Here is a 144,179-nt window from a genome sequence, read left to right as displayed (position 1 = left end):
TTATCTGGTAAAGGTAAAAACTGCATGAAGTTAGGGCCTGGAGCTGAAGAAGCCCAATGTGTGGTGGCTCACAGTTTGGAGAGACTGGACATCAATGACTTCCCTTTTAATTATGATCTGTGAACTTAATAGAATAGTGTTCTTTCAATAAAGAGATATGGACTCCAGTTTATATCATAAAAAAGAGATAATTATTTCTGGCTATCTATCAGCATGATACCACTAGTTCATCACATTTATCTGTGCAATTTTCTGTACGAGGGTTGTCAATACCAGACCAATTCTCCTTTATGATATTTAAGAATGAACTTAAACTCTTCCTCTTCAGATGCAACCTGCAGTTGCCACAAAACCAGTTCAATTAATTGACTGGACTCAACAATCTCTTCAAGTTTTCAAACCCTTACTACTGCTACTCAAATCCTTAATACCACTCACTGATGTCCAGGCCTACACATACACTACTGTCTTCCTCACTCTTACTTCCCTGTAATATTGCAACATTTTAATCTGAATACATAATTTCTTCTTTAGTGACTATTTTTCAGTTTCTCTACTAATTCTCAATATTTATTTCCTCAACTGATTTAACTTTTGTGTATAATTACTGCATAACTAAATTGTATTATATGTGTATTATTTTATGTAATTTTACTCTTTGTTTTATGCTTCTGAGATGAACCTGTAATTGGTTGTCAAAGATGATAAAATAAAATGAAATCAAATAAATCCAAACTTAACAGATTCATGATTTCCCTTTATAATGAGACAGCTTAGCAGCAAGGTGGATGGATGTAGTTGATGTTTTTTTTAAATATAGGAATTTTCCTTTTGCATTATCTGCTATCATTCTGGCATAGTACAGACAGCCATTGAGGTTATTTGCTTGTCCCTAACCACCTTTCTTAACTGCAGTCTGACATCACCAGCTACTGCAATGCCACCCCTGTGAGTCTTACATATTCTCAAGCATGAGTCAAATGTAATTACAGCATGTGAATGCATTACTTGGTGTGAGGGCATGGCTTAGCCCTTAAAATGTATGATACAAATATGTGAGGTGTCAGGCAGATAGCAGGCTGGGCCTTCTCTCTTTCTGCAGGATAGGTAAGTTGGCACTGACCACTCATTCCAGTCCTCCCATACTGGCTGTTTCATCACCTTGACTACCAAACAATCCCAAGCCATCTGAGTCATAGTCAAGTTTTGCACCCCTGGACTACGAAGTTATCCCTGAATGCTTGCTATTCTATTCTTGTTGTTTCTTTTCTTTTTTTTCACCTGTTCTGTTTACCTTGTCCTCTTTTAGTACTCCATGATGTTATTGAAAAAAATTCCAGTTGCCGGGGTTTGCTGTGCATTGAGGAAGAACAGAGTGAGGATAACCTTACAACAAACATTGGGTGTTGACCATGTTATCTTACTGTGGTGGCTGGGTAACTAGTCAGGTTCCACTTGTTGAACACATACTCTCCTTGAACAGATAAGATAGATAGATAGATAGATAGATAGATAGATAGATAGATAGATAGATAGATAGATAGATAGATCAATAGAGATAGAGATATATGTAGTAGCAGTTCTTTTCACTGAATCTTATTTCATTAAATTATAAATGACAAACTGAGCGAACTGAATGAAATCACATTTCACTGAATCATGAACATTGTAGAAGTCTATAGACAATAATTGCTGGTGCATTTTGTGTCTGTGCCCAACTAGTGATTCACTTTGTATATTTTTCCTGTTATCCCCACTGTTATGTGACCATGCAACTTGTGTATTAAAATAAGAGAGTGTGAGGTGCATATCCTCCCACAGGGGCTTGCCTCTCTGTAAAATACATGTTTCTAAAGTATGTTTGTTCTGATGAACTTTTCTGTGAAATATGCTTTGTATTAACAGTTGACTCATTGTGTGGGTGTTTTTTTTTTCTCTTTTCTCTACTGCTGTATGACTGTGAAGTTAGTATATTTCACCCCCTGTTCAGTAAGTGGATCTATTTTTTTTTTAAGACTTGCATGAATTAGAGACTGGGAAAGTGATCTGGACAGCAGATGGTGAAATAGTTGTAGCTATATATAGAGCAGGATGTGTGCAATCATTTATTTAGAAGTATTAACAGGGTGACTTCAAGCATGTGACTCTAAAGACTTCACTTTCCTCCTGGAAACCGATAAATAAGGAATATTTGGTGTATCAAGTATGATGCCTTCTTTTTTGCAACAGGAGGCAAACCATTCTGATACATGAATGGGTATTTTTCTGGTCTGCAAAGAGAAGTGGCAGAGGCAATGGATGATGCTTGCTAGATGACATGACTCTACACACACAATCCCAACAGGAACTGGGGATCCCATTGATGACATATTGCTGTTCACTACTGACATTTCGGAATTTTGGAGAGTGGAAAATGGTATTCTCCTGAACAGACTCCTCAAACACCAATCTCATGCAAAAAGGTCCTTAAAGACTTAGTACATAGGCCTAAAAGCAGGGATAGTTGGCTGGAGCAGTGCATTGTTCAGCAGCCTGCTTTACTTACCTGTCTCTTTTCGCTGAAATCTGTTCTGCAGTTGCCAAGATTTTTGGTTTTAGAGACACTTCCTTTCATGCTCAGGAAAATCAGCCATTCTTTTTTTAAACACCTTTGTTGAATTATCACTTGTGGCATAGGCAGACTTGCAAACCGTATTAACAAGTTCACTTTTGCAAATATTATACATCACATACATTGTACTATACCATATAATCAAAGCAACATTCCATAAATTGTTCAGTTCCTGCCCTCTCTTAAAACTCATTCCTCTTACAAAATATTGTTCTGCATGTATTGTTCCCATCATTTTCATTGTGTGTGTAATTTATTCCTACACTTTTCTAAAGATCACACTTCCTGCTCTTTTCCTTCTGCTACAGTATTCACTACTTCAGCTATAGTTGGTTCAGACTTTAATTTCTATTTTCTAGTCATTTTTTTTGCTACCAGAATTAAACTTTAAAAGGCCTTACTATGTCTAGGCAACTCAGATAATGTATCCCAGCTCAAAAAAGTAATTTCCTTAGTTAGACTCACTTGCTCGGCCAGTATTCCTGACAGAGTACTCTGTAGAGAATGTTCAAACTCTGACAACATATGCTTCCAGGTATCACTTTTTTTCCCATTATATTTCCAGCATTTGCCATCTACCCGAGAAAACCATCTTTGGAGTTTCCTTGGGGTATAAAAGTATATATGCAAACATTTCCAGGCAATAATATCAAATGTTCTAGATTATGTTGCAAGTTTGGGATACATGCTTAGGTTTTCCCATTGTTTCTTTGTGAATTGGATACCTAATGTCTCTTCCCAATATTTTGTGATGCCCACTGATTGATTCCTGTGGTTATCATGTACATTATTCCTGCCACTTCTTTTTGACACCTCCAGCATCCAATATTATCCTTTATGCCTTCCCTTATTAATCTCACAGGGGTTAGACACCATCTATACAAAATTCTCAAGCTTTGATCTCCCACTCTGTGTACTTTCTGCATGTATCTCACTTGCTGAATTGTTTTCTGGCAGCATCCTGCATCTCCCTTTTATCCTTCATCTATTCTCACATTCTCTCTCATTCTCAACATTGTCCCTTCTTTCCCTTATCTCTTCATGGAGATGTTTGGTCCTTTACCACCCTAACCACTTTTGTTTCCTCCAAGATACCATCCTCGTTCCCTTTGAATGTCATTCCTGCCTGTTCCTTTCTCCTGTTGCCCTCTCTGAACTATTTTTACTGGTCTCCCTGAGTACCACGTAGTCCCACTTCTGGGTTTTCTGTACTTACATATGAATTTCTCCATTGTTTTAAATTTTTCCACAACTTCATTTAGTACATATTCCAAATCTGTCTCTTGAGCCATTTCACTTCTCCTCCAGATTTCTTCATTTTTCTTCCCTATTTTGCCCCCACAATTCTGTTCCCAATATTTTTTGAGGCTGCCATCACCGCAGTTCATGCAACCCATTTCTTTTAGTGTTGTTTAGTAAGCTTCTCCACATCTTCCTCTCTATGGCTTAACCTCCATCTTTCTTGTTTTTATTCTGTGAATGATGTTACATGTCAAAGCATAAGTTGGGATATGTGGGAACCCCAGCCCCTCTTTTTCTATTCATTCACATTTTTGCTTTGCTCACTTTTTTCCTCTTGCCTTTACTGATCTAGTCCTCTGTGCCTTTTTGCATTTGTTGTTGTCTCTAGGGTCTATGTGTATGTTAAAAAGTAGGTGGAGGATTATTGGTAGTTTCATCATCCCTGCTGCATTAATATTGTCAAGCAAAGTATTAGTCCCCCCTCCCACCAACAGTATCCATTACCATTTGTTCCAGTTTTATCTAGGTTTTTCACTATTGTCTATCTTACCATGTTCCAATCAGAGAGGCCTAATTACTTGGAGAACTCTGCCACTATTATCTAACCTAATCCTCCTTTTCCCTCTGCTTTTCCAAATCATACTACCTCTGTCTTTTTGTTTTACTTGAGTCCCACCACTTCATTAAATGTTTCACATCTCTTGTAATTCCCATTTCTGCAGCCACATCCTCTGAGATTAATGTGCAGTCATCTGCATATAGCACAAATAGAGGTTTTATCTGCTCCTTTTCTTTATGCATTTTTAAATTGTGTCTGACTTCTACTGCCAACTAGTTGATCACAAGCTCAAACAAGCCTGAGAATAACTGGCATCCTTGTCTGGTCCCCCTCTCTACCCTTGTCTCCTTTCTATTTATGAGCATTTCAGTTCCTGCACCTTGGGGTATGGCCTATAGCCAACATATGAACTTCTCACCTACCTGACTTTGCTGCATTTTCTTCCTTAGGAATTTCCACCTCACCATAGCAAAGGCCTTGAACAAATCAAAGAATACAGTCCCATCTTTCCCTACTGTTTCTGTCTGTGTATACCTTCTAATGAGTCCCACCACTTTGTTTCTCCCTTCCTTCCTGTCATGAAGCCATTTTTCCCTGCTTGTATTACTTTTTTGTAAGATTTCATCCAGTCTTCCCATCAATACCCTTGCTGAAATTTTAATATCAGCCTTACTCAAAGAGATAGGCCTATAATTTCCCACTTCCTACATTTCTCTTTTCCCTTCATGGTTATCATGGTCTTCATCATACTCTTAGATATTTTGCCCATGTGCTGCATTCTCTTGTATTCCTCCTTTAGGACCTTTCACATTTCCTCTCTTCCCCATTTGTAGAACCATAGGTGAATCCTACTGGCTTTCCAAGTTTTTTCTCCTTCATCTTGCATATTGCTTGCCTTATCTAATTCCTTGTTACCTCTACATTGAGCTTGTGTCTTTGTTCTTCCTCCAATATATATCCATTTACACAATTCCCCTAGCTCCATTCTGAAACTTCCTGCTGTTTGTAAATCTCCCTGTAGTATTCCTTGAATATTTCCCTAATTAGCTTGTCTTTTTCTCAATATTCTCCTTTTCTCTCCTTATCCTCTCTAACTCTCTCTCTCTGCCTGCCTCTTCTAGTATTTCTCGGCTAGCTTCTTTCTGTGTTCCTCTCCCATGAACCCAAGTAGTCCTCTAGTACACCCACTTAATTTCTTGCTGTGTTATAACTCCATTTCCATTCTTATTTCTTTTCCTCTGATATTTAATGTTTCTTTTCTACTTTAATTTCTTTCATTTTCCTTCAATACCACCTTTATCTCCTTGTCCAGCTCCTCAATAACTCTTTTACCTCTTCATTCTCTTCTTCTTTCTTTCTGCATTCATCAGTTTTTCCCCTGACAGTGACGTTGATCCCATCCCACCATCTCTCTTCTAGTTTGTCCTTTCTCAGATTGTCCTGTACTGACTCCTTTATTAGTCCTTCCATTGTTTCCTTATCCTCTGTCACCTTCTATATATGGCTATTCAACTTCAGCCCCCTTCTGATTGTTTTCTGTTCTTGCACATTTACCTTAAATCTCATTATCTGATATATGTTTTCCTGTATTTGAATTCCTTCCATTATTTCCAGTAAGTTTTCTTTCCATAAGAACCTGTCTAACCTACTTTCCTATTCCAAAATATTTCTTTAGTAGGTCTGTACCATTTCATTTAGATACTTTTCCCTCCATATGCCCAGTCACTCTCCATCTTTCATTCCTTGGGCAAGATCTTGTCTGATCCTTTGTTATATTCCCTCCATCCGTACAACCTGTCTTTTTTCCAGTTCTTTGGTGACATTATAGTCCCTCCATCATCAATTCCATCCCTTCTTTTGTATGTCCAGGTAGAAAAAAAATGTTATAGAATCCTTCATCATCACTGTTTGGTTATCATCTGTTCCAGCGTGCACCTTCCACCCTTCCCTGCAGAATGATCCATATACCTATCCTACTTTTTATAAATTTGTCTGTGGTTGACTGAAGCCCCTTATGGTATACAAGTACTACTACCCTCTTTCCTCCCCCTGTCTTGCAATCCATTTTGTCCTTTAGGTAGTCATAACACAGTGTCTTCTCCCCATCTCAGATTTTCAGTTTTGCTTGTTGTAATAAAATGTCTCCCCATCCGCTTTAACGTTTCCTGCATTTGTCTTCTTTTTCTTCTTCTTCTGATAGAATCTGATGAACCCACATGTTTCATGTAATTGACTGTATTATCACTGTTGTTTTTGCTTACCTCTCTCTACTTTCCCACTTGCTACCATCTGGCATACCCCTCTCTCCAGGAAGCTCGTGTGATCTGAGGTCCTTTGGTTTAGAAGATTAACTGAATCCTAGGGAGTACCTTTGGCAAATGTTATCGAATGATTTGCTGCCTTTGGGCACCAACAACCATTTGCATTTTAAGACAGTACTGAAAAAGTGGAATTTAAGGCATAAGTATTTTTTTATTGATTTCTAGAAATGTCTCCATATTTTAATGTATAATGTGGTTAACATTTTACTAAACCAGTCTGATGAAGTCTACTGTGAGATATGAAAGTGCTCTGTTGTGTCATTATTAGAAAATAAAGTAAATAAGAAAAGCACCAATGTTGCGAGTCCACAGTAATATTTAATGAAAAATAAAAAATTATGTTAAGCACTTTCATCAACAAGTATGACTTCTTCAGAACAAAGAAACAGTTAAATAGACAAGTTTAAATACACATTGCCAGTTAGCCATTGGTTCTAATCCAACCAATACAAACAATAAAATTTCACTGGTCATGAATATATAAATAATAAAACTAAAATATTAGTTACAAAATTAAACTTTTGACTCAAAACCACATTGACCACAAAAATAATGTATATACTATTAATGCAACTGTCTGCTGCATTACAAACACAATGTTATTTTGTAAATTATCTTAGAGAATTCCTACAATGGATGAAAATATTATTAAACTAAGTCTGCCTTTTCCTTGAGAATAGGCATTATAGTTATATGTTCATTTAGTCCTGTTGGAAAATCTGCCTCTAACAATAGTTTCATATTAGGCCCTACTTTAGTAGAAAATATGGGTTTTTCACCCAATATTCGGAATATCTCACTATTAGTTTTAAAGATGTTCCAATTTTTTATCAATATTCCCTTCATCTCGGAATACAGGGGACTGTATTGTATTACACAAGCCTGTTGGAAATCAGGCTGAGACTGAACTTCTGAGTCATTTACTATATTGTTAGTATTCTCCCTACCAGTACCTAAAAGGGGAATGTATATTTCACCCCATTTATTGAGAACATCTGTAAGTATTGGGTCTATAAAGTGTCCAGGATAACCTCTCTCCAAAAACATGTTCCTTAAATATTCAAACTCTGTTATCACATCACTTCTCAGGGTTGTCATCCTCACTATTCTTATAGCTTGACCCTTAATAATACTTTTTTTCTGGTGAATTGGATGATGACTATTATAATGCAAATAACTGTTGCAGAAAGTATTTTTACGGTAGATTTTGGAGATATATCCATCCTGAGCTTTAATTATTTTAGTGCCCAAAAAGTTAATTTCAAAAATTCAGTAGTTTTGTTCAAATACTGAATAAACTCGGGTATTAACTCTGAACCTCCATTCCACAAAATAAAAATATCATCCAAAAATCTACCGTAATATATAACATTAGATAAAAATAATTCACTTTGGAAGACATGTTTAATTTCTCAACCCAGGAGAACCAAATTAGCATACAAAGGGGCGCAAGCAGTACCCATAGCAACCCCTCTGAGCTGTTGAAAATATTCTCCTTTAAAATATATATAGTTGTTTTCTAATATAAGGTTCATAAGTTCACATATTAATAAGACTTCATCTGTAGTTGAAGATGATTGGGTGAAGAGTATCTCTTCAAAAAGGCAAAGACTTTCTGTTTTAGGAATACATGAAAATAGATCCTGGACATCAATAGTTAGAAAGAAGCAATCAGGAGCCCATAAATTCTTCTTTATTTGGTGGTTCTAAAACACATAATTTAGCAGTGTATATTGATAAAAAATTAAAATTAAAATTAAAATATATTATGCATAAATTTCCCCATTTATTGAAGGATGTCTGGGACTTTTTGGGGCAAATAAAGAAGGATTTATGTGCTTCTTTCTAACTATTGATGTCCAGGATCTATTTTCATGTATTCCTAAAACAGAAGGTCTTTGCCTTTTTAAAGAGATACTCTTCACCCAATCATCTTCAACTACAGAGAAGTCTTATTAATATATGAACTTATGAACCTTATATTAGAAAACAACTATATATATTTTGAAGGAGAATATTTTCAACAGCTCAAAGGAGTTGCTATGGGTGCTGCTTGTGCCCCTTTGTATGCTAATTTGGTTCTACTGGGTTGGGAAATTAAACATGTCTTCCAAAGTGAATTATTTTTATCTGATGTTATATATTACGGTAGATTTTTGGATGATATTTTTATTTTGTGGAATGGAGGTTCAGAGTTAATACCTGAGCTTATTCAATATTTGAACAAAACTACTGAATTTTTGAAATTTACTTTGCAGTTTGATAAACAAGAGATTAACTTTTTGGACACTAAAATAATTAAAGCTCAGGATGGATATATCTCCAAAATCTACTGTAAAAATACTTTCTGCAACAGTTATTTGCATTATAATAGTCATCATCTAATTCGCCAGAAAAAAGTATTATCAAGGGTCAAGCTATAAGAATAGCAAGGATGGCAACCCTGAGAAGTGATGCGACAACAGAGTTTGAATATTTAAGGTACATATTTTTGGAGAGAGGTTATCCTGGACACTTTATAGACCCAGTACTTACAGATGTTCTCAATAAATGGGGTGAAATATACATTCCCCTTTTAGGTACTGGTAGGGAGAATACTAACAATATAGTAAATGACTCAGAAGTTCAGTCTCAGCCTGATTTCCAACAGGCCTGTGTAATACAATACAGTCCCCTGTATTCCAAGATGAAGGGAATATTGATAAAAAATTGAAACATCTTTAAAACTAATAGTGAGATATTCCGAATATTGGGTGAAAAACCCATATTTTCTACTAAAGTAGGGTCTAATATCAAACTATTGTTTGAGATAGGTAACAGTTCTATGAATATGCAAGACAGAAAAGGTGGAAGTAAACCTTGTGGCAGGTGTTCCTGTTGCTCTTATATACTACAAGACAGTCCTATTGCCACTGACAATCAGAATAAAAGTCATGTTTTTTTGAAAAGAGGCAATTGCTGTTCTAATAGGTTGGTATATATAGCTAGGTGTAACACCTGTCCTTCTTTTTATGTGGGGAAGACACAGAGAATGCTCAAGACTAGGATATATGAGCATCTTTATGATATCAAAAACAAGAAAGATACCAACGCCCTATATAAGCATAGTATTTCATGCAATAATTTTACATGTTTCAAGTTTGTTATTTTTGAATTTGTGACTGTTGAAGTGAGAGGTAGTGATTGGCAAAATGTACTACACAAAAAGGAGCTACTGTGGCAGTTGAGACTAGCCGCAGATTTTCCACCAGGACTAAATGGACATATAACTATAATGCCTATTGTCAAGGAGAAGGCAGACTTAGTTTAATAATATGTTCATCCATTGTATGAATTTTCTAAGATAATTTACAAAATAACATCATGTTTATAATGCAGCAGACTGTTGCATTAATAGTATATACATTATTTTTGTGGTCAATGTGGTTTTGAGTCAAAAGTTTAATTTTGTAACTAATATTTTAATTTTATTATGTATATATTCATGAGCAGTTAATTTTTACTGTTTGTATTGGTTGGATTAGAACCAATGGCTATCTGGCAATGTGTATTTAAACTTGTCTATTTAACTGTTTCTTTGTTCTGAAGAAGTCATACTTGTTGATGAAAGCGCTTAACATCATTTTTTATTTTTCATTAAATATTACTGTGGACTTGCAACATTGGTGCTTTTCTTATTTACTTTGTTTTATTTAGAGCACCTTTTGCACCACCTATTTGTACATCATTAATAGAAAATGTCAGAGTAGACTTCAGTCTTTCATTTTTATTTTATTTATTTATTTATTTATTTATAATTTGCTGACTGTTTCAGTCCCACTAGTCCTACTAGTCTATAGCTTATTTTTGGGGGAGGCATGAAGAGGCTTTCCACTTTTTTTTTTTTTTTTTTTTTTGCTGTTTTATTGTTTGTTTCACTGAGCTCTGTGATGAGCCCTCTTTGCCCCAGTGCAGTAACTAAGGAGTCTCAATCCCCACCACTGTCTCTGGTAAGGGAGTATCACTAGAAGCAGGAATAGAAATATACAATTTCCCCTAAGACTACACTAGGAACAGGTTCCAAAATCTGGGACTGGACTATATGCTTCACTCCAAGTCCCCAAAGGGGTCTCCACACTAACCACTGCAGAACACTGTGTCCCAGTTCAAGGTATCTGACACACTCACTCTTAAATGTCTGATATTCACACATACACACACTCTTGGAAAAGACTGACACAGATTTACCTCCTGTGATTCTTTGCCCAAATTGCAAGGTAATGGCTGCCACTAGTCAAATGCCACAATACCCTTCAAAAGGGGTTGCAGAACAGTGTGTGTGTGTGTGTGTGTTGTACCTTTAAGAAACATTTCAAAGGCGGCACATGCGTATAAACAGCAAGCACTTGCTAGCTTCAGTGCCATTTTGAGAGTGCAGCCAGAGAGTGAACATGTATGAGTGTAATAGCTATTTTTTTTACAAGTTTATCTAAGTTAAAGTTATTAAGCCTCAATCCTGATGTGCTTCTACATAATAAAGCTGCTTGAACAGAACCCACAAAGACTCAACTATTTTATCCTGACTGGACGAGCAACAAAGGTGTTCAATTATATTGGGTAAAATAGATACTGAAACAAATGGTAGAATGTATCCCAAGCAGTAAGGCTTTTCAGAGTGGCCCTGGTGTTATGACAGTAAGCATAAACACTCTCAGGTTATTAAAAATATTCACTAAATAGCCATCTACAAAGAGAGGTAGTAAAACATTTAATAATAAATAAAAGGATTTAAACATATAGATAATTAATAACTTATTCCAATAAACAACACAGTTTCACACCCAGGAAATATGAAAATAATACTGTAGCATAGATCTCACATTGATTTTAGAAAACCTGTAACTAACTTGCTGTAGTTCCTTGACTTTATGAAGATTAACTGTCCCTATCTAATCTAAATAACTCAGCAAGGTTATACTCTTACTTCTGCAAGGCAAGATGAGGAATTATATCCACACTCCAGACTGTTGTCTGTCCTCAGCGAATGGAACAACTACTCTGGAGAAAACTGGACTACTACTGCTGAGCAGCTCTGGAAACAAACTGAATAAATCTTGAAACAACTGAACTACTAAACTAAACTTTAACTGATACAGAACCTGCTTTTATAGCAAATTTGTAAAAGTAACAGGAGGCTGCTATGAGAATTCTATTCTCTCATACCAGACTTTGAAAAGTAAATTCATTGGGAAGATGGCATAATTGTTAAGGTGTTTACCTTGCAAACACAAGGTGCAGGGTTTGATTCTCACATGGGGTAATTGGCTAGGCTTGAAATGGCCCACAAGGGTAGTTAGCCTATGAACAAACAGCTGTTGTGGAGATTCTATTCTCTCAGCTCTGGCACACAATGACATCGCATGTAGCTCAGCTGACTCTGGCATAATATTTATTTATTTTATTTTACATTTGTTGACCGGGCTAGTCTAACTGGATATATGTCCATTTTCAGTAGAGGCTCGGGGAGAAAAGCTCCAAGCATAGGCAGTCAAAAATAATACATTATATACAATAGTAACAAGAGTTATAATACATTATATTCTCTTTATAAAGAACATGTACATTTGGTCAGCCAGAAGAACACTGACATTCAAACATCTTGCAGAAATGTATTTATTTATTTTTATTTTATTTATTTATTTAACATTTGTTGACCGGGAAAGTCCAACTAGGTTCCACAGATCCTGTTTTCAGCGGAGGCCCGGGGAGAAATGCTCCAGAAGTGATAGAAATATTGATTGTTGATGATTGATTGTATAATGATAGAACAGTGATAGTGATAGCTCCATAAATCAGAGTGATAATCAAAAGACATAACCTTATTTACAAAAATTAAAGCTAGTCATGCTGGCATAGCTAACACAAGGTAATTTGCAATTATTTAAAAAACTTCCAGCCAGTCATGTTAGCACAGATAACAATATCTAATGTTCTCACAAAATCACATCCTGGACTACTGTGATTACCTTATTAAATAAAAATGCAGAACTGCATCTCCTTATTTGCAGCTTTAAAACAGCTATTTGTTCCTCCTTATGTTCTTCACTCATCTTGCCTTCTACATTATTTTTCTTCTTGAAAGCATTATTTTTATCCAAATTTTTGTAGGCCATGTCTAAAGTCTTGGATTTAGGCAACCATTTTAGGAAGCTTTCTAGCACTTTCTTCATAACTTAATATTTTCCTAGAGTCAGGTGAGGCGACACCTTTCTGCTGCTGCACAGTAAGTAAGGCAGATTTTTCAACCATTTTTTTAATGCAAATAGAAATTTCCTCACCTCCTCGGCTTCCCTTTTCAATAAGCAATTTAAGCAGCAATGAGCCATCAAACAAGAGTTTAAAATCAATGACATGGAGGTTCTAAAATGAAAGGAAAAGCCTCAAAAGGTCAAGGACAGTCCTCTCAGTTAGCATGCTCAGCAAGCTCCTGCCTGGTGCCCTGCAGAGTTCTACAGCAGCAGAGAGACAAAAGAGAGCCTTTGGAGTGATTAAGTATCATTTTTCTGCATTTTCTTGCTGCCTTTAGCTAATTCCGCCTAAAAACGATTTTCTAGAGTTTCTGTGATTTAAAAAGTTTGTTTCAGCTCCATATTGTACTTATTTTACTGCCTGCACTTTAACAAAGTTGTTTTTGTGTTTAAATTACCTATTTAACTGTTGTAGGCTACACACTCAAGTGTGATAGCCATTTATTTGCATTTAAAGTGCTTTTTTGATTGTATCTGCTTTATTTTCTGAAAAGAAAAAAACTTGTTTTCCCACCTTTCTAAGCTAGTTTAGTCCAGTTTTCAGGTTAGTGCTGAATTCAGGGCTGTGTTACAAGTTTCTGTGTTTGTCCATACCTTACTTGGATAGAAGGAAGTTTCTCTGTCCACTGTGAGAGAGGGAGCTTTGAGCAACCTATATGCCCCTGGAGGAGTGGTTTCAGACCAAAAATTAGTAGTTTATTGGCCATTTTGGGCTAATTTCTATCTCTTTCATTTTCCTGCTATAAAACCCCCATTTACAAGGTTTTTGTGCTAGTATACAGCTCAGTAAGCTCCTGCCTGGTGCCCTGTAGAGTTCTACAGCAGCAGAGAGACAAAAGAGAGACTTTGGAGTGATTAAGTATCATTTTTCTGCATTTTCTTGCTGCTTTTAGCTAATTCTGCCTAAAAAACGACAATTTTCTAGAGTTTCTGCGATTTAAAAAGCTTGTTTCAGCTAAATATTGCACTTATTTTACTGCCTGCAATTTAACAAAGTCATTTTTGTGTTTAAATTACCTGTTTAACTGTTGTAGGCTACATACTCAAGTGTGATAGCCATTTCTATGCATTTAAAGTGTTTTTTTGATTGTATCTGCTTTATTTTCTGGGAAAAAAAAATATATAATTGTTTTCCCACCTTTCTAACCTAGTTTAGTCCAGTTTTCAGGTTAGTGCTGAATTCAGGGCTGTGTTACAAGTTTCTGTGTTTGCCCATACCTTACTTGGATAGAAGGAAGTTTCCCTGTTCACTATGAGAGAGGGAGCTTTGAGCAGCCTATCTGTCCCTGGAGGAGTGGTTTCAGCTCAGTAATTAGTAGTTTATTGGCCTTTTTGGACTAATTTTCATCTCTTTAATTTCCCTGCTATAAAACCCGCATTTCTGTAGTTTTGCATGCCGGGCAGTGCCGGTTAGCTAGGGTATAACTATTCCCGGCTCCACAAAGTGTACTCTTCAATTTTTCCCTTGGAGCTAGACAAACTTTCAACTTAAGCACTCAAATTATTCACTTCTCATCCCTGCACTTGCCCAAAACTCATTCCAAGCACTAATAAACCTTAGCACTAGACCCCCTATACTGTAGAGAAGGACAAGGTTCTCTATTCGACCTTACCAGCCAATCAGTAAAACAGTTCACTGTACCTATCCAGGCATGTCCAAAGTGCAGTTTCAGGTGCACTCTCCAGTCCAACTGGTGAATCTGGGCAATTGTTACAATTGCCTCATGTACACAGACAACCCTCTCCTCCTTCCACCAAACACTAATACATGCGAGAGATGCAAGTATACAGCCAAACTGGAGGCTAAGCTCTCTCAACCCAAGACTGGACTAGGCAGTCATGAGGAGAAGGGAATTACTTGCATCACACCACCAGTCTCACATAGACCTATGAAACCAGCACTGGCAAAAAACACACATAAATACACAAAAACATACTCAGAGGCTCTAAATAAAAATCTGCAAAAGCAATAGAGACCTCCTAAGTAGACATCCAAGCAACCTCCACCCCCAACACAAACCATGAAACACATAGTTCACAAAATCAGTGTACCACACAATCACAGCTCTTAAGGCAAAATAACATACCCAACGCACTAGTAATAGGTGACTCTATAGTCAGGCACACTGACGTCCCACTCACTAGGCTGAACAAGAAGAAGGTTACTGTTAGTTGCCTGTCGGGTGCCAGGATCTGCCACATAACACAAGCACTCAGGTCACTCCAGAACAAGTGCAAATATGACTCTGTCATTGTCCATGTTGGTGTGAATGACCTGAGCTGTACCTCCCTGGACTACATGAAAAGACACATGGAGGAGCTCTCTGATCATATAGACCAGGCTGGTATGACCCTGACCCTGAGTAGCATCCTGCCCTCACCAAGAATTATACCACAGTATAGAGAAGAAAATTATCAATTTCAACAATTGGCTAAGCTTCTGGTGTCATTCAAAGGGGATCCAGTGTCTATCAGCCTGGGATGGCATGCTCGACAAGCCACACTGCTTTGCTAGAGATGGCTTGTACCTGTCACCCTTAGCCTCTCGAATACTGGTCAAAGCTCTTGCCACCCACATAGTGCCTTTTTTAGGTAAGGCTCAAAAGACAAACCCACAGCCATAAATAGCACAAGTAACAAAAAACTGAGGGTAATGCTGCTCAATGCCAGAAGTCTAAACCTCAAAATGCACACACTCGAGGCACTCCTCAGTATGGAGAAAATCGATATATGTACAATAACAGAAACCTGGTTTAAGGGTCCAAAGAGCACCCCAGCACTACCAGGCTACAACTCATACCATACATTTCAGCCAAAAAAACCCAGACCAAAATACAAAAGGTGGGGGAGTATCTATATTCATCAAGGATACCCACACCTCAGGTTAGTGGCACAGCACGATGCTTCTGAGATCATCCACGTGCAACTAACAAAAGACAAAACTGCTATTCAAATTATAGCTTGCTACAGATCACCCAACATGTCCCAGGACCCTCACTCCGCATTCCTGGAAACACTGGGAAACATAAAGGTCCTACCAAACACCCTGATATTGGGTGATTTCAATTATCCAAACATTAAATCAGAGAACTACTCAATTACAAACTCCTTGGCCCAACATTTCCTAGAATTTATAAACAAAAACACCCTGGATCAACTGGTTAACACCCCCACCAGAGGTGACAACATATTGGACCTGGTCATCACCAACGTGGGTGACCGGTGTTCCACACCGGAGGTCAACCCCTCGCTGGTTAGATCTGACCATAAACTAATCACTCTGGATATCCACATTCTGCCACCACCCCTGGTCAAAGAAATTACAGTGAAAAACTTTTAAAAGCAAACTTCACTTTACTTAATACCGAGGTGGGAAGTTTCAAAGCCCCCATGCTAAAGGATAATGCTGTCCAAGCTGCAAAATCCTTTAATAATGCACTCTGTGGGCACCTACAAGAATGCACGGAATGTGCTATCCCAAACAAAAACCAAGACTCACTCCTCCAAGAAAAGGAAACCAGTCTGGTGGACCCCTGCCATAAACAAGCTATACAATAGAAGGAGGAAACTAGTACAGAAAAGAGTAAAATCCCAAAAAGGGAAGACATCCCTGATCAGTATCAGCAAGAAACTACATTCCCTGTCTCTTCCCTCATAAAATCATCCAAGGCTAGCTTCGAAAGAAAAATTGCCATGGACTCCAAAGATAACCACAAGGCATTCTTTAGCTATGTCAAGAATCTAAGTGGCATTTCTCAGATCTGCTCGGAGTTAGTGAAGAATGGCACAAAATACACTGAACCGACCGATATAGCCAACATCCTGGCAGACAGGTTCAGTGCAAACTTCATCCCCCTTCTCACCCCCAAAAGGGTCCATAACTATATCAGAAGAATGTAGTGCCCCTGAAATCACAGACACTCAGGTTAAAACAGCCCTTTCCAAAGCCAAAAACACAGCATCAATGGGACCGGACGGTGTCCCAGGCTGCGTCCTACACGAGCTCAAAAATGAACTAATCTCTCACCTAAACACCCTGCTTAAACTCAGTGTCTCCACAGGCTACATGCCCACAGAGTGGCTCACAGCAATGGTTATTCCGCTCCATAAAGGAAGAGCCACAACAGACCCTGGGAACTATTGCCCTATAAGCCTGACTAGCTTGGTCTGCAAAGCTATGGAGCGCATCATCATGGATCTCATTAACAGAGACATTGGAAACCTCCAAACACTGGACCCAACCCAGTTCAGCTTTGCTAAGGGCAGATCATGCCTCCTAAACCTGGTGGACTTCTTTGTGACAGTTACCAAGGCTATAGACAAGGGAAAGGTGGTCCACACAGCCTACCTAGACCTCACAAAGGCCTTCAACACTATTCCCCACTCAGGTATTATAGACAAGCTCACCAGCCTGAACATAAACCCCTATGTCACAAGATGGGTTGACAACTGGCTCACGGACAGAACCCACATGGTAAGAGTTGCAGGAGCTAGGACTGACTCTAAACCTGCTACAAGTGGCGTTCCCCAGGGCTCAGTCTTAGGACCCCTCCTGTTCGGCATATACATCTCAGAGGTACAGGCAAGCACTGGAGGACTATGGCTCACCAAGTTCACAGACAATTGTAAACTAGGGGCTATAACTGACTCTCCAGCTGACACAGACATCCTCCAAAAGGGTCTCACTGAGACAGATACCTGGTGCCAAAACCATGGTCTCAAGCTAAATGCCAAAAAGTGCATAGTCATCCCCTTTGGAAAAACAAAAAACTCACAGACTACCACATAGGTGGTAGCCCCCTAAATATGGAAGATGTAATAAGGGATCTGGGGACCCAAGTAGATAGTAACCTCTCCTTTGATAATCACATTGCCAAAGTGGTTAGAAAATCCTTCTATGTAGCCCACTTAATCACAAAAGGGTTTGCATCCAGATTGAAAGAGGTCATTGGGACCCTCTATACATCACTCATCAGACCCATCATAGAGTACAATGCCCCATTTGGGATGTACCTTACAAGACACCTGCAACAACTGGAAAGACCACAGAAGTTCCTCACCAAGATGATCACTGGTCTCAAGTCGATGCCCTATGCAGCTCGACTGAAGAAACTCCAGCTGTATTTGGTTGCATACCGCCTACTCAGAGGTTATCTCTGCCTGACATTCAAGGCCATGTCCAACCCAGAATTGATGGACATGCTCCACCTAAAGAAAACCATATCCCCTCGAGCCACACACTCCAGGGATCTAAACCTCACCACAACAATAAATAGGACGTGCTGGAGGGATAGATTCCTGTCCCAGAGACTTCCCATGCTCTGGAACAAGATTCCAATCTACATTAGGCAGAGCTCCTCGCTAACCCTCTTCAAGAGAAACCTTGACGAGTGGATGGAAAACAGAAACTTTACCCCAGGGATCACTTCAATGGCTCTGCTGGACAGAGGCACAGGGAACTAATCTAAGGGGGTGGCAAAAGCCAACACATTCCGGCTAGGCTTATAAATGCCTTTGGGCAGATAGCCTAGTACCTACCTATGAACCTATGAACCTATGAACCTATGAACCTAGGCTCTTCCCCCTTCCCACTCTGGCAACCTCTCATTCTCTTTGAGGTTTCATGTCCCCTTGTGGCACCAGATAGCTTCAAACTGATGGGTTTTAAGTGAAATGCAAAAAGTGTACATTTGGCAATGATAATCCTGGAGACCTGTAGAGGATATTTCCTTTCTAAATCTTTTTGTCAAAATTCCAAAGTTCAAAATGTTATCCCAGCTCAGTTCCCTGTACAACTGATTACTTTTTTAAAATGCTATCTCGTCAGTCCCTTGTACCTCTGATTTCTTCTCTTGATTTCATGATAAAGTTAGATTTAAATTATGTTTATTACCACCTTCCCTTTGGTGAACAGCACAAGTATTTCTTAAGATTTTCTGTGTCTGTCCTACATCATCAGTTATTTTTCTTAGCCTTTGGACTTTCCATTGCACAAATGTTATTCAGAATGTGTCTAGCCCCAGCCATCGCTTATTACACACCTCAAGACATTCACATATTTCCATAGTTGGATGATTGCTTAATTTTTGTAGATCCTTTTACCAGCTGTCAAGAGTCTTCAGCTACTGTTTAGAATTTTCTACTCAGTCTAGGTTTTCAAATCCACTATCATTATGTCTTTTCTCATACCCTCTCACAAGATTGTATTCCAGAGATGTCTGTTGGAGACCTCCCTGGTTAAAGCCTTTCTTCCTCCAAACAAAGTGGCCATGTTTCAGCAGTTCTTTCTGAATTTCTCCCATCAATATATGACATATCCACATGGGAATTTCTCAGGATTTTGGGGCATGTGGCATCAATGATTTTCCTGCATCCTCTGACCAGACCTGACATGAGAAAAATGCAATGGCATCTCAGATCAGTCTGGATTCAGCATCTCCACCCTTTGTCCTTTCAGACCACGGTGCCAAGATTAGTAAAAGGGGAGATTCTATACTGGGTAGACAAGATGCCTTTCAATCCATCTCTCATTCTCCCTTCTGACCATCCTACAGTCTATCAATACAGATTTATTACACCTGGTGTGGGGAGTGATTTCAAAGGGTATAAGTTTGCAAGCTCTGTGAAATTCTAAAAACAGAAAGACATAAATGTCACAGAGATGTTAGCAGTGATCATTGCTTTGAATGCCTTAAATCATCTCTGGTCCTCATAACCTGTAAAAGTGTATGCAGGCAATACAACTGTAATATATTACATGATCTAACATGAGGTACAGACCATACTCTCTTTGTAGACTTGCTACAATAGCCTGGGAGATAGCAACTCAGCTCAGTCTGACTCTTCAGGCTTCATACACTCCAACAGATCAAACCCAGATTGCATACATGCTCAGCAGGACTAGGATAGACCTTCACAAATGGAAATGTCATCCTGTAGTCTTCTAAAAATCTATCCAACTGCAAAGAATGCCTCAAGTAGATCTCGTTGCCTATCTTCAGAACAGAAACCATAAAAAAAATCTCCTCCAGGACTCCTTGTAAACAAGTCTGGAAGTCAGATACTTTCTCATTCCCTTGGATGGAAATGTTCCTCTATGCCATTCTACCCTTTACATTATTATCCAGGGTTCTTACAAATATCCAGAAGGATTTTTCAAAAAATGTGGTGCTAATTCCATTTTAGCCCAGCAACGATTGCTTTCCTTTGTTTTAAATCTGGCTGGTTACCACAGGTTTCCACACAGACTGGATTTACTCACAAAAGACAGGGGTTTCGATACATCTCAGCCTGAAAACTCTTCAGCTAACTGCAAGGATAAAGGCATTTTGATCTTCTTTAAGCAACATTTTTCTGAGGATATGCAAACAGTACTAAAGGAGGTGAAAAAAAATGATACTTGAAAATCATATATGTGGAACTGGAAAATATTTTACAGTTGGTGCCTGTGACACCTCTCAACATCCTAGGGCAAGAAATCTGCACTAAGCCATAAATAATGTGGGGAAAAAGACCCCAAAATAGGGACAATTTTTAAATCTTACTCTTATAATCTTAGAAAGTAGATAGGATAACAGGTTTTAAATTAAAATGGATTTTGTGAAGGGTATGAAGTTTGAAACTCAAATGTCTATCATTATTTTTTGACTTCAATCTTGAATGATTTGTCAATGATTTGCCAGAAAAAACAACATTTTATGAGGAACAGGCAAAAAATATGAAACAATAATCTAGACAGTTGAGAGATATGTTGACAGTACAGGAACCAAGGCTCTCTTCAGGCAAGGCTTTCTCTGGTTCTTAATTATTTGTCTGAGTTACTGTCTTCTTGCCTGTTATATTCCCTTATGAAGGTGTATTTTTCATCCATTTCTACTTATCTGTCCTTTTTAACCATACTCAATTTAAACCATTTTTGAAAGTTTACTTTATGCCAAACTATTCCTCTTCCTGTGTTCTTTCCTGAACCCAATAGTAAGGGAGAAAATTCCACAGGCATCTCAGATACTACATAGACAAGACTGGATTCTTCAGGAAAGCTGATAAGCTGCTTTGTCTCCCTCAAGGGTTAAAGGAAAGGAGAACCACCATCAAAGCATTCTGTTTCTATGTGATTGTCTCATGCTATTGCTTTTTTTTTTATAATCACTATAACAAGCCACTTCTGGACAGTTTTATGGTCTATTCCACAATGACTTTGGTGTCTTTGGTGGCTTTTTGGAAAAGGGTATATTCTAGAAGTATTTTGTCAAGCACAACAAACTGGATTCCTTTTCAAAGTTCAGAAAAGGCTTTGTTAGGACCATTGTCTCAGACTTCTGTTATTTGCCTTCTCCTGTTTTTAGTTTTCTAACCTATGGTACTCTACCCATACAGCTTTGGCAACTGAAACAGTAATTTGCATGTTCAGTTGTGTAAGTTAACTTAGCATAACAGTAGATGTTCTAATAGAACATTGTTATAGCAGCCTCCCCTCCCTCCAGCCCCTTATTTTGGCTGTTTTCTTTGTGGTTACCAGGATGTGGATACAGACACCCCTTTGTATGCAATTTAATGTTGAATCATTTCTTTCATGGCTCATGTCTCTCTTCCCAGACATAGAAATGCTTTGAGGTAATTTGTATTCCAGTTGTCTTTATATGGAGCTCCTTTCAAAATCCTGATAGCTGGATCATCTGGAAGTTGCTATTAAGCTTTGAAGGGATGGCCAGACATGAGGGATTAGGACCCACATAACTTTGGTTTCTGCAACAATGCGCTATAAGAACATCTACAGTTATGTTAAGTCCACTTACACAACTGTACCTTTTTTGTGCCAATTTGCTGCTGAAAGAAAAAGGTAACTGCTTAATTCTTAAAAAATACATGTATTTCCCCTTTTTCTGAGGAGTGGGTTCCACATGGGTGACTGTATTAAGTAGTTGTAGACTATAAGTAGAAGGTTCTTGACCTTCTTTTGAGCAAATGATTATTTATGATCTTCTAATTACCATTTGGGCATTCTTCATAAAAAGTTTACAGTTGGACACAAGATACACCTGTAAACTCAGTAACAGTACTGAAAAGTGTAGAAGGACACATAAAAATTAATGGTAAGTTTTTATGTACTTGCACTTAAATGCATTCTAGCAGTTGCATAATGCATGTCTGAATACAGTTTCTTAAAAATTGAGAATGCCAAAAATTTAAAAATATTGGCAGAGACAGGAACCAAAGTCAGGACATAAGAAGCTATGATTGACTTTACCAGAAGCATGTACCATTAGTTTTTACTCACTGGGATAAACTTATTTATTTATTTATCTGAACTTTGGCAAGTGAGTAAGTGGACTGCTCATTTGATAACAAAAGTGATTGCATGATAGTAAAAATGTATATAAAAGTACATTTATACAGAAAAGGGAAGCAAGAAACAATATTTATAATATTTCAAGCAATGTGGAAATATGTACAATATTTACAGTATTTAAAGGGTGAGGTTCCCTTAGCAGAGTGATACCTATATGTAGTACTTGCAAATCTTCCATTTACACTGTGTCTACAAGCTTACAGCAACTTATCATGAAAACAATACTTCTAGTAGATGTTCCTTCAGTTTAACTTATAGCCATCTAAAATTATTTGATAAGGTCTTTATTTGGGTAGTTGACTCCATTTTGCTGGCCAAAGCTTAGTGAAGGCATTTCTCTTATAGTGGTGTCAAAACACGCATTTATCAAAGTAATGCCCTCTCCCCGGACTTCTTCTGAATAAGCATGTTTTTTATGTGTAAGGCTGATGTTAGTGGGAAGCATTGGCTAATACTGGATGCTGAGTACCATTGTATGTCAGCAGCCAGTAGCCAATAACATCTCTTAAATATATTATAGTGGTAGCTAGGTATACTTCGTCACTAGGAATACAAAAAAATAAATTCTATAAATATATTGAGCTGTTAGAACATATAGGTTAACCCAAAAATGTTTGTCCCATAATATTACAAAAAAATAAAATGTTTAAAAATTATATTAACAAGGAGCATCCACAGAATATGGCAGTGACATTTCTTGAAAATGTCAATATAAAACCTATGTTTTCAGGTAAATAGACTTTTATATGCAAGAAATAAACATAACTCAGCATGAAAAGAAGTGGAGAAAAAAAACTGAAAAAATGGTTATCAGTTCAAGACTTAAAACTGTATCTTATTTGATGTCTTTACTTATTTTGCATACAGTCTATAGGCTGTGCCTCAAAACTGTTTAACAAATGTTGTACAAAATGAAATGAACTGATATTAATGTTCACCAGTCTTTGTATGATTAACTTTAGATCAAAGTGACATGCTTTGATCTAAATTTGAGAAGCTGAGAATATCATTATTACTTGCCTTAATATTGTTTATAATTCAGTTTATGAGTCAGCTTGTATCTAGGAATTATTTTATTGTATCTGTTATTAGATCCTGAATGTCATTAGCCATATCATACCCTTTTAAACAGATTTCTGTAGGCCAGCAGTGTCTGTTAGGCAAGTATATAAAGTAGAATTTTATCATTTCTTTCTGCTTTACCATGAAAATGATATCTGGGGTCCCTATCAGTTCAGCGAAAAATCAGTTCATTGAACAACATTTTCAGTGCACTTACATCGAACATGCCATTCATTGAATTGTTCATACTGAAATTGCGGTACAGTGAGGATGAGGAAAGTAGCCTTTTCCCCAGTGTAGTGTGATCTTAGAGTTGGTATATATAATTAGCAGGTGGTGATGGGGCTCAGCCCCCCACATCAGCAAAATTCAATGAACATCAGTTCCGATGAAATGCCATTCATTGAAGTGTCACTTCCATGAAGTGATATAGACCTGATATCTATAGTATAAAAAAAATCTATTAATGTATACATTAATAGGATCATTCTTTGCAAGGGTACATGCAGTAAAAATGGTTCAAGTTTGAAGAATATTCATTGCAAATTCTATATACTATGGTCTCATCCTGAAACAGTCTTTACTATATCCCATTTATTAAGTTTTAATCAAATTGGTAAAGAATTATGCCCCCAAACCTGATGGCCTTTCATGACATCAGTAACATTCATAATCCTTATGCCAGATCCTTCTTTGTCCTGCTTTTTCAGTCTTAAGCATGTTATCCATTTTGATCTCAGTGTCTAAGGATTAAGTAAATGTCAGACTGTGTCATCTCATAAAGAAAAATATTTTTCTTGGCAGTTTTCAGATGTAGCATACCTTACGCCTTTTAAAGTGTTACCCTTTGGCAACAAATTTTCTTTCTAAGACAAATGATACAACTTTGGGAGGTCTTCTTGCAGATTATCTGTAAGATTTTTATACACTGTCAAACATAAATGGTGATACTATTATTTACTTTCTCTTTTAGTTTTAAAAATAACAAATGTGTCACTAATGCAATCAAGAAATAGTTAGGCTACTGTAAAACATTTATTTCTTTTCATAACAAAAACAAGAAATGTAAAATTTGCTGCTAACTGGGAATTAAGAATTCAACCATTTTTATATTTACTAACAGTGAAGCAGAAAAATAAATAGCATTCTGAAGTTTTCAAAGCTTTAAGATCTCCCTGAGTAGGTTTGCAAGAAAAGATCAGTGAACAAAGTTGAAAAGCATCTTGTCTGGAATCCATAGACAAGTGCTACACAACACATTGCCAATATTCAAGACATCTGCTATGTTAGGAGTCACACAGGTAAGCTGGAATGTATTGTAATTGTTTGAGAATCTCCTATACCTTGGTTGCACACAGTAACTAGTGCTGCACTTTAGCAATAATCCAAAACTGGGTGTGGGCATATCAGGATTTACCCACGTTTGGGGTGGCTTGTTCATGAAGGCTACCATGGGTAACTCCTGATATACCCACACCCAGCAGTGGATTATTGTTATTATACAATGATGTTATTAAAGACAGAAATTGCTTGCCTTTCTTAAATAATGCCTTTATATACAGAGCTGTAGAGTTCCTCCACATTCTTCCTTATTTTCTGATGTACTGCACATGTGTACAGGATTTCAGTTCCCACAATAGGACAGTACATCAGTGCAGTGCAGGAAAAGCAACTGAAAAGACAGAATATCTGTTGTTGTTTTGGCTGAGATTTTATGAGGGACAGGGCCTAACTACAAGGACAATCGTGCATTTCTGATTATTTAGTTTCACAGAATATACCTGATATTTCTCATATTTTGATGTTCTCTAAGCATATGCCAATATAATGGTTAGGTTCTCAATGATACTTTAGTGGCCAGACTTTTGTCTATTGCTATACATTCAATTTACTATAGGCATGCAGGTTGGGATTTCTAATCAAAGACCTCATTTTGAATAACAATGACCAATTATTGTATAATATGTGATATTTCACACTGATAGCTATCCCCTTGGATTATTGCAGTTCACTTGGATGAGGGAGTTACACCTGAACATATAGACAATCGTTTACATCATAGACATTATAATGTACCCATAACAGGAAAAGTCAGTTATCTGTCCAAAGAATTTCAAGAAATAATTAAGGAACAAGTTAACAAAAAGTGGTCATAACTTCATTCATACATATTAATATGTTATGGAATGAAATCTGGACAAAACAAAAACTGATGGAAAGTCAACGGCCCAAAATTAAGTCTCTCTAATGCATGCTTAATGTAAATTAAGTAAAACAATTGCTATAAAGTAGAAAAGGTGAAATTAAAAAAATCTAATGCTAAGTGTTAGGCCCCAGAACTTAGTATAAACCTGTACAAAATGTTTTCATTACATTAAATAAAGAAAATTCAGGGAGAAGCATGGACATTCATTCTTTGTCTAATGTTACTATTTCTAGTGTTATATTAATAAGCTTTTTGTCCAAACCACGAAGCAGACTCCATCAGAATGAAAGTACAACAGCCTAAAGAGTATTTATATATCTAATCATACAATAGGTTAATTGGTTCTCAATTAACTTATTGATTAATGACAAAACATTACAAATCTAATCTTAAAAGCTAATTATGAATTTATGATCTTAAATAAATTTATGTCTGTGGTGTTTCTTAACCAGCATTGTATGGCTTCCTTTCAGGAGTTGGCGTCTGTATCTAACAGGTGGAACTTTGTGTTCGTAGTTTATATAAGTCAGGAACTAAACAATTTATATAATGTTGGAGTGAATGACCATTGCTAAAAAGAAAGAAAACATATCTGCAATATATAATGCATGTAAAAAAACAATGTTAATATGGTTCATTTCCTTTTCTATTAGTGCATGTGTACCTATGTCTTAAAAAAAATGTAATAAAAATGTTAAAACGAAGATTAAAGATTAAATACGTAGAGTGTGCTGGATCATCAGTTGCACAAAGAAGTGGTCAGTTTCCCTTTCCATATGCACATATACACATATATGCATACATACATATACAGACAGGTAGACTGGCTTTCTTTCCAAATGGGGGATACACCAGGGCTTGTTCCCTTGGAAAAATGCTCATAAGATATTTGTAGGTAGGTTTTATGAGAAGTTTATTTTTGATCTGTTGATCCTGAGTTACAATTTTCTATCAGTCATGTGTCAATCTTTCTTCAGAGAAGCTTTTATCATCCAGGATGAAGCAAGTGGAGATTATTAAATTGCCTTTGGGGAAAGCATCAATAAGAAGAATGATCATGCTTGAAGAAGCAGAAGGTCACAGTAGAATAAGTACAGTTAAGTGTGAGATGGACCAAATAGCACTGGACCAAGGCAGGGTCAATAGTGGCATGCTAGTCACTGTATGTGGTACGATGGGAGCATTTTGTGCTATGAGATTTCCACAGATAAGCCAGACTGCAAGAGACCACTATGTCCACTGAAGATCTTTTTTATTCTAGACAAAAGTATACCATAGAGTCCCCTAATGAGTACATCAGGAGTGTGCCAGGATTCAGCATCCAGTGTTCTGCTCTTATTCGTGGATGCAGTGATTCAAAATATCAAGGAAGGGTGCATTACAGAGGCATACCAATGACTTAAAAAACACTGCAAGCTTTGAACCTGTAGCAATGCAAACCACAATAAAGTATTGCCCCCTTCCCAATCAATCAATAAATAAATATATAAGCAGAAATATCTCTTGGCTTGTTTTATGTTATGTGACTGTCATGAATGCTTATGTTCAAAATATGTGAAGTTAATAAAAGTATTTAAAAAGAAATTAGCAAATGAATGCCGTAGTATTCTTCTAGGCTGATTTATTCATAAGATATCACTAGGCAAATGAACACTAGCGCCTGTACAAGCTTTATCATACATCTCAAATCATTTAGGCCCAGAGTATCATAGGCATCTTTTTGGGAGTGCATGTTGGTAGGGAGGTAGCTAAGGATTAGTAGGGGGGAGATTATTTTTATTTTTATTTTATTTTATTTTACATTTGTTGACCGTGCTGGTCCAATTGGATTCATGTCCATTTTCAGCAGAGGCCCAGGGAGAAAAGCTCCAAGTGAGGTACAATAAACATTGAGCATTAATCATTAAAAGCATTTAACAGTAAAAAAAAGTTACACATATAGTTCAGAGAAGAAAAAAATGATTTTTTACAGTGTCTGCAATAAGCAAAATAAGAACATCAAAGGGAAAAAAGCAAATTCAAATTTAGTAGTAAGTTTTTGATAAGATTAGAAGCAAGATAAGTGAGAGTTCTAGGAGCAGAATGGTATCTAGTCAGGGTTAGAGCAGGGGCAGAGCCAGTGAGTTAGGAGGTGAGTTTTGAGTTAGGATTTGAAGCTGGGAAGAGTGGAGAGAGCAGTGAGGTTGGAAAGAAGGGAGTTCCAGGCTTTTCCAATTGTGTTGGAGAACAAGGACTCGCCTGCTAAGTTGTTGGATTTACAGGTAGATATTAGAAATTTGTTAGAGAAACACAGATTTTTGAGATTACAATAAGGGCTAATGAGAGTTGTGAGTATAGGGGTGCTGGTAAGTTTGTAGAGGATTTTATGGGCTAAAGAGAGCTGGTGAAATAAGATGAGATTTTGCAGTTCTAGCCATCCCAGTTTTTTGAAGTTTTGGCAGTGGTGAGTTCTAAAGGTAGAGCCAGTGGCAAATCTAGCAATACTGTTGTAGGCAACAGTTAGTTTGGAGAGGTTAGTTTTGGACAGATTTGTATAGCTGGAGGAGGCATACAGTAGGGTAGAAATCAAATGGGTATGTGCTATGGAAGTTCTGGCAAGTGGTGTGAGAAATGGTTTAATTTTAAACAAGGAGCCACATTTTCTGTTGACTAGTTTTATTGTGTTGTTAATGTGTGAGTCAAAGCATAGGTTGTTGTCTATCTCTACTCTGAGGAACTTGGTGGAGGGGTCAGGAGATATGTAGGTGTCATTACTAGAGCAGACAGAGAAATTGAGTGGAGAAGATTTTCGGGTGGGGGAGAAAAGTAATAATTTGGTTTTCTTGGGGTTTAAGATTAGGCATCTGTTTAAGAACCATTTTTCAACATTTTGGAAAGTCTGTCGGGTAATGGAGTGTAATTCAGAGGGGGATGTGGTAGAACAAATCAAAGTAGAATCATCAGCATATCGTATACAGGTAGTAGAGGACAGACTGGTATGTAGGTCATTGATGAAGACTGAGAACAGAAGGGGGCCCAGTATTGATTCTTGGGGGACTCCAAGAGTAATAGGTAGTAGGTTGGATAAGCTGTTTTCCCAGTGCACTGCCTGTTGTCTGTTAAGAAGATATGATTTGAACAATTTTATTGCACCAGAGTTAAGAGCAAACATTTTAAGTAAGTTTAATAGTAGCTGGTGGTTGACCATATCAAAAGATTTGGATAGGTCAATAAAGAGAGCAGAGGTTAGTATGTTATTATTCAGGTTTTTATTGATACAGTCAGTAAAAGAAAGAAGGGCTGAGGTGGTGCTGTGGTAAGGCCTGAAGCCATGTTGACAGTCAGCTAGTAGGTTGTGGTTTAATAGGTATTTAAGAAGTTGTTTTTGGATGCATTTCTCCATGATTTTAGCTAAGGGGGAGAGTAAGGCTATGGGACGGAAGTTTGAGAGTTCTGTAGAGATCCCTCCTTTATGCAGGGGAATGATATGTGAAATTTTCCAAATTGAAGGAATGCTAATGGACTGGCTGCAATTTTTAGATACTGAGCTGGTAAAAGTCAGCAGAAAGTGAGGAGATTTTAAGTTTGTGGAGGAGAGAATGAATAAGTGAAGTGGGTACAGGTTGCAGTTGAAAGGTGGGAATGGAAGTGTTAGTAGAGGGGGACTGAGAGAAGATATTGGGGGCTAGTTGGTTAGCTAGAGACTGGACAGTTTCAGTGAAGAAGGTATTGAAGGCATCAGCAGTTTGTTTTGGGTTGTTTTTGGAAGTGCCTAGGGGGTGTGGGGTGTCATTGTGGCCAGGCTTTAGGAGAGAGTTTATGCCTGCTCAGAACTTTTGCAGATTATGTTGGTTGGCTTGTTGTAAATGGCAGTAATAGTTTCTTTTATCCAGTAGTACAGCTTTTTTAGTGGAGTTTCTTATTTGTCTAAAGTTAAGTTGGTCAGAGGGATCTTTTTTGCTACGAAATTTGGTCCAGATTTTATTTTTCAGGAGAATTTTATCCCTTGTATCTTTTGAGAGCCAAGGGGCAGGTTTTGATTTAATTCTAATAGATCTTAAGGGAGTGTGAGAGTCTAGGATAGAAAGGAACCTGGAATTGAAGTATGATGCAGCTTCATCCAGTGCAAGTTGTTTAAGAGGAGTCCAGTTGCATGCATTTAGTCCTGTAAGGAAGCTTTCAGGGTTAAAGTTTTTATTTGATCTGACTATTTTGTATTTGGTTAGGTTAGTGGAGATAGTTTTATGTATGATTAGATAAGTGAGGGCGTGGTCACTTAAATCATCGGGTAGTGTCCCTACTGTGTAAGTTTGGGAGTGACTATTTATTAGAATCCAGTCCAATATGCTTTCTTTGTTGTTAGTTTTGTTAGTTCTGGTTGGGGTTTGAATGGTTTGTGAGAAACTGTGAAGATTTAGGAGGGTGGGAAGGTGGGAGGGTCTGAAGAGTTACAGGTTTTCCAGTCTATATTGACATCACCTAGCATTATGGTTTCTTGGGGCAATTGGGTTGAAAGCCAGCTAAGGATCTCTTCTAGGGAACTAATATTATTTCTAGGGGGAAGATAGGTGCAGATTATATTTATGGCTTTGTGTGTATTAAGTTACAGCTTTGAGATAAGGGTTTTGGCATTACTTATATAGGGCGGATGTTCATGATTGATAGTAATTTGCATGCCTGTTTTGTAGAGAATAGCTATCCCTCCACCATTTTTAGCTATACGGTCTAGTCTGAGGATATTGTAGCGAGGGGGAGTAATTTCATTGTCTAGGGTAGTAGGTTTGAGCCAGGTTTCTGATAGGCATAGGATGTCGAAAGCATGTATGTCTAGTTGTGCATGGAGGTGAGCGATTTTATTATTAATGATGCAGATGTCAAGGTGAGCTATGGAGAGAGAGTTAGGGAGTTTAGAGGGTAGGTCAAGGCTAGAGGGAGGTGAGCTTGAAGGTTTTTGAGTAGCATAGTTGTTAGGACCAGGGTTTGGATGAATATCACCTGCTAGAAGGGAGAGGAGAAGTGTTTTTATTAGGTCTGAGGGTTTGGTGAAGAACTGTCAGGATTTTTGTTAACCTGATTGTAGTAGGAGATGTGGAACATTCTGTGAAACTTTGCATGAAGGTAGGAAGGAGCAGAGATTATGTTAGAGAAAGGTTTGAAACTGTTTTGGGTAGGTGAGCTCATGTGTAGATTGAGGGAGTGTGGATACTTCAGGCTAAGATGTTCATATGAGGTTAGGAGGTAAGGGCAACAAAAGGAGAGGGAAAACAGAGCAAAGGAGTGTATGTTTAAGATAAGAAGAGCTAAGTAGAGGAGGCATAGTGCTAAGGAGGATTAAGCAGGAGAAGAAGGGAAGTAGAATTGGAAATACAAACAGGAAGGAGGGAGAGGTTGTGTGAGTTGAATTAGCACAGGTGGATAGGTTTTGGTTTTCAAAAAAAGGGAAGGGGAAAAGTGTGATTAGATAGGAAGTGAGGACACGAAAGGGGGGAGGGGTAAAGTGTGATTGGAGAGGAAAGGTGGTGGGAGTGGTTAGGGAAGTATAAGTCTAGAAGTAGTGGGGGTGGGTGGAAATTGGGGGCAGGTTAGGGGAGCGGAGTCAGCCCGAAGGGCGAACGGAGCGGGTAGAGACAAGTAAGTGACAAGATATCAGCAAAACCAACCTGTGAGTAGCTGACTACAGTGTAATTTTCAGTTGATACAGGTAAGAATGTGGGTTAGAGACAGCTGGTAGTGATAGTACTGGACACCAGAAGGCACATGTGCAGTAAAGTAATTGGGTGGGAAAAAGAGGGCTGGAAAGGGGCTCTAAGACTGGGCAGTACCAGTTTCCTTAGGCTTCTTTGTAAGTTTCGGAACTAGATCACTATTTCAGTTTCAGTTCAATTCTAGGGAGAGCAGATGGGAGAAGTAGGAGCTGGCCTAGTGTAGAATGCCACCTAGTGGGCAAAACTATATTTATAGCCAAGGACTGGAGAACAGGGACATGGGTAAAATGGAAGGAAAGGCTTTATAGTCAGTTATAGGAGATAGTGCCAGGATCGGAAGAATATAACTATAAAGGGGTAGAGTGGGGGGTATGGCTGCTGGGGTATTCTGGCCAGGTAGCGCGCTTGATAGAATGCACAGGTTACAAGGCAAATACAGTCTTTATCATTGGGTTTGGTTAGCGCTTACTTTCTTGCCTCCTTGGTAGCAGGGTTCTTAATTAGAACGACAAGATAAATTCTGTAAAGTTTAGATGGTTTTTAAAAGTTTGCAGGGGTCTTTTCACCAGGTAGTTAGACTCTCAAATTCTAGTGTAGGAAAGTTGAGTTAGACCTTTAGCTAAGGGGGAGAGTAAGGCTATGGGATGGTAGTTTGAGAGTTCTGCAGAGATCCCTCCTTTATGCAGGGGAATGATATGTGAAAGTTTCCAAAGTGAAGGAATGCAGCCTTCAACAATGGTTCTGTTAATCAGGATGGAAATGGGATAGGCTAATGGACTGGCTGAAATTTTTAGATACTGAGCTGGTAAAAAGTCAGCAGAAGGTGAGGAGATTTTAAGTTTGTGGAGGAGAGAATGAATAAGTGAAGTGGGTGCAGGTTGCAGTTGAAAGGTGGGAATGGAAGTGTTAGTAGAGGGGGACTGAGAGGAGATATTGGGGGCTAGTTGGTTAGCTAGAGACTGGACAGTTTCAGTGAAGAAGGTATTGAAGGCATCAGCAGTTTGTTTTGGGTTGCTTTTGGAAGTGCCTAGGGGGTGTGGGGTGTCACTGTGGCCAGGCTTTAGGAGAGAGTTTATACCTGCCCAGAACTTTTGTGGATTATGTTGGTTGACTTGTTGGAAATGGCAGTGATAGTTTCTTTTATCCAGTAGTACAGCTTTTTTAGTGGAGTTTCTTATTTGTCTAAAGTTAAGTTGGTCAGAGGGATCTTTTGTGCTACGAAATTTGGTCCAGAGTTTATTTTTCAGGAGAATTTTATCCCTTGCATCTTTTGAGAGCCAAGGGGCAAGTTTTGATTTAATTATAATAGATCTTAAGGGAGGGTGAGAGTCTAGGATAGAAAGGAACCTGGAATTAAAGTATGATACAGCTTCATCCAGTGGCAGTTGTTTAAGACAAGACCAGTTGCATGCATTTAGTTCTGAAAGGAAGCTTTCAGGGTTAAAGTTTTTATTTGATCTGACCATTTTGTATTTGGTTAGGTTAGTGGAGGTAGTTTTATGTCTGATTAGATAAGTGAGGGCGTGGTCAATTAAATCATCGGGTAGTGTCCCTACTGTGTAAGTTTGGGAGTGGCTATTTATTAGAATCCAGTCCAATATGCTTTCTTTGTTGTTAGTTTTGTTAGTTCTGGTTGGGGTTTGAATGGTTTGTGAGAAGCCGTGAAGATTTAGGAGGGTGGGAGGGTCTGCAGACTTACAGGTTTTCCAGTCTATATTGACATCACCTAGCATTATGGTTTCCTGTGGCAATTGGGTCGAAAGCCAGCTAAGGATCTCTTCTAGGGAACTAATATTATTTAGAGGGGGAAGATAGGTGCAGATTATATTTATGGCTTTGTGTGTATTAAGTTGCAGCTTTGAGATAAGGGTTTTGGCATTACTTATAGAGGGCAGATGTTCATGATTGATAGTAATCTGCATGCCTGTTTTGTAGAGAATAGCTATCCCTCCACCATTTTTAGCTATATGGTCTAGTCTGAGGATATTGTAGCCAGGGGGAGTAATTTCATTGTCTAGGGTAGTAGGTTTGAGCCAGGTTTCTGATAGGCATAGGATGTCGAAAGCATGTATGTCTAGTTGTGCATGGAGGTGAGTGATTTTATTATTAATGCTGTGGCTGTTAAGGTGAGCTATTGAGAGAGAGTTAAGGAATTTAGAGGGTAGGTCAAGGCTAGAGGGAGGGGAGTGTGAGTGTTTTTGAGTAGCATAGTTGTTAGGATGAGGGTTTGGATGAATATCACCTGCTAGAAGGGAGAGAAGAAGTGTTTTTATTAGGTCTGAGGGTTTGGTGAAGAACTGTAAGGATTTTTGTTAACCTGATTGTAGTAGGAGATGTGGAACATTCTGTGAAACTTTGCATGAAGGTAGGAAGGAGCAGAGATTATTTTAGAGAAAGGTTTGAAAGTGTTTTGGGTAGGTGAGCTCATGTGTAGATTGAGGGAGTGTGGATATTTCAGGCTAAGATGTTCATATGAGGTTAGGAGGTAAGGGCAACAAAAGGAGAGGGAAAACAGAGAAAAGGAGTGTATGTTTAAGATAAGAAGAGCTAAGTAGAGGAGGCATTAGTGCTAAGGAGGATTAAGCAGGAGAAGAAGGGAAGTAGAACTGGAAATACAAACAGGAAGGAGGGAGAGGTTGTGTGAGTTGAATTAGCACAGGTGGATAGGTTTTGGTTTTCAAAAAAAGGGGAGGGGAAAAGTGTGATTGGATAGGAAGTGAGGACACAAAAGGGGAGGGGTAAAGTGTGATTGGAGAGGAAAGGTGGTGGGAGTGGTTAGGGAAGTATAAGTCTAGAAGTAGTGGGGGCGGGTGGAAATTGGGGCCAGGGTAGGGGAACGGAGTCAGCCCGAAGGGCGAACGGAGCAGGTAAAGACAAGTAAGTGAAGAGATATCAGCAAAACCAATCTGTGAGTAGGTGACTACAGTGTAATTTTCAGTTGATACAGGTAAGAATGTGTGTTAGAGACAGCTGGTAGTGATAGTACTGGACACCAGAAGGCACGTGTGCAGTAAAGTAATTGAGTGGGAAAAAGAGGGCTGGAAGGGGCTCTAAGACTGGGCAGTACCAGTTTCCTTAGGCTTCTTTGTAAGTTTAGGAACTAGATCACTATTTCAGTTTCAGTTCGATTCTAGGGAAAGCAGATGGGTGAAGTAGGAGCTGGCCTAGTGTAGAGAGCCACCTAGTGGGCAAAACTATATTTACAGCCAAGGACTGGAGAACAGGGACATGGGTAATATAGAAGGAAAGTCTTTATAGTCAGTTATAGGAGATAGTGCCAGGATAGGAAGAATATAACTATAAAGGGGTAGAGTGGGGGGTATGGCTGCTGGGGTATTCTGGCAAGGTAGCGCGCTTGATAGAATGCACAGGTTACAAGGCAAATACAGTCTTTATCATTGGGTTTGGTTAGCGCTTATTTTCTTGCCTCCTTGGTAGCAGGGTTCTTAATCAGAACGACAGGATAAATTCTGTAAAGTTTAGATGGTTTTTAAAAGTTTGCAGGGGTCTTTTCACCAGGTAGTTAGACTCTCAAATTCTAGTGTAGGAAAGTTGAGTTAGACCTTTAGCTAAGGGGGAGAGTAAGGCTATGGGACGGTAGTTTGTGAGTTCTGTAGAGATCCCTCCTTTATGCAGGGAATGATATGTGAAATTTTCCAAAGTGAAGGAATGCAGCCTTCAACAATGGTTCTGTTAATCAGGATGGAAACGGGATAGGCTAATGGACTGGCTGCAATTTGTAGATACTGAGCTGGTAAAAAGTCAGCAGAAGGTGAGGAGATTTTAAGTTTGTGGAGGAGAGAATGAATACGTGAAGTGGGTGCAGGTTGCAGTTGAAAGGTGGGAATGGAAGTGTTAGTAGAGGGGGACTAAGAGGAGATATTGGGGGCTAGTTGGTTAGCTAGAGACTGGACAGTTTCAGTGAAGAAGGTATTGAAAGCATCATCATTTTTTTGGGGGTTGTTTTTGGAAGTGCCTACAGGGTGTTGGGTGTCACTGTGGCCAGGCTTTATGAGACAGTTTATGCCTGCCCAGAACTTTTGCAGATTATGTTGGTTGGCTTGTTGTAAATGGCAGTAATAGTTTCTTTTATCCAGTAGTACAGCTTTTTTAGTGGAGTTTCTTATTTGTCTAAAGTTAAATTGGTCAGAGGGATCTTTTGTGCTACAAAATTTGGTCCAGAGTTTATTTTTCAGGAGAATTTTATCCTTGTATCTTTTGAGAGCCAAGGGGCAGGTTTTGATTTAATTCTAATAGATCTTAAGGGAGTGTGAGAGTGTAGGATAGAAAGGAACCTGGAATTGAAGTATGATGCAGCTTCATCCAGTGGCAGTTGTTTAAGAGGAGTCCAGTTGCATGCATTTAGTCCTGTAAGGAAGCTTTCAGGGTTAAATTTTTTATTTGATCTGACCATTTTGTATTTGGTTAGGTTAGTGGAGGTAGTTTTATGTCTGATTAGATAAGTGAGGGTGTGGTCACTTAAATCATCGGGTAGTGTCCCTACTGTGTAAGTTTGGGAGTGACTATTTATTAGAATCCAGTCCAATATGCTTTCTTTGTTGTTAGTTTTGTTAGTTCTGGTTGGGGTTTGAAAGGTTTGTGAGAAACCGTGAAGATTTAGGAGGGTGGGAGGATCTGCAGAGTTACAGATTTTCCAGTCTATATTGACATCACCTAGCATTATGGTTTCTTGTGGCAATTGGGTCGAAGGCCAGCTAAGGATCTCTTCTAGGGAACTAATATTATTCTAGGGGGAATACAGGTGCAGATTATATTTATGGCTTTGTGTGTATTAAGTTGCAGCTTTGAGATATGGATTTTGGCATTACTTATAGAGGGTGGATGTTCATGATTGATAGTAATTTGCATGCCTGTTTTGTAGAGAATAGCTATCCCTCCACCATTTTTAGCTATGCGGTCTAGTCTGAGGATATTGTAGCCAGTTGGAGTAATTTCATTGTCTAGGTTAGTAGGTTTAAGCCAGGTTTCTGATAGGCATAGGATGTCGAAAGCATGTATGTCTAGTTGTGCATGGTGGTGAGCGATTTTATTATTAATGCTGTGGATGTTAAGGTGAGCTATGAAGAGAGAGTTAGGGAGTTTAGAGGGCAGGTCACGCCTAGAGGGAGGGGAGCTTGAGGGTTTTTGCGTAGCATAGTTGTTAGGACCAGGGTTTGGATGAATATCACCTGCTAGAAAAGAGAGGAGAAGTGTTTTTATTAGGTCTGAGGGTTTGGTGAAGAACTGTAAGGATTTTTGTTAACCTGATTGTAGTAGGAGATGTGGAACATTCTGTGAAACTTTGCATGAAGGTAGAAAGGAGCAGAGATTATGTTAGAGAAAGGTTTGAAAGTGTTTTGGGTAGGTGAGCTCATGTGTAGATTGAGGGAGTGTGGATATTTCAGGCTAAGATGTTCATATGAGGTTAGGAGGTAAGGGCAACAAAAGGAGAGGGAAAACAGAGAAAAGGAGTGTATGTTTAAGATAAGAAGAGCTAAGTAGAGGAGGCATAGTGCTAAGGAGGATTAAGCAGGAGAAGAAGGGAAGCAGAATTGGAAATACAAACAGGAAGGAGGGAGAGGTTGTGTGAGTTGAATTAGCACAGGTGGATAGGTTTTGGTTTTCAAAAAAAGGGGAGGGGAAAAGTATGATTGGATAAAAAGTGAGGACACAAAAGGGGGAAGGGGTAAAGTGTGATTGGAGAGGAAAGGTGGAAGGAGTGGTTAGGGAAGTATAAGTCTAGAAGTAGTGGGGGGTGGGTGGGATTTGGGGCAGGGTAGGGGAGCGGAGTCAGCCCGAAGTGGCAAACAGAGTGGGTAGAGACAAGTAAATGAAGAGATATCAGCAAAACCAATCTGTGAGTAGCTGACTACAGTGTAATTTTCAGTTGATACATGTAAGAATGTGGGTTAGAGACAGCTGGTAGTGATAGTACTGGACACCAGAAGGCACGTGTGCAGTAAAGTGAGTGGCAAAAAGAGGGCTGGAAGGGGCTCTAATACTGGGCAGTACCAGTTTCCTTAGGCTTCTTTGTAAGTTTAGGAATTAGATCACTATTTCAGTTTCAGTTCGATTCTAGGGAGAGCAGATGGGCAAAGTAGGATCTGGCCTAGTGTAGAGTGCCACCTAGTGGGCAAAACTATATTTACAGCCAAGGACTGGAGAACAGGGACATGGGTAAAATGGTATGAAAGGCTTTATAGTCAGTTATAGGAGATAGTGCCAGGATCGGAAGAATATAACTATAAAGGGGTAGAGTGGGGGGTATGGCTGCTGGGGTATTCTGGCCAGGTAGCGCGCTTGATAGAATGCACAGATTACAAGGCAAATACAGTCTTTATCATTGGGTTTGGTTAGCGCTTACTTTCTTGCCTCCTTGGTAGCAGGGTTCTTAATCAGAACGGCAAGATAAATTCTGTAAAGTTTAGATGTTTTTTAAAAGTTTGCAGGGGTCTTTTCACCAGGTAGTTAGACTCTCAAATTCTAGTGTAGGAAAGTTGAGTTAGACCTAGGGATGGTGGGGAGAAGAGACAAAAAGAAGGGGTAAAAAAACAGCCGTTTACACAGAAATTAGGGTAGTGAACACAGTATCATACTTCAAAAAATACACATTTACAACTTAAAGTTAAACGATTAAGTTAAAATAATATTTTTCTTATTGATCTCCTATGACCATACAGAACATGGGGACCAGTCTGGGGATACATTTAAGACTTTCTATCTGATAGTCAAGGTTTCATTTGAATAAGGTCAGGGATGAACTCTGTTTTCCATGGATAGAAAGCCTATTTCCCAGTGCAAGAATCCTTTGCACACATATCTGTCTCTCCTTCATGTTCTTTAAATGTCGCAAGCAAAGTTCAGATCCCTGGATCTAGTGCTTCTGGTGATGTTTGGTTTGTACATGTGCAATAGATCCACCAGAGATGGGTCCTGAGGATACACTGAAAGACATGCAAATATTCCCTCTCACCTGTAGAAGAATGAATACAGAAATAGAGTCTTTTGACGATCAGTTTAGGGAAGGTGATTCTTGCCCTGAATTCTCTTGCTGAGAAATAGTGATAGATGTTCCAACTGTTGCAAGTGTCAGCTATATACATGCCCAAGGTGGAACTGTCTAATAAAGGCTGAGTAGAGTGGTACTATAACTTTCCTGGACCTGGATTCCATACCCTTACTTATAAGTTAGATGACATAGTTTGATTTTCTTACTATTTTAGCTATGTGTTGGTCAAAGGCCAGATTGCTGTCTACATATTTTTATAGGTTTATAGATTAGTGCTAGGCTAACTGCCCACGTGGACCATTTTAAGCATAACCAATTTACCTTAGTGAGACTCAAATCCAGTACCTCTTATTTATAAGGTAAACACTTTAACCATTATGCCAACACCCAACACAAAGAAAGGCTTGTCCTGGATTTGTCAAGAATATGGACATATGCTCACAGATCTATTTCTACTGTATCAACTCTTAGGGGTGTTTTATTGATATAGTAATTAACTTATGTTAACAGTTTCCCAAAGGGCATTATAATGCATGTTTTGGCACTGAGGTTTAGGCCATGGCCATGGCTTTGGCATCAGTCATTTGTCTGTGTTAAACCCTCTTGGAAAATGTTGATATCTTGGAGAGAAACTTTAACAGCTCCCAATTTACAGTAATCTGTGAACTTGGTGAACTACAGGCCTTGAATGTTAGCTTTGACTGTTAGCTTAGACGGCAAACAGGAGCAAGCCCAGCATGGAGCTCTGGGGTACTCCACTAGTGACCTATCCCTAGGTGGAGGTGGTGTCACTGATCCTGATTGCTAGGCTCCTCTGTCTGTTAGCCAGCAAAGTTATGTAGGAATTTATGCCTAGCACAGCAAGTTTATCAACAATGACTCAGTAGACTATTATTGGTAGTTTAAGATACACAGTATCCATTGTTTTACCCATGTCAATTACCTTGATGATTCTCTCAAAGAAGTCTACCAGGTTAAGTTGGCATGACCTTCCCTTAACAAAGCTAAATTGGGATGTGTCAAGTGTCTGTCAGTTGCCAATGTCCTTGTTTATCGTTTACATTATAATTCATTCCATGGCTTTGCATGTTAGTCTTGTTAGATTAATGTGTCTGTAATTCCATGAGTCAGTTGATGGTCCACCTTGGGGAGAGGCATACCTCTCAACTGTCCCTGATTTTCAGGGACATCCCTGATTTTGACTTAGATTTTAACTCTGTCCCTCTTAATCTCTCCTAAAACTAGTGACTTTTGTAGGAAAGGTGGTGAATTACACAATGAATAATGACAATAATTAAGAGTTATAAACTTCTTTTACTTCAGAAAATGTGTATTAATTCATATGCTCTGATTCTGTCAATCTTGGGAAAGCATACACAAACTCACAAAGTTCTCCAATTCAGGATGGTGCTGGTAAGTTGACACACACTGGTGAAGAATGGTAAATCCCGCTATGCAGCTCTGGAATAAATAAGTCCTTTCTTGTTCAAAGGTTATCCAAACAGTTGCCACGTTCAAGCATCCAAATATAAAAAGTAGACAAAAGGTAGAACTAAAACCAAACTGGACCAAGCAGGGCCAAAAGTTTATTAAAACATTAAGCAACACGGTACAAAAATACTGCTTTTCGTCCTTTCACCATACAAAGACTTCTTCAGACAAATGGTTCTACACAAGAAACCAGCCTGTGTTATAAAGGCAGTTTCAAATTCAAATTGTGCCCCTCCCCTACTACAATCCGAATGACCTCATTTCCTGATCACAAAGCATTTGTCATTTCCTCTTCCTAGTTAAAAACCCATTCAGTAATATACACAATTCACTTGCAAGAACAAGAATAAGTTAAAACATTAAAGTGAAATGCATAAAAGTACAATGGGCAAAATGCAAAAAAGTAGTAAATCCCCATTTCAAGTATAATATCACTAAACAAATATGAGTATTATGAACTGTACAAATAACAAGTCCAAACATACACATTTAAGCGTTTAACCATTATGTCATTATATGATGAAAGTAAAGGAACAGGGGGGGGGGGCATGTTGCAACATAGTAATGACATAATGATGAACAACTCTGCTTTCTGTTTACTTCTAACAGAGTTTAATACTATAATGTGTGAAAACCAGTCGATCATGAAACAACGAAAAATAAAACTTAAAATAAGCATTTTGTGACAAAATATATTAAAAATAAAATGATGAAAAAATAATATAAATGTCACAAATATATATTATATATATATATATATATATATATGTGTGTTGAACATTGAAAATAGAGTGCGTATTAAAACATTATATGCGCTACCATTTCTGCATGTGACACGTTAAATGTCAGAGGTAAAATTTTATATTATATTCATAATATATTTTATATTATTTATATTATTTTTTCAGTATTTTTTCATCATTTTATTTTTTCATATTTTTTCATCATTTTATTTTTAATATATTTTGTCACAAAATGCTTATTTTAAGTTTTATTTTTCATTGTTTCATGATCGACTGGTTTTCACACATTATAGTATTAAACTCTGTTAGAAGTCAACAGAAAGCAGAGTTGTTCATCATTATGTCATTACTATGTTGCAACATGCCCCCCCCCCTGTTCCTTTACTTTCATCATATAATGACATAATGGTTAAAAGCTTAAATGTGCATGTTTGGACTTGTTATTTGTACAGTTCATAATACTCATATTTGTTTAGTGATATTATACTTGAAATGGGGATTTACTACTTTTTTGTATTTTGCCCATTGTACTTTTATGCATTTCACTTTAATGTTTTAACTTATTCTTGTTCTTGCAAGTGAATTGTGTATATTACTGAATGGGTTTTTAACTAGGAAGAGGAAATGACAAATGCTTTGTGATCAGGAAATGAGGTCATTCGGATTGTAGTAGGGGAGGGGCACAATTTGAATTTGAAACTGCCTTTATAACACAGGCTGGTTTCCTATGTAGAACCATTTGTCTGAAGAAGTCTTTGTATGGTGAAAGGACGAAAAGCAGTATTTTTGTACCGTGTTGCTTAATGTTTTAATAAACTTCTGGCCCTGCTTGGTCCAGTTTGGTTTTAGTTCTACCTTTTGTCTACTTTTTATATTTGGATGCTTGAATGTGGCAACTGTTTGGATAACCTTTGAACAAGAAAGGACTTATTTATTCCAGAGCTGCATAGCGGGATTTACCATTCTTCACCAGTGTGTGTCAACTTACCAGCACCATCCTGAATTGGAGAACTTTCTGATTCTGTCAATGTTTCAAGTTAATAGCACTAATATTTTAAAAGTGTCCCTGATTGTCCCTGATTTTTTCTTGACTTGTCCCTGATTCTGTTGAAATTTGTCCCAAATTGGTTGAGAGGTCTGGGCATGACTGTTGCAGTCCTGTTTTAACTTGAAACTTTAACTGTTTTTATGGCTGTAGTTGAAAAATGTCTCAAGTGTTCCTGATATCTTATGTTTTAGACTGTTCAGAAGGCAAATGGGGATGTTGATGGGATCCATGGAGATGGTGTTCTTCGGTTTAGCAAGTGCTGCCAGCATCTGGTCCCTGTTAATAGTTGTGGGTATTATATTTAAGGGAATTTCACCTGGTGGAGCTGGGGGTGAGGGAGGGTGAGGGGGTGGGGGGTGAAGTGTGAGCTGAATTTGTCAAACAGTAGATTTGCTATGTCACTTTGATCAGTGAAGGTGGTACCATTCACCAACAGTTCAGCACAATGCTGTGTGTTACCTTCAAGGTTCCGGACATAGCTGAAGAAAGTCTTGAGATTGTCCTTAGCCTGCAAGGTGGTCCTGATCTCATAGTTAGCCTTGTTGGACTTAATTAGAACTCTTAGTATATAGTTTAGTTGTATAAGAGAGGACTTGTCTTAAGGGAATTGCTCTTCCTTATTCTGGCCATGAGTTTTCTTCTTTTATTATATACCCTGTTTAGGTGAGGTTTCCACCCACAGGGTTTATTTTTACTTTTTGTTTTATGTTTACTTCTTTTAGGTATGGCAGCCTCTCTGCAGACATTTGTTTGCATAGAGACACTGTGGATAATTCTGTATAGGAAGCTGTGGTCTTGGGGTTAGAAGAGCCTTGAATTTTGACAAAGTGTCATTTAATAGGCAGTAGTTTGCGTTATACTAGTTCCTAACTGTTACTGGTTTAGCTGGGTTTTCTAAGTTGGTTTGTACTTCAAAGGAGACAACTTTGTGATCCAGCCTCACTAGTAAGGATGTGACATGGTGGAGGGGACAATGCTCACCCATTCAATATGCTTGATCCTCAGGTTGGAGCATGCACTATCTGTTCTAGGTTGTTTGTGTTAATAAAGACCAGGAAACATTGTGCCTGTGAGTTTGAGGCAGTAAAACTTTCCCAGTCTATAGAGATGTAGTCAAAGTCACCCATGAAAGGGTGTTATTTGGATGGTGAGTGCCTCCAATAGGTTTATATAAGAGTTGTTACACTCTAGAGGCATAGATGATGACCTGTAGCTAGCTATATGGCGAAGGACCTTATTCTATGGTGCCTTGCACGTGAATGAGCTCCATGATATTATTCTGTTTAACCAACCTGGATTTATGTTTGTTGCTAGTGTAGATCAAGACACCACCACCTTTCTCCCCAGTCTGTGCTGTCATTGATCTCTGGAAGGCAATGTCACCTTGCAATGCTGGAATATTTTCTATGGCTTTAAAGCAAGTCTCAGTCATGGTACTGATATCTACATTCTCAGTGTCAGGGGGGCAGAAAGGGTGTGGAAGTTATTTGTTTATTTGTTTTGTTTAGGCTCCTAGCATTACAGCATGGAACTACTGTGTTGGTAGTTTTGTCGTTTTGGCATTATCTTAAAAAGGCTCTAAGGGGTGGATAAAGTTTTCACTAATATCCAGAATCCTGGGGGGGACAGGTGCAGCCCATCCTTGACAAAGCAGTGTAGTCTGTTGACCTTTCATACTGACAGATATTGGATCACCCTGGAGTGATGCCAGAAACTGAACCAATTATTAAAATCACAAACCAAAGAAGACTAGGTGCCTGAAAAGCCCAGGAACCAGTTGCAAAATCACAAAACAGGCACCAACACCAGGAGGTTTAAATAAAACAATATCCACTGCAAGCTCTAAATAAAATGATTAAAGAGCTTGCAGTGGATATTGTTTTATTTAAACCTCCTGGTGTTGGTGCCTGTTTTGTGCTTTAGCAATTATTAAAATCAATTACTTTATGATCATACTGTGGCATCATCCTTGGTGAAGGTAGAATGCTACTCAATGCACGATTTCCATCTATATGTAACTCATATTCAGAGAGACCCATTTTGTCTCTTTTCATATAGTTTGATGCGGTACATCTCAGGTCATTTACACCCACATGCGCTATAATAGAATCAAATTAATACTTGGGGTGTGGTGACTTGAGTGCATGTGTGGTATTGTGGATCTGTGCTCGAGACTGGTAATCATCTGTTACCTTCTCCTTGTCTGTCCTCGTGAGTGTGACATCTGTGTGTAGCACAATGGAGTCCCCAATGATAAGAGTATTAGGTAAAAATATATGATTGCCTTTGGGCTTTGCTTTTGGGGGACCATTGGGGAAGTCTTATGTGAGATGTTTTGTCTTGCAATTGGTGTATATTTTTGTGATTGCTGAAGAGTAGTGCTGCCGTTATGGGGTTAGGGAGGTCTTTGATATTTGGGAAGACTTGTTTTCAACTCTTCAGCATAAGACATTCTGTGTGTGTGGTGAGCAGTGTATGTTAGGGATACAGTGTAGGTATTCCTGACAACATAGTTTATATGCAAGATTTTTGCCTCCAAGTAAGTTGTGTATTTACATTTCTCACAAGCTGTGTTATTTTCTTTAATGATCATCTAGTCGTCTGAGAACATAAAGCAATTGCTGCATGCCTTAGGATTCCCAAATCTGCCAAACTGGCCACAGAGACATTTGGAAATTGCATATCCATGTTGGCTGGTCCTGTAATAGGGTGGGCTGTTTAGGATTAAGTGTTGGGTTTTAACACGGGTCTCCTAGGGTAGTTTCTGGGGTTAAGGCCAAAATGTACTGAACTGAATTGTTTAAAATATAGGTTTGTGCATCATGGATATAATCCCAAAGAAGTGAACATAGTATTGGATGGGATACATAAAATTAGAGAACATGAAGGCAAACCTTATTTTTCAGCGGGTCCATGGGGTAAGCAAATACCACATAAAAACAAATCCATTGTGAAGATACCAATGGTCTATTCGAGTCATATAGCCACGGTCAAGGATGTTATAACTAAGCACTGGAGTATTTTATTAACTAATCCTGAAATTAAATCAATAGTGGGCGATTAACCAACATTGTTTTTTAAGAATAAAAAAAATCACTAAAGAGAAGATTATGCGATCCTCGGGCTTTAAATCCATCAATGGAATGTTTGTGGGACATACCCATGTAAGAAATGTAATTATTGTAAGTTTATAGATACTTCAAATAAGTTTTATCATCCAGACACAGGGAGGGAATTGATTTTTACAGTAGCAGGTACTTGAAACACCAGTCATATAGTTTATCTAGCCCATTGTACAGTCTGTTCGGCCTTCTATGCAGGTAAGACTGATAGAAGGTTTCGGGACAGAATTAGGGAACATGTCTATAGCATCAACAACAAGATTAGTATGAATGCACTTGCAAAACATGTCATACAAGAAGGCATTTGTCATACCTTTCAGTTCTTGGCTATCAATACGATCATACCTAATAAGAGACGGGTGATGTAAGGAATGTGACTGAAACAAGTGAAATTAAATGGATTATTAGAATGAGGGTGAACAGGGGTAGTGGACTAAATGACAAAGTATCTAATAAACCTGTATTAAAACCAAGATTTAGAAGAAGAAAATAATGATCATTTCTTTGTATAATTGTAGACATATATTTAATATATATGTATATTTTATATTTTATAATTTTACAGACAGGCTTCTATAGGATTATCCTATGAATGCTTTTATATTAGTGTTGTCATGTGGTAATGTCATGTGTTGAAACAAAAGCTCTGGATTGAATGCTCTATGTTTTTAAAAAAGGGGAAGAGCTGAATGCATTTATTGTCCGATGAAGCAGTAGTGGTTAATGTGAAAGCAGTCACAATAAACTTGCTTTATTTTGACTGCTATGAACTGTTTGGTCTTGAGATAGATATGCATGTTTACAGCTGTTCCCGTGGTTTGGTGCATAGTCACATTTTTTGTTACAATTTTCTATATATTTGGATTTACTGCACCATTCATCCAATTTGTTGCTGTCTTCTGCTGCATTTGTGTTTTATACTTGAAGCAGATTGGAGCCATGCCAGAAGGAGGGCCGGACAACCTTGAGTTTGGCTATGTTCTTGTTATTAACAAGAATGGTTCTGCAACAGGAAAGAAAAGATTAACTATCTAAAAAGTAATGAAAACCCTTTACTCAACTTTAACCACCAACATATGTTTGAAATGAGCATGGTGAGTAAAGACAATTTGCAGAACATGTTTAAGGAACTTTACAAACTTGAAAATGATATATTTAAATTGAAAAGACTGCAAAAGCAGCATTGCCATCTTGAGGCTCATATGAAACTGCATATAACACCTCATGGGTTAAGAGTTTTAAAAATGCCCACATATGGAGAGAGGTATGAAATGCTATTAACAAAATGGCAACAGCTTAATCTTGAGTTAAGTTTCAATTACATGCATCTACTCATTGACTTCTTTAAACTGGAAGAAGAGAGATTGCTCAAAACAATTAGTGTGAAACAAAATGAACTGTATGACACTTTTCTAGCTGAGATGGTTGATGAGACACTGGAAAAGATGTTAGATACACTGACTATATTTGAAAGGGATTTGATGCAACTAAAATTACATAAAATAGAGAGAGATAAGACTGATTTTGCAGCAGGTCATGTCTTCACTTGGCTGCGAGCCAAAGATACTCAGGCACCAGTTCCTACTGAGAAAACAGCAAGGTTTGAAGTACCTTCCATCAGCAATGACATCAGCAATGAACAGGATGTACCAGCCACTGGAGAAATGGTGTCTGCACCACAGAGAATGACTCTGGAGAAGAATGTGGAGTTAGGAGTGAGAAAGAAGACATCAAGTCATTTGAACAGTGTTTCCAGCACTTTGCCTCACACCTTAAACTCCAACACTCCAGCACAGCATGCACAAAACAAGGAATACCATTTTCCAATGCCGATAAACCAAAGACACACAGGCTTTCGATCTGGGAGCAGAGGAAGGACAGATAGGAAGTTACCCATGGAACTTTACAATGGCAGAACACTGAAGAAAATGTGGAATCATAGAGCTAGTCCCTGATTTGGAACATTTCATCAAGAATGTTAACAGAAGGTGAGTCTTCACTTTTAAACAAGGGCTTAGGCTTTATACTGACCTGCAGGATTGATTTAACTGATGTTGTAGTTTATTTGAAACAGTTCACTCACAATACCATGTTAAAAATGACTTTTAACAATGACTCTGATACTTAATATATTTCAAGAAAAAGAAAGTCATACCACTGAAGGTAGTCCAAATCCAAAATAACTTAAAAACAAACAGTTGAACGTACCACCATGAACAGAACACAAATTTCACATAAAAACTTTAATGCAACCGCGCCAATAAAATAGGCAAGCAGAACAAGGGCTTTCAGCCTTAGCCTTCTTCAGATCATGTTTACTCAACCTAAGACTAAATGTTTAAAAACATGTATAGACCAATCACTATCTTTTGAAAATCATTGCATCACTTCCTCATGCAGTAGTTGTCACTCAAAAGAACCACTCCTTCAGTTTACATTTTTTTTAAGTCCTTTTATATTGTGCATCTTATAAGTAAGGGCATGGCATCTAGGTCTAAAGAGGTCATTATCCCACTGTACTCCACCCCTATCAGACCAATCATCCCTTTGGTATGTAGTTGACCAGGCATATGTGGCAACTAGAGCAACTTCAAAGTTTCCTTACAAAAAGAAATACAAGGCATAACAAACCTGCCTTATGAAAAGTGTCTTAAATCCCTTTCCCTCTACTCAGTCTCCTGTAGATTGTTGAAGGGTGATATATGCTTACAAGGCATCTGCAAACCCCACAATTATGAATTTCCTACATATTCGTAAGCCAATGAGTACCAGAAAGAAAAGGTACAGGAGCATGAATGTTGTCTGTGACTTAAACACAACATGCCTAAGAGACAGTCATGTGTCCTACTATGGAACAGGCTTCACATCCCTGTGAAGCTGACTTTGTCTATTACCCAGTTTAAGCACAACTGAGATAAGTGGATGGGGAATAGGGCATTTACACAAGGAACTCAGCATAATCATGGCCTTAATGACTCATTTCATTAGCTCAGTAATCTAAGCATCTACAGTTCCAAAAGAACCATGATTCATTTTGTTAGCTGATGAGTTTCATGAGATATCTCTTGTGAAGATTGTGACTGAAATAAAAAAAAAAGTTTGAGAGATATGGTCCTGCATTGCTAGGTATTAGTGGTGGTTCTATATAGCTTTATGACCACTATATTTTTTCTTTTATTTTTGTGTTACATTTGACATTTTTTTCATGAAAACCAACTCTCCTCTCCCTCCCTCTTTCTCTCTCTCTCTAGATATATATATATATATATATATATATATATATATATATATATATATATATATATATATATATAATATATACATATATAGGGCAGTGGAGCTCAGGCTTTGGATACCTTCTCCCACTGGTTGTAGAACCTTCTCTCAATGGTTGTAGAACCCAACTAGCCCTGTAGACCAGCCAGACTCTGTTATCTGTGCTTGTACTTTCTATTCATGTACTTACCCCCATCCCATACCTGCTTGAAAAGGGAATTATCCTAGGTAAATCTGGGAGCATTACTATATAGATACCTCTGACCATCACTACCTCTGACTATCACTACTGTTGTTACTAGCCCCTCAATTATTCCCTCTGTATTAACCTCCTTTCCTGCCTGTGGTAATTTCTCTAAATGCCTCTCTCTCTGTTCAAAACTGTTTCACGTAACTGTCTCCCCAGCACAGCTATACCTTTGTTCACCTTGTATTCTCTGCTACTTAGTAACTATATATTGTCTCTTACCTTTCCTGTGCTTGTAGAACTCAGTCTCTCTCCATAACTGATTGCCTCTCAGCCTCTCTCAGCTGTAACCTGCTCTGTTCGCCCTACGGGCTTACTCCGCTCCCCTACCCTATCCCCAACTCCCACCCACCCCCCAGGGGTCCTACTCTTATACCTCCCTTACCACACCCTCTCTCACTTCCAACATATCCCATACATTACCCCTCCCCACAAACTCTAACCACACCCCTACCTCCTTAACAATCACTTTCAATAAGCCACTCCTTAGAGTACCCCTATCATATCCTTCTACTTTTAACTCATCCATATAATATCCCCCTCTTTTCTCTTCCTGTACTCCTTTTATCTTCCTCCCTTTCACATCTCACTCCCTATTATATCCCTACACTTGAGCTCTTATTTTACAAACTTCTCCAAGATGCCTCTTCCTAATCTAACCAAGCTAACACTTACAATCATACTCTCAACTACTCTCATCTCAACCTACCTTCATACCTCCCTTGAAAAACTGCACTATTTCCATCTTAACCATTCTCACAAACAAACTGCAATCTACACATACATATCCTTTGATAGACATTCTAACATAACTTCCAATCCCAGTTACCTACTACCCAAATACCATAGACTCTCCCACATCAAACTTAACCTACCTTCAGAAAAAAAAATGAAACTGTTAACCTACCTTACGTACAACTCAGGAACAAAACTAAATAATCCCACCTTGAAAGATGGCGACATCCACCCCAACCCTAGCCCTACCAACCCTACAATCCAAACAACTCACCCTAATCTCAATAGCTCTCTCTGAATAGGGCATCTTAATATCCAAAGCATCAATAATAAAGTAGCGCACCTTCATGCCCTCTTAGATATTCACTCCTTTGATATCCTCTGCCTCACTGAGACTTGGTTGAAACCAGAAACTAAAGATAATGAAATTATTCCCCAAGGCTATAATATAGTGAGACAAGACTGAACAAAATGTAAAGGTGGTGGAGTAGCAATTCTATTTAAAAATGGACTTCATATCTCTACCCTCCCATCTAATCCAACCCAGGATAGCAACGCAGAAATCCTCATTACTAAGCTTCAAATCAACATAAACAAATCTTTATACATTATCTGCATTTACATACCACCCGGAAATAATATCACTACAACTGAGGCATTTCTTAGCTGGCTGTCTTCTACTTACCCCCAAGAAAAAATAATACTAGGTGACTTTAACATGGACTGGAAAAGTGTTAGTGCTGAAAATCCTACCTCTCATATTAACCTCCATGGATTTACCCAAACTAAAACCTCTACAACCAGAATTAACAAACCTAACAAGAAAGAGATTACCTTTGACTGGATTCTCATAAACAAAGTGAAGCAATCTTACAAAATAGGAACCCTGCCTGATGATGTAAGTGATCATTCCTTGACCTACATTACTAGAGAAAAGAAAGACTTCCCAAACCTCCCCATCATTAGGACAGCACGCTCTACCAAACACTTTAAGGCAGAATTATTTCAAACTGACCTTAAAGCATGCAACTGGAACCCTTTAAAATCCCTCCCACTTGAAGAGGCAGTACAGTATTTTAACACTGCATTCTTATCTATCCTGGATAAGCATGCTCCCAAACGTTCCATTAGAATGAAGTCTAACCCAGCCCCATGGCTTTCTAATGAAGCTAGGAATCAAATTCTACTTAGGAACAAAGTCTGGGCTAAATGGAGAACCTATAGAAATAGCTCTGATCACTTATATTTTAGGCAGCTTAGAAACAGCACAAAAAAGGCTATACTTACAGATAAAAAAAACTACTATTGTAAACTTCAGCAAACTCATCAAAATAATCCCCAACAGTTCTGGTCTTGCATTAATAAGCTCCTTTCCCCAGGTAACTCCTGAACACCCACCCCACTTGATGCAGATCCAAATACTCCCCATCTAACTGCCAATACCTTCAACTCTTTCTTCACTGACACTATACAATCTCTAGCTACTCAACTTATCTCAAAAAACTCCAGCATTCCCAGCGACTTACCACACTCCTTCTCGAAATTCAAACTACAACCCATCTCTACTTCTCTCATCTATAAACTTATTCTAAAACTTAAGCCATGTCCTCCATCTGCTGACCAACTTCCTTCCCAATTTCTACAAAAAGCAGCTAAGGAAATTGCTTACCCTATATCTATCCTTATAAATAGGACAATCCAAGAAGGAACCATCCCAGATATTTGGAAAATCTCCCACATTATACCCTTATATAAAGGCAGGAACTCTAATGATTACTCTAACTATCGGCCAATTGCTCTCTTATCACCCCTAGCAAAAATTATGGAAAAAGGCATTCACAAACAAATTCTATGCCATCTCTCTCAACACAACTTAATAGCACACTGTCAACATGGCTTTAGACCATCACATAGTACCACTACTGCCCTTCTATCCTTCACAGATACCATCAATAGAAACCGTAACAAAAACCTCCTCTCGTCTGCACTCTTCATTGACCTCTCTAAAGCTTTCGACATGGTTAACCATACCCTCTTTATCAATATTCTGGAATCTCTTTCCTTTGATTCTCTGGCCTTAAAATGGTTCAGATCATACCTCAGCAATAGACAACAAGCAGTCCTCTGGGAAAATCAAGTCTCATCCTTTTTACCTGTTACCATTGGGGTCCCTCAGGGCTCTATTCTTGGACCACTTCTCTTCTCCTTATTTAGTAATGATCTCCATGTAGCAATTCCACAAGCCACTTGTATTCAATATGCAGATGACTCTACACTAATATGCTCATCAACCTCTCCATCTGAACTATATTCTCTTACTCAAGATGTTTTCAACACTGTAGAAACATGGTTTACCAAACGCTGTCTCCTTCTTAATGCTAAAAAAACAAAACTCCTTCTCTTTACACCCACTACTAGGTCTTCCCCCTTAGACTTCTCAATATCTTCAAATAATGGTACTGTTATTCTCCCTGACACTACCACTAAACTTCTAGGAATAACCATTGATAATAATCTCTCATTTGATTATCATATAAACAATACCATTAAAACAGTAAACAGAAAAATAGGCTCCTTATACAGAATAAAACCCTTTTTAACTTCAGCAGCCAGAGCCAAGCTCACTCTCATCTAATCTTAACCCTCCTATATGCTTCACCTATATTTACCAACCTTAAGAAAACCAACCTTAACAAATTAGCAACCTTCTATAATAACATTGCTAGATTCGCTACTGGCAATCCCTTCAGAACCCATCACTATTCAAATCTTAGACAACTAAATTGGCTCGAATTCCAAAACCATCTGACTATCCCCCAACTCACAATTGCCCACAAGATATTTTACCAACCCAATAATACCCCTATACTCTCAAAACTCATAGTCCCATATAATAATCTGAACTCCCTATGTTCTTCTAGCAAACTTCTTGTCAGCTTAACAAAGTCTAATAATGCAGCTGGTGACTCTCTGTTTACCAACACAGCAGGAAAACACTGGAACCTACTACCCACTGAACTAACTCTAACTACACCCTTGCCACTCTTTAAACAAAAACTTAGAAAACACCTCCAAATGCACTGGCTATGCCCTTGTAGTAACCTTGACTAACCATCCTCTTCACCCCTCTGTCTTCCTCTTCTTGCCATACTTCCAAACTTCTACATGCTTTTGACTTGTAAATAAGACTGACTCTTTTTAAACTCCAATCAACTTAGTGTTTAAATAATTCTATCTCATATGATCTATTGTACATAACTCTTACTATTCTGTTTTTGAGCTGTCTTAAGCTATATTCTGCTCACTGTACTGTTTCTCAAGTGTTTTTATCTATTGTACTTAACTTTTACTGTATTATATCTGTTCTAGCTCTCTTAAACTTTACTCTGTTTTACTGTAACTTTTCTCAAGTGTTTTTATCTCAAGAATGTATTAACTACCTGTTTTTATTTTGTTTTTTTAATCCTTTTTCACCATGTAACAATATTATATACTTTGTATATCTGTGTGGAGCATTTCTCCCCGGGCCCCTACTGAAAATGGAAATATATCCAGCTAGACTAGCCCGGTCAACAAATGTAAAATAAATAAATAAAAAAATATATATACATATATATATATATATATATATATATATATATATATATATATATATATATATATATATATATATATATATATATATATATATATATATATATATATATATGAATCATATCTTTATTACGTTCTTCTGGAGCTAGAAAGATAAGTGACTTGTTTCTCTTAAAAGCATGACAAGTTTTCTTAGTTTATAGTATTACAGCTGTTGAAAATTTTGGCAGCAGACACTACAAATGTTTTGTAAGAATACTAATTTCATTCAAGCAAACAAAAAGTAAGCAGACTTCACTGGAACAGAAATGAAATGATAGAACTGAATGAAAACTAAAACAGCAATTCAGAAGAACAATTTCTGTCATGAAATCACAATTTTATTCAGTAATTATTCAAGTAGCTACTATTCTATACATGTGTTACAGCAGCTTCATGGCTGAAAGTCTTAACTGCATCTTTATTATTAATAATGCACAAATAACAGTCCTTAACAGACCAATACACATTATTAGGTTTAAAGGCTGTCCTTGCCAAACCACGTTTTTGACATACAAAGATATTTAAGCATTACCTTTCAGACAAGCAAATCGAAAGTTTGCTGTACGCAAAAAAGTCTGAAATAATATCTTCATGGGTGAACAAAACCAAAAGTCTCTGGCAAACAAATCCTTTCTAAACATTTTCAATAAATTGCTGTGGATTCCAGCTTCCAGTTCTTCCAGTGGTTGTGCTAAAACTCCAAATCAAGACTCCAAACTAGGAGCCGACTCCTCCGGCTCCAGTGTATTTCTTTTTCACAAGATCCTCTAGACTCCTCTGTGCTCTCAAGTAAACAAAAAATGTGTGCCACCATGTATATTTCCAGCCTTATAAATGCTTGTATCCTGCTGTCAGTAGTCATGCTGATAATTTACATAAAGAACAACCTTCTCTATTCCCTGCCTCTATTCATTTATCATACTGCAAGCCTATTACCTCTTCTTCCTGATACTTCATTTCAGTTTTAATTCTAGCAATGGCTTATAAAATGACCCTACCCAGGCCTTATGACACCATCTACTAGGCATTTCCCGATGAAATCAGCATTCTGTGTAACACAGCAAAATATGCAAAATTTACCTCTTCATGCAGATGACCCTACATCAGAGATCAGAGATTATGTTTTCTGCTTGCATAAAGAGCCACTAAGCCCTAGTTAATGCAATACATTATGATCTTGTCCTGGCAATGATATAATGATATTTGTAAGTCATATAGCAGTAAAAAACATTTGTATCTGTGATCAGGTTCAGGTTAGAATGGCAATCAGAACTGACAAACTGTAGTCTGTGAAACATGTTTAAGTTCAAGTTTATTTTAAGTTCAAATTTATTTTAGTACTTCTCTTCTAAGCACTTAACAAAAACAGATACTCACATAGCACAAGGAGTCCCAAAGTCATAGATGGTGAGCCTGTAAAGCAGGCATTGACCCAACCAAACATTTTTGTTATATGTGACAATGCTGTAAATCACACATATGTGCCTCTTACCAGGATGAGCAAGGAAGGAGTGATGGTTATTTGCTTGTCTGGTGCCAGGATCTATCATATCACACATGCAATCAAGTCCTTGAACAACAAGAGCCAGTATAACTCTGTCATAGTTCATGACAGTGTCAATGGCGTGAGGTTTACCTCCCAGATTTTTATGAAGATAAACATGATGGAGCTCTTAGACTATGTGCCCAAGGAAGTTGAAGAAAAGCAGTAAAGTAGATTTGGCATCGCTAAAAGAAACTACTGCAGTATTATCACTTTGCTAAGGTAATCTAGAATATAATGTGCTATTCTGGAGACTTCATCTTTACGAGAACATAGACTTGATAAAGGCTACTCAGATGAAGACCTATGGTTAGCATCAAAAAAACAAATTGTTTAAGCTATATGGCTTCTGAAAGTCCATGACTTTTTACTTTTTAATTCTTTAATGACAGATTCTGTCCATTCAAGCCAAATGTCACTAGATGGGGACATCCACATTTTGACCTTTTTATGACCTCATCAGCATAGCATAAGTGGACTGTTTAGCTATATTTTAAAAACACAGGGTGTTTAACCCCAGCTGTTGTCCATAACCATTAAGACTGTCTGCAAAGTAGCCGGACTAATAACTAAACCAAAAAGTAAAAAGGTCACACAGACAAACCAATTAGCAAAAACCACAAGAACAACCTAGCCAAGATAAAGTTTTCACTGTGTGATGCCTTAAACCTCCTGTAATTGAGGCCCATGGAATATATGCAAATGACCCTTTCTGTGGTTTTTACTAATGAGTTTGTGTGTGCAACCTTTTTACTTTTTGGTTTAGTTGTTAGTTGGGATATTTTGCAGACACCTTAATGGTTATGCACCTCAGCTGGGTTTAAAGACCCAATGTTACTTGAGTATAGCCAAACAGTCCACTTATGCTGTGCTGATGGGGTCATAGGAAGGTCAAAACATGCGTGTCCATAGCTAGTGGCATTTGGCTTTGTTGGCCTGAATCTGTCCATAAAGACTTAAAAAGGAAAAAAGGAAAATGTCATGAACATTCAGAAGTCATGTAAATGAAACACTTGATGTTCTTAAGGGGTCATTTGCATATAGTCCATGGGCCTCTATTACAGGAGGTTTAATGTATCACATAGTGAAAACTCTAGCTTGACTAGGTTTTTCTAAATAGAAGGCTATGTCAGATGTAATAATTGCTATGTTAGTCTTCTAATTCTAATTATTTTTGGAAGAAAACACACATTCTAACCTTAGACCAACTGCTATCATGCCTAGTGATGTTCAACCTGATGCATATGAAAAATCTGTGCTGCATTATGCCTAAAAGTAATGCAAAATATTGGCTTCTAGGCATGAAATCAAAGAAGAAAACAGATATTTTTGCAGTTAATGAAATCTGAATTTACCCTTTTGAGGTTGAGTTTAAAATGGCAGGCTACTGCACTGTGTAGAATGACATGCTCAAATGATAAGGCAGGGGTCCTTTTACCTTTTATGAATAAATGAAGCTTTCCAGTAAAGAAAGATAGTGTTATGATGCTCTTCTTGGAGAAGAAATTTTGACCTGTTTCATTTTTGGTTGTGTCACAAACTCAGTAGCAAGACACATTACCACAAGCAAGATATAATGAGACATTTTTTTTCTCTACCACTGACATAGTGGATGACACCACTGCTGTAGATGTTCTTTTAATGAAGGCTAGTGTAAATTGGCTGGATACTAGGAACAGGCCGGATGCCTCCTCTCCATGGTTTAATTACTTTTACAAAAAAATTGACCTTCCCACAAAATATAAACAGAAAATACTTACAAGTATTCTAAACTGAATCTTAATCCATACTTCTCACCAACTTTAAATTACCTGCTCCTTAATCTCAGAGAATGAAAAAAAAACATTAATGTTAAATTTCCACCAATAATATCTTAGTACAAGGACACTTTCTATTTGAGTAGTTGTATAACAACAGAATTATTTCAATATTTTTATGTGCAATTTCCAGTCATTCCAAATAAATACGGCACAGCTAAAATGCATAACAATTTAGTTGATCCACCACTACAGCCAATAGTATCAGATAAGGGTTGAATGACAGAACCTATTGTGATACCAGGGAAATACTGCCAGTCCAGCTATCTGGAATTTTGTGGATAGTAGTGTGTCATTTGTGAATATTAATATGATTCATATGCTTGTCTTACAAATGTAAGAGAACTATATGTTATGTGTATATTAAGCTACTGGTACAGAAGTGTGTGTTGAACTGTATGTTATGTATTGAGCTTCAAGAATGTAACCACAGTGTGCCCTGCTGGAAAAGAACAGAAATGTATATAAACTATATACCCATGCAAATGTATGCATTGATAGTAGAAGCTGGAACATACAGAGTTTACTTGCTAACCATCAAGAAAATAAGTGGAAATTGTTTTACAATTTTGTTATCTCAGTTTCAGTGCAGCAAGCAGACACAATGTCTAGAGCTACAGGTTGTTTTATTTTCTTAAAACAGAAATAATTACTAGGTTTCAAATGTAAAAGTGCTTAATTGTTTTATGACTTCCATTTCTAGGCAAATATCTGAGATATATGTATTTTTCACAGAGAAATGTTACATTTTGTTTTTGTTAGCCTGGGAACTGAATGCTAGTGACAAAGAGTGTTGTTATCTTTATTATTAATTTAAGAACACTTTCAGAGAAAGTCTGTGCATTTTGTATCTTGTCTTGGATCTAGAAACATCCATGCAGCACTACTCATCTGCATTTGCCTTGCTAATAGTAAGTAACTAGGGTACAGTGGTATCTCTTAGATATAGAAAAGAATATTGTAAAGATTAGTTTAGATGTTTTCTGTATTTATTTGAGACTGTCCTGCAATGTTGTTTTAAAATATTTCTTGTGATTCTGAACTGTTACTGTGCTGATTGAGTATTGTCTTGTTCTTTTATTATTTATTATTAAATATATTTAAACCTGTCTTTGTGATTTATATTTCTGAGACATATTTAAGCTCTTAGTGTACTTGCATATGCATTTGGTGACACTATACAGGCAATTCCTAAATAGTCTTGCTCTTGGTCACACTTACCATTTGGATAATAGTAACATTACACAGTAAGATTGGGCACCCTTTGTAAGGGCCTTAGAGTAGCTGATAAGTAGTGGTTGGTGACAGTGATAAGTACCTTATAGTCTGGGCAGAAGTGGGCATAGCTAGTAAACCTGTGCCATCCTTCCACTGGAGTGTCTGTGTGTTTGTATATAAATCAGATCTCAAAGTGTGTGTGTGTCAGCTGCTTTAGCAAAGACACCAAGCACTGGTTGGACAGAGAGGGTGCTGGACGTTTTGCCTTGAGCACTCAGCTGAGATCTTAACCATATAGCTGTTCCAGTGGGGAGTCTTATTGAAGATCTGGAGAAAGAGGCAGAAACCAGCCCCAGACTGACTGTGATCTCTGTGTGCTCTTAAGGGAAATTGTACTTTACTGTGTGTGTACTGATCATCCTCCTAATGTGTACATCCCTCGCTGGTGCTAGTGGTGAGCATTGAGGCTCCTTGACTACTGGGCCAGTGCAGGGGCATCACACCTATATCTTTCTATTTGGACAAACATCTTAGACCTTATATGTATCAGGAGTTTAGAATAGTTCAAGATAGTAGAGATTGTTTACAAAAGTTATGTAATTAGTATTATGTATGTAGAAACCAAATTCAACATGATAACTATGGATGTGCAATTATTTTTTACAGCTATGACTAATGATGTAGGGTAAAATATGTCAGAATGTATTTGTGTATGGATAATTTATAGCAATGGTTACATCATGAGTGACTTGTTATGCTAAAATGGTTATATTAGAATGGGGACTTAATGATATGTTTAATAATAAACCAGAGACGTTGGAATTCTATATCAGGTTTGTGGATGATTTTTAACTGGTCGGATGATATAAGACTACAATATTTTATTTGTATTTGAACACTACTACTATTTTTTAATTTGCATTATAATATTTTGAAAGTAAATGTATTTTTTTTAGTTATACAGATATTTAAGGATGAAAATGTTGCATGACTAAAAAATACTCAGGAAGGAAACGAAAGTTAATAATTATTTGAAACATGACAGTATGCATCATACATTTCTTTTATTTGTAGTCTTTGTCCAGATTAGTAGATGTATGAGGCATAAAACTCAAGATAATATATTAGAGAAAGAAATTTAGCTACATACACACGTGGTACAGGCAGTGTATGCAATGTTATTAAATGAAATTTGGGCAGTTGTAACTAGCAATGTAGATATAAGGACTATAAAAGGAATAACACTTAAGTTTACATTTAAGAATAAGCAAACGTTGAAAAAGAGACCGTGTTATAAGACATAATATAATTATTTAAATACAGAGAATGAAAATCAGAGGAATGGCACTTATTCATGATGTAGAGAATGTAAATATATAAACAACACTACCAACGTAGTCAATGGACAGGATTCACGAAGGCTTGCACGGAGTGTAAGAGACATGTAACACTCCATGCAAGCCTCGCGATCCAGGAACAGCCCGAAACTCTGTGTAAGAGACCAGCTAAAACGTCTCTTACATGGACTGGGCGTGGATATGCTAAATACCTCACTTGCAGCCGAAAGGCATGCAAATGAGGTAGAGTAGCAATCCACGAAACAGAAAGCAGCCCGTGTAAGAGCCGTTTTATCTGCAGAAATGTACTCAGTTGACAACTGTGTACGTTGCTGCAAAAATCACAGTGGAGCCATGTCAGCTCCAAATAAAGGGTACATATGTGTCAGGCAGTATGCCAATGGCCAAATATGTGGCCATTGGCAAGGTACCCCGATGCAAATATTAAAATGATGTTTAAACGCAGCGCAGCCCCGCGCAAATGGGCTGCACTGTATAAAACATAAAAATGAAGGTTATAAACCCACAAATGAGGGTTTTATGCAATACATGGAATGACAATGCAGGGACCAGCAGACCAAAAACAACATGGCCACCGTGTAGTGGTTGCTAAGGGGGGAAGCTGAGTCTAAGACATGTAACTAAGCATTAGTAGGAAATCTGATGTAAATGAGGGTTAGGATACTGAATCCCACAGTCACATAGCAAATGAGCACAGTCTGAGTAGTGTAAGGGATACATAAGGGGGAGGAATAGAGTAGGAGATAGGTGACATCACAGGGGGGAATGGTAGAAAGAAATGCAGTTCATTGGAGGTCAGTGTTACATAACAGATGACAGACACAGATCATGGAAAGAGGAGTGCCACAAGATAAGCATGGGAAAGTCAAGAAATGGAAGGTGTACACTGTTACTTACACCAAAGTTTCTTGCTGGGTGTGCATGCACATGTGTGCGTGCCATGAAGCGCGAGTAGGGCAGTGTGCGCACGTGTAAGGCAGACTGAGCATGTGGGAGCATGTTGGTAGATTTGTAACACTGTTAGCACTGGTGTGCATGCGTTTTAACCCGAATAGGCAGATCCTGAACCGTGTAAGCATGTGTGCACACGTGTAAGCCACTGTGAGCGTGTTTCTGCTGGTATGCACGCTGCTCCCCCCTGAGGAAACAGAAAGGAAAAAGGAAGCAACAGAATTAGTAGGAAGCTAGCAGGGAATACTGCTGGAGCTAGCAGGTGAAAACAATTAGAAGCAGGCAATTACACAGGCAGAATAGTAGCCCAGCCCAGCACTTAAAACTCTGCAAACAGCAGTGCAGGATGTTTCTCTCAAGAGACACTGCAAGACAGGAGTAAGCTATTAGAAGTGAAAACTGAAAAAGCTGAACTCAGAGCAGAAATGCTAGGGGCTGCCATAGCTGTCATAATGAGACATAGGCGACTTGCTGAGGGAGGTGACAATGCAGATGGTGCCAGACAACCCACAGTGAGGAGACGGAGAAGAGTGTACAGGCCCAGGGTCACCTACCACAGGTTACATGAGCTGGAGATAGTAGAGCGCTATAGAGTGGACAGAGAGCTCCTGCAGCAAATAGTTGAGCTGTGCAGGCCATACCTCACACACAGAACCAACAGAGGGGAACCCATCCCAGTGGAAACCAAGGTATATGTTGGCCTAAGAATACTAGCAACAGGTACCTTCCAGAGACCAACTGGTGATATGATGGGGATATCACAGGCATCATCCTCCAGGGTACTGCACCAGTTCCTGGATGCCATGTCAGCACATGTCGGTGATCATGTATATTTCCCCAATGCCCATGAGGTATTGGTCAGCAATATGCGTCTCTTCCAGCAAATAGCGGAATACCCTGAGGTAGTGAGTGCAATAGACTGCATGCACATATGCATCAAAGCACCAGCCGGTGAGAGGGGTAGGGCCTACATTAACCGCAAGGGCTTCCCCTCCATCAACTGCCAGATCGTGTGTGATGCCCAGGGCATAATAATGAATGTGTGTGCTGGCTGCCCTGGGAGCTACCATGATTCCCACATCTGGCATTTGACGCAGCTGTACCAGACATTTGCCAATGGGGACATCGCACATGGGCACCTAGTGGAGGATGCAGGTTATGCACTGGAGCCGTGGCTGATGACACCCATCAGAAACACACACACACCTGAACAGGAACGCCATAATGAGGCACACGCACAAACACGTAATGTAATAGAGCATGTGTTTGGGCTGCTCAAGTCACGGTTCCGGTGTCTGGACACATCTGGTGGAGCCTTGCAGTACTCACCAACTACATGTACCCAAATTGTCATGGTATGTGCTATGCTACATAATATGATCTTGCGAAAACAGCTGCAGCAGGACCAGCATAGGGCTGGGCCAAACAGCCCCCCACCATTGCCAAGGCCATCACAGGCAGACCGTTACTCAGAGGAGGAACAATCTGAGCCTGCCCCAGTAGGCAGAAGGAGGCGTGCCCAGTATGCCCTGGCCTTGGCAAAGAGGCAACGCATAGCACATACACTGGCTCAGTAGGAATCCTGTGAATGATACCATTCTCTGACTCACTCAAATAATAACAGGGATGCCCAAAATGACATGACCTGCTCTCAAACATGTACAGGGAGTGTAATATGTGCATCCGACAGAGGCAGCCCTGCAGCACCATCTGAGGCATGAATGCCATGTGTTAAGTAATGTAACACCATGTACTATATGCACACTTGAAGACCCTGACTAACATCCACCCTCACCAAGCATGAAGCCACAAAATGACAATGGGATGATCAATTGCAATAACTGGCTGAAGTAATGCAGTTAGTCAAAGGGGAGCCAATGTGTTTCAGCCTGGGAAGACATGCTGAGCATGACATGATGCACCACCTGCTAGGGGTGGAGTGCACCTATCAGTCCAGGCCCCATGGATACTGGCAAAGGCTGTCAGTACCCACAGCATGCCCTGAATAGGTAAGTCTCAAAACACAAACCCACCTTCATAGGTACCACAAGGGATAGGAACCTAGATGTAATGCTACCCAATGCCAGAAGTCTAAACAGCAAGATGCATGCAGTGTAAACGCACACAGTATGGAGAATGTTGATATCAGTCCTGTAATACAAAACTGGGTCAAGGCTCACATCAACACCCTAACACTACCAGGTTACACCTCATACTGTGCTGTACAGCCTCAAAACATGGAACAAGCTACAAAAGGAGGGTGACTAGCAATAATTGTCAAGGATAACCATACCCCCATGTTGGTACCACAACAAGAAGCAGCATGGACTAGCCATGGTCAAGTAACAGTGGCTAAAACTGCCTCCCAGTTTATAGCCTGCTACAGACTACCATTCTAACATCAGGAACTGCACTTGGCCTATGTTGGAATACATGAATATATCAAGCCCTCCAAACCACATTATATTGGGTGACTGAAAATACCCAAACATAGACTGGGAGCATTATTCTACCTCCAACACCCTAGGACAAAGGTTCCTAGAATCCATAAACCAAAATGCCCAGGAACAACGTACCACTCCCACAAGAGGGGTAAGCATACTGGATGTGATAATCAGCAACATGGGTACTGGATGGCAAGATGAGAAGTGTATCCCTCACTGGTAAGATCAGACCATAGAGTAATCACATCCTGACCACAGTCCCTGGCCAGAAAACCACAGTGAAAAACATGTGTAAAGCAAATGTTGCACTCCTCCAAACTGATGTGGAATCCATTAAAGGCTCTGTGCAGGTGCAAAATATGGGCCACACCTCAGAACCTGTTATACAGGCATTCCATGAACACTGCCAGGAATGCATGGATTATGCAATCCCAAATAAAACCAAGACACAATGCCATACACGCAGGCTTCTGGCATGGTGGACCCCTGCCATTACCAAACCATGCAAGAGAATAAGGAAGCTACTACATGATAGAGCAAACCTAAAAAAGGAAGTAATCTCTGATCAGTAGTATGGCAATAAAATATGTCCACTCATACAATCCACTAAGGCCAGCTACAACAAGTTGAATCTGTGAATCTTGAGGCAATGTTACACCTGCCCCATGTACACAGATAACCCTCACCTCCCCCCAAGAAATACAAATATATGTGAGAGATGCAACCATTTATCCAAACCAGAGGCTGAGCTCTCTCAACTCAGTACTGTCAAAACTAGTCAGGAGGAGAAGGTAACCACACACACTACAAATCCAGTCTCACATAGACCTATCACAATTGCAAACCAAAGACATAAACACAGAAAAACATTCCTGGAGGCTCTAATTACAAACACACCACATCAACAGAGGCCTCCAAAGCAGACAACCAAGCAGCCACTACCTCCAAACATAGCACATGCACCACATAGTACACAAAGCTGGTGTGCCAAACAGTCACAGGCCAGAAGGAGAAACAACATGCCTGATACAGTTGTAATAGGTGACTCCATAGTCAGAGACACTGCTGTCCCGCTCACCAGACTGAACAAGGGAAAGGGTACAGTAAGCTGCCTGTAGGCTGCTACAATATGCCACATAACACAAGTACGCAGGTCACCCCAAAGCAAGTAGAAATATGATGCAGTCATTGTCCATGCTGGCGTGAATGACCTGAGATGTACCTCCCCAGAATACATGAAAAGAGACATAGATGAGCTCTCCGATTATGTAGTCCAGGCCGGTATGACACTGACCTTGTGCAGCATCCTACCCTCACCAAGAATGATGCCACAGTACTAACACAGAATGATCAGCTTTAACAAGTGGCACAATTACTGGTGTCATTCCAAGGGGATCCAATGTCTGTCTGCTTGGGATGTCATGCTTGACAAGCCACACTGCTCTGCTAGGGATGGCTTGCACCTGTTACCCCTGGGTGTCTGGATATTGGCTAAGGCTCTTGCCACCTCCATAGAGCCTTTTGTAAGCAAGGCTGAAAATACTAACCCACCACCCTAGAAAACATAACTGGAAAGAAACATAAGGGTAATGCTGCCCAATGCCAGACATGTAAACCTCAACATGCATGCTCCCAAGGCCCTCTCCAGTATGGAGAACATTGATGTCCGTGCAGTGACAGAAACCTGCAGCAAGGCTCCTGTCAGCACACCAGCACTACCAGGTTATATCTCATATCATGCGTTATGGCCCCAAAACCTGGACCAAAACATAAAAGGAGGGGGAGTATCCATATTCAGCACAGATACCCACATGTCCAGGTAACTGACAATGCATGAAGCATCAGAGACCACCCATGTGCAACTAACCATAGGCAAAACTGCTGTACTAACTGCTACAATACGCCACATAACACAAGTTATGTAGCATGCTGCAGACCACACTCTCACACACAGGAACCCCACTCAGCCATCCTGAAGACACTGGACAGTATGAATGTCTCACCAATTACCAAACAAGGTACTCACAAATTACCACATAGGTGGTAATCCATTATGTATGGAAGGAGTAATCTGGGACCTAGGGACACAAGTGGACAGTAACCTGTCATGTGACACTCACATTGCCAACGTGGCTAGGAAGACTGTCTATACTGGCCACCTTATCATGAAAGGATTCACATCTACATCAACAGAGGTCATTGTGCCCCTATACTGTTCTCTTATCAGGCCCATAATTTAGTACAATGCCTCATTTGGGATGTACCTTACCCAACACCTGCAGCAGTTAGAAAGACCTCAAAGGTACCTCACCAAGAGGATAAAGGGTCTCAAATATATGTCATATGCTGCCTGGCTGTAGACACCCCAGCTGTATGCAGTCACATACTGCCTACGCAGAGGCATTGTATGCCTGTTGTACAAGGCCATGTCCAACACAGGATTAATGGACATGCTCCACCCCAGAAAACCCAAATCCATCGGAGCTGTGAGAGTGAGAGATGTCAACCTCAACACATAATGAAATAGGATGTGCTGGAGAGACAGATACATAACCCAGAGGCTCCCTACACCCTGGAACGGAATCCCACTCCATGTTAGGCAGAGCCCCTCATTGACTCTCTTCAACAGGAATCTTGCCAAGTGGATGGGTGATCGTAGATGTACACTGGGAGTCTTCACTGTGTCACGTCCAGACAGAGGCACAGTGAAGTAAATCCTAAATGGCCATAATATTCACATAGCAAGGGGTGGCGAAAGCCACACACACTCTGGCTAGGCTTATAAATGCCCTAGGGCGGATAGCCTAGTATGAACCTATGAACCTATGAAGATACAAATTGTACAGGACACTAAGGATAATCACAAGGCTTTATTAACTGATGGTAGGAACCTTGTTGGGAATTCAGAGATATGCTCTGAATCACTCAAATATTACAAACAACATAGCAAACACACACACATATTGCCAACATCCAACCTGACAGGTGCAGTGCAAACCCCCCCCCCAAAAAAAAAATGGCAAATATCTATCCCAGCAGAGTGCTGGCCCCCTGACATTGCAGATGCTGAGGTAACAGCCAGCATCTACAAAGCAAAACACACAGCATCAATGGTATGAGATGGTGTCCTGGGCTGAGTCCAACATGGACTCCAAGAAGAATGGAACGGCAAATAACACTACTGCTCAATGTCAGCCTTACCACAGGATATGTACCCAAAGAGCAGTGTACAACAACAGTGGTCCCTCTCCACAAAGGTGTTGCCTGAATGGATACTGCAAACTACCACCCCAGAATCCTGACAAGCTTGGTCTGCAAAGCTATGGAAAGGATCAGCATGTACCTCAGACATAAAGATATTGGGGACCTACTGACACTGGATGCTACCTAGTGTGGCTTTCTTAAGTGCAGATCCTGCCCCTTAAACATGTTTGACTAATTTGAAACAGTCATTAAGGTCATTGATGAGGGGAATGTGGTCCACACAGCCTAGCTGGACCTTGCAAAAGGCTTCCATACAATACCCCACGTGTTCATTATAGATAAGCTCACCAGCTTAAATATAAACCCCTATGTCAGTAGAGGGGTTGCAAACCAGACCAAGGACAGAACTGACATGGTCAGAAATGCTGCAGCCATGTCAGACTACAAACCAGATACAACTGGCAACCCGCAATGCTTGGTCCTGGGACCTCCCTTGTTTGGTATATATGTCCCATAGGTACAGGCCAACATGGAAGGACTGTGTCTGAACAAGTTTGCAGAGGACTACAAACTAGCCACCATATCTGACCCTCCAGCTGACACAAGCATCCCACAAAATGGCCACATAGAAACAGACAACTGGTGCCATAGCCATGTCAGCAAGCTAATTGCAGAAAAGTGTATAGTCAACCCCTGTGGATATACAGTAAGTGCCCACCAATTACCACATAGGTGTTAACCCATTAAGTACTTAAGATGTAATAAGAGACCTGGGGACACAAGTTGATAGATATCTTCCATTGGACAAGCATGTGGCTGTAGTGGTTACAGAAACATACCATATACCCACCTAATCATGAAAGTAGTCAGATCTAGATCAGGGGAGGTCATTGTGGCTCTGCAGTCATCCTTCATCAGCGTCACAATTGACTACAATGGCCCCTGTGGGATGTACCTCAGCAGACACCTCCATCAACTGGAAAGACCCCAAAAGTACCTCACCAGGAGTATCAAAGAGCTTGAACAGATGCCATGTGTTGCCTGATTAAACAAACTGCAGCTCCACACACTGCCATACTGCCCGCCCAGAGGCAAGCTGTGCCTGATGTATAAAGCCATGTCCAAGCTGGAATCAATGAACATGCTGCACCTTGTACAATCTGAATGGCAGTGAGCTATGCACATGAGAGAACTGAACCCCAGCACTGACATACATATGACAAGCTGTACTGAATGATCCATAACACAGAAGCCACCCCCACTCTTGAGTAAACTCCCAGTACAGGTTAGCCAGAGAGTCACTCATTGACTCTCCTCAAGAGGAATCTTGATGAGTGGATGGGAGATGGTAGGTTTACCCTGGGTATCACTGTTATGTCACGGGTAGACGGAGGCACAGTATACTAACCATGACATATGTCATGGCAAACTCCAGTTACAATGTGTGTCAAAGGACAAACACACTCTCTGACTAGTATTAGAACTGGCCTAGGGCACATCGCTAGTCTTTGCCAATGTCCACCTATGTTGTGGAATACACTACCAATGTTGGACAAGCCTGGTTTAAGTAGTCCATATCTGAACATAATGCAACATGGTCATATGTGCACAACTGGCCCCTAACCAGTCTGTTGTGCTCACTATGAAAATGTAAAGCAGTGATAGGACTAAAGCCCAGGATACTGTCCACCACAGTTAAAGTACTGAACCAGTACACTATATGGTACTACAGTGTTAGGTCAGTATGGAAGGATGTAGACAACTGTATGCAAACTATCCCATGCAAACCCTGCAGGCACAGTATAATCCCTGTTGTGTTCAGACACAAAGCAGTTGGCCAGTAAGTACACAACATGACACCCAACACACAACCATAAACGTGCAATATTGTTGAAGTTCACACTCATCCACAAATGTGGTGGACTACAGAGTTCAGCATATGGAAAGCTCACACTGGGCATGCTCGCACACTTTGATAAATGAGACATATGTCAGACAATATGCCATGGAAAGCCTGAACTGGGCATGCTCACACACTTAGGCCATATCTCAGTTTAGCAGTTGGCCACACATATCTGGTATTTGTACGTGTTATTCCAGGAACCAACTACATTACAGCAATTTGCCCAGTGCACACAGTTAAATGACTACAGAGACATAAGTGATATAGTGGATCCCTCTCATATTCAAACATCTTCCACAGATACACAAGTTGTTCATAGAAACAGGGAATGCTATGGCAATAAAGACCTGCAAACAGTCTATCAGCAACAAATATTGTGCATCTGATAATTAAACATATGGGTGTAGAGGTCAATACTAGGCTGTTTGCCCTAGGGAATGAAAGCTTAGCCAGAGTGTGCTTGGCATCTGCCTCCCCAGTACAGTAGGCTACTGTGCCACTGTAAAGTAGGTCACATAAGGCACCGTTTGAGGCTAGTGTGCTGTGCCTCCATCAAGCAGGGACACAGTGGAGAACCCAGGGGTTGAATTTGCTATGCCACATCCATGTTGTTGGTGTGTGCTGGAAGAGGGTTGGTGAGGACCTCTAACAGTAAGTGGGCATCAATAACAGACTGAGGGGAGCCTTATCTGCAGTGTCTGGACAATTACACTGTCAACACTTTGTCGTGATGATTATGAGAGATTGAAGTGTCGTGCCAGTACTGTTCAGAGATGTCCTCCCTCTGTGGGCTACTGCTCTGCAATGTATTAGCTCACTCCATCTGTTGGACAGCTCATATATGGCTGGTGTACACCTGACGGGTGTCCTGTTGTGGAGGAGTTATGGGTATATTTGGGATAGCATGACCAATGAAAACCTTCCACATGCTGATAGAATGCAATTGTCAAGGATTATGCAGAGTGGCCTGTATACTCCCCCAGCATGGGTCCTTTGAAGTCTTCCACCCCAGTCTTCACAAGTACAAAGTCTGCTTTTGATAAATACACTTTGTTTGCAGTGACAAACTTGCCTGGGGGTGGGGATGGGATATGGATGTCCAGGGAAAGGTGGGTATGGTCAGATATCAACAATGGTGCTCTACCTCTGGTGTGGAACAGTGAGTACCCATGTTGCAGATGGTCAGGTGCAATATGTATTCCCCCTTGTGGCTGTGGTGAGTGGTCCTGCCATAGCACATGGACTCACAAATTGTATTGGCTGTAGGGTAATGTTGTAGAGGCCTGAGTAGTTCCCACACACAATATACCTGTACCTGACATTAACAACTGGAATGGTGTATGTGAACACCTTCATATCTTGGCACTGTTCCCAGGGAAGCAAAGTGTGTGTCCTGGATGTGGGAGGGGTGGTCTGAACTGGTTGTGTTGTGTGTTACAGGTCCTGTGGTCACGAAGCATGGTATAAAACATAACCTGCCAGTGCTGATGTGCATATCTGACCCTGAAGTAGGTGGCTGCAAATGCATATATATGCTATCCCCCACCTGACAGGTAGTAATAGATGTACATACCTCTGTATAAATAATGATGTCAGCACCCTATAAATACTGCAGGTGCAGAATAGATGCCCAGTAATTCGGATAATGCGCTCTGCTAATGTGTCTCCCTCAAGTGTCATAATATAGTTAGGTAGGGGGTTTGAATCCTGCAAATGCTGTGGGTGAGCGGGGCTGGTGTGTGTGCAATTCTGTGTGAGAGAAATGTCCCTTTTGGCAACTAGGAGAACACACTACAGGATGCACATTCCCTTTTCTAAACACTGATGATGTCAGCACCCTATAGGTATAGCAGGAGAAGGGAAACCTTTCAGTAATGCGAATAGCGCGTTCTGCTAATGCGTCCGTCTCAAGTGTCATAACATAGTTATGTAGGAGTTTGAATCATGCTAATGCTCTGTTCGTGTGTTTGGGTGAGGGGGGGGTTAGTGTGTGGGCAATTATGTGTGAAAGAAATGTCCCTTTTGGCAACTAGGAGAACACACTACAGGATGCACATTCCCCTTTCTAAACACTGATGATGTCAGCACCCTATAAGTACAGCAGGAGAAAGAAAACCTCCTAATAATGCGAATAGCACGCTCCGCTGATGCGTCCATCTCAAGTGTCATAACATAGTGAGGTAGGGGTTTGAATCCTGCTAATGCTCAGTGTGTGTGTTAGGGTGAAGGGGGTTAGTGTGTGTGTAAGAGAAATGTCTCTTTTGACAACTAGGAGAACACACTACAGGATGCACATTCCCCTTTCTAAACACTGATGATGTCAGCATAAGTACAGCAGGAGAAAGAAAAACTCCTAGTAATGCGAACAGCACCCTCTGTTAATGCGTCCATCTTGAATGTCATAACATAGTGAGATAGGGGTTTAAATCTTGCAAATGCTCAGTGTGTGTGTTTGGGAGAGGGGGGTTAGTGTGTGTGCAATTCTGTGTGAGAGAAATGTCCCTTTTGGCAACTAGGAGAACACACTACAGGATGCACATTCTCCTTTCTAAACACTGATGATATCAGCACCCTATAAGTATAGCAGGAGAAGAGAAACCTCCCAATAATGTGAATAGCACGCTCTGCTAATGCGTCCGTCTTGAATATCATAACACAGTTAGGTAGGGGTTTGAATCCTGCAAATGCTCTGTGTGTGTGTTTGGGAGAGGGGGGTTAGCGTATGTGCAATTCTGTGTGAAAGAAATGTCCCTTTTGGCAACTAGGAGAACACACTACAGGATACACGTTCCCCTTTCTAAACACTGATGATGTCAACACCCTATAAGTAAAGCTGGAGAAAAGGAACCTCCCAGTAATACAAATAGCGTGCTCGGCTACTGCGTCTCATGTTAGTGTCATAACATAGTTAGGTAGGGGGTTGAATCCTGCAAATAGCAAGTGTGTTTGTGTGTGTGTGTGTGTGTGTGTGGGGGGGTGAAAATAGGGTGTGTGTAATTACACATGTGAGAGAACTGACCCTTTTGGCAACCTGTACAATGCACCAGCTGCTGCATATTCCAATCTCTACACAGAGATGATGTCAGCACCCTACAAGTACAGCAGAAGAGGGCAAATCTCCCAGTAATGCAAATAGCATGCTCTGCTACTGCGTCTCTCACTACTGTCATAGCACAGTTAGTTATGGCTTTGAATTCCACAAATGCCACGTGTGTTTTTGTCACACAGAATGCCCATGTGTGTGGGTTGTTGTTCACAATAATGCATAGCATTGATTAAACCAGTAATGGCAATGCACACAGATGATGTATGTGTGTGCCAAATACACATATATACCCGTGACCTTCAATAGTTCCCATGTCTGACGCCTGCCACATGTGAATACATGGTATTTGCACTGGATAACATTATGACTGTGGTTTTCTGTGCGGGTGCTGCATGTGGTATGTGTATATACAGTGTGAGTTGTATATGGTATCATCCTAGCAGTGACGGATACACATCTGGTCTGGGGCATATAGTCTACATGTTGTTGATGAACAGGTGCTGCATGTTTTCACCTGTTGTGGGAGTGGTAACAAGTTGTTCCATAGCAATGCAGTGACTACATGCTAGGAACCTTTCAGCTAGGGTGTTGTAGCTACAGTAATTCATTAGCATTCAGTAAACCCAGGTGCTCATACCTGCAGTAATACACATGTCAAATAACAGACACTGAGCCTTCACTCAGTGGTTCCATACTTAGTAGGATGTATGCTACCTGTCCTGCCACCACAGTATCCCTGACATTTATGGGGACTCTCCCTCCTGTGAAAGTTAGTTTTGTGTGTTGGGGCTGTCTAGCATGGTATGAGATGTGAGCTTGCAGTGCTACGGTGCTCATGTGTGTCCTGTACTAGTCGTGTAGTACTGCACACATATCAACATCCTCAAACATCCGCATTGCAGAGTCCAGTGTGGGCAACATGCCACTTTCAGTTTACATGTCCATCATTGCGTATCAATACTTTCATTACCTTAACCCCTGTGCTACCTATGTATGTGGCCTTCTGTTGACATCCTTACCACCAGTATGCAAACATGTGCAGATAATACACTATGGTACTTACCATGGGTGTAGAAAACAGTACAAGACAATCATACCCTTACTGCATCAGGCATGCTGGGATATACCCACAATTATATCAGCACACTGTACTGTTAACAACATGATACTATTACTACACGTCTATGTATTCACCCTATATATCAGCAACATGCTAACCTGTACCTGCACTGATGTTACAGATTGCAGGAGGTGGCACAGTTTCATCATTTGCACAGGGTGTGAACTTGGCATGTCTGAGTCTGCCACTGATACCACCAATTGACATGTATGTGTATGTGTGTTGGTGAGGGACAGCAGTACAAGGTGGGGCAATGTTGATGCAGTGTGTGCGTGTATGCAGTAGCCCTAGGCATTGTCAATTCGCATGTGTGTATGGATGCACAGAGTTCCACCTCATGGCTGCCATATACCGGTTTTTGTAGACAGCCACAGACTGTACCTGCCAGGTCATACAGATCAGTGTTGCTGGCCACGGACATGGTACCTGTGCCTTTCAGGGGTGCTACGGACCGTATCCAGTGCCAATCCAGACTGGGTACTGTCATCAGAAGCAGGTGTTCATTGACTGGACACAGATCCCTGTTGGGCCTGTCCAGAGCCACATGCACGTGGTCTCCTGGGGCAGTCTGATGACAGCACAGACCCAGCATTGCTGGGGCTGCTGATGGCACTATGGGGGCGGCCCTGTTGTCATCCGCGATGACTGCCAGCTGCTGCTGTTGCTGGCATACACCCATGTCGACGCCTCAGCCATCCACCATTGCTCTGGCTCATGGACATGTAGTTGTGGAACTGATCTAATATGTCCCCACAATGTCTGTCTATGACATCGGTGAAATTACGGATGGCAGCCGCAATGTCACGCATACTGTCACTCATGGCTGTGCGACATGCTGTCAGCTCCCTCAGACCCTGTCTGGTGTACCATTCCATACGTGACTGTGCCTGCATGACAGCCCGAAACATAGCTGAGGTTGTAAGACCTCTGTGGGCACGTCTGACAGGGGCAGTACGCCCATGGATGCTTCCACGAGAACCCCTGGACATCTGTCTGTGTGGTACCATCTCAGGGCCATGCCCATGGCTGCTGTGTGGGGAAGCATGTGCCACAGATACCACATTACCCTGGTCAATGCCCACTGTATCCTGTCCATCACCTAGGGACATTGGTGACAAAGGATGTATTGGCAGGATGACTGTGCGCATTGATGGGGTTGACAGCTGTGTACTGTCAATTGGCTGACCAATGACGAACCCTGGCACACCTTCCTGTGCCATTACATAGATGTCATCATTATCAGTACCCATGGCTCCTGATTCAGGTTCCCTGCTGCATGACACCAGAGCAGCACCAGAACCTGTGGGAGGGAAACAGGAAACACAGTTTACAATGTCTACACAATAATACCAGTGATGCACACATGCACACATGCACACATGCACACGTGCACACGTGCACACATGCACACATGCACACGTGCACAGGTGCACACGTGCACACAGTTGCACACTTGCACACAGTTGCGCACTTGCACACAGTTGCACACTTGCACACTACTCAGTATGTGAGATATCAACACACAGACACAGACACACCTGCATGCATACACAGAGCACTACTTATTGAGCCTAATATTACTATTACTATCAAGACTATTAAAGGTATTGTTAATACACACTCACCAGCATGGATAGGCTGCAATGCTGTTACACCAGAGGGACCTGCAGAAGTGAGGAAATTAATGTCAGTGGGCACAACTGTGCCATTGTTACTGAGTATGATACAGGTCAGTAGTACAACAGTTGCCTTTCACAGGTCAGCTGCTGATATTGAGAATATCACACTTGCACATTAAATACTATGATGACAGCTACAAACCAAGGACACACCTCACACATGCATTAACTACCAGTGTACACAACAGTCAACTATACATATGGCATATTACCTGCACGCTCGTAGTCATGGTGCTGTGTGGCTCCATCCTCCATCATAATGCAGGTCTGCTGCTGTTGTTGTTGTTGGTGGGCTGGAACCACAACACTTAGGAGTAGTCCCTCCAGTCTGGTGAGTGGGGGAAGTGTAGCCACCCCACCACCTGTGGCAATCTGTTGCCTGTGGATATCCGATGCACGCTGACGGACATTTCTGATTAAATCACTGCAGTGATGTCATACCTGCTCATATGTCCTATTATACGTGCCTATGTCATTTACCCAATGGACCAGGTCTTGCCACAGTGCAGCCCTCTCCTGCTGATTCTGGCTGGTGCGGGAAAAGAGTATTGCATAATCCCGCACCAGGCTCTGGTGTATTTCTTCATCCTCGGCTGCAGAGTATGCCGGATTGTGCTGGTGAGCCATGGTCCTGGAAAAGGAAATAAAATGATATCAGCAAAATATGTCAGCAGAATTTGGCACACATACTACACATGCTACTTGACTGTTGTGATACAACATATCTCCCATATATAGCATCTGTCTGTCTATTGGTGGATACACATGTAAATGGCCAGGTATCAGTGCTCAGCCAACAACTGTGCAACAGTACCTGGCACACTCCATATGACATACTACCAAACCCCAGCAGTCAGCACACTGATTCAGGTCCAAAGCACCTCCTCACTCTGGGGGTTTGTATCGAGGTACTGTATGGGGTGCATCATCAACTACTGTTATCTGACCACAAACTAATCATCCTGGAAACACATATCCCACCTCCACCACCAGCACAAATGACTACAGTGAATAACATTTCTAACGCAAACTTTACACTTCTTAAGACTGAGATGATATCCTTTAAGCCCACTGGGCTAGTGGAAGCCACAACCCACAATGCTGACTCCTTCACAAATGATTTCTACAGACATCTCTGAGAATGCATGGATCATGCAATCCCATGTAAGACCAAGATACTCTCCACAAAGGGAAAGCATCCTGTCTGGTGGACCCCAGCCATAGACAGATTGTATAACAAAAGATGGAAGCTACTGCAAGACAGAGCATAATTCCATAAAGGGAAGGCATGTCTGATCAGCACTAGTAAAGAGCTATGTTCTCTCATACAAACATCCATGGGCAACTTTGAGAGGGAAATCACAGGGGACACTACAGATAACCACAAGGCCTTCTTCAGTTATGTTAGAAACCTGGTCAGAAACTCTCCAATATGCTCATAGTTAGTACACAACAACAAATAATTCACTGAACCCACAGATATTGGCAACATTGTAGCAGACAGGTTCAGTGCAATTTTCCCCCCTCCCTCTCCCTCAAACAAAGACATACTTATCCCAGCTGAATGCAACCTCCCTGTCATCACAGATGTCCAGGTGAGAGCCGCCCTCAGAAAAGCGAAAAACACAGCATCAATGGGACCTGATGGTATCCCCGGTTGCATACTACATAAACTCCAAGAGGAGCTAAACCCACATATAGAAGTGCTATGTAACACTAGCCTGACTACAGGATATGTACCTGTACACTGGCGTACAGCAGCAGTGGTTCCACTCCACAAAGGAGGCACCTCTACATACCAATACAATACAACACAATACAATACAATACATTACAATACAATACAATACAATATGCTATTGCCCCTGGGACTACAGTAGCATACTGTTCTGCAACCCTGACCATTGTGACACATGTGATGTGATGGTACCTGCTCCTGTCAAACAGTTACACAGGGTGACTCATATGGCATATTACCTATCTGACTAATATTCAGCAGGGGTATGTGTGACATGTACTCATGGGGAGTCTTGCTTCTTAACGCTGTGTGGTTTATTGCAGGGTATGTCTTATCTGTGGGTAGGAATCTGTACCTCCGCCATGTGCTCTCTACTGTGGTGTCAAGGACGACACGCAGCGGTCATTTAGGTTGTGGATGGTGTGAGGTGTTACTATGGTTGTTGAACACCTGTCATGGGTGTGACTTAAGTATGTAAATCCAGGAGTGGTAACCTCTATGTGGGTAGTATGTGTGCACTCTGCAGTGTTGTCAGTCACTGTGCATTGGTAATGTGTTTGAGTGCATTGTCACAGAGTCGTACATGTCACTGTGTCCTTCTCCATATCTGTAGCTGTCATGTGAGGTACATACCGTGGCAGCCATTGTGTGGTGTGGAGGGGTACACTGACCTACATATCCATGCTGACACACCATGTCTGCTGACACATACCATGTACAGGTATTCAAGGAATAGTGTGCCACTGTGACTATCATTGGGGGGACTATTGTACACATTTATGACCCTGTTCACCACTGACACATGCAGTGGTGGGCAGCCAATCACATATCTGGTGGTTACTGGTGTAGGTGATTTGAAATGGGGTATTGTACTCCAGTTTTAACACTGGTGCTCACTCCATGCCTTTGTCACCAGGCACCTGTTGCAATACATCTGTGCACATGTGCCTCACTCAGAATATATATACATCTCTCTCTCTCTCTCTCTATATATATATATATATATATATATATATATATATATATATATATATATATATATATATGTATATATATATATATATATATATATATATATATATATATATATATATAGATATATATATATATATATATATATATATATATATATATATGTCTGTATACATATACACATATATATATATATATATATATATATATATATATATCGATGTACATATATTGCTATAGATATGGAGGGGGCAGTGTGACAGAGAGGGGTGAGAGTGACAGAGGGTGGGACAGGGGGAGTGTGAGATAGTCATATACAGTCATATCTGTAGATAGTCAGATCTGTCTGTCTATGTATATGTATCTACATATATCTATATCTGTATGTGTGTATTACATATATATGTTTGTACATATTCTATCTATCTGCATCTGTCTATGTATTCCTACATCCCTCTCTATCTATGTATACATATATGCATATTATATATATATATATATATATATATATATATATATATATATATACATACATACATATATTGACATACATACATATCCATATGATAGATAGGTATATCAACATGTTTGTTTACAAAACTGTATACACATACTAACATACTGCTAAACATACATAACTGTGAAACCTACTTTGTACATCGCACTACAACCTACATTCAACCTACATTGATATGTGCACATAGATGCCCTCACATACATATATATGTACAACCTTCACTGATAGTTGCTGTATGTCCCCTGCCCTATGCACATCTTCATATACATATAGATACAGACCAATGACACATATGGAGGGTTCACAGTATGTAGACTTTTAAAGTATTACTTTACACTACCTGTGTTTGTCACAGCTGCTTGCGTTGCCTTTTGGATCGGTGTCCTGCTGCTGCTCCAGTTGACAGATGTCAGCTTTCTTGTAGGTTTTGTTGAGTGTTTTTGTTTGTGTATTTTTTCTCTCTCTCTCTCTCTCTCTCTCTCTCCCTACCTCCAGAGGGTGCAATGAAAGTATTGCATGTGTGGACTGGGAGTACAGCATGCTTTTGTAGGTATCTGCATATGTCCATGTGATGGCCTCTGCACCAATTGTTAGCCAGCATTTGCTAATTGCATGCAGCCAGTTGTGTACTGATTGCAGTTCTCACTGTGATTTCAGGACAGTGCTATAAAAAGGTATGTGAGATAGGCGTAGCCCTTTCAGAGTTTAAGGGCAGGGACCATGCTGGTATACTGTGGACACTGTTCTGTGAGTGTAAAGGTTAGTATCTCTCTCATATTTCCAGCTGTATTGTAGATTAACATTTTTCCATTCACTTCTCCAGTTTCCTGTACTATGTGTGTATGTACACTGACACCTAAGGCTACTACTACTGTTATTGTGGGTGTGTGTGCTTTCCTGTGGGACATGTGGTGTAACTGGTATATAGCAGTGGCTCTTGAACTTTGTTGCTATGGCTTCAATATTTGCCCTTTACATTCACTACTTGTATGCCTGCTAGGTGTCTTGACTGTAATGTGTTGCTGTGGCTTTCCTATTTTCCATGTACATTCACACCTTGGAATGCTTGCTATATCTGCTAGGGTGTTACTGCATGCAGTGTCGTCTGGCCATGGTGTGGGCCTTGACATCTATTAGGGTATTTGAGTATGCTGCTGAGCAGGCCCCAGAGACTCTCAGGTGCATCTTTTATCTGCCTCATGGAATGGTACATATCAGTGGGGGTACACCCATTAAATTGTCTGGTATTCTGCAGTTGTGACTGTGGGTTAGCATGAGCATATGTATTACTACACTATTTCTGCCGTGCAAGTGGTGCATACTTTCAGTACTTTATAGTTACCATTGCATGTGTTGTAACACATTTCTGCCTACTGTTTGTACATTTAACAGGGAGTCTGTGAGGCATCCCTGTAACTCAGTCACTGTTGCTATGTCTAGGCTCTTAACTATTCAACTATGGCAGTGTCAAACCTCTCAAGTGTACAGATATTTGCAGGATGTCCACATTTTTGCCTCATATTTTGGTCCATATCTCATAAACAGCTTTTTCTGGCAAATCACTCAGGGCTCAAGTCAGACTATAGTGACAAACATTTCAGTTTCAGACTTCGTACCCTTCCACACATCCAACATAATGCAAAACCTGTTATTCTCCCAACTGTCTAAGTTTGTCGGAGCAATATTTGAAATGTGTCCCTGTTTTTGGGCCTTTGCTCCACATTTTTTATTACTTAGTCCGGATGTGTTGCTGTAAGAGGTTCTGGGGTATGGGCAGTGATTATCCTGCTGTGAGTATGTGTGTGGCTTGCAAGGTGCTACAGTGACATTATTACCTACTAGCTACCAAGTAGCATAGCTGTTTCTGTTCACACACTACTATTATAGAAATCCACTACATTTGACAGTAAATATACATGACATGCTTTGTGTACTACACATCCTATATTCCCTTTACATTCATTCCTACTATTGCATGATATATTTATTGTAGCACAACATTCTTATATAGCAGTCATGGCTTAGTGATAAGTCATGCAGACTACTGTTTCCAAGGTCCTGGGTTCGGGACTGACAGTGGGATTTTATTTTGCTTTTGAGCAGACTACAGGCCTTGTCATTCAGAGTGACTAAGGCACTTTTAAGCAGTTGTAACCGGGTTAGCGCTGGTTTGCGCGGAGTTCACGCATGCGCACTGGTGTTCAGCTCTGCGCATACCCGCCTACAACTGCTTAAAAGTGCTTACTCTTGCGCACACCCGCGCTAATTTCTTTGAAAGAAATGAAAATGGGGAGACAGGAAAGTGGTGAAAAAGGGGTCACAAAGAGAGTAGGACAGTAGGGAAACAAGCTTGGGTTTTGCAGGAGGGATGTAGGTAAGGCCCATAGCTGCCCATTTCTTCATCAGCAACAGCTGTGCATATGTTTGTAATTTGGTGTGACATTTGAAACCTTCCACCCCTGAGAGAGGTGTAAGGACAACAATAATACTTGTTGTACAGCCAATTGTAATTGACAGTTTCTATGTCCAACAGACATGTGTGCAAAATGGGCAGCTATGTATGGGGCATAATTTTTTGTGGGTACAGAGTGCCCTTTTTTTTTTTTTTCAGGTAAGAGTGGTATGTCAGGTACAGGAAGTTGGTATAGCTGGGGAGGTAGGTTGGGTAGGTTAACAGACAAGACAAACAAGACGCATACAGGGGTGGTGTATGACACATGTGGGGGGGGTTACACAATTGATGGGGACGGATGTTTGGATATCTCGAGCCCATGAGCCCACAGATGGCAACAGTGGAACTGAGATCCCCACCCATGGGCAGTTGCCACTGTGCCTTCACTGCCCAGGACGGGGCTGTGCTGGGGGCTGTGTAGGCCGGGCAGCAGTCATGCCCATTAGTTGTGCCACCCGTACCTCAAGCTGGCATAGGGGCCCAAGAACAGCGTCCCGGATCTCCCTACGCACCACAGTCCGGACATTACAGAGGGTGAGTGGATGTTCTCCTCTGGCTACACTTGCAGAGGGGGGATGAGCCCCATCCCCTGCAGCGCTTCCACCCGCAGGTGGCACAGGGCCACCGGAGGAGGGTCCGGCCTGGGCATTACTGCCAGGTGCACTCGCCAGCTGAGGAGGGAGAGGTGGGTCCACTGGAACACGCCTTCCCTGACGTCCTATGTTTTGCATTATGTTATGACAGTTTGGGTTAGTAATGTACAATACCATCCACAATTAGTTGTAACAGCATGCATTAGTATTCCCATTAACCAAACACCCATATATTCAAACCATTGAACAGCAAGCATAACACATGCATAATTTGAACAGCAATACACAATCCAACAACATGCAGGGTTGATTGATGGCAACAGGCCATCAGGTTTGGATGTATGAACAGGGCAGATGCAACAACGTACATGCAAATATGTATGAACCAACAGGACAAATGTCCAGGAGTGTTAATTGTGATTGCACATACCAATTTCACGTGGAATGGATTATATGTGGTTATAGGGTAGGGTGAAGAAAATTTAATTAACACCTTCAAATACCAATACATATGCTGTACATTTCTAATAGCTGCAGATATATACACACTACAGTTCTTCCTACAGTTTCCTATGTGATAACTACTTCAGGTTGGTGATAGGAATGTTACTGCTACATCAATATACATTTTCATTTTTATTCATACACATTCATATCTGGCTCTGTTCAGCTACATCATCCTGCTACATTTGCTTTATATAGCTATAGACAACTGTGGATGTTTGGTATTTCAGACAACCATACTATCTGCATATTGCAGACTGAGAGCAACATATCCAGATTTTGGGACACACATTCCAGCTGCGGTACCATTTTCAACACATGTTACTGTTTGGTTCTGCCTGTCACATTCATTTCATTCTGTACTGACTGCAGTATACTTTATTCAGGAGTTATTACTACTTTATTGGTGAATTCATACCTCTTTCTCACACTCTCTCACTTGTTTTATTTTTACAATTCAGGATTGTACTTAATTCTAGGCTTTATTGACATGTTTTACCTGTAGTTATAACAATCCTTTCCAACAGTCTCACTTCTGTCATGTTTCTGTATTTCACCAGGGATATATTTCACACATGTGTTTTACTCAGCTTCTGCAGCTGTACTTTTCAGCCTGCTGCAGGTTATGTACTATAAGGGTTGGGAGGGTGGCCTAATGGTTAAGGTGTTTGCCTTACAAACACAAGGTGCAGGGTTCGAGTCTCACAAGGGATAATTGGCTAAGCCTAAAATGGCTCGAAAGGGCAGTTAGCTTAGTACTAACCTATAAACCTATAAATCTATAATTATATTACAGGTGGGACATCTTTATTTCAGACTTGTTTCATTTTTATGTTTGGATTACAGGCTGCATCACACTTTTGTAATCAAGCAATACTTGCAAACCCTCTTACACTGTTACTTGCACATTTTATTAATTAGTGACTACACTGCACTCTTTTGCTAACTGTCATACTTATATATTTATTTACAGTTTCAGGGAGAGAATTACTGACCTGCCTGGTGGCGCAATCATGCCAGCCTATCGCCATAGGCTCGACGGTTCGCAGAACTGACACCTGCAGCTGTAATATAAATAAAGTAATATTGGAATACACATCTCCATCATATCAGCTAGGTTAATTTCTTACATAAATAATTACATGTAACTTACTCAGTAGTGGGGCGTTGGGCATTTGCCAGGCCTCCTGGATCCAACGGTTCAGTTGGTCCTGCTTCCGTCTCTTCAGGTCCGCATGGTGGTGACGGACCTGCTCACCAGTCCTTCGTATCCCTGTGGCACAGGTGAGATCATGAGCCAACCGGTCCCACGCCTCAGCCCTATATGCTCCCCACAGGACTTGGCCCTGCATGAGTTGGGCCTCATGATTGTGGACAAGGAGCCAAACCATATATTTGGACTCCTCAATGCCCCACCTCTGTGCTCAGAACCAACTACCCTCACCTACACCTGACATCCTGGCTGCAAGTCGGTTCTACAATTGATTATGCTGTGTATTCCCGCCTATGGGGCTTATATATGCCATTTTTCCTGCACTTATCTGTGATTGGCCATTTTGGAATTGTATCAGCTTCACAAAACCTGCTTTGTCATGCTCCTGTTTCTATTCATTCCTATATATATGCTATTAATGCATTTCTAAGTGAAACTGTCATGGCTTAGTGGTTCAGTACTTTGACTATGGTGCATGGTATCCTGGCCATTGCTTTTTATATTTTATGTCTGTCTGCACAGGCTAGGAGGTGTGTCTGTGTAAAGGCAGTTTTGATACAGCTTGCTCAACGTTGACCGTCAGTTAGCTTGTTGGCGTGGTGCGCAGCTCCGCGCAAATGGATCATGCTGGTTTACACGTGGTTTGGCTGTCAGCACGCATATTACGCTCAGCTCAGCTACGGGCACACAGTTTCAGTGTGTTAAAATGCTGCTCAACCCCAGGCACTCATTTTACACCTGTTAAACCACTGCTCACCTACGGGCACTCATTTTAAACCTGTTAAAACACTGCTCACCTACAGGCAGATGTACTCAACTTGTTAGACTGTAGCTCAGCTATAGGCACATCTGACATTTTTTTTTTTTTATTATCTCACATTCCTTCAAAAATACATGGCCCATTTCATTACATTTTACATAAAATATAATTTTATATGTGTACATATATGTCAGGGACTTGCTTCATGCTTATTTCGCTAAAAATAAAAATTGATGTTGTGGGGGCTCGAACCATGACTGCCTCCTCTTCAGCCGACATCTCTACCGCTACGCTATTGCTTCTTGGCTTACTTTGCATATTTAGTTCTTATATGCTTTTCAACTGACTGCTAACTGTGGCTAAGCGATGGGCACACCTGTGCAAACGAGCGCACTCACGGGCAAACATCTTTACAACTTAAAAAAAAATATATACGATGTTCATTTATACATTTTATGTTCATAGTCTGTGGGAGCATGTGTTGTGTTGTGTTTATTCACATTTACACGGACTCTGTCGTGGGGGTTTACTTTCGGGACTTTTACTCTTCTGGGGGCGTGTCTGTTTGCAGGGCTCGGCCTATGGACACGCCCCCTACTGTCTTCCATGGACCTTGTTAGCCTTAGGTGTGATTCAGCATGCCCTCATGCATATGCATGACATGCTGATGTCACACGTTTAACTGCAGCCTCCGTGTAAGCCTTGTAACTCTTACACGGATGCTTCATGAATCCTGCTCAATATGTTAGTTTATTCATATTGATCTATTTCATTATTAAATGTAGAGTATAAAATATTTGCTTCCATCTTCACTACAGGATTAAGAAATATAGTAGATAAATTGAGATAAAGATTAACATGATAATATAAAAGGATAGTAACTATCTTAGATTTAGCAAAAGGAATGATCATGAAATTGGCCCTAATTACCTTAGATATTAAGAGACATTCTGATTCTGTGAATGGAACCAGTTGTTTAAAACTTTAGATGCATTTACATTTCCAGAACAGTTTATTGGAATATTAAAAAAGCTGTATAGAGACACCAAAGCATATGTTAAAATTGGCGCTTACATTTCTCAAGGTTTCACTTTAAGCAAAGGCACAAAGTAAAGGTGTCCCTTGTCCTCTTTATTATTTGCATTTGTTATTGAACCCTTAGCTATTAGTATAAGAAGCAATGAAAACAATTGATGTATTTTCAATCAACAAGGATTGTAAATCGAAAATACAACTTTTTGCACATTATATTTTAATAACTAAAGGAGATTTAAATTATTCAATCAAAGAAATAAATGAGAAAAGAGAAAAGTTTTAAAAAGTATCAATGCTGCAATTTAATAATGGTAAAACTGAAACTTTAGTGTTAAATCAGTAAAGTCAGAAATGAATGTAGCCCAAGCCAAAAGAACAAAGTCAGCACAACAGGACCCGAAAAGCAACAATTAAATACAATGCTGTAAATCCTTTTGCTTGGCCAATACCAACACAAATGCAGCTTATTCAAAAGCTTTTATTAGATCTCCAAATTAAAACCAAGCACTTTCTCCCAGTCACTACCGGGCTTTCTCAAGGTAAAACAATTTGGTAACTCATGCCATTTCATTTATACTCTAGACAAGGTCACATGTCTCAGTTAATTAATGCCTATTGATATTTTAAAGTAAAATACAAAAAAATGTAAAAATATAAAATTGTAAAAATGCAAAAATGTAAAGTTTTATATAAAGTTTTGTATAAAACAATCTTGTATTCAAACAATAAAGTAGCACTATTGTGTTAGTTAACCATATTCTCAGGACAAGTAAACATACCCCCAATAAAACCCCAAACTTCATCCTGTTTTTCTTTTATGCTTTTACTTTTAAAGCCTTGTCATTAAGGTCCTAGTACAACCCAAGCAGAACCCTGTAAGACAAATTATTTCCTCCTTTACAGTCTAGCTTGTCTCATTTTTAAAACACTATTAATGTTGAAACTTTAGTGTTAAATCAGTTACTAGATAACCAGTTAATAGTATCCATCAGTATGAAATTAAATGAATTTGCAAATAATATAAGTGAAATGGAACAGAACACTGTTCCCCATTATACGGATATATGAATGCTATCACTATCTACAAAGGAAGCCTGTCCAAGTTATTTAAGTTATTTAAGTTAATTATAAATAATAATAACAATTTTGATGCAAATTCTGGAACGTTTTAGATAACAGTGGATTGAGTGACTCAATAGATGGTAAGATTAAAATTTTGAATCAACTTCTTCAAGTTTATACTGGAAAGTTTTATATGGAAATATCTATCTATATCTGGCATATGATTAGTACAATCCAAGTTTGTGAATCAAAACAAGCATATTATGGTATGCTACACACAGGATGGACAGCTTCATTATGTTTGAAAACTGTATGTTTATGAATACATTGTCAGTTATATAGAAAGATGTAAATATGTCTTAGTATTCTTTACCTTCCAAAAGGTAGATAAAGAAAACAACCCCTTGTCCTCTATTTAAAATTACAATAAAACACCTTTTGCTGTTTTGGGAGAAATATGGATACACAGCTTTTTATCTTGGAGGATTGTAACTTTCTTTAACAAATTATTAATGAATGTGTCACTCATGACATAGCACTGAATAATCATCAGCCAGTTCAATCATCTCTTAGTGTATAATGCAACTCTGCCACCTAACATATTTGACTGGATTTTATACAAAATGCAAAATCACGTATCTGACTCCATAGCTCCATCTCAAACATCCTTAGTTCATAGATTCATAGGTGTATAGTAGGCTAATGACCATTAGGGCCCTTATAAGTCTAGCCGTGCACCCTAGATGTGACTCACAAATTTGATTTATATAGGATGTAATCTACTGACTGTCTCTCTCCAATAGATACATGGGCACAAGACCAGGGCTGAATTTCTATTTATCCATCCACTGGTCTATGTTTTGCTTAAATGGGATTTACTCCCTGTATTCTTTTTGTAAGGAACCTTTTTGGCTTTTGCAGTTGTCACATGAATCTTGTCAGGTACATACTGAATGGGATATTACAGTCTATGATGTGTCTGATGAGGGCTGACTACAATGGTACAATGATTTCACAATCTTCACAAATGACCTCCATACCTCCACACAGCATGCATCTATCATTCAGTATACAGATGACACTACCTTAACCTGTGCTGCACAGAACATTCCCACCCTCCTGCAAACAACTCAACTAGCCTTCTCTGATGTTGAAAACTACCTAACCAAAGCCCAACTTATCCTCAATCCAAAGAAAACTCAGCTTATGATTATAACCAGTTCTAACAAAAACACTGATAGCAGTCAATTCACTATCTACTCCACAAATGCTACTCCAATCGCTCCAGTGGCACAGGCTAAGCTATTGGGAATGAACATAGACTCCCACCTAAAATTTGATAGTCATCTCAACTTAACTATTAAAAAAGTACATGCCAAACTGGGATCACTCTACTGTATCAAACCATTTCTTGCCAACAACACAAGATCAGCCATTGCTCGCTCTCAACTTCTATCCACCCTACTCTATGCATCTTCCATTCTGAATAATCTCAACAAAACTGAACTAAGAAAAATGAAAGCCTGCTATAACAGAATTGCCCGCTTTGCTGCAAATTGCTCATAAAGAACTCATCACTGTACTGCTTTGAGACAGCTCCACTGGCTAGAACTGCCCAACCTCCTAACCTTCAATCAGCTCTTCCTCTGTTACTCTATCTATTACCTCCCCACTAAGTGTCCTGCCCTCAAAAACCTAGTACATCACTCAGCCAAAAGGCCTCTTAGATCATCAAGAAAGCTACTACTAGAAGTCACCAACAGCTACAATAGCTTTGGAGATACACTATATAGTAGTACAGTGGCTAAAAATGGAACTCTGTCCCCACTAGCATCCAAAACACATCATCCAAAGCCTCCTTTAAAGACCTCATCAGGCAACATCTCAAGCAAAGTTGGCAGTGCCATGATTGCTCCCCAGGCTAGTGAAAGCGGATAAGGTACACATACTAAACCTAGAGTACTTGATTAAGACTGAAAACTATTTGCGCAAACACTGGCTAATCTACACTGTATGTACTGTACCTGTGTACTATGTATTTATTCTACCTATGCTCCAAATTTCAGCTGTATGCCACAAATCTATTAAGTACCTTTATTTTTGAATATTTTTTGTTTGTTCTATCCACTGTAACTCTTGATGTGCTGCATACCACTGTAAAAACATGTATTTTTGTAATTCGTGTTTATACTGATCATGCCTAAATGTATCTGTAATTTTTCTATGTGGAGTTTTTCTCTCCAGGCCTCTGCTTAAAAAGGGCCTTTTCGTCTCAGCCAGACACTCCCGGTTAACAAATGTAAAATAAAATAATAAATACATTTCTCTGAACCTAGATGTCATGTCCATACATATACGTTGAGCAACACAGGATTTTCTTTCTACTTTAGAATCGAAGGCTAGGTTACTCTCTATATAACTTCCTGGATTCCTGACTAGTGAATCAATGTTTAGGAGTGTTTTATTGATGACATAATTACCCAGTGTGACTGACTGCCCAAAAGGTACTATAATGAATTTCTTAGTACTGAGTTTTAAGCCATTGCTTGGACACCAATAATTTATCTGTGTTAGACCTTTTTGAAGGGTGTTCTAATTTTGGGCAGATTCGATAACTGCTCCCAGTTTGCAATCATCTGCGAATGTGGTCAGCCAGACAATTTTGACATTGGCTTTGATATCCAAGAAGTAGATGTCAAAGAGGAGTGAGTCCAGCACAGAACACTGAGGGACTCCACTATTGACCAGCCGTTTTATACGGATGGCCTCACCATTCCTAACCTTTTGGGTGCTATCTGTGAACAGCTAGATATCCAGCATGCTATAAAGGGGTTTATGCCTAGTTCAGTAAGCTTTGTTGTCAATACCCAAGTGGGGTATTGAATCAAATGTTTTAGCAAGATCTAGGTAGGAAATTTGCACTGCTTTCTCCTTATCAATTGTCTTATTGACCTTTCGAAAGAAGCCCTCCAGGTTTAATAACCATGAACTTCCTTTGACAAGGCCAGACTGGGATGGATCGTATGTCCTTGATGATAAGTTCCATGATAATTCTACATATGACTTTGCAAATAAGAGTAATCAGACTAATGGGTCTGTAGTTTTCTGGATCTGTTGAAGGTCACCCCTTATGAAGTGGGATGACTGTTTCAGTCTTCCATTCTCATACCACAAAGCCAGTTTTATGGCTGTAGTTAAATAATGACTCCAGGGTTCCTAATAAGTCACATTCAGGAGGCATCTTGGGATGTTATTAGAGTCAGCCTGTGTTCTTGGCTATGTTCTTGACTTCAGAGAGCACAACCAGTGCATACTCCCTAGTTATAGTTGTAGAGGTTATGTTTGAGGGCATTTCTTGGAGGATGGTTGGGGGTGAGTGAGTGTAAAGTTGGAAAGAATATGTCCACTAATAGACTTGCTAGATTGCCAGCCTCAGTGAATGAGGCACCATTAACCACCAGCTATGTATACTGCTGTGTGCTGCCTTGAGGTTTCTGCATATGTATACATGCAGCACTATGTAATTCAGAATCCTATTACTCTGAAGAAACCCTTATGGTTATCTTTCACTTGGGAGGTTATCTTAACCTCAAAGTTAACTTTGACTGACCTAATTAGCTCTCTTATTTGCCTATTTAATTTGATGAGAGAGTTTTTATCTTTGTAGAAATTACCCTTCCTGTTTTTGCCATAATTTTTTCCTTTTGTTGTATATCCTATTTAATTTGGAATGCCACAGAGTGATTTGTTTCTGGGACTACTTCTGGGCTTATCTCCACTAGGTGCAACTTTACATGGTTGTACAGAGTTTCTGACAGTAATTCCGAGTAGACTGTTATGTTCTTGAGGTTTGGAGGAGCATTGAATTTTGGCAATCCATCACCTAATAAAAGATAGTTTGCCTTGGACTAGTTCCTAACTTTTATAACCACGATAAAAAGAACACACCAAATATTCTTCACCACAAAAATAGATCCAAGTTCGTGTGATGCAAGGATTTATTTTAAAATACTTTTTCAAATATAAAAGGCAAAATCACTTCTCACTTTGTGAAACATAAAACACAAGTAAATTCTCTAGCCCCTCGGCAGACTTGCCTTTAACAGAGTAAGACATTTTTAATTCATACAAACTTACTTTTATACTAAAATAAAACACACCCACTCAATCACTTAATTAATAAATAAAGAAACAGTACTATACGTATCAAAACATTCAATACTAACCATACATTATTAAACACAAAATTAATTACAATAAACTTTTCCATGAACAATCATAATTTAGCCCTATAGGGTTCAGTGTGTTAAATTTCAAAATTAAACAAGTTTTTTTCCTTAATACATATTGAATTTGTTGCTCATTCAAATGTTCACTTCCTTATACACTATCTAACACTGTTACTAACAGTCCCTCAGGATTACTATTATGATATTTATTAAAATGCAGCGCTATGGGACTAGTTTGTTTATTATTTTTTATATCTCTAACATGCTCTTTTATTCTATAGGCAAATGTTCTCTTTGTTTCTCCCACATATAATTTATTACACAGACATTTCATGCCATATACAACTCCCTCTGTTTTACAATTAAATGTTCCATTTATAAAAAATGGAACCCCATTAATTTTACCAAATTATTTTACTACATACTTGCAAATACTGCATTTGCCACAAGCTACTGTTCCCAATTGTTCTACTTTCTTTACCATTTGTATTTTTGGCATATTAAATCTACTATGAATTATAAAACATTTTATATTTCTTCCTTTTCTATAAGAGAAACCCAATATTTTATTACATAAAAGTCCACTTCTCTTTTAACTACATTCCAACTATGTTTTACTTGTTCTACTATTTTTGTGGTGAAGAATATTTCCTAACTTTAACTGCTTTACTGAGGCACTGAGTTGATTTTCATTTTGGAGGAGACAGCTTTAAGGCTGAACCTTACCTGGGAGGACAAGAAATTGTTGGGGGCGTAGTGTTTTCCCATATCTCTGAGTACAAGATCCAGTATATTGGAGCCTTTAGTGGGCATATTCACTATTTGGTAAAGGGTGTTTGCATTTATGAAGTCCAGGAATCTCTGTGCCTGTCGGTTTGAGGCTGTGTAGGATTCCAAGTCTATAGATGAGTAATTAAACTTTCCCATGAGTATGGTGTTAGATTGGATGTAAGTGCCTCCAGTAGATCTAAGCAGGCTTTGTGAGCTTCTTGGGACATGAAGGGTGACCTACAGCTGGCAAGGATATGGTACAGGATATTGTCTATGGTGATATGCATTTTGAGGAACTCCAGTGCTTCATCCTGTTTGACTACCCTAGAAGTATGATTGTTCTGGAGGTATACTGGGACACCAGCACCTTCAGCCCTTGTCTGTGCAGCTACTGGTCTAAACTTTTGGAAGACACTGAAATGTTGTACTGCTGGCATACTCTGTGTGGTTTTAACTCATGTCTTGGTTACTGCACAGATATCTATATTCTTGAAGGTGTGGACGGTTTGGAGGGAGTAGTTTTTTATTTAGGATCCTGGCATTAAACAATGACACCTTGCGGATCAGTTGTGTTGATTTTGTATGTCGGTAGGTATGTCAGTTTGCCATTGCCTAAAAAGGCACAATGGGGGTTGATAAAGTTTTAGCCAGTATTCAAAAGCCTAGAGGGGACAGATGCAGACCATGCTTGGCAAAGCAACATAGTCTGTTTAACCATATCCTCCCAAGTTGACAAATATTGGATCCCCTTAGAATGGCAACAGAAAGACAGCCAATGATATCTTGACAGCCAGTTGTTGAAACAACGTATCCACTGTTTTGTCCTGTGGCAACAATCACAATGTGCCATTCTTCTTATAAACAATGTAGGAGACCTCAATAATCTCTTATGGAAAGGAGGCAGGGAGGGTGTAATGGGGTCATGGTGGGAATAATGTTTAAGGTCTTTACCTCACAGATATAAAGTACAGGATTTGATTCTAACCTCTAGTTATTAGCTAGACTTGCAACAGTCTGCAGACTGATAGTGTAGTATTTACCTGTGCACTTATGAAGTAGAAGTTGGCTGAGATTCATTTATTTATTTATTTATTTGGATTTGTTTACCGGGATGGTCCACTGGGCCAATAAGTGCTCATTTTCTGTGGAGACCTGGGGAGAAAAGCTCCTCATACAAAAGAAATTTAAATACAATCACATTTTCTATATACATCGAGAGATAACAACTTAAAAAAACAGACATACAATCTTTATCATAAATTTCTAGCTAGAATAACAAAGGCAGTATACATTATATGCAAAATATACAAAGTTAAATATATCGTCTGCTCTGGATACTGTAGGATGAAGACAGCAAGAGATAAGTGCATAACTGTTAAGCAGAGGGGAGGAAAAAAAGTCATGAATTTATCTATCTCAAATACATGCAGAAGATAAACTGCAGGATTCACGAAGCCTCCGTGTAAGAGTTAGCAAGTCTTACACGGAGGCTGCAGTTAAACGGGTGATATCAGCATGCCATGCATATTCATGAGGGCATGCTGAATCACACCCTAGGCTAACACGGTCTGTGTAGCAATGTTGGGGGCGTGTCCACATGGCGAGACCTGCAAAGGGACACGCCTCCAGAAGAATCACAGTCCCAAAAGGAAACTCCCACGAGCGAGTCTGCGGAAATGTCAAGAAATGCAACAGCACACATGCCCCTATAGACTATTAACCCAACTGAAATGTAAAACGTAAAAATGAACAGTTTAATTTTTTTTTTTTGTATTTCAAAAATGTTTGCCCGTAATTGCGCTTGTTTGCGTGGGTGTGCCCTTCGCTCAGCCACAGTTAGCAGTCATTGAAAAAGCATATAAGCTCTAAATATGCAAAATAAGCCAAGTAGCAATAGCATAGTGGTAGAGACGTCGGCCAAAGAAGAGGCAGTCACTGTTCGAGCCTCAGCAACATCATTTTTTATTTTTAGTGAAATAAGCACAAAACAATCCCCTGACATATATGTATATATATACAATTATAATTTAAGTAAAATGCAATGAAATGGGCCATGTCTTTATGAAGAAATCTGACACAATAAAAAAATTAAATATTTTATAAGTGCCCATAGCTGAGCAGTGTTCTAACAAGCTGAGTATGTTTGCTCGCAGGTGACCAGTGGTTTAACAGGGGTAATATGAGTGCCCAGAGTTGAGCAGCGCTTTAACACACTGAAACTGTGTGCCCGTAGTTGCGCAACATTTCTCACAGTGTAATATGCGTGCTCATAGCCAAATAACATGTTAACCAGCGTAACCCATTTGCGCGGAGCTGCGCAGCGCGCTAACTGGCTTACCGGAGGGCAACGTTGAGCAACCTGTATCAAAGCCGCCTTTAAACAGACACACTTCCTAGCCTGTCTAGACAGTAGTAAAATAAAAAAAAGCAATGCCCAGGCTTGAACCCAGGATACTGTGCATCATAGTCAAAGTACTGAACCACTAAGCCATGACAGCTGTACTGAAAAATGCAGTATTAGCATATATATAGGAATGAATGGAAATAGAAGTATGACAAAGCAGGTTTTGTGAAGCTGATACAATTCCAAAATGGCCAATCGCAGATAAGTGCGGGAAAAACGGTATATATAAGCCCCATAGGCGGGAATACACAGCATAACTGATTGTGGAACCTATTTGCAGTCAGGATGGCAGGTGTAGGAGAGGGTAGTCACTTTTGAGCACAGAGGTAGGGTGTTGAGGAGTCCAAATACATGGTTTGGCTCCTAGTCTATAATCATGAGGTTCAACTCATGCAGGGCCAGATTCTGTGGGGTGCATATAAGGCAGAGGTGTGGAATGAGTTGGCACATGATATCACCAGTGTCACAGGCATACCAAGGACTGGTGAACAGGTCCGTCACCACCATGCGGACCTGAAGAGACAGAAGCAGGACCAACTGAACTGTTGGATCCAGGAGGCCCTGCAAATGCCCAACGCCCCACTACTGAGTAAGTATTCATGTAATTATGTATGTAAGGAATTATCCTAGCTGATATTATGGAGATGTATGTTCCAATATTACTTCATTTATATTACAGCTGCAGGTGTGCGTTCCGCGAATCGGCGAGCCTATGGTGATAGGCTGGAGCGGTTGCACCACCAGGCAGGTTAGTAATTATATTTCTGTAATTGTTATATAATATAAGTGAGACAGCTTGTAAAAGAGGTCAGTGTAGTCACATATTAATAAAGTTCAAATAACACTAGAAGAAAGATTCTGCTAGCACTGTATGATTAGATAAGTGATGCAGCCTGTAATCCAGAAAAAAAAGTAAACAAGTCTGAAATAGTGATTACCCACCTGAAGTGTAATATCAGATAACCTGCAGCAGCCTGTAAATCAGTGGTAAACAAGCTAAAGATAATAGACGTGTCAAATACATCCCCTTAGAAAAATCTGCCATATGAAACAAGTGAGTCTGTTGGAAAGGATTGTTGTAATCAGGTATGACATGTTAATAACGCCTAGAATAAAGCACCAACTTGAATTGTAAAAATAAAACAAGTGAGTGCAAGAAAGAGGTATGAATTGACCAAGAAAGCTGTTATAACTTCTGAATAAAGTATACTGTAGTTAGTACATAATGAAATGAATGAGACAGCCACAACCAAAAAGTAAAATGTTTGAAATAAAGTACTGAAGCTGGAATGTGTCTGTCCCACAATTTGTATATGTTGCTGTACCCTTGCAATATGGAGATAGTATGGTTGTATGAAATAATGAACATCCACAGTTGTCTAGAGCCATATAAATGAAATGTAGCAGGATGCTGTACCTGAACATAGCCAGATATGAAATGTGTATGCATAAAAGTGCAATGTATATTAATGTATCAGTAACAGTCCCATCACCAACATTCCTAAGGTTACATATAGGAAACTGTACTAAGACGTATAAGGTATATATATATCTGCAGCTACTACAGATGTACAACATATGTATATGTAGTTGAAGTTGTTAATGAAATAGTTCTTCACCCTACCATATATTCACAAATAATGCCATTCCACAACAAACTGGGTATGTGTATTCACAATCAATTCCTATGGACATTTGTCCTGTTGGTTCAAACATATTTGCATGTACGTTGCTGCATGTGCCCTGTTCACATATCCAAACCTGATGGCCTGTTGCCATCAATCGACCCTGCATGCTGTTGGATTGTAAACTGTTGTTCAAAATATGCATGTGTTATGCTTGCTGTTAAATGTTTGGAATTCATGGGTGTTTGGTTAATGGGAACACTGATGCATGCTGTTACAACTAATTTTGAATGGTATTGTTTGTTACTAACCCAAAATGTCATAAAATATTTCTAAACATAGGACAACAGGGAAGGTGGGTTCCAGCGGACCCACCTCTCCCACCTCAGCTGGCGAGTGCACCTGGCACTAGTGCCCAGGCCGGAACCTCCTCCGGTGGCCCTGTGTCACCTTCGGGTGGAAGCGCTGCAGGGGATGGGGCTCGTCCCCCCTTTGCAAGTGTTGCCGGAGGAGACTGTCCACTCACCCTCCAAAGTGTCCGGTCTGTGATGTGTAGCGAGATCAGGCATTCTCTGCTTGAACCCCTACGCCAGCTTGAGGCTCGGGTGGCACAACTCACGGGTGTCCCTGCTGCCCATCCTACACAGCCCCCCGCACAGCCCAGTCCTGGGCTGTGAAGGCACAGTGGCAACTGCCCATGGGTGGGGATCTCAGTTCCACTGTTGCCATCTGTGGGATCATGGGCTCGCGATATCCCAACAGCCGTCCCCATCAATTGTGTTCCCCCCCATATGTGTCATACTCCACCCCTGTATGCGTCTTGTTTGTCTTGTCTGTTAACCTCCCCTACCTACCTCCCCAAATATACCTACTTCCTGTACCTCACATTCCACTCTCACCTGAAAAAAAAAAAAAAGCACTCTGTTCCTGCAAAAAAAATTACACCCCATACATAGCTGCCCATTTTGCAGACACGTCTGCTGGACATGTGAAGTGGTAATTACAATTGGCTGTACAACATATTTTGTTGTCTTCACCCCTCTCTCAGGGGTGGAAGGTTTCAAATTTCACACCAAATTACAGACATATGCACAGCTTTTGCTGATAAAGAAATGAGCAGCTATGGGCCTTTCCTACATCCTTCCTGCAAATCCCGAGCTTGTTTTCCTATTGTCCTACCCTCTTTGTGCCCCCTTTTTCACCACTGTCCTATCTCCCCATTTTTTTTTTCTTTTAAAGAAATTAGTGTGGGTGTGCATGAGAGTAAGCACTTTTAAGCAGTTGTAAGCGGGAGTGTGCTTGTGTGTGCTTAACTAAGCATGTGTGAGCAAAGCTAAGTGACAGTGTGCATGCGTGAGCTCCACGCAAACCAGCGCTAACCCACTTACAACTGCTTAAAAGTGCCTTAGTCACTCTGAATGACAAGGCCTGCAGTCTGCTCAGCAGTAAAATAAAATTCCTTTGTCAGTCTCAAACCCAGCACCTTGGAAACACTGTCTGCATGACTTACCACTAAGCCATAACTGATATACAAAAACTTTGTGCTGAAAGCAATATATCATGAAATAGTAGGACTGAATGTAAAGGGAATATAGGAAGGCTAGTACACAAAGCTTTTCTTGTATCTTTACTGGCATTTCTTGTGGATTTGTAAACATTAGTGTGGGAAGAGAAACAGCCATGCTAGTCGGTAGCTAGTAGGTAATAATGTGACAGTAGCATCTTGCAAACCACACACACTATCAGAGCAGGATAAACACTGCCATATTTGAACAGGTAAGAGGCCAGACCTTGTAACTGGGACTGATTTACAGGGATGTCCCTGATTTGAAAACAAATGTTAACTGTGCCCCACTGACTCACTGTGAAATGTACTAACAGTAGGCAGAAAGGTGTTTTGTCCCACGTAATGGTAACTGTCAACTACTGAAAGTATGCACTACGTGCATGCAGAAATGGTGTATTAATACACATGTTCAAAATACTCCACAGTCACAACTGCAGAATATCTGAAATATATCACAGGTGTATCCCACTGATATGGACCATTCCCTGAGGCTGATAAAAGATACACCTGAGAGTGAGTATCTGAGGCCTGCAACTGTCACAAACTCACAGGTATAGCATTCTGTCTGCTGTCACACAGTTTGTGAATAGCTGTAGAATAGCTTCCACAAGCACACCCACATGTAGGTGTACAACCCACAAATATCAAAGGAGGTATCCAACTAATAACAGAAGGACAGTATAGCAGTTTACAAGCACTGCATGTGCCTGCTATCCATAACTGTTAGTACAAAGTACAATGTGCCACTACTGCTCAGCAGCAAAATAAAATACCCTTGTAGGTGTCAAGCCCCACAACTTGGCCAGACCAGACTGCATGCAGTACCACCAAACCACAACAAATATATAAGGAATTTCTGCTGAAAGAAATATAGCAAGCATTACAAGGAGTGAATGTGAATGGAAAATAGGACAGCCATAGCAACACATTCCAGTAAAGACACCTAACAGGCCTCCAAGGAGTGAATGTAAAGGCTAAATAGTGAAGCCATAGCAACAAATTGCAAGAGCCACTGCTGTAAACCAGTTACTCCACAAGTCCCACAGGAAAGCACATACTCCCATTTAAACAGTATTAGTATTATTAGGTGTCAGTTAACATACACACTGAGAAGAATAAACTGGAGGAAGCAATAGTCAGGTGTCAGTATAACATGCATGTCAGTGCCTACAACACAGCCTGAGATATGAGAGACATACCAACCTTTACGCTCACACAACAGTGTCCACAGCATACCAGCATGGTCCCCACCTTGAAAATCTGAAAGGGCTACGCCTACCTCACCTAACATTTTATAGCACTGTCCTGAAATCACAGTGAGAACTGCAATTACCACACAGCAGGCTGCATGCAATTAGCAAATGCTGGCTAACAATTGGTGCAGAGGCCATCACATGCACATCTGCATATACCTACAAAAGCAGCCTGTACTCCCAGTCCACACATGCAATACGTTCATTGCAACAGCTGGAGGGAGAAACAGAGAGAGAGAGAGAGAGAGAAAATAAATAAAAACAAATAAATAAAAAAAAAACGAATACGAGACACAGACTGACAAAACTACAACATTACAGAACAGCAGGCTACCAAGCAGCAAGCCATCAAAAATAGCAGTGTCCAACAAAGGTAATGTAAACTAATAATGTAATAGTCTACATACTGTGAACTCTCCATATGTGTTAGCAGTCTGTATGTATATATATATATATATATATATATATATATATATATATATATATATATATATATATGAAGATGTGCATAGGGCAGGGGACATACTGCAACTGTTAGTGAAGGCTGGACATACATATGTATGTGAAGGATGCTATGTGCACATATCAATGTAGGTTGTAGTGCAACGTACAATGTAGGTTGTACAGTAATGACTGTTTAGCAGTATGTTAGTGTGTGTATTCGTATGTGTAAATAAAAAAAAAAAAATATATATATATATATATATATATATATATATATATATATATATTATATGTATATGTATGTATATTTATATATGTATCTATATATAATATGCATATATGTATACATAGATAGAGAGGGATGTAGACATAGATAGACCCAGAATGATACCACAGCACATGGACAAAATGATTGACCTCAACAATTGGCTAAGCTTCTGGTGTCATTCTAAGGGGATCCAGCATCTGTCTGCCTGGGATGACATGATCGACAGTCGATGATGCTTTGCCAGAGATGGCCTACACCTGTCGCCTTCAGGATTCCGGATACTGGCTAAGACTCATGCCACCCATATAGTGCCTTTGTCAGGCAAGGTTCAAATGACAAATTCACCACTGTAAACGGTGACATCTGTGACATCTGTGCAGTGACAGAGACCTGGTTCAAAGCTCCAGAGAGCACTCCTGCATTACCAGGCTTCAATTCATACCACACCTTTTGGCCACCTAACCCAGAAAGAAGCACTAAAGTCAGAGGTGTGTCCATATTCATTAAGGATATCCACACCTCCAGGCTAGTTGCACAGCATAATGCATCTGAGGTATCCAATTGCAACTAACCCTGGGCAAGACCGCAATCCAAATCGTAGCTTGCTACAGACCCCCCACCATGGCCCAGGATTCACACCCCTCATTTCATGATACACTGGAAAGTATTGTGTACAACACAACCCAACACCCTAATAATGGCCGATTTCACCTACCCCACCATTAACTGGAAAAAACTACTCCTGTACCAACTCTATTGCTCAACGTTTTCTAGAATTCATAAATACCAATGCCTTGGATCAACTTATTCACACCCCCACCAGGGGCAGCAATACCCCAGACTTGGTCATCACCATCATGGGAAACCGGTGTTCCACACCAGAGGTCATTTCCTCCTTGGTCAGATCTAACCACAAGGTAATCAGCCTAGACATCCACATCCCACCCCCAGTCCCAATTAGGGACACCATCGTAACAAACTTCTCAAAAGCCAATGTCACACTTTTTAAGACAGAAGTAGCAAACTGCATGACACCCATGCAGACAGACAATAGAGGTATGACTGCCGAATCCTACACAAATGCACTGTATAAGCACTTACACGAGTGCATGGATCATGCTATCTCTAATAGAACCAAGATGTTATCCCCCAGACAAAGGAAGCCAGTCTGGTGGTCCTCTGCCATAAACAAACTATACATCAGAAGAAAGAAACTGTTGCAAAAATAAGTAAATTCCCATGACTGGAGGAACTCCCTGGTCAACCTCAGTAAGAAGCTGAGATCCCTCGTAAAATCCCCCAAAGCTAGTTACGAAAACAAAATTGCCACTGACTCTAAAGACAACCACAAAACATTCTATAGCTATGTCAAGAATCTAAATGGGAATACTCAGATCTGCTCTGAGGTACAGCATAATGACACTAAATATACAGAACTAACTGATATTGCCAACATCCTGGCAGATAGGTTCAGTGCTAACTTTACCCCCCTCTCACCCCCTAGAGGGCCCATCTCTATACTGGAAGAATGCAAAGTCCCTATAATCACGGCTGCACAGGTAAAATACACACTCTCCAAAGCCAAGAACACAGCATCCATGGGAACTGACAATATCCCAGGCTGCGTTCTACACGAACCACTGAATGAACTGGCACCCTACCGCAGTACCATGTTCAATCATAGCCTCACCTCAGGCTTTGTAGCCACTGAATGGCACACCACAACACATCCCACTCCACAAAGGGGAGCCACGATGGACCATGGTAACCACCGCCCCATTAGCCTGACGAGCCTGGTCTGCAAGGCCATGGAATGTACCATCATGGAACTCATAAACAAAGACATTGGTAATCTCCAAACACTGGACCCTACTCAGTTTGGATTTGTAAAAGGCAGATCATGTCTCCTAAACCTGATTGACTTCTTTGAAGCAGTCACCAAAGCCATAGATGATGGTAAAATGGTTCACACAGCTTATGTAGACCTTGCCAAGGCTTTCAATACCATCCCCCATTCTGGAATTATAGATAAGCACACTAAACTAGGTATAAATCCCTATGTCATAAGATGGGTTGCCAACTGGCTCACAGACAGAACCCACACTGTGAAAGTAGCATATCCCAAATCCGACATCAGACCAGTGACAAGTGGAGTACCACAGGGTTCAGTCCTGGGTCCTCCCCTGTTTGGTATCTACTTCTCTAAAGTGCAAGCCAACACAGAAGGTCTGTGGCTAACAAAGTTTGCAGATGACTGCAAACTAGGAGCCATAATCACAACTCCTAATGATGTGGGCAAACTACAAAAGGCCCTAACTGAGACAGATACCTGGTGTCAAAGCCATGGCCTGAAGCTCAATGCCAAAATGTGTATTGTCATCCCTGTGGTATAAACTCTGTACCCATGAACTACCACATAGCTGGTAGTCTACTTAATGCTGAAAATGTGATAATAGACCTTGGGACACAGGTGCACAGTAGTCTCTCCTTTGATAATCACATTGCCACAGTGGTGGGGAAATCCTTCTACGTGGCTCATCTCATTACAAAAGGATTCCCATCCAGAAAAAAGAGGTCATTGTTCCCCTCAACTCATCACTTATTATACCCATAATACAGTACAATGCCCCTGTTGGTATGTACCTCACAGGACAACTACAACAACTGGAAAGACCACAGAAATAGCTCACAAAGAGGATTACTGGCCTCAAACAGATGCCCTATGCAAACGCAAAAAGTAAAAAACAAGTGAAAACAAAAACCAGAAGACAAAATTACCCTGTACTTGTGAACACCAAGGGCATTCTTGTATAGTCCACACTTGTAAATTCTCCACACTCAAATGGCCGCTGTAGGCAGAATCCAGGATAAAATCAGTTATGTTAGATGCTAAATAAATGTCCACAAAGAGGTCCTATACGACAAAATATCCATATGAATCAAGTAGTAAAAAAGATTTCTCCAAATGGTTCAATAAAGCTTTTGGAGAAATCTTTTTTACTACTTGAAAATTTACAAGTGTGGACTATACAAGAATTCCCTTGGCGTTCACAAGTACAGGGTAATTTTGTCTTCTGGTTTTTGTTTTCAGATGCCCTATGCAGACCGTCTCAAAAAACTACAGCTTGACTCTATGGCATATCGCCTACTCAGGGGTGATCTCTGCCTAACATACACAACTATGTCAAACCTAGAGCTGTTGGACATGCTCCACTTAAATAAATCCCAATCCCTCTGAGCTACACGCTCTAGGGACCATAACCTTGTCACCACAAGAAACAGAACATGCTGAAGGGATAGAGTCCTGTCCCAGACACTTCCCATACTCTGGAGCAGGCTACCTATCTATGTCAAACAGAGCTCCTCATTAGCACTCTTCAAGAAAGATCTTGATGATTGAATGGGAAATGGGGAATTCACCCCGGGGATCACGTCTGTGGCTCTGCTCGACAGGGGCATAGGAAAATACTTTTCTTGGGTGGTGAAAGCCAGGGTACATTTATTGGCTAGGCTTGTATGGGCCCTAGGGCTGATAGCCTAGTACCTACCTATGAACCTATGAACTTATATAGATAGATGGATAGAATATGTATATACACATATTATGTAATAGACACATACATATATAGATATATATAGATACATACACATATACAGACAGATATGAATGTGTACAGATATGTATGTATATGAATATCTCTCTCTCTATCTCTCACCCCTTCTCTCTCTCTCTATATATATATATATATATATATATATATATATATATATATATATATACTGAGAGAGGCACATGTGTGCAGATGTATTGCAACAGGTGCCTGGTGACAAAGGCATGTACTGAACACCAGTGTGGATACAGGAGTACCATACCCCATTCCAAAACACTTACACCACTAACCACCACATATGTGGTTGCCTGCCTACTACTGGATCTGTCAGGAGGGAACATGGGAAACAAGTGTACAATAGCATCCCCTGTGATGTTCCCAGTGGCACACCAGTCTTGTAATACCTGTACGTGGTACATGTCAGCAGAAATGGTGTGTCAGCTAGTGAAATGTAGGTCACTGTACCCCTCTACACCTCACAATGTCCTACATGGTATGTACCTCCCATGACAAGTACAGAAAGGGAGAAGGATACAGTCATACCTAACAAACAGTGATAATGCCCTCAAACACATTACCTATGCAGAGTGACTGACAAAACCACAGACAGAGTGCCTCTCAAACTACCGATACAGAGCATACCACTGCTGGATATACATAGTTAAGTCACACCCATAACAGTTGTCCAACAACCATGGTAACACCTCACAATATCCCCAGCATAAATGACCTATGTCTGTCATCCTTGGCAACGCAGTAAAGAGCACATGGTGGAGGTACAGGTTCCTACCCACAAACAGGCCATACCCTGGAGTAAACCACCCAGCATTATGAAGCAAGGCTCCCCATTAGTAGATGTCAGACATACCCCTGTTGAATGTTATGCAGATAGGTAGTATGCCATATCAGTCACCCTGTGTAACTGTTTGACAGGAGCAAGTACAACCACATTACATGTGTCCCAAGGGACAGGGTAGCATAACAGTATGCTGCTGTAGGCCCAGGCCCAATAGCATACTACCTGCCTATGACACAATGCACACACACATGTACTCATTGCAATACCAACTATGTGAGGTGGAATGCGTGTCCCACTGACTGTGTGCAAGGTTTGTAATGGTGTGATTGCTCGGCATGACTTTGTGTCTGTCATGGTAGTGTGTGTCCTTGGTGTGAGGCCAGAGAAAGATGTGTCAGGTATTGGGATACAAACATACTACATTGCCATATGTTGTGCTGTGGTTCCCTGTATGTGACTGTGGTGTAGGTATGGTTATGGCAACAAAGACTACGGTGCATTACCAGTGACATTTGTACTGTGCATTGCATGCATTGCATGGGTTGACAATGTTCCCCATACATTACCTTGATACATACCCCCAGTGTGAGGCTGTGCATTGGACCTCAAACAGTGTGCCGACTGCTGGAGTCTACTTGTTTGTTGTATGGAGTGTGCCAGGCACTGTCACAGAGTTGTCGGCTGAGCACTGATATGTGGTCATTCACATGTGTATCCTCCAATAGACAGACAGATGCTATATATGGCAGTACAGTGATATCACTACAGTAGAGTTTTATGTGTGCCATATCACTTGCTCACATATTTTTCTTTTCCTTCCAGGGCAATGGTGCACCAGCGCAATCCCACGTACTCTGCTGCAGAGGAAGAGGAGATACACCAGAGCCTGGTGCGGGATTTTGCCACACTCTTTTCCCGCACCAGCCAGAACCAGCAGGAGAGGGCTGCACTGTGGCAAGAGCTTCGTCGGGTAAATGACATAAGTATAAGGTTAGTTTGCTGTTATTTTTTGTATTTCTGTATTGCCTTTCTATATTTTGAATACTGTAGTTTGTTTTCTTTATCTTGTGTTTTGCTTGCATTCTGTTTTAACAGCATATTAAAACTTCAAAAGAGACCACAGCTCTCTCTGTTCTGAGTCAGGCAGAAATAAGAACTGATTAATTAAGGACTCATTCATAAGACAGAAGAGGTCACTTAAGGTTAATCACTTGTTAACAGAGGGGGTGGAGCTAGGAACTAAAATTTCTATTTAAGGAGTAAACTAAAACATTTCAGAGCTTTACCAGAAAGGCTCATCCAGACTCTGCTACACTTTGCTGTGAAGGAAAGGTTAGTTTGCTGTTATTTTTTGTATTTCTGTATTGCCTTTCTATATTTTGAATACTGTAGTTTGTTTTCTTTATCTTGTGTTTTGCTTGCATTCTGTTTTAACAGCATATTAAAACTTCAAAAGAGACCACAGCTCTCTGTTCTGAGTCAGGCAGAATTTTTTCCCTCCCTCTCACCCATTTAAGTTGTCTTGTTAAATACCACTGTCTTTCTAGTTGCCCGCCTCTTATGTTAATCTGACCATATATCTAATTTCTCTCTACTTTCACTGGCTTATGTGAGTAATCACAAAACCATCACTTTTGAAATCCCACCCCTTCAATTATTTAAATTTATTGGCCATCCTACAGTATTTCATAGTACCAAAATACAAAAGTAACCACCCTTTCAGTCCATCTTGCTGTTTTAAAAATAGTAACTCTCCACTAAACCTTAACTTTTAAACAGGTAAAACTCAAGTTACCTACTTTCATATCTAACTTCTCTAGTGCACACTGCAGAGTGCATTCTTTTCAATCTTACCTTTAAGCATCCCTGTTACTAGCACTTTCTCTAATACCTAAAAAGATCATCTCTACTTGACTCCAAGTAGACTTTTCTCTATCTGTTAAACCTAGCACTTGCTCCTACAGTACTTATTACCTTGATACGGCACTCTTATAGATAGCACCCAAAAAGGCAAACCCCATTTCTCGGTCACCCACATCCCGGAATCTCTTTTAAAGTTTTTTGTCTAGTCCTTCTAGCATGTCGAGGATCAGTTGCTAGTGTCCTCTCCTGCTCAGCTGGTGAACCTGGGAATATTGAGGCAATGTTACAATTGCCTCATGTACACAGACAACCCTCTCCTCCTCCCACAAAACACAAATACATGCGAGAGATGCAACTATACGGCCAAACTGGAGGCTGAGCTCTCTCAACATAGGACTGGCAAGACCAGTCAGGAGGAGAAGGTTACCACACACACTATAGACCCAGTCTCACATAGAACCATCACAACCTCAAATCATACACATAAACACACAAAGACATACTCGGCGGCTCTGATCAAAAATCTACCAAAACAGCAGAGGCCACCAAAGCAGACACCCAAACAACCACCACCTCAGAACACAACACCTGCAACACATAGACCTCACAGTCAGAGTGTCAAACAGTCACAGCCCTTAAGGCCAAACACAATGCCAGACACACTAGTCATTGGTGACTCCATAGTCAGACACACTGACGTCCCGCTCACCAGACTGAGTAAGAAGAAGGTCACAGTAAGCTGCCTGTCGGGCGCTAGAATCCGCCACATAAGCCAAGCACTCAGGTCTCTCAACAGCAGGTACAAATACGACTCAGTCATTGTCCACGCTGGTGTAACGACCTGAGACGCGTACCTCCTTGGACTACATGAAAAGAGACATTGAGGAGCTCTCTGATTATGTAGCCCAGGCAGGTATGACCCTGACCTTGAGCAGTATCCTACCTTCACCAAGAATGATGCCACAATACAGAGATAAGATGATCAGCTTTAACAATTGGCTTAAACTCTGGTGTCATTCAAAGGGGATCCAATGTCTGTCTGCCTGGGATGACATGCTGGACAAGCCACGCTGCTTCAAGGGACGGCTTGCATCTGTCACCCTGGGATTCCGGATATTGGCAAAGGCTCTTGCCACCCCATAGTGCATTTTTAGGCAAGGCTCAAATTCTAAACCTACCACCCTAGAACACAAAAAGGAAAAAACTAAGGGTAATGCTGCTCAATGCCAGAAGTCTAAATCTCAAAATGCACGCACTCGAGGCCCTTCTCAGTATGGAGAACATCGATGTCTGTGCAGTGACAGAAACCTGGTTCAAGGCTCCTGAGAGCACCCCAGCACTATCAGGTTTTACCTCTTATCATGCGTTCCGGCCCCAAAATCCGGACAATACCAAGAAAAGAGGGGGGGTAGTCATATTCATCAAAGACACCCACACCTCAAGACTGGTGGCAACGCACGATGCATCGGAGACCATCCAGGTGCAATTAACCATAGGCAAGACTGCTCTGCAAATTGTAGCATGTTACAGGCCACCCTCACAAACTCAGGAACCTCACATGGCCTTCCTGAAAACACTAGAGGGGATAAATGTATCACCAAACACCATCATACTAGGTGACTTCAATTACCCTAATATAGACTGGGAACACTACTCAAGCCCAAACACCCTAGCCCAAAAGTTCCTGGAATTCATAAACTCAAATGCCATGGAACAACTAGTCACCATCCCACAAGAGGAGAAAACATACTTGATCTCATCATCACGAACATGGGAGCACAATGTTCAACACCGAAGTATACCCCTCACTGGTGAGATCAGATCACAAACTAATCTCGCTGGAGGTCCTCATCCCACCCCACCTGAAATAAAAAGACCACAGTAAAGAACTTCTCAAAGCCGACTTCACACTTCTAAAGACTAGTGTGATCTCCTTTAAGGCCCCGAGCCGGCGGAAAACAGTACTCAAGCCACTGAATCACTTACAAATGCCTTCTACCAGCACCTGCAGGACTGCATGGATAAGGCAATCCCAAGCAAAACAAAGACTCTTTGTACCAAAGGCAAGCGTCCAGTCTGGTGGACCCCAGCCATAAACAAACTCTACAACAAAAGGAGGAAGCTACTACAAGATAGAGCAAAATCCTTAAAAGGTAAGACACCCTTGATCACTATAAGTAAAAACTAAGAGCTCTCATAAAATCATCCAAAGCAAATTTTGAGAGAAAAATAGCTAAAGACTCAAAAGACAATCATAAGGCCTTCTTTAGCTATGTTAGAAACCTGGGAGGAAACTCCCAGATATGCTCAGAACTAGTTCAAAATGATGTGAAGATTACTGATCCTACAGACATTGCCAACATACTGGCTGACAGGTTCAGTGCAAACTTCTCCCAAAAGGAGAGATATCTATACCAAGCGATTGCAGCCCCCAAACATCTCCAATGCCCAAGTGAGAACTGCTCTCCAAAGCAAAAACACAGCATCCATGGGACCTGATGGTGTCCCCGGCTGTGTGCTCCACGAACTCAACGAGGAATTAAACCCACAGCTAGGACAGCTGTTTAATCATAGTCTTACCTCTGGATACATACCCAGGAGTGGCACTGCAACTGTGGTCCCACTTCACAAAGGCGGTGCCTCCACCGACCCTGGAAATTACCGCCCATTAGCTTGACAAGCCTTATCTGCAAAGCCATGGAGAGGATCATAATGGACCTCATAAATAAAGACATAGGAATTTGCAGACTTTGGATCCATCCCAGTTTGGCTTTGTCAAAGGCAGATCATGCCTTCTAAACTTGGTTGACTTTTTGAAACAGTCACCAAAGCCATTGATGAGGGAAAGGCAGTCCATACAGCCTACCTCGATCTGGCGAAGGCCTTCGATACAATACCCCACTCGGGTATCATTGAAAAACTCATCAGCTTAAATGTTAACCCATACATCACAAGATGGGTTGCAAACTGGCTGAGTGACAGAACCCACAGGGTCAGAGTTGCTGGCGCCATGTCAGACTCAAAGCCTGTCACAAGTGGTGTACCACAGGGCTCAGTCCTGGGCCCACTCTTGTTTGGCATCTACTTTTCTGAAGTACAAGCAAGCACAGGAGGGTTATGGCTGACAAAGTTTGCAGATGACTGCAAACTGGGCGCCATAGTAGAAAACACATCTGACACAGATATCCTTCAGAAGGGTCTCACAAAACGGATAACTGGTGCCAGAGCCATGGCCTAAAGTTAAATGCCAAAAATGCATAGTCATACCCTTCAGGAAAACAAGGTTACCCCTAGCTACCAAATAGGTGGCAATCCACTGAGCACAGAAGAAGTTATCAGGGACCTGGGGACCCAGGTTGATAGTAGTCTGTCATTCGACACCCATGTAGCTGAAGTAGTTAGGAAGACCTTCTACATTGCCCACCTTATCATGAAGGGATTCTCATCTAGATCAAGGAGGTCATAGTCTCCTGTACTCATCACTCATCAGACCAATGATTGAGTACAATGCCCCATTCGAATGTATCTGACCCGACACTTGCAGCAGCTGGAGAGGCCACAAAGTTCCTCACCAAAAGGATAAAGGGTCTCAAACATCTGTCCTATGCTGCCCGACTGAAAGAACTCCAGCTCTATTCAGTCGCCCGCTTGCTCAGAGGTGACCTTTGCCTAACATACAAGGCCATGTCAAACCCAGATTTGATGAATATGCTTCACCTCAAAAAATCTAGATCCGTCAGAGCCACAAGGGCGGGAGACTTAAACCTCGACACGGCTATTAATAGGACGTGCTGGAGGGATAGATTCATCACCCAAAGACTCCCTATGCTGTGGAATAAAATCCCGGTATATGTGAGGCAGAGCACCTCACTGGCCTTGTTCAAGAGTAATCTTGACCAATGGATGGGAGATCGCAGATATACCCCAGGGATTACCTCAGTGTCACTGCTCAACAGAGGCACAGCAAAATAATGTGTATAGTTCCCCATACTAAAGGGGTGGCGTAAGCCACAAAACTATGGGCTAGGCTTGTAAATGCCCTCGGGCAGATAGCCTAGTATAAACCTATGAACCTATGAACAACCGGACATATGAGCAGCTACGCCATCACTGCAGTGATTTAATTAGAAATGTCCATCAGTGTGCGTCTGATATCCACAGGCAACAGCTTGCTACAGGTGGTGGGGCGGCTATACACCCACCCTCACTAGACTGGAGGGGCTCCTCCTAAGTGTTGCGGCTCCAGCCCAACAACAACAACATCCACACACATGTGTAATGATGGAAGCTGGAGCCACCCAGCAGGAGGACTTGGAGCGTGCAGGCAACATGCCATATCTATAGTTGACTGTTCTCTACACCGGTAGTTTATGCATGTGTGAGGTGTGTACTGTGTTTGTAGTTATTATCCTGGTAATTATTGTGCAAGAGTGATATTCTCAATATCGGCAGTAGACCTTTGAAAGCCAACTGTTGTACTACTGAACTGTATCATACTCACAGTATCAATGGCAGAGTTGTGCCCACTGACAATGAATGTCTTATTTGTGCAGGTCCCTCTGGTGTAACAGCAAGGCAGCCAATCCATGCTGGTGAATGTGTAATAACATTCCTTTAATACTTATGATAGTAATAGTAATAATACCCTAAAATGGTATTGCTATGTGTGTGATTGCAGGTGTGTCTGTGTCTGTGTGTTTGCATCTCATGTACTGAGGAGTGTGCATGTGTGCATGTCTGCATGTGCGCATGTGTGCATGTGCGCATGTGTGCATGTGTGCATGTGTGCATGTGCCCATGTGTGCATGTGTGCATGTGTGCATGTGCCCATGTGTGCATGTGTGCATGTGTGGTAACATTGTGTGCACATTGTAAACTGTGTTTCCTGTCTTCTTCTCACAAGTTCTGGTGCTGCTCTGGTGGTGTGCAGCAGGGAACCTGAATCTGCTGCTGGGGATAGTGATAATGATGATACCTGTGTAATGGCACAGGAAGGTGTGCCAGGGTCCATTGTTGGTCAGCCAATCGACAGTACACAGCTGTCAACCCCATCAATGTGCACAGTCATCCTGCCAATACATCCATTGTCACCAATATCCCTAGGTGATGGACAGCATACAGTGGGCATTGACCAGGGTAATGTGGTATCAGTGGCACATGCATCCCCTCACAGCAGCCATGGCCAGAGTCCTGACATGGTACCACACAGGCAGATGTCCAGGGCTTCTCGTGGGAGCATCCGTGGTCGTACTGTCCCTGTCAGATGTGCCCACAGAGGTCTTTCAACCTCAGCTATGTTCCAGGCTGTAATGCAGGCACAGTCACGTATGGAACGGTACACCAGACAGGGTCTGAGGGAGCTGAGAGCACATAGCACTGCTATGAATGACACTATAAATGACGTTGCAGCTGCCATCCGTAATTTCACCGAGGTCATTGACAGACGTTGGGGGGACACATTAGATCTGTTCCACAACTACATGTCCATGAGCCAGGGCAATGCAGGGTGGTTGAGGCATCGACGTGGATGAATGCCAGCAACAGTAGTAGCTGGTAGTCGTCGCGGATGACAACAAACCTGCGGCCGCTCCCATAGTGCCAGTACCAGCCCCAGCAATGCTGGGTCTGTGCTGTCATCAGATCGCCCTAGGAGACCACGTGCACGTGACTCTGGACAATCCCAGCAGGGACATGTCTCCAGTCAACAACCACCTGCTTCTGATGACAGTACCCAGTCTGGCTTAGTACCTGATACTGTCCATAGCACCCCTGTCAGGCACAGATACCGTGTCCGTGGCCAGAGAAAGTGAACTGTACGACCTGGCAGGTACAGTCTGTGGCTGTCCACAAACTCCCATATATGGCGGCCACAAGGTGGAACTGTGTGCATGCATACACACATGCATAATGCTAACACCTAGGGCTAACACATACACGCACACACTGCATCAACATTGCCCCATCTTCTACGGTTGTCCCTCACTAACACACACACACATACATGTCGACTGGTTGTATCAGTGGCAGACTCAGGCATACCAAGTACACACTCTGTGCATATGATGAAACTGTGCCACCTCCTGCAATCTGTAACATTTATGCAGGACCAGTTAACATGGTGCTGATGCACAGTGTGACTACATAGATGTGTAGTAATATTATCATGTTGTCAACTGTACAGTGTAATGATATCATTGTGGGTATATCCCAGCATGCCTGATGCATTAACAGTATGATTGTCATTGTATTGTTTGGTACACCCCTATTAATTACCATAGTGTAATGTCTGCACATCTTTGCATTCTGCTGGTAAGGCTGTAAACAGAAGGACACCTACATAGGTAGCACAGGGGATAAGTAAATGGAAGTTATGATACTCAATGGTGGACATGTAAACCACAAGATGCATGCAGTACAACCTCTACTCTTCATGGAGAATGTTGATATCTGTGCAGTAATAGACAACAGGTTCAAGACTCCCAAGAGCACACTAGCACTACCAGGTTACACCACATACCATGCTTGACAGCCCCAAAACACACAACTAACTATGACAGGAGGTGAGTCTCATTAAATGTCAGGGATACTGTGGTGGCAGGACAGGTAGCATACAGCCTACTAAGTTGGGGAATGCTGATTGAGGGCTCAGTGTCTGTAATTATAAATGTGTATTAGTTCTGGTTTAAGCAGTTGGGCTTCAGGCCAGTTATTTTACATTACAAAGGTTCATGGTCTGCACTCTTGTGGGAGGAGAGGCTGGACTCTGCCCATCTGAGCTGGGAATTTCTGGCTAAAGGCTTATAGTGCCTGCATATTTGAACTGTTTCTTACTGAAATTGGTGCACCTTGTTTGCTGTAGCATAGACTAGATCCATGCCTGCTGATTGTAGCTTTGTTTGTATGCTTGTTTGCTTGTTATTTCCCTGAAACACTAATTCCACCTGATATGCAGCTTTACAGCGCCTCTGTGGATCCCTAGTGACATGTACATTGCTTACTGTATGTATGTCCTTGTTTCACTTGACAGAAAGTTAGTATTTGTCATTTATGCAATTGTTACCTGTAACACATTGCATTTGAGATACCTGGCACTTGCTCACTAAAGCATTTATATATGCCAGCACTAACAAATTAAAAGCACTACACCCTCACAAACTCACCTTGCGTACCTTGTTCCCCATTGGCTCTTTTTATTGTTAATTATAAAGGAATTCCCAATACTATCCTAGCATGTTCAAAGGTCAGTTGTCAATCTCCTCCATGGTCCAGCTGGTGAATCTGGGAATCTAGAGGCAATGTTACAACTGCCTCATTTACACAGTCAGCCCTCTCCTCCTCCCAACAAATTCCACCACATGTGAAAGATGCAACCATATATCCAAACTGCAGGCTAAGCTCTCTCAACTCAGTACTGGCAAAACCTGTCAGGAGGAGAAGGAAACCAAGGTCACTACAATTCCAGTCTCACATAGACCTACCACGACAGCAATCCAAACAAATAAACACACACAACCATACTCGGAGTCTCTAAATAAAGGTCTGCCTATGCAGCAGACACCTCCAAAGCAGACACACAAGCAACCGCTACCCCAGAACAGAACGCGTGCAACACATAGCTCACAAAGCCAGTGTGCTGAACAGTCACAGCATGTAAGGCTAAACAACACACCTGCTACACTTGTGATGGGTGCCTCTATCGTCAGGTACACTGATGTCCCGCTCACCAGGCTGAACAAGGAGAAGGTCATGGTGAGATGCCTGTCGGCGCTATGATCTGCCACATAACACAAGCACACAGGTCACTCCAAGGCATGTACAAATATGACTCAGTCAGTGTCCATGCCAGTGTGAATGACCTGAGACATACCTCCCTGGACTACATGATGAGAGACATAGAGGAGCTCTCTGAGCATGTGGCCCAGACTGGTATGACCCTGACCTTGAGTAGCATCTTACCCTCACCAAGAATGATGCCACAATATGTAGACAAGATGATCAATTCAAACAATTGGCTTATGTTTCGGTGTCATTCAAAGGGGATCCAATGCCTGTCAACCTGGGATGACATGCTCAATAAGCCACACTGATTTGCTAGGGACAGCTTGCACCTGTCACCCATGGACTTTCGGATATTGGCAAAGGCTCTTGATACACCCATAGTGCTTTTTTTAGGCAAGGCTCAACAGACAAGACCACCTCCATAGGTATCACAAGGGATAGGAAAGTAATAGTAATGCTACTCAACTCCAGCAGTGTAAACCTCAAGATGCATGCACTGGAAACTGTCCTTAGCATGGAAAACATCAATATCTGTGCAGTAACAGAATACTGGTTCAAGGCCCCCAAAAGCACCCCAGCACTGGCAGGTTATACCTCATACCATGCTTGTCGGCCACATAAATTGCACCGAAACGGAACAGGAGGGGGAGTATCAATATTCATCAAAGATACACACACCTCCAGGTTGGTGGCACAGCACGAAGCATCAGAGACTATCCATGTGCAACTAACAGTGGGTAAGACTGCCTTCCAGTTCATAGCCTGGCACACACCACACTCCCAAACCCAGGTAACCCACTTGGCCTACTTAAGAATACATGTATATCTGCAGGTGTCTCCAAACAACAATATATTGGGCAGCTTCATTTACCCACACATAGACTGCGAGCATTACTGTAGCTCCAACACCCTAGGTGTAAAGTTCCTAGAATCCATACACTCAATTGCTATGGAACGACTTGTTACCACTCCCACAAGTGGGGAATACATGCTGCACCTGTTCATCACCAACATGTGGACTATATGCTCCAGACCAGAAGTTTATCCCTCACTGGTAAGATGACACCATAGACTACTCTCACTGTATATTCACATACCAAATGCAGCCCCTGCACAGAAAACCACAGTCATAAAGTTGTGTAATGCAAATTACATGTATTCACATGAGGCAGTCTTCACACATGGGAACTATTTCAGGTCACAGGTACATATAACTATGTGGCACACACATACCTCATGTGTGCATTGACACTGCTGATATGATCTATGTCATACAATATTTCTCCTGCTGTACTTATAGGGTGCTGACATCATCAGTGTTTAGAAAGAGGAATGTGCATCATGCAGTGTGTTCTTGTAGTTGGCGAAAGGGACATTTCTTTCACACAGAATTGCACACACACTAACCCCCTTCACCCAAACACACACACTGAGCATTTGCAGAATTCAAACCCCTACTTAACTATGTTATGACACTTGAGAGAGACGCATTAGCAGAGCATGCTATTCACATTAATGGGAGGTTTCCCTTCTCCTGCTATACTTATAGGGTGCTGACATCATCAGTGCTTAGAAAGAGGAATGTGCATCATGCAGTGTGTTCTTGTAGTTGGCAAAAGGGACATTTCTTTCACACACACTAACCCCCCTCACACAAACACACACACTGAGCACTTGCAGGATTCAAACCCCTACCTAACTATGTTATGACACTTGTGAGAGACGCATTAGCGGAGCGCACTATCCAAATTACTGAAAGGTTGCCCTTCTCCTGCTGTACTTATAGGGTGCTGAGATCATCAGTGTTTAGAAAGAGGAATGTGCATCATGCAGTGTGTTCTTCTAGTTGGCAAAAGGGACATTTCTTTCACACAGAATTGAACACACACTAACCCCCCTCACCCAAACACACACACACACACACACACTGAGCATTTTCAGGATTCAAACATGGATGTGACATTGCAAATTCAACCCCTGGGATCATCACTGTGTCCCTGCTTGATGGAGGCACAGCACACTAGCCTTACATGGTGCCTTCTGTGACCTACTTTACAGAAGCACAGTAGCCTACTGTACTGGGGAGGCAGATGCCAAGCACACTCTGGCTAAGCTCGTATTCCCTAGGGCAAACAGCCTAGTATTGACCTCTACACCCATATGTTTAATTTTCAGATGCACAATATTTGTTGCTGATACACTGTTTGCAGGTCTTTATTGCCATAGCTTTCCCTGTTTCTATGTACAACTTGTGTATCTGTGGAAGATGTTTCAATATGTGTGGGATCCACTATCTAACTTATGTCTCTGTAGTCATTTAACTGTGTGCACTGGGCAGATTGCTATATTGTGGTTGGTTCCTGGTTTAACACATATAAATACCAGATGTGTGTGGCCAACTGCTAAACTGAGACATGGCCTAAGTGTGTGAGCATGCCCAGTTCAGGCATACTCCATGGCTTGTTGCCTGACATATGTCTCATTTATCAAAGTGTGTGAGCATGCCCAGTGTGTACTTTCCATATGTTGAGATCTTAAGTCCACCACATTTATGGGTGTGTGTGAACTTCAACAATATTTCACATTTATAGTTGTGTGTTGGAAGTCATGTTGTGTACATACTGCCCAACTGCTTTGTGTCTGAACCCGACAGGGATTATACTGTGCCTGCAAGGTTACCATGGGATAGTTTGCATACAGTTGTCAACATCCTTTCATACTGACCATACACTGTAATATTGTATAGTGTACTGGTTCAGTACTTTCACTGTGGTGGACAGTATCCTGGGTTTCAGTCCTATCACTGCTTTAAATATTCATAGTGAGCACACCAGACTGGTTAAGGGCCACTTGTGCACATATGACCATGCTGCATTTTGTTCGGATATGGACTACTTACACCAGGCTGGTCCAACATTGGTAGTGTATTCCACAACTTGGGTGGACATTGACAAACACTAGCGATGTGCCCTAGGCCATTTCTACTGCTAGTCAGAGAGTGTGTTTGTCATTCAACACACATTGTAACTGGAATTTGACATGACATATTTCAAGGTTAGTATACTGTGCCTCTGTCTACTCATGACATAACAGTGATACCCAGGGTAAACCTACCATCTCCCATCCACTCATCATGATTCCTGTTGAGGAGAGTCAATGAGGGACTCTCTGGCTAGCCTGTACTGAGAGTTTACTTAAGAGTGGAGTGAGCTTCTGGGTTATGGATCAATCACTACAACATGTCCTATGTATGTCAGTGCTGGGGTTCAGGTCTCTCATGTGCATAGCTCACTGGCATTCAGATTGTACAAGGTGCAGCATGTTCATTGATTCCAACTTGGACATGGCTTTATACATCAGGCACAGATTGCCTCTGGGCAGGCAGTATGGCACTGTGTGGAGCTGTGGTTTGTTTAATCAGGCAACACATGGCATCTGTTTGAGCTCTTTGATCCTCCTGGTGGGGTACTTTTGGGGTCTTTCCAGTTGCTGGAGGTGTCTGCTGAGGTACATCCCACAGGGGCCATTGTACTCAATTGTGAGGCTGATGAAGGATGACTGAAGAGGCACGATGACCTCCCCTGATCTAGATCTGACTACCTTCATGATTAGGTGGGTATATGGTATGTTTCTGTAACCACTACAGCCACATGGTTGTCAAATGCAAGATATCTATCAAATTGTGTCCCCAGGTCTCTTATTACTTCTAAAGTACTTAATGGGTTAACACCTATGTGGTAATTGGTGGGCACTTACTGTTTATCCACAGGGATGACTATACACTTTTCTGCAATTAGCTTGATGACATGGCTCTGGCACCAGTTGTCTGTTTCTATGTGGCCCTTTTGTAGGATGCTTGTGTCAGCTGGAGGGTCAGATAAGGTGCCCAGTTTGTAGTCCTCTGCAAACTTGTTCAGACACAGTCCTTCCATGTTGGCCTGTACCTATGGAAAATATCTACCATACAAGGGAGGTCCCAGAACTGAGCCTTGTGGGATGCCAGTTGTAGCTGGTTTGTATTCTGACATGGCTGCAGCATGTCTGACCATGTCAGTTCTGTCCTTGGGCTGGTTTGCAACCAATCTACTGACATAGGGGTTTATATTTAAGCTGGTGAGTGTATCTATAATGAACACGTGGGGTATTGTATGGAAGGCTTTTGCAAGGTCCAGATAGGCTGTGTGGACCACATTCCCCTCATCAATGGCCTTGATGACTGTTTCAAATGAATCAGACATGTTTAAGGGGCAGGATCTGCCCTTAAGAAAGCCACGCTGGGTAGGGTCCAGTGTCTGTAGGTCCCCAATATCTTTATTTCTGAGGTCCATGATGATCCTTTCCATAGCTTTGCAGACCAAGCTTGTCAGGAATCTGGGGTGATAGTTTGCAGTATCCATTCAGGCACCACCTTTGTGGAGAGGGACCACTGTTGCTGTACACTGCTCTTTGGGTACATATCCTGTGGTAAGGCTGAAATTGAGCAGTAGTGTTATTTGGCATTCCATTCTTCTTGGAGTTCATGTTGGACACAGCCCAGGACACCATCTTGTACCATTGATGCTGTGTGTTTTGCTTTGAAGATGCTGCCTGTTACCTCAGCATCTGCAATGTCAGGGGGCCATCACTCTGCTGGGATAGATATTTGTCATTTTGGGGGGGGGGGGTTGCACTGAACCTGCCAGGTTGGATGTTTTCAATGTGCGTGGGTTTGGTGTATTGTTTGTAATATTTGGTAATTCAGAGCATATCTGTGAATTCCCAACAAGGTTCCTACCATCAGTTAAGACAGCCTTGTGATTATCCTTAGTGTTCTGTACAATTTGTATCTCCATAGGTTCATAGGTTCATACTGGGCTATCTGCCCTAGGGCATTTATCAGCCTAGCCAGAGTGTGTGTGGCTTTTGCCACCCCTTGCTATGTGAATATTATGGGTATTTAGGGTTTACTTTACTGTGCCTCTGTCTAGATGTGACACACTGAAGAGCCCCAGTGTAAATCTATGATCTCCCATCCACTTGGCAAGATTCCTGTTGAAGAGAGTCAGTGAGGGGCTCTGCCTAACATGGAGTGGGATTCTGTTCCAGAGTATAGGGAGCCTCTAGGTTAGGAATCTGTCCCTCCAGCACATCCGATTTTTTTTATGTGTTGAGGTTGACATCTGTCGCTCTCGCGGCTCTGATGGCTTTGGATTTTCTGAGGTGGAGCATGTCCATCAATTCTGTATTGGACATGACCTTGTACATTGGGCATACATTGTCTCTGAGTATGCAGTATGTGACTGCATACAGCTGGGGTGTTGTCAGCCAGGCAGCATATGACAAATGTTTGACACCCTTTATCCTCTTGGTGAGGTACTTTTGAGGTCTTTCTAACTGCTGCAGGTGTCGGGTACAGTACATCCCAAATGGGGCATTGTACTCACTTATGGGCCTGATAAGAGAAGAGTATAGGGGCACAATGACCTCTCTTGTTGTAGATGTGAATCCTTTCATGATAAGGTGGCCAATATAGGTGGTCTTCCTAGCCACATTGGCAAAGTGAGTGTCGCATGTGGGGTTACTGTCCACTTGTGTCCCTAGGTCCCTGATTACTTCTTCCATATGTAATGGATTACCACCTATGTGGTGATTTGTGAGCACCTTGTTTGGTATTTGGGGAGACATTCATACTCTCCAGTGTCTTCAGGAAGGCTGAGTGGTGTTCCTGGGTCTGAGAGGGTGGTCTGTAGCATGCTACATACTGTACAGCGGTTTTGCCTACAGTTAGTTGCACATGGATGCTCTCTGAAGCTTTGTGCATTGTCAGTAACCTGGATGTGTGGGTATCTTTGCTGAATATGGACACTCCCCCTCCTTTTGTGGTTTGGTCCAGGTTTTAGGGCCGAAAAACATGATTTGAGGTATAACCTGGTAGTGCTGGGGTGCTCTCCGAAGCCTTGATGCAGGTTTCCATCACTGCACAGACATCGATGTTCTCCATACTGGGGAGGGCCTCCAGAACATGCATCTTGTGGTTTAGACATCTGGCATTGAGCAGCATTACCCTCATGTTTTTTCCACTTATGTTTTCTGGGGAGGTGGGTTTGTCTTTTAGCCTTGCCTACAAAAGGCACTATGGAGGTGGCAAGAGCCTTAGCCAATATCCAGACACACAGGGGTGACAGGTGCAAGCCATCCCTGGCAAAGCAGCATGGCTTGTCAAGCATGACATCCCAAGCAGACACACATTGTATCCCCTTGGAATGACACCAGTAATTGAGCCAATTGTTAAAGCTGATCATTCTGTGTTTGGACTGTGGCATCATTCTTGGTGGGGGTAGGATACTGATCAGGGTCAGAGTCATACCGGTTTGGCCTATATAATTGGAGAGCTCCTCTATGTCTCTTTACATGTAGTCCAGGGAGGTACGTCTCAGGTCATTCACACCAGTATGGACAATGACTGAGTCATATTTGTACTTGCTTTGGAGTGACCTGCATAATTGTGTTATGTGGCGGATTGTAGCAGCCTACAGGCAGCTTACTGTACCCTTTTCCTTGTTCAGTCACGTGAGTGGGACATCAGTGTGTCTGACTATGGAGTCACCTATTACAAGTGTATCAGGCATGTTGTTTGTCCTTACGGGCTGTGACTGTTTGGCACACCAACTTTGTGTACTATGTGTTGCATGTGCTATGTTTGGGGGTAGTGGTTGCTTGGGTGTCTGCTTTGGAGGCCTCTGTTGATTTGGTGTTTTTTAATTAGAGCCTCCAGGAATGTTTTTGTGTGTTTATGTATTTTGCAGTTGTGATAGGTCTATGTGAGTGGGTGTGTGGTGTGTGTGGTTACCTTCTCCTCCTGACTAGTTTAGACACTACTGAGTTGAGAGAGCTCAGCCTCCAGTATGGAGACGTGCTTGCATCTCTCACATATATTTGTATTTCTTGGGGGGTGGAGGAGGTTGTCTGTCTACATGGGGCAGGTGTAACATTGCCCTAGATTCACAGATTCAACTTGTTGTAGCTGGCCTTAGTGGATTTTATGACTGGCCATGTTTTATTGCCATAATACTGATCAGAGATTACTTCCCTTTTTGGGTTTGCTCTATCATGTGGTGACTTCCTCATTCTCTTGCATGGTTTGGTAATGGCTGTGGTCCACCATGACAGATGCCTGTGTGTATGGTATTGGGCCTTGGTTTTATTTGGGATTGCATAATCCATGCATTCCTGACTGTGTTCATAGAATGCATTTATAAAGGGTTCTGAGGTGTGGCCCATATTTTCCATAGGCACAGGGCCTTTAATGGATTCCACATCAGTTTGGAGGAGTGCAGCATTTCCTTTACACATGTTTTTCACTGTGGTTTTCTGGCCAGGGACTGTGGTCCGGATGTGAATATCCAGTGTGATTACTCTATGGTCTGATCTTACCAGTGAGGAATACACTTCTCATCTGGCCATAGAGTACCCATGTTGCTGATTATCACATCCAGTATGCTTACCCCTCTTGTGGGAGTGGTACATTGTTCCTGAGCATTTTGGTTTATGGATTCTAGGAACCTTTGGCCTAGGGTGTTGGTGCTGGGATAATGCTCCCAGTCTATGTTTGAGTATTTTCAGTCACCCAATATAATGTTGTTTGGAGACCTTGATATTTCCATGTGTTCCAATGTAGGCCAAGTGCAGTTCCTGGCATTAGGAGGGTAGTCTGTAGCAGGCTACAAACTGGCAGGCAGTCTTAGCCACTGTTACTTGAGCATGGATAATCCATGCTGCTTCTTGTTGTGGTTCCAACATGGGGGTGTGGTTATTCTTGACAATTATTGCTACTCACCCTCCTTTTGTAGTTTGTTCCATGTTTTGGGGTGTAAAGCATGGTATGAGGTGTAACCTGGTAGTGTTAGGGTGCTCTTGTGAGCCTTAACCCAGTTTTCTGTTACAGGACAGATATCAACATTCACCATGCTGAGGGGAGTTTAGACTGCATGCATCTTTCAGTTTGGACATCTGGCATTGGGTAACATTACATCTAGGTTCTTATCCCTTGTGATACCTATGGAGGTGGAGCATCGTGTCTTGCTCAGCATGTCATCCCAGGCTGGCACACATTGGATCCCATTTGACTAATGGCAATACTTAAGCCAATTATTGTAATTGATCATCTCATCTTCATATTGTGGCATCATGCTTGGTGAGGGTAGGATGTTAGTCAGGGTCATCATGTTTGCATATACTACATGGTGTTACATTGCTTAACACATGGCAATCATGCCTCAGGTGGTGCTGCAGGGCTGTCTATGTTAGATGCACATACTACACTCCTTGTACATGTTTGATAGCAGGTTGTGTCAACTTAGGCATCCCTTTTACTATATGCGTGAGTCAGAGAGAGGTATCATTTCCTGGGTTCCTACTGAGCCAGTGTATGTGCTATGCGTTGCCGCTTTGCCAAGGTCAAGGTATACTGGGCAAGCCTCCTTCTGCCTACTGGGGCATGCTCAGGTTGTTCCTCCTCCGAGTCACGCTCTGCCTGGGATTGGCTTGGCAAAGGTGGGGGGCTGTTTGGCCCAGCCCTATGCTGGTCCTGCTGCAGCTGTTTTCGCAGAATCATATTATGTAGCATAGCACATACCATGATGATTTGGGTACATGTAGTTGGTGAGTACTGCAAGGCTCCACCAGATGTGTCCAGGCACCGGAACCGTGACTTGAGCAGCCCAAACACACGCTCAATTACATTTTGTGTTTGTGCGTTTGCCTCATTATGGCATTCTTGTTCAGGTGTGTGTGCATTTCTGATGGGTGTCATCAGCCACGGCTCCAGTGCATAGCCAGCATCCCCCACTAAGTGACCATGTGGGATGTCCCCATTGGCAAATGTCTGGTACAGCTGCATCAGATGCCAGATATGGGAATTGTGGTAGCTTCCAGGGCAGCCAGCACACACATTAATTATTATGCCCTGGGCATCACACACAACCTGGCAGTTGATGGAGGGGAAGCCCTTGCGGTTAATGTAGGCCCTACCCCACTCACCGGCTGGTGCTTTGATGCGTATATGCGTGCAGTCTATTGCACCCACTACCTCAGGGTATTCCGCTATTTGCTGGAAGAGACGCATAACGCTGGCCAATACCTCACGGGAATTGGGGAAATATACATGCTCACCGACATGTGCTGACATGGCATCCAGGGACTGGTGCAGTACCCTGGATGCCGATGCCTGTGATATCCCCATCATATCACCAGTTGGTCTCTGGAAGGTACCTGTTGCTAGTATTCTTAGGCCAACACATACCTTGGTTTCCACTGGGATGGGTTCCCCTCTGTTGGTTCTGTATGTGAGGCATGGCCTACACAGCTCAACAATTTGCTGCAGGAGGTCTCTGTCCACTCTATAGCACTCTACTATCTCCAGCTCATGTAACCCCTGGTAGGTGACCCTGGGCCTGTACATTCTTCTCTGTCTCCTCACTGTGGGTTGTCTGGCAGCATTTGCATAGTCACCACCCTCAGCAAGTTGCATATGTCTCCTTATAACAGCTATGGCAGCCACTATCATTTTTGGTCTGAGTGAAACTTTTTCAGTTTTCACTTCTAGTAGCTTACTCCTCTGTTGCAGTGTCTCTTGAGAGAAACATTCTGCACTGTTGTTTGCAGAGTTTTAAGTGCTGGGCTGGGCTACTGTTCTGCCTGTGTAATTGCCTGCTTCTGATTGTTTTCACCTGCTAGCTCTGCCAGTAATTTCTGCTAGCTTCCTACTATTTCCCATGCTTCCTTTTTCCCTCCTGTTTCCTCAGGGGGGAGCAATGCGCATACCAGCAAAAACACGCTCACAGTGGCTAACATGTGCGCACACATGCTTAGACGGACTAGAATCTGCTTATTCGGGTTAAAACGTACGCACACCAGTGGAAACAAGCATGCAGGTGTTTAAACAGGCTCCTACATGTGTATCCTGCCTTAAACGCATGCACTCACGCTTGCACGTGCGCACTCTATCTTACTCGTGCCTACCAGGACGCACACGCGTGCATGCACGCCCAGCAAAAAACTTTGGTGTTATCCATCATGTACACCTTCCATTTCTTGGCTTTCCCATGCCTACTTGTTGACACTCCTCTTTCCATGATGTGTGACTGACAGCTTTCACATGCCACTGTCCTCCAATGGGCTGCATTCCTTTCATACATTCCCCCCTGTGATGTCACCTATCTCCTACTCTGTGACTCCCCCTTATCCTACTCCTACACTGCAGGGATTGTGCTCATTTTCTATGTAACAGTGCGATTCACTATCCTACCACTCATTTACATAGGATTGCATACTAATGCTTAGTTACATGTCTTACACTCCGCTTCCCCCCTTAGCAACCCCTACTCGGTGGCCATGTTGTTTTACCCTGCTATTCCCTTCCATTGTATACTCATGCTTTGCATATAGCGCAGCCGGTTTGCGCGACGCTGCGCTACGTTTAAACATCGGCAATCGCCGAAAAAAAAAATAATTTTTATTTCATGTTTGCATCAGGGTACGTTGACAGTGGCCACATATTTGGCCATTGGCATGCTGCCTGTGACATTTGCAACCTTTATTTGGAGCTGACAAGGCTCCATTGTGTTATTTGCAGAATGGTACTCAGTTATCAACTGAGTACATTTCTGCAGATAACACGGCTCTTACACGGGCAGGGTTCTGCTTCCTGGATTGCAAAATTACCTCATTTACATGCCTTTCGGCTGCAAGTGAAGTAATTAGCATATCCACGCCCTGCCCGTGTAAGAGCCGTTTTAGGTGCTCTCTTACACGCACATTCAGGCTGTTCCTGGATCGCGATGGCTGCATGGAGTCTTACACTACTCTTAGACTCCATACAAGCCATCGTGAATCCTGCCCAAAGCTGATGACTTATTTTATAAAAGTGATACACCAGCTGAATAAATATGCCACCACTCCACCCCCGACCTCCAGCAAAGATGTCAGAACCAAAATTACTAGAATGTTCTCTTTAAATTGCTTAGCTAACCAGGAAACTAGTAATAAATAAGAATGTCACTTAAAACATCTATAAATCCATAGGTGGGGATGACTAAAAACACATAATAAAATTAAGTTAATGACTGAAGACACCAAAGCTGGTAAATGTAGCATATAATAATAATCTATAAATAAATAATCAATGAGATTTTGCCAATTTCAGAAATGTCTAAATGATATTATGGGCAAAACTGCCATGTTAGTTAAACTCCTCCCCCACCAGGCATTACTAAACTGCTAAATATTTCCTTTAGTCATTTCTCCATTCACACTAACAAACAAATATTTTGTTTATGAAAAAACTGCCTCTATATCCAGGAGGGTCTGTAATTAACCACCGTGCTGTCTTTGAGATATCAAAGCTGCTGTAGTTAAGATGGTGCATTTAAAAAGTAAAAAAAAAAGTATCAGCCAACAGCAGACCTGTAACCAGTGGTGTTCTACAGGGATCAGTCTTGGGACCGCTATTGTTTGGAATCTATTTCTCTGAAGTACAAGCAAAAAATAAAGGTCTGTGGCTGCCAAAGTTTGCTGATGACTGCAAACTTGGAGTGGTCATAGAATCTCCAAATGATGTAAACATCCTACAAGAGAGTCTTACACAAACAAATGATTGGTACCAAAGTCATGGTCTTAAACTCAATTAAAAAAAAATGTATTATCGTCCCTTTCAGTAAGAGTGATGTTCCTGATAACTACCACATCAGTAGAATCACCTTAAGTGAGACACCTGGACACACAGGTTGATAGCAACCATTCCTTTGGTCACTACTTCCCCTCAGTGGTAAGAAGGGTATTCTACATTGCTCATATCATATGTAAGGGCATTGCCTCTAGAAAAAAAGAAGTTATAACCTTCCTGTACTCTTCCCTGATCAGGCCAATAATAGAATACAATGCTCCTTTTGGTATGTACCTTTCAAAGTACCTGCATCAAGTGGAGAGACCACAAAGATTCCTCACAAGGAAAATTCAAGTTCATCAGCATCTGTTCTACAGGGATTATCTGAAATCACTATTACATTATTCTGTTTCATGCAGACTACTCAGAGGCGATATCTGCCTTGCATATAAGGCAATCTTTGCTTTATTGGAAATGCTGCATATTTGCAAGTCAAATGGTACATTGGTTACTCACTCTAAAGACCTTAACCTGGTATGTGACATTAATAGAACCTGCTGGAGGGACAGATTTGTCTCCCAGAGGTTACCTCACCTTTGGAACAGACTCCCACTTCATGTCAAACAGAGCACCTCATTGGCCCTCCTCAAATGCAATCTGCATAATTGGATGGGTAGCTGTAAATTCACCAGGGAAGTTCCACCTGTGTCCCTCTTGGACAGGGGCAACAGGTGCTGATTGTGGAAATAAGGTTAGAATGTGGCTAGGCTTGTAAGGCCCTAGGGCCATTAGCCTATTAACTTCCTATGATTCTATGATCCTAAGATAACTTCCAACATGTGTATAATATCATCATAGATCCCTACACTGCTAATGTATCTTTCTTTCTGTTTATAGAAAGAAGCATTAAAGAAAGCAGTGTTCTTGCGATATCCAGGAAAAGAGAAGGCTCAGATAAGAATTTCTCTCTCTCTCTCTCTCTTTATATATATATATATATATATATATATATATATATATATATATATATATAAATATATAAAATGCAGCACATTAGCAGTATTTTTCAGTGCAACATTTTTATTACATATTCACGAATAGTGTAATTTAACATATAAATGAAGATTTTGCCTAGAAAGTTCTGTTTACCTATATAATCCTGGTAGGGTTAAAAGGCACAGATCTAATCTTATTTTGCTAAAATCGATGTCTGGCATCTTAAATCAATAATCTATTGAAATATGAGTAGCTAGAATGACCTGTAATCTTGTTGAATATAAGTGTTCAAATAAGTACTGAACAAATATATTTTTTTATTTGTTGCTAGCCAAGTGATTAAAATCAGTGTTCTCAAAGTTCGTGAATGCTTTTTGATATTGCTTTTTAAGTAAAGGTAACCATAACTTACATGTCATGAAAACATATTTAAGCATTTTATCTGCAATGTCTATCTATGACCATGCATAATAATTTTAGAAAATTGGAAAATATAAAAGAAATTATAAAGTTTTGGGACAATGCATACATTACTGCTTAAAACCTGGCAGCAGTTAACACTGGAAACTATATCTAATGTCAAATCTAGAATCTACATATAATTTGTAATAACCTTGTTGTCCGAAATTAAAGCAGGGCTGATGAAATCCAAGATTACTATGAAGTTTAATCCTGGTAAAAGTAAATACCATCTCCACTGGTGCTAGATCTGAAATCTGTTCCAATATTGATGTCCCAGAGAAAAGGGTGATTAGAATTAAATTCCCCTGTGACACTCCATTAGCCATCTTTGCAATATGCTGCTCTCAGTAAATTACAGGTTGCAAGCCCATCTTAAATGAACCAGATGGGACATGGGGTCAAGTTAAAATCAAGATATAGACTTAAAGTTTCAGTTTTACTTTTATAATTTTCAGATGAAAAGGATTATATAAGATCTAACATGTTTTGTATTTGGACTTGGCTGAAATCAGAAATGCAATATGTGCTCCAAATGCCCAGTCAGTCAACAGAAAGCAGATTGCAGCATAGTAGGAAAAATGCCACAGAAGCACGATTATGTGAAAGCCAAACTTCACTCAAAAGTAAATATCATATTTCCTTGAATGAGGAAAGCATAAAACATTTCTGTTTTAAATAGAGTCCTTTGACTATTAAATACACAGATCAAAACATTTCTTGTATTACTGGTATTACATCTAGTTTTAAAATTCTACAAAATATATTGTAATCTCAACCAAAGTGCTAATTCAAGCAATTACATAATAATTCGCTTCTGATTGGGTATAAATTAAATATTGTACTGAAAAGATAATTTTGAATGAAACATTGCACTTTTCTTTAAGTAGTTAGGATTTTTCTTCTCTTGTGAGTAGGCATAGCTCTCTGGAGTGAAACATATAAACTATGCAATGATCTTATAGATGCAGAGCCTGCCTATTAAAGTCATCATGCTCTGGTGTGCAGTTTGCATTTACACTGATATGTCTCTCATGCAAGCACTATGGACACTGTTATGGCTAATAGAGGATACAGATATTATGAACCTATAGAAAACAGAGCAGCTGACATGGTGAGGTGCCCCATGGGAGGAGTAAGATGAGTTTCGAAAGCCATGACCATGAGACCGGCAATGCTCAGGTGTGGTGGTTGCTATGGTTAGGAGTACAGCAATGTGGTCTCCAGAATATAGTATGCAGTCTGTCTAAGCCCAGCATGGTAATGTCCACCATGTAGATAGACCATTCCTCAGTTATGGAAAGTATGACCTTCAGAGGAACAATGCAGGTCATTTGCTACATGCCTCATGGATGTACCTGTGGGTGCCATGTTGACTACTAATGACCTGAGCAAGTATGGTTGTCACAAATTCCTATATATCATGTCACTCTTCATTTTCTGCAGGCTATTGTACAGTCCATGCAGCTATTGCACATCCCTAATCGAGCCACAGAGCATGGTTATTATCTTTCCCATGATGTGTGCTGGAGCTGCCTTTGCCTTGATCACTAACCTGAACATCCATTGATTAATACCAAGTGCAGTACCAACGTCAGTAACAGAGTTGGAATGACAATGGTGACCACGGAGAAGCTTTTCCCCCTAAAATGGGTACACATGCATATATCAGAGGCAGTGTCTGTGGTGAAGACCATATATGGTGGTGACTTAATTTAGCTTGTTTGCAGCTCATATCTACAGGATGTCCAGCAGCAACACGGATGATACTGCAGGTGTGTCCTGATCATCCTCTATCATATCACATGCAGGTGATGTGTGAGTGTCCTCCAGTGTTAACATAAAGTACCACTGTGTCATCTGAATGTGCTATGTGAGTGCTCCCATTGTCATCGGCCACAAGTGGCCTGCTGTACTCAGGCATATGGTGTCCTGTTATTCTGAACTCTTCAATACTGGAACCTGTAAAGGCATTGGATAACATACCAGTGGCAGTGGTAGAGCATATGCTGCATTCTATCTATCCTGTTGCACACATACCGCTACAGGCCAATCATGCAAATAGCTTATGGGTGCTTAGTACCTTTTGGTACAGATTGCCACAGCTGTAGCTATAAATTAAACTGTTAACAGATAAGCATAGGTGTTCTGTTGAATAACGCTTTCTCATATGTGGGTCGCAGTACTACTACTACAAATTTAACTGCTATTACTAACTTAGTGTATTGCCAAAAGGGTTACCTATTACAACTGCAAAACTGCAGTTGCGTGAATATGGAAACATCGACGCATATTGAGCAAACCGCAAAAACATAGAACGTTCTGAAGCTTGAAATTTGAAATGGCGAATTGTCATAGTTGGCCCTTCTCTGGTATAGCTCCTTAAGGTAAGTGTGCAATAGTTATGGACCTTAGGGTTAGGGTGCGGGTTAAGGTAAGTGCATACATAGTAATATACATAAGCTTTAGTTTAGGGTTAGACATAGGGCTTTGTTAAGTGTATGTATGTGGATTATTTATTTTGTTTGGGTATAGCTCCTTAATGTAGTTGTGCAATAGTTATGGACCTTAGGGTTAGGGTGTGGATTAAGGTAAGTGCATACATAGTTATATATGTAAGCTTTAGTTTAGGGTTAGAAGTAGGGTTTTGTTAAGTGTATGTATGTGGATTATTTATTTTATTTGGGTAGATAGTACATAGCAGGTGGTGGGGTTGGCTAACTATGCTGATTCAACATTTTGAATTTTTGTGGTTCAGGACGTTCAGTATTTTCGCGGTTCACTTAATATGTGTTGACGTTTCTGTATTTATGTATGTGAGGTTTTGCGGTTATAATATAGACCCTACCAAAAGACGGTCAAATTGTCACCATGTGCACAGCTCCAACATTCAAGCCACTGCCAGCTATGGGGGCTTGCTCACTTGCCACAGGCAGTGTTACCAGGAACCCTTCCACCTTTGTCAGCTCCTTCTGTATTGATGGCACATGTATCATGATGGATCTTTTCCTGATGATTTCTTATGCCTCGTTCTTAGCACACAATATTATATCAGTAACCCTGCACTGCACCTGTACTACTGTCCTGTTATAGCCAAATACTGCATGGATATCCTGCACCAGTGTCTTCCACACCCAAATGCAGAATGCCTTGTTGCTTTTTCTGGAATGCACATGACATGTGTTTATAGGGCCTATAATAATATCCCTAACTGCTGTATGGTGAACATTTTCAACTGCTGCAGCTTTTGCCATTTCTGTGGGACTGTAACAAGATGTGCATTCCTGTGGATTGTCTATGATGATCAGCATGGGCTCACGTGTGTGTGTGTGTGTGTGTGTGTGTGTGTGTGTGTGTGTGTGTGTGTGTGTGTGTGTGTGTGTGTGCGCGCGCACGCGCAGTGGGTGCATGTACAGCCACTATGAATGGGCTGAAAAGGGGAGTACTTTCATGGTTAAGTCTGACAGTGCAGCATTTCATTCAGAGACATGGTAACTAGCTGCTAAAGAGGCATTTCTTAGTGATACTTTACTGTGTTTCTGAATTGGAGATTTATCAGTGTTCTGTTAATAGGCAGTCCTGAGTTATCCAATTAACACTAGCAGTGATAATCTTTCTGAATCTTTGGAAATATAATAATAATAATTATTATTATTATTATCATTACAGATGCTGTAAAAATATGGTTACTACCAACTGTATCTAGTTGTTAATATTTCTACATATAGTAATACGTTCATAGTTTCCTAGTCAGTTACTAGACTAATGGCCACTAGGGCCCCTGCAAGCCTACCATGTACCCCAAATAATTTAGCTCCAGAGTATAATTTGTATCTGTGGAGGGGGAGCATGTTAGTAGGGAAGTAACTGAAGATATGTAGGGGGTGATATGATAATATTTGTCTTACTTGTGGACTCCTTCCATAAGGGATATGGGGGCAGACCGGGGGTAAATTTATGATTTTCCATCCAATTGTTAAGGTTTCATTTGAATAGGGTCAGGGGTGAACTCTGTTTTACATGGATGGCAAGCCTATTCCATAGTGTGGGGATCCTTTGGGACACATATCTGTCTCTCTAGCAAATACTGTTTATGTCACAAGTGAACAGATCCCTGAATCTAGTGTTTCTGGTGCTGTTTGTCTTGCATATGTACAATAAATCCATTGACTTTGTGTCTGAGGAAGCCATGTAAGCCAGGCAAAGATGCCCTATCAGCAGCCTGTAGGAGGCTAAATATAGAGGCAGAGCCTTTAGGCAATCAGAGGCAATCAGTATAGGACAGGGTATATCTGTGCCCTGACTTCTCCTGGTGAGTAACCTTTGTTGTCATTCCAGCTGTTGCATATGTCTGGTTAGATGCATACCAAAGGGGGCATTGTAAATAATAGGTCTGTTAATTTGAGTAGAGTGGGACTATAATTTAGAACAAACATCACAGCACTACCACAGCCCTTTTATCTTTCACTAATTATATAAACCTTCACAGAAATGATAACAAATATGTATCAGCCATTTTCCTAGACCTCTCAAAAGCATTTGATATGGTCTCCCACTCCATTCTACTAGACTCACTAACATCATTATCCTTCACCTCCTCTACTATGGCCTGGTTCAGAAGCTACTTGTCTGACAGGCAACAATCAGTCCAGTGGAAAGGAACTCTGTCTACACAACTTCCAGCCACCATAGGTGTCCCACAGGGCTCTATACTGGGCCCGCTGTTGTTCTCTATTTTCACAAATAACCTCAAATGCTCTACACAACATGCCACACTCATACAATATGCAGATGATTCAACTCTGATCTGCTCCGCCTCATCTCCCACCACCCTACGTACACTCACTCAAGATACCTTTATCTCAGTAGAAAAATGGATATCAGGTATCCAACTAATTCTAAATCCCAAAAAGACAAAAACTGCTACTATGTATCCCTAATAGATCAAAATAACCCTCTCCTTTACCATAACATCTAAGGACGGCACCACCATCTCTCCTTCTAACCACACCAAACTTCTGGGCATTGAAATAGACAATAATCTCCACTTTGATGTTCACATCTCACATACCATAAAACTAGTACACAAAAAACTAGGCTCCCTATACAGGCATAAGTCCTTTCTCTCACAAAAAGCAAGAGTCACTCTTGCACAAAGCCACCTCCTCTCAACTCTATTATACGCAGCACCAATCTTTACCCAAATCAGACAATGTGACCTAGACAAACTAGAATCATGCTACAATAAAATAGCCAAGTTTGCTACTAACTCAACCTATAGAACCCATCACTGTGCTGCACTAAAAGAACTAAAATGGCTTGAGCTACCACAGCTACTTAACTATCACCAGCTGGACACAGCCTACAATATTCTCAAATATCCTGAAAAACCCCTCATTATCCAACCTACTTACTATCTATACTACAAACCGATACCTAAGATCCAGTGAAAAATCTCTCCTCTCCATCACCAAGGCTAACAATAATGCAGGAAAGCGCTCTACTCCCACACCGTTGCCAGAAATTGGAACTCTCTTCCCTATCTGTGTCCACTGCCCCTCCACATCCATATTCAAAAACTCCCTCAAATCGCACCTTCTTAGTACATGGTTATGCCCTTGTATCACATAACCCTACCCATACTACTATTAACTCCCCAAATTCCTCTGATCACATGCTGGAGCTCTGATCCCCTGTAGGCTTGGTCATCTGAAAGGGTACTTTTAACTGTAGAATCTTACTTGATATATTTTCTTTTCTTACCAAAGTATGACTGAAATTGTCTTTTTACCCATGTTCTATATCTTTTACCTGGAGTGTTTTTATTAATTCTTGTTATATTACTATGCTCAGCATACATGATGTAACCTGTTTTGTGTATTATGCTGGATGTACTGTATTTGTATAACTTGATGTTGGAGCTTTTCTCCCCGGGCCTCCGCTGAAAATGGACCTGGTCCAGTCGGAATTTCCCAGTTAACAAATGTAAAATAAAATAAAAATAAATAAATAAATCTGTACTTCATTGACCCACCAAGATGAAGATATCACCAATAAACTGGAATAAAACAGGCACCAATAAAAAGCAATATAGTTTTTTAATGCAGTTAAGCACTTTCATCTTCTGTTTTACAAGTGTTCATCATAACTAACAACTGAGCAAAACTAATCATTTATAAAAACAGACCAATTAACAAAATTAATTACATCCAATTAAATATTTAAAGATACATATAAACATAATCAAAAACTTTATAAAATTATATACAACTTAAATTAATTATAAAATAATTTCTACAGTCATAATTTAGCTCTCTTCATTTTTAAAACTGGACGTAAAGATGCTTTGTCATTAAGCCCTGGTGGTTCATCGGAGTTCAATCTCAACTGACAAAGCAGTTCCTTGTATTCTAATGTATTCTCCCAACAACCACCTCTAACAGCTCTATGAACTACCTCTAGAATAGCAAATATAAACTTATTCAGGCCTTGACAAGAGATAGTATATTTAAAGAGAGCATTGTTGTTATTCTTGCTTTTTATGTCCAAACAATGTTCATATATTCTAATGTGTAGTGACTTCTCAGTTTTCCCAATATAGAAACTTTTACATTTCGAATATAGTCCCACATAAACTATTCCTCTAGTTTGATAATTGCCTTTTTGGAAAAACAAAGTGTATTGACCATGTAGATATGGTATGACCATTTTCACTCTGTATAAATATAGGTACATTGTCGACAGTGACCAAAGTTATGTATGTGTTCATTTCCAATATCTCAAGTGACACTTTTCTCTAATAACTTCTTAATATTACTGTCGGTTTTACAAACAACACATGGAGAAACTGAAGACTTGTTGAGGTCAAAAACCTTCAATATGTTCCAATTATTCCTAAAAATTTTAATTACAGCATTATTCAAAGAACCATATTGTAAAATAAAAGTGTGAGTAAAATTATCATTCTGGTCCCTTAGGGTTTGTTTCAAGTTTCACCATTAAGGGAACCCTTAGCTAAACCTGGAAAAAAGGAGGGCTTCAAGGGCATTGAGATTTTTGTTTAGGTATTGAGTAGTAGCAATTTAAGATTGCTTGGAGACTTTTTCACTATGTTGGTAGTTCTTTCTTTCTCACATTGCCTAAAAAAGGTTCTAAGGAGGGTGGATAAAGTTGTAACCAATATCTGAAAGTCTAGGGGAGGACTGGTGCAACCCATCCTTGGCAAAGGGTGCAGTAGTGTTATTCCATGTACAAACTAACTGCTGTAAGCTTAATTCCATACAATGCCTCACCATTTAAAAGAACTAATCCAAACCTTATAGGGAAATTTTACTTTCTATGCATTTGCTACTATACAGGGTACTGCTAACTGTTGCTTTTTGGTGGGCAGCTCTACCAGAAAGCCGCCTGTGTTATAGGTTCATAGGTTCATAGGTTAGTACTAGGCTAACTGCTCTTACGAGCCATTGTAAGCCTAGCCAATTATCCTTTGTGAGACTCAAACCCTGCACCTTGTGTTTGTAAGGCAAACACCTTAACCATTAGGCCACCCTCCCAACCCCAAGTAGGCCACCCTCCCAACCCAGATTTAAAAACCTTGAAAACTGACTCCTCTGCCCTCTAGCCAATAAACAACCATGCACTGAGCTCCCTGGAGTGCTTCCCAACTCAGAGAGTCCAGGAAAACCCTTTTTGCCTCAAGGTGCATGATTCTGGAATTTCTTAATGTAAAAGCACAAGTAAAACAGCTCTCAATTGAGGATTAAACAACAAATAACTACCAAACAGCTATGTCCCTAGCTAATTTCCCTTCTGCAAGGACATTTGGAAGCAAACAAAACCTAAACAAGTCAACAAACAGAGAAATTGCTTTTGTTGCCACAAAATTAAATAAATTCTTTAAAAAAATCACTAAAAGAGTAGTGATCACCATATAAAGTAACCACAAGTGCAGCAAATCAACAGAATATTCTTATCTTAGCTTTGATGGCTCTAGATGCTGTTGAAACACTTGAATAGCATTACATTGTTCTCTGTAAATGAACACACAGCCTTGCAAATGTGCCTGGTTCATAGCAGAGAAAAAAGCTTGGAAACTGGTTTCTCTGCTATCTTGCCAATAAACAGCCACACTCTGAGCTCCCTGCAGAGCTCTCCAACTCTGAAACATCAGATGAACACCTCCAACCACAAGATGAATGATCCTGGAATTTCTTAATATAAAAGCACAGCAAAAACAGCTCTCATGTGCAGATTAAACAACAAATAACTACCAAACAACTAAGTCCCTGGCTAATTTGCCATTCTGATATGCTATATGGAGGCAAACAAAACTAGAAAAGACAACAAATAGAGAAACTAACATTTTTGCCACAAAATTAAATAGTTAAAATGCTAAAAACAGCAGTGATCACTGCATAAGTCAGGTACAAAGTGCATTAAATCAAGAAAGTATTAATTGTTTAGTTTTAAATAATCCTGTTTCACTTTGCTGCAGTTTACAAATGCCTTCACCTGTAAGGTAAGATATTTGAAAGTTGGATTAATACTTTATTGTCATGAACATTTCTGTAAACTATTTTTAAAGGGTGGAATATCATTGAGTTGACAAGCAAATAAAACTTCACAAAACTATTTAGCTACATTGTTTGAATAAACTGCAGTTTTGCACTTTGGTAGTATGGAGTTGTTTTCATTGACAAATGCAGCAATAAAAACTTGGACACAACTGGTCATCTAAAAGCAGATGCCTTCAGATGTTTTCTCCAGTAAGTCAGTTTCTCACAGAAGTATTATTGGAGGTCACTGACTGGTTAGGTAATAATGTGTGAGCTGACGATTTTTGGGGTAAACCAGAAAACATTTACAAATTGTATAGCCAGTACATTTTGAAAAATTCATGTAGTCACTTAATGTGCAATAAATAAAATAAAAACTTGCTGGATACATACGTAACTAGAAAAAGATGTGAGCGCTTTTGCAGAGTCCTCTCTGCTTCATCAGACATGAAATTGTTTCTTCTTTATTATCGCTGGTTACTTCATCCAGAGTCGAGGATTTTATTCCTGTAACTTAATGTACAATGTCTGAAGGGTTTTAAAAATGTCCAAGAAAAAAAGAATTTAGAACTAATGTTAAAAGTTGTGCTATACTCTTTATCAGTCTGGCTTTTTTTACTTTGTGAGTAGCTTTGTTGCTCTGTAGTAAATCATTTTAATTAAACAATACATATAGTTCAGAAGTATTACCTATTTTATTCAATAAGCTGTGCCTCTGTTGTATATGTGTAGTTCATGTGTTATTTTTTAATGAAGACATTAAGGCAACACAAGCAGATAGTGCAGAAAACATTCATCTCTCTTTTCAATACATAGACAGTACTATTTCAGATTCAAAATGTGTTACCCAGAATAGGTTACATTTTTGTTTTTTTATAAAGTCCACAAGTCACAATGACCTCTTTACATGATCATCTCAGGGGCATTCATTGAGCAAGTGACTTGTTCAGAGCTAGAAAGTAGGGAAACAGAGACTGAGGGAAAATGTCAGTACTATATCATGAAACTCATTAGCAGCTCATTGGCTTACTGCTCTCATCTAGGTTACCAGACCTTCCCAAACTTACTAAGAACCGAGATGATGCCTCAAAAACTTTTGTTTATATGCAGGTTTTAGAATTAACTAAACCTTGACAATTGCCTTCTAGCATAGGGACATTGTAAAGACAACAGATCTATGCAATTTAACATTAATCATCACCAAACTGGTTTAGTTATATTAGGGCCCTTTAGGAAAGCAGAACTTTATAATTTCACTGTGATTCTCTGCTGAAGGTTGCAGATTCAGGTAGCAACAGATAATACACCTTATTTGTAATAGTCATTGCTTTACTTAATAATTCAATGACTACCATAATTGTTTCAAAGACTTGAAGCAATAAACTACTTCTGACATTGGGAATGTGTAATTATAATGGCATCAGCACCATCTTGCTCTACAGCTTTTGACTGGCAGTGTTGCAATTTGATGTTCATCATATTGATCACTGCTGCAGTATCCTGAGATACATGGGTTATATGCTGCTAAGGATATAACAGCTGGTCAGCCGCCAAATCTTCAGGGCAACGTCTATGTATCCAAGCTGTCAAGCAGCTCAAACTGAGCTGGCTAAAACACACATTTGGACATGAAGCCCACTCAGAGCTTTAGTGCCACTGAAGAATACACTTCTCTGAGGCTTTTGAGGATTGATGCTCGGTTTATGCTTTTCCTTTGCTGGGCAGAAGTTCCCTTTGTGAAAAAAAAACTTCCATTAAGTTATGTTGGTTAATAACTAATACTTTTCTCTTCATTAAAGTTATCCTAAAGCTAGGAGTCTGTGTTTTAAAAGACTGTGACAAGACTGTATTTCATTTTAAATGACAGCACTCTTTTTTTTCTCTGTCAATTTAAAAGTTGTTTAAAGTATTTAAAATATTTAGTTGTTTAAAGTATTTAAAAACATTTTTCTGTGGAGGTATTGTGTTTATTTTTTCTTTATGGAGCTGTCAGAGGTTTAAAAGTGTGTTTTTACTGTGTTTTGGTGTGAAAAAGTGACTTTTAAAAACTTTAGATTTTTGCTGGAATTTGCTGCTTGGTTTCCTTGAGAAAGAGGCACCATTTTCATCTTAACCGTGGAACAAACTATGAGTTCCAAGGTCAGTCCTTTCAGCTACAAAAAGAAAAAGTTAAGCAAACAGCGTCTGCTACAAGATCTGCAGGTAGATGACTCTGCTGTGGCCATTTGTCGTACCTAAGAGCTATCATCTTTTATCTCAGATCCCTCTTATGTAACACCTACAGCTGCTATAGACTGCAGGTTAGCCACATCATTTGTGGCTGGACAGGCCTCATCACTGGGCAAGGGAGAGCCACTCTTGTTGGTCCTGGGAGAGGAAACAGGGAAGGGTTCCCTGTTTGGTTAGAACACCGTGCCCATCTCTGGGGAAGCAACTGCTGCCATTTATAACACTACTGTCCCCATTTTTGTTAGAAAGAAACAGAAAACTAAACATGTATCTGATCCTATTCTAACTTCCTTAGAGAAGAGTAGTTTTTCAGGATTTTATTCAAGCTTTTGATCCTTCTTATTTATTGCTTTCTGATAAAAGAAAGAAGGATACCTCCTTTCGGAAGATATTCATGATTCTGAACCTGGACAGGAAGATGAAGGGTAAAGATATAGGTTTTCTCCTCAGTTTTCTGATTCAGACTCAGAAGAGATCTCAGTTTCTGATTCTCCCTTTGGGATTCCTTTCTCATTTATACTCTTTCCAGAATGTGCCAGTGTTTTCAGTGGAAGTACACTGAGATTTCCGAGTCCCTCAGAAAACATTATCAGCTGCTACAGAAGGGATTTCCTGAACCTTCACCATTTCCTCCAGTTATGTTAGCTTTGGAGTATGCATGTGTTTCTGACTGTATTTCTCCTTATAGCCAGCCTGCTACCTTTAAAATGCCAGATAGAATGTATAAAGTTCCTGTCTTATTAGGTTTTTATACACTCTTGCCAAACCTGACCCATCACCTTAGCTTTATTTATTCATACTGCTACGAAACAGTTAGTTAAATCCTATCCTATTCTTTCTAATAAGGATGGGAAGATTACTGATGGCTATGGAAAATAGTGCATGCTTCTTTAACTCTGATTTTTAGAAGTTTGAATTGTTAGGCTCGCATTAATGTTTATTATGATTAATTGTGAAAGTATGAGGAATGTTTGATGTGTAGTTTCTTTTTTTAAGGGAAGATCTGCTTTAAATGATTTATTTTCTTCTATTGTACTTGTCACTGCTCTCTCTTTACTGTGCGTGTATGACTCAGTTAATACTTCTTCCAGGGCTGAGGCCTCTGGTACTGTTCTGACAAGGTTTGCCTGGCTGCATTCTCAGAACCTCCCAAGAGGATATGAAGAATGAGATTGTATTTTCTCTTTTGGATAGATATTCACTTTTTGGTGCCTTTGCTGCAGAGGTGATCAAAAAGTTGGATGAAAGGAGTAAGTTAAATTGGGGAATCTCTAAGATTTTCTGCTCTTCTTTTTCTAATTTTCATGGAATTATCAAGCTCTCGCCAAATGTTGACATAAACAGCTATAGTGTTCCAAAAAGAACTGAAGAATACATAAAACCAAGGGCACTCCAACTAGTTAGTTTGGTTATTCAAGGGACTTTGTTCACCCCACCCCTAACCTAACACTCCTTTTTCCCTTCGAGAAAGTCTGAATTTCTTGGTTTCTTGTTGGTAACAGGTAGTTTCAAAGAAATGGGTTCTAAACATCATTCCATAAGGTTATAAATGGCAGTGACAGGATATTCCTGCTTGCCAAGAGGTTATTCCTCATCCACCAGACCAGAATCTTTAACTTTCACCTGTCCTTAATTACATGGTCTTTCAGCAAGTGATAGAACCAGCCCCTCCTTCCCACATTGGGAAAGGTTTTTGTTCAAGGATGTTTTTAGTTCTAAAGAAAGAAGATGCTTGGAGACCACTTCTGGATCTTTCTTCTTAGACCTGCTTGTCATATGGCCTAACTTCAAAATGATCTAATTTCACAATCTGTTACCTCTTCTCCCTCATTCAAGTTTCCTGGTAATGCTACATTTAAAAGATGTTTATTATATCATTCTTTTTCATTCAGACTTCAGGCATTTCGTATGTTTTGTATGTCTGGATCACTTTATCAGTTCTTTGTTTTACCTTTTGGACTATCTACTGCACCAAGAGTGTGCACTAAGTGGCTAGCTCCAGTTATAGCTCATTGCAGATATTGATTTTCCTTTTTTCCATATTTAGGTGAGTTATGTATATTTGCAGAGCAATTTTCAACATGTCAGGAATCTCTCACTTGAGTTAGTGATCTTTTATACAAGCTGGCATTTCAAGATAACATTCAAAAGTGCTTTTTAACTCCTTTACACAGGATTGTTTCTCTTAGATGTCACCTAGCTATCTCAGTTCCAACAGCTTTTCTTCCACAGGAAAAAATAGATGTATATTTAGATTTATGTCTAATGTTTTCTATTCAGACTTCAACCCTTTGTGAGGGAATATGTCAGGATTTTTGGTTTCATGTCATCTATGATTCTCATGATAAACCTGGCAGGACTCCATATGAGAAGGATACACTGGTATCTGAAGTCTTTTTGGCACCATCAACATCTCGTGTCTTTTCAGTTTCTAGTGTTGTGGTTTGTCCATAGAAACATTACTTGATGGAGATAGCAAATATTTATAAATGTGGGTCTCCCTTTATCTCTCCATGTTCTAAAGCAGTCACTCATCTCAGACATCTTGGACTTTATTAGGGGAGTAGTTTCAGAAGGGATAACAGTGCAAAGTGTGTTGGACACTTAGGACAGATCCAAGTAGATAAATATGAAGCAGGTTCTTGTCCTGTCAAGTCATTCATCTCTCTGAATCATCTTTGGTCCCAAGGACCTATTCAATTTGTTTCAGACAATACGACAGTGACATGTTACATCTTCGGGAGGGGGGACCAGGCTACCCTTTGTAGACTAGCCATGTTAGCTTGGGATATAGCTTCAGGTCCCATATCACTCTACAGGCATCCTTCATTCAATCAGAGCAATATTGTGCAGCAGACAAGCTGAACAGGGCAGGGCAAATCTTCACATATACAAGCCAGATCAGGATGTCTTTCAAGATCTGATCCATCTGTGGGGAGTTGCTCTAGTAGACCCATTCATCTCTTTTCTAAATAATCAGCTGGCATAATTCTGCTCCAAGACTCCATGCTAGAAGGCATGGAAGATAGATGCCTTTTACTTTTTCTTTGACAGGAGTGTTCCTGTATGCTTTTCCATTCTTTCACTGATATCCAATGTACTTCTAAAGGTTCAGAAGGAATCCTCCAAGATCTTTGTGGTGACTCCCTTTGTAGCCCAGGCGACAGTGGTTCTCCCTTCTTTTGGAAATGGCCAGGGAAAATTACCACAAGCTTTATCACATAATGGATCTGGTCAAATAAGGTCAGGGTGATTGATACACACTGATCCCAATCAAATTCAACTGACTGTGTGGATGATAGGTTATTATGTTCCTTTAGCCACCTGTTTACTGAGGATGTGTAACAGGTACTATTGGAGGCAAGAAAGCCTGCTACTAGAAAATCATATATTACCAAATGGAAAATGTTTTCTATTTGGTGCAAACAACAATGCAGCCAACACCCATTTATGGCTAGCTGTTCTTTGGTTTTACAGTATTTGTGAGTGTTACTTTTCTATGCTATTTCCTACTCCTCCATCAAAGTTCAGTTATTGGTCATTTCAGCATGTCTACTCATGGATCCTCCTGTTTCAATGCTTTCTCATGTCAAAATGTTTACTTAAGAGGCCTCCAAGAAAACCAGTGGCCCCTTCCTGGGATCCTAATTTTGTGATACAGTAGCTAACACTTGTTCCATTCAAGCCAGCTAATCTGGCTGACTTGAGGTTCTTAACATGGAAAACATTTTACTGATTGCTCTCACTTCTGCAAGAAAGGTATCTGAGTTGTAAGCTCTTGTGGCTGTTTGAACCTATTTCATTTCCCACAGAGACAGGGTTTCTTTGAGAACTAATCTATCTTTTATGCCTAAAGTGGTACCTGAGTTTACTTTAATCCAAAGTATCCATTCCTGAATTTGTTTACTGATTTTAAAAATGAGGGAGAAAGGGTACTCTATACTGTGGATATCTGCTGACAACTCAAGTACTATCTTACCAGAACTAAATCCTTCTGATCTTCGGATCTGTTGTTCTTTTCTTCTGAAGGTAAGAAGAAGGGACAGTCTGTGTCAATACAGATTATTCCCAAATGGTTGTCTAAGGCACCACAACATTTTCTAGGCATAGTCAAAGTACACTCTACTAGAACATTGACTAGATCTAGGGCTTTTTGGAAAGGATTAGATTCTAGAAGTATTCCTGAAGCTGCAGTTTGGTCCAGTGTACATACTTTTACAGTGCAGTATAAGCCTAATTCAATAGGTCTACATCAGGTTTTGCAAGGTGCATCCTCCAGAGCCCCTGGACTGTCCTGCTTCCACCTTACAAATGTAGTAAGCTAGCTTAATCTAGCCATGTAGTTAAGGCTACTGCAACAGTGATCAATATGATGAACATAGTACAGTTGTGTAAGTAAACTTACCATAACAGTAGATCTTTAAATGATCGCTGCTGCAGTAGCAACTGCCTCACTCCTCCCTCTTTATTTTTGGTGTTTTGTTTATACCAGGTTGTGTTTTTTTTTTATTTTTGTTCTTACTGGCATTGTCCTTTCAGGGCTCGGCCTCCCCCTCTCTCAGTTAGCAGGAAAGCCCTGAAGGACTTCACACCCAAACTTGTCTTTTAATCATATTGGCTGGAGTAGCCTGGCAGTTTGGATCTGTGGAAGGTGCCCTGAAGCTTTTAAACCTGTCCAACTTTATACCCGTGGCAGGGTATAGCTCATACTGCTAAGGCTACTGCAAGAATGATCATTCAAACATTTCAATTTACTTACACAACTGCACTTTTTCTTTTCTTTTCAACTGAGATTACTCATTTGGTATGAATAAACAGAATCTAACACAGTAATTAAGGAACACTATTCTATAGATACATATTTGCTGCATCAAAACAATGAAATTAAAATTAGTTCAGTACAAAAAAAATAGCTTTGGAAGGTTTAAGAAACTGCAGCTTTATCTGCTGACACAACAGACAATTTTGCCACCTAGAAGGGTTATACAAAACAAGTATTTTCCCTAAAGAGAGTGCCCATGGACCACTACTTTACAACTCTCAAACAATCAAGGTACACATTTTAAAATTTTCTCAGAAACTGCTGAGAGTCAGATCACTACTGCTTCAAACGTTTATAGTCCCCTGTGCAAATGACCTAATGCTGAAAATCGATTTACTAGTAACTGAGTCTTGTAAATAGGTGATATTATTTCCTCTATGAGGTAGCGATATATCACTTTTCTTAATGCAATAGATATACAATGGACAAAAGTTTACATTCACACACTCTTCTATATACCCCAAGTATCGTACAGCAAATAGCCAACTAAATTCTTATCTGGGAGACTGAACAATCAATTTGATCCATACTGATTCTTGCTGTTTGTTAGAAGTTGAGCCCTAAAAGATAAGTAGATAAAGACAGGACTTGGACCATCAAACTTAACGCATGCTAAGGAAGAACAAATACATATAACAATTAGCTTTGGAAGAGAAATACAGGCATTTATCACATCATCTTTTAAGATTAGAAAATTAAAGGTAATTATAATACAAGCCCAAAAAATATGTTGCTATCATTTCAAATTCACAGTTCCTGGCTTCAGTGATGAGCCTGGGATGTCCTAAGTTCATACTTTGCATAGTAATCACCCAACATGGATTTGAATTCTGCTGGGTGGGTATCAATGTTATGCCTCTTGGAGGTTTGTTCCACTGGCTAGCTACCCAGTGGTGGAAATTTCTTATCCTGATGTAATGTTCTAAAAGCTTTACAGAAGATTATTACTTGTGTATCTATGCTCATGACTATTAAAGGTTAAATACAGGTTAACAGTCAAGGTTTTATTTTGCAAACTTCTAAAAATCATCACCAAAAGTTTCCTTACAGTTCAATATTAGATGAAACATATGCAGATCCTGATTGAATTGCTGATAGCCATAACACTGAGTACCAACATGCTGAAAAAAAAACACCAAAAATCCTGGAGAAGAACAAATATCAAAATCGCTCTTCTCTTTCAAACTTTTATTTTTTGGCAGGGAAAAAAGCCCTATCCCTCATAGTATATTTATAGCAACTCCAAGATTACCATCCCACAGTGAAAATGGAATATTCTGACTTAATACGTGTAAGTCCATTTTTTAGCCATTCAGTCTGAGAATTTTGGAAATTTCAAGTGGTACCAACATAAATTCAACTACTTGAGGGGATATTTCATACTTTAAAACATTCTAACAGTGAGCATGTGTTTAAAAAATACATACTGGATACATCTGAGATTATTAATGTTTCCTAATGAATACACCCCATCATACTTCTCAATCTCTTAATGCAAGAAATCTGGACAAAGCCTAAAATAATGGTGGAGCAAAGGCCCAAAAACAGGGACAGATTTTAAATATTGTTCTTATACACTTAAAAGGCTGCTATGATAACAGGATTTGTGTTAGCATGCATTTTTCTGAAGGATATAAAGTCTGAAACTCAAATATACGTCATTATCTGGTCATTATATAGTGAATTTAATTCTCCATGATTTGTCAGACAACTAAAGATTTTATGAGGAACAGACCAAATATTTAAGGCAAAAATCTGGACATTCTGGGAAAATCTGTACAGTTGAGAGGTACTACTACAAGCAGGATGGGATATTGGTAAAGTGGTCATGAACAAATTAAGTAGAGACTAGCACAAAAGAGAATACTGTGGCACAACATCACAAAAGCAATACTGGCAATGATGGACAATCATTCTGACCATAAATGATCCTTCTGAGCCAGCTGTTATTCCATTGAACTACATATGAAGTTAATGTCTGGAATAATTTAGTGTTAAATGCCATTATGTTTTCAAGGGCTATAGTGTCAAATGCCTTCCTAAAATCTAAATAAGCAACAAATATGACCAAGGGTGTCTATGATGCATCTATGTTAGAATGTTGAATGACCATAACATGGACATTCATAACACTGATGTAAAACTAAAGAAATGACACAATATCAAAGTGCCAAAACACTGAAACCTAAAGTATTGACAATGCAGGGTCATGTCACATAGTTCTATTAAATTTGTAGATATAAACTTCAAACTAACTGTCTGAAATAATTTCCTGACAATACAAGTTAGATTAAGGGGGTCCATTGTTATCTTGGTTCTGAAATCTCCTTCCTTGATCATCTTTCCAAACCTCAATTATGTAAATGGGTTGCAATATGAGGTTGAAACAAATTTGCAAGGACTGATGAAAGTCTTTTGCCTAACCTTTTAACAAAGATTTCTGATAGAACATTCAGTCAACTTTCTAACTTAAAAGTGATTATGTTTTAGAAGAACCAATCAAAAAATGTCACCCAAGTAGAATCATTGCACCTACTAACACAGACGAATAAAATACATGAATGATCCATCTAAAACCAAAAGTACATTTAACTTTTGGTTTTAGACAGATCATTCATCATGTCTTAAATTCTTCTGTGTTGGCTGGTGCGTTGATTCAACTTGGGTGTCCTTTTACCTTGGTTTTTATTGTTTAAAAGACTCATCTGTGACTGATTTCGTAATGGTAAGACAAAGTACTTCTAACTTGTTTGTAATCTCTAAAAAAATTAAGTTGATCTTTTACAACTAGATGGGAAAACCTAGAGGACGTATGGCAGGTAATATAAATATATTTAAGTATATTAGTATGTGGACAGATTTCAAGTTTCACTAGTATACCTAGCCCTTAATACAACATGCATCAAAACTGTAGCAACAGTCCTAGCACCTCAGCAACCAGTGATTTTTATAAATGTTGCATTTAGTTTCTGTTAGTTGAAATATAACTATATATGATGCTTACAAATGTATTAAAATGACTTGTCACTTATATCAAACACAGTTGTGGTGGCCATTAAAAGTCACATTGATTTTCTATTTTTCTTGGAAAAACACCATTAAGTCCCAAATGTTGAATGTCTGAGTATTGAAAAAGGCAGTGAATGTTTACAGAACTTGGCATTTTAGTCTAGACTATCCATTAACCACAACCCAAATTTCTTGTTCTGTTTACTTTTTCTAATACTCATTTGCACCTAGTATTTAATTTTACACGTATCTAAACACATTTGAAAATTATGATGAAACCATATTATTTATTGGAAATTTCACTTAAAAATCACAGTTTAATTCCAGCACTTCATCTCATGAACATGGAATTTTCTTTTTTTGAGAAATGCAACTCACTGTCCCTGACCATTAAAAAACCTTGATAATCAGAGTGATTGTACTTGGTGATGGGAGGGAAGCACACAGCAGGTTGCTGTGTGTACTGACGTATGTAAATATTTGATAAAGTCAACCAGAAATTAGATCTCAAATAGAAAATAGTGCTCATAGGATGATAGGCGGTTACTAGGCTAATAGCCATAGGGCCCTTACAAGCCTAGCCAAGTACAACCACTGTTCCCAAGAATTAACAGCAGAAGCAGAACTAACTCAACAACTGCTGCCCCTGTCCAAGAGGGACACATGTGAAACTGCTGGGGAGAATTTGTGTTTTCCCATCCATTCATCTAAATTATGCTTAAATAGGGTCAGTGAGGAGCTCTGTTTCACCTGAATTGGAAATTTGTTCCAGAGAAGTGGTAACCTCTGTGAGACATATCTGTCTCTCCTGCAAATCCTGTTGATGTCATATACTAGATTGAGTTCCCTAGAGCGAGTGCATTTTATACCATTTGATGTATGAATGTGCAGCATTTCCATTAGAACAGGATCTGAGATTGCTTTATATGCAAGGCAGAGGTCACCTCTAAGTACTCTGTAAGATACAGAGTATAGTGACAGTGATTTTGGTCTATCAATATGTGAATTATGCTGAAGACCCTAAATTTTCTTTGTAAGAAATCTTTGAGGTCTTTCCAGTTGTTGCAGGTGCCTGGTAAGGTACATACCAAAGGTAGCATTGTACTCTGTTATTGGCCTGATGTGTGAGGAGTACAGGGGGTTATAACCTCTTTTGTTCTGAATGCAATGCCATTACTTATGAGGTGGACAATGTAAAAAGCCTTTTTTACCACTGTGGAGATGTGGTGATAAAAGGAAAGGTAGCTGTCAACCTGCGTGCCCAGATCTCTCACCACTGATTGCATGTTTTGGGTGTTGCTATTAATGTGGTAATCCGCACGGATGTTATCCTGCCAAATGGGATGATAATACATTTTTTTGCACTGAGTTTTAGCCAATGACTTTAGCACCAGTTGTTTGTCTGTGTAAGTCCCTCTTGTAGGATGTTGACATCATTTGGGGAGTCGATGACTGCACCCAGTTTGAAATCATCAGTAAATTTTGTCAGCCATAGGGCTTTTATTTTAGCTCGTACATCTGAGAAGTAGATTCCAAACAATAGAAGACTCAGCACCGATCCCTGTGAAACACCACTGGTTACAGGTCTGCTGGCGGAGGTAGATTCACCTATTATGACTGCATACATTCTATCAGTGATCCAGTTTGCAACCCACCTGACAATATACGGGCTGATCTCCAGCTGGGTGAGTTTATCAATGATGCCTGAGTGGACACATATGATGTCATAAATTATTGTGACATATGGTAGGACAAGTGCACAGATGTCAATAAAATTGTTATCATGCATCTATATTTAAAGAATCATTATATAATCAGTAACTCTGATATCCAAAGTTGCAGAAATTTGACAAGTTAGTCAGTCTACTTGCATTAAAATAATGAAATCATGTCTCTTGAATGAAAACACTAACACTAGTATCACAACAAAAACATATTAATTATAAATGTCTTGGAACCTGCTTACCAGGATCAGATTCATAGGGACAAGAGAAAATATAATAAATATAAACAATTCAGAGTAACCACTCAAAAAGCTTGTCTAGGGCAAGTGTTAGGAAAATGGTCCATACACAAAATAAAAACAAATAGCAAA

This window comes from Protopterus annectens, chromosome 4.part0, assembly GCF_019279795.1.
Source record: "Protopterus annectens isolate FY-2018-M chromosome 4.part0, PAN1.0, whole genome shotgun sequence".
NCBI classification, from domain to species: domain Eukaryota; kingdom Metazoa; phylum Chordata; order Ceratodontiformes; family Protopteridae; genus Protopterus; species Protopterus annectens.
This window is presented reverse-complemented; position numbering follows the sequence as displayed.